The 125,192-nt window shown below is 38.8% G+C and overlaps 2 protein-coding genes and 1 pseudogene across 3 annotated transcripts; 1 reads left to right on the top strand and 2 right to left on the bottom strand.

Moving 5' to 3' along the window:
- Positions 1-33,664: 33,664 nt before the first annotated feature.
- Positions 33,665-68,266, top strand: LOC129776315 (transmembrane protease serine 9-like). The gene is made up of 7 exons (XM_055781892.1): positions 33,665-34,119; positions 48,400-49,031; positions 67,053-67,198; positions 67,271-67,406; positions 67,471-67,612; positions 67,669-67,814; positions 67,873-68,266. The coding sequence occupies exons 1-7, from the start codon at positions 34,020-34,022 to the stop codon at positions 68,029-68,031; spliced, it is 1,461 nt and encodes a 486-aa protein (XP_055637867.1). The 5' UTR covers positions 33,665-34,019; the 3' UTR covers positions 68,032-68,266.
- Positions 68,251-97,766, bottom strand: LOC129776314 (probable phospholipid-transporting ATPase IIA). 2 transcript variants are annotated; one of them, XM_055781890.1, is made up of 7 exons: positions 97,311-97,766; positions 83,148-83,665; positions 82,951-83,093; positions 80,630-82,892; positions 80,439-80,568; positions 69,187-69,260; positions 68,251-69,114 (listed from the first exon to the last, which is right to left on the bottom strand). In XM_055781890.1, the coding sequence occupies exons 1-7, from the start codon at positions 97,472-97,474 to the stop codon at positions 68,981-68,983; spliced, it is 3,426 nt and encodes a 1,141-aa protein (XP_055637865.1). In that variant the 5' UTR covers positions 97,475-97,766; the 3' UTR covers positions 68,251-68,980. The 2 variants fall into 2 exon arrangements, with proteins under 2 accessions (XP_055637865.1, XP_055637866.1); XM_055781891.1 differs by lacking the exon at positions 97,311-97,766 and adding an exon at positions 96,560-96,783.
- A 1,127-nt stretch (positions 97,767-98,893) lies between these two features.
- Positions 98,894-100,235, bottom strand: LOC129773597 (beta-chimaerin-like; annotated as a pseudogene).
- Positions 100,236-125,192: the final 24,957 nt, after the last annotated feature.

The raw sequence follows: 125,192 nt of genomic DNA on the forward strand, positions 1-125,192 counted from the left end.
GGATTTCTGTTCAAAAAAACTATAACCTGACGTTGTACAGAACCTTATGGACGGGGTAAAGAGGAAGGTGCGAGCATACGGGCTTGGGCTCGAAGTATGAATAAAAAGAAAATGCCAAAAGTTGTTTAATAGTTTTTATTTTACTGTCTAAAATTTTCAAAAGGATCGGTCTACTGGGCGAATTTTTACAGCGTTTTTTCCGTGATGCAATTTGATGTGACACACCCTTTAGTAGTAGTTTCCAAGCATATATATATATGATGGGATTCATTGGGATATCTCATTTTTTTACTTCAGAACAGGGTATCAAAAATTGACTAGATGCATTTCTGGTCTCAGGAGGTGAACAGTCGATTTGTCTGGGAATCCATGGAAAGCGACGTAAGGATCATCGAATGACGTTTTCTTTCAGTAATGTTTGCCAAAACATAGTATCTATTTTTAAGACTTTCATGTTATACTTCCAATAGGAATTTAAATGAAACATTAGTAATTAGAACCGTTAGTTGAGCAGCTATCTTTTAGATAGAGAACTAAGTGATATCACGAACCGTAACTCAATACTAAATCATTAACCAGTATGTTCAATTGTTGGCCAGCCTCTATTCACAGTTCATTGTGCCATCGTACTCACTGTGTTGCGTGTGGCTTCTATCTATTCGAGAAAATTCCTGAGAACAATTTTCTCACCAACACATTTAGTTAGGGAGCTAACTCAGAGTAGCAATAATCGTTTCACAAATTGCACGCACAAGAATTCCATTACTACCGGTGGAAAGTGGAATCTAGGACTAGTTTAAGTGGAAAACTGACCGCCCATACAAATCACACTTCACCGGCCATTCGCTCGTATGGTTTCATGATGCAGAATAAAATTTAATGTGCCGACATTATTCAGTTGGTCAGCTACCGTGTTGATCATGCGAATGATTTCAACGCAAGAAACGATGACCGTCACTGGTTGGCGCACCTTCGACTGTAGAATAAAGCATTCCTTGTTTTACTGCATGGAGAGGCAGATGCGGCCACCGTCTCGGGGAAAATATCCACAGATATGGGATGATCGATTGGGCTTTGGCAAATAAAAACAGAATGGGAATAATGTCATCGCGCTAATGCATTTCAAGACCTACATAACCGTGTGCCGTCAGTCTGCATCGGCGAGCACAAACCTGCATGAGCACTGCAGATTGTTATCGTTGCAGGGTCTGACAGCAGCATGAGTAAAGGTATTTGTAAAGATTTGCGAGTGGGTCGAATAAGATGTGATGACAAGTATAAAACACGCAAAAAAAAGCTTGAGTTATTATCGATGACAAGGTTTATTTTTACAATATAATTTTTAAAAACCTCAAAAACTTGAAAACAATACGGCAGCTCGTCTCCACCCACAGCTCCTGAGAAAACAAGTTGATTATCTTCCTTGTACACAACAAAGCGACACTTAAAGTCATTAAAAGACGCCTCAGCCGTTGTATCCAAGCTTCACTTGAACTGTTCATTGCAGAGCAACGCCCAATCTCGAACAAACAAGATTACTTTTTGGCTGTGCTTTTTGTTTTCATCGGGCGAAATAATAATTTGAAACAACCAGGTTCAATCACCCTTTCGAAAGTTTTTTTGTCTGTTGACTTCTCAGCTGTAACCAGTTCTTGATGAGGCGTATATCATTTCATATGTCAAGGTTGGCAGCTTTTTCTGACTGATTTTTTTCCTTCATCACAACCGCTTATCTATACTAAGAACAAAACTGTAGCAACTAGTTTACCACCCGAGTTGGTGTGAACTTTTCTGATGAACCCGATCCTCATTATCGAATAGAAAGAAAAGGAGAGAAAACGCATTGCAATGATTATCTGTTTGGAATGATTGAACGAGATTAGATTCGACGATATCAGAGCTAGTATCGCGTACCTATATAATAAAACACATATCAATTTATGTTTGAGCTTCAATATCAAGGTCGCATTGATTCCATCATTACGCTTCAAATTGAGGCGTTTCCAACTAAGTTGGAGAATGTGTATTTGCCACGTTAAATCTGTTTTGTAAACAGGTTTTCGAAAAAATTTTGTAAATTAATTCATTTATGTTTACTAATTATTGAAATTTGAAAAATTTTACAGGTATCTCAAACTGCCATGTTCGTACTGATGATGATGATGTTTTGTTTAATTGTATTGTAGATTATTTAAAAAAAAAGAAAAAAGGGGGTTGTCTACGAAAGTTTGAGCCTCGCGCGCGTTTGGTGTGCCTGGACTAATGTTAATAATGAACACTGGCAGAAAACTGACACACAATGAAATTTTATGTAGGGTCTGAAGTGGAAACTGGAATTGGGATAGTGGGTCTATCTTTCATCAGATGGTTATATCGATTATTTCTGATTGTAGCAGATCTCTTTTATGTTCTAAATTGAAACTTTTGGATATTCAATTTCCAATCAGTCAAGGATCTTCCCGGGTTGGAAATTTTCTTGACATGCCTTGGAAAAAACTTTGGGCCTGAAGCTGAGACTATGACTATTTTTAATGTTCTATTGATAGATATTTATGCCTGCAACAGAGCCAGTTCGCTGTGTTTTTGTTTTTATAATACTGGATACAGAGGTGAATGCCACATTAGGCAAAATCTCTTTAAAAAAAAAAATACTGGCTTCTTGATATGTTTGAAAATAAATATTATCTATAAGATAAATCGTCCTGCTCAAACCTTTGTGAGGGTATGAGGTGGGCTATCATCATCATTCATTTAGTTTTCACCGGATTTGTATATGGCCGAGTGTCAGCATGTTACAATATCACCTTGCCGTGTTTCTGCTTGTATCGCGGTCGTTTTTCCTAACACAGCATAAATGGGCGTCTTCCTCATTGAAAATACTCATCATAGCGCTTTCTGATTATCACTTTTTCAGAATATGCATCACCAGCAGCGTAGTGTGCGGGTGGCAAACCCGGCATTTGCCGGGGGCGCTGACCCTTTGGGGCACCAAAATCCAAGAATTTTCAATAGAAAAAAATTTCCCCGTATTATACTTCATCTTTCAATTGAGTAAAAACACATCCATAATGAGTAGTTGGTTCTGTCCGTACATCAAACCGATAACCTCTCTTTGATTTTCGCAAAATTGAAACATCCAACATTACACCAATACACTTTTGATATTCCGCTACAATGACGTGTACAATAACAGTATTTGAACAAAATTCGAAATAGAACACAGAGCCTGAGTCCTAACGGAATTATCCGAATCCTCACGGAATTATCGAGGGGTTAGTCACGTCTTAAAAACGATAAAAAAGGTTATTCGGTGAACATAAATGCTAATGGTGAAACGATCGGTCAAATTTCCATGTAAATATAATATGGAAGTGATTTATTTATGGTATTTGATGTGGTATCTGATGACACAACAATTATTATGATCATGAACTCAACGACACGCAGAATACGCTCTAGAGATGTACCAATTCGATTGTCTACAATCGAGTAAGGAGATGAATACCAATCAGCATGACGGTGAGTCGAATTGTATCGAAGATGGAGTTGATTTTGATGATCCAGCTAAATGGCCTGGCATTCCGGAAATTCCGGATACTGTTCGATGGGAACTGGTTAGTCGAAGTCCTAAGATTTATAAAGTTTCCGATTTTCCAAATCGAAGTGAAGAAGCAAGTGAACACATATTGATTCTTCAAAAATTTAAAAGACGGTGGATATTATATAGTTTGCTTTTTGATGCAAAAATGCTTTGAACCGTTTTTTCGGATTGCGGAAAAGAATTTAAGAATTGGAAGCACTTAAATCCAGCCCTACAAACTCACCAAAAGCAAATGTTACGTTCTGTGGAAAAATTTTGAGAAGAGGATGTTCTCAGGAAAAACTATTGTTGCTGTGTGTTTGGATGGGTTACAAAAAGAGACAGAAAAATGGCGTACAATCTTGAAAATTGTAGTCGACGTTATTCTGTTCCGCGCTCGCAATAATTTGCCGTTGCGAGACAAAGACGCTGGCGATGGTGTTTTTATGAGCACATTGGAGTTGAACTTTGGAAAAGATTCCTTAATAGTATGGACAAAGTGAATGAATCGTTACAATCAAAAAGCATGACCTCAGACGTAGCAACTAAACTCCTTAAAGCCTTGCGTGCAACATTCGAGGAGATAAAGAAGGAAGCATATTATCATGCCATTTAGTACACAAATAAAAAGTATATTCAACTCGGTATTCGTGACAATCTCAAAGCAACTCGACCACGGAAACGTAAGGAAAGGAAACTCCATAGCCTCTCTGACGAATGAAGGTAGTTCCGGCTGAAGGTTATCTGAATTAGAGAAAATAATAATTATTCTCAGAAAATCTCTCAGAGCATCTAATCCTAACATCGAGACAGCACTATGAATTTTTCTGACGCTTCCTGTGGCATCGTGCGAACTCAGTTTCAGTTTAAAAATTAGCCGCTAGCAGGCCTTAATTTAGATGCAATTGTGGATCATTTTGCTTCAGCTAAAGCACGCAAGGCAAAGATTTGACTAGAGAATAAGCAAAGCTGATGATGATATTTCTATTTCTAGATATTTCTATTAATTTCTCAAAATGAATATTGGTAAGTGAGTGAGTAGTTTCCTCAGAATATCACAATCTCAAAACTAGTGAAAAGTTCAAAAAGGAGGTATTTTGGGGCGCCATTTTCATAGTTTGCCGTGGGTGCTGTCTACCCACACAACGCTACTGTGCAGCACGTTTTGATAGTGACAAATTATCGAACGATAGCGAACTCCCTGTATAGTAACGGGGCGGCCATTTTCATCTTTCAAAAAAAAAAGACCAGTGATTCCGCTAGCCCATTTTTCTAAATGCATTTCTAATGGCTTCTCATTACACCAAACTTAACAATTTGGTTTGTTGACGTGTCCATTCTATCAGAAATAAGCTTCGTCGCTGAATACAATAAAATAGTCCAAATTCGTGAAACACATTTTTCATAGAGCTCGAATTTGGATCATGAAATCAAAAAATGAGTGGGTTATATCTATGATATAACCGCAATATTGACGTGAAACTACCGTTGGCTTAGTAATCATTTGTTTGTATTGATTGATTGAATGAAAGATTTTCGAATTTGCTTATCGCATACCTTCAGAGATTTATTTTGTTTTGGTTTGTGTCCCTGATCCATTTTCTTTTGAGAAACATTTCAGAAAAGCCTAAATATATGCAAACGCAACACATGAAATTCGAGCTCGGTACGAGGTTATCTCGGTTTACAAAATACGAGATTTTGCTCGGTGTGACAGTGATTGTATGGAATATTTGATTCGATTTATATAATGTAAATATATTTTTTTATAGATATTTTGTAAGATAGATATGAGTTCTTCATCATGTAAGGGGCCGTCCATATACCACGTGGACAGAAAAAGCACGTTTTTGGACACCCTCTCCCCCTCCGTGGACAAGCGTGGACATTCCTGATACCCCTCCCTCTGTTGTCCACGAGGACATTCTCCCAGAGACAATAGTTGAATTTTTTTATGTTCTATTCTATATTTTTTATTGGTAAAAATGTTAGCTATTACTATTAAATGGTTTGTTCTATTTTTTTTATTTTTTACCGAGCTCGGGAAGCTCTTTAGTTTTTTTGTCCGATGAAGTCTAAATAAAAATATTACTCATGGATCTAATCTCGCATATTTTTATTGAAAGTCGACGCAAGTATGTTGAGTAAAGCTGTACAGCTTCGTTAATCGTGAGAAATATTGGGTTGCTCGGAAAACTCGTGCCGATTTTATGGAAAAAAATTAAGCGCATCATCTATATATATATATATATATATATATATATATATATATATATATATATATATATATATATATATATATATATATATATATATATATATATATATATATATATATATAAATAATGCCGTGACTTAACTCGCGGTTTAAAAAAAACTTTTATTTAATTTCTAATTACCCTTTTTATTCGTTTATAACACTTTACATTCGGTTCATAAACCTTTATGCCCGTATTCAACTCGGCTACGCTCAAGACTAAATTCTATAATCGTATTACAAGGCTTAAATAGACTACATCTGCTGATCTCATTATTTCCGTCGGTGGTTCGAACCTGATCGAACCTTTGTTCGCGTCGTTCGATTGATTTCCGCGGCGTCGGCAAATGTTGGTTTACACGCGCGGTGTAACTTTGACGCCTCTGTCTGTTGCTATGGGTCTCGGCTGGGCTTTTGCTGACGTCTTGACTTCTGGGACGCCTTGGTCGGTCGGTTGTGGTGTAACGCCTCCCCCCTTAGATTCTCGTCCGTCCTCGGACGATCTTTCGAAAAGGACGAGACTCGGTAATGGTCCAAATTCTCCTTTTCCAATGGTTTGTTTAAGTTCTGTGGTGGTTCCAACATGGCTTCGAATTTCCAGAGTTGCTCTTTCCTTCGCTTTGAATCTTCTGTCGATGATATAAATGGTAAAAGAACAGATAATGATTAGCATGAGGAGGACTCCTCCTCCGATGGTTGTTGTCCTTTTTGAACGATGCAGGTCTAACTTTATGTCCTGCAGACTGTTAAGGTTTTCCAATTTGAGGTGGTTGATTTCATTATTCTCCTCTGTATAGTTTAATTGTATCAACTTATTTCCGTATATTGGGAGAAGGTATTCTTCACTATTTCCAAAAGTTACTTGGTTATTGAAGGTGATGTTCATCACTTTGATTGTACAGTTGTTTGTTTCGATGATTGTCGGGGTGTTGATCAGTCTGGAATTGTTGCATGAATCAGAGATCAATACATTTTTGTTTGTGTCGACAAGTATGACTCCTTTCTTAATTTCTTCGACACGGATGGGTTGTCTGACGGGTTTTATGATACATTTTGGTGTTTGGTGATTCAGAAGGTTATAGATGCAATCATCTTCGAGAAGGGTTGTAGCTTCGCAAATGTCGCAAAGTTCGCTTTGTCTGTAAATGATGTCTCCATGCTTTGCCACCAGTTTTACGTCTGTGCTGATTCGTGTACTGTTTATGTTGAGCGTCTGAATGTTGATCAGGTCGAACTCGTTGTCCCCGAGGATGGGTATTTTCACCAGTATTATAATTTCACCTTGGCTTACAATAACGCTTCCTGAGCTGTACTGGAATGTTTGATCTAAATAGTCTAGCTTTAGCTTTTGAGCATTGAGTCTGTTGAAAATGTACTTCTTCTCTTCAAATGAAAATAAATTTCTGTTTAAAATGTTGAGTTTAGCAAACTCGATTTGTTCTTCAATATTTCCGAGAATCTGAATTATAGAGTCAAGGTTTACAATCATGTTGATATATTCCAAATCTGCTCTGGTTACCAAAGAATTGTTCCTCTGTTCCACAATCTGTTTATTGATCTTTTTGAGTACGTCTGTTATGTTATTAATTTTGTTTTGTATTTTTTCGTTAATGATTATTTGTCTTGATATAGATTTCGATAGTAAATTTTCCTGTTTCTCTAAAGTTCCCAAACTATGGTTTATAATTTCTAAATCGTCATTATCAGGGTTTCCTGCTATTAATTTTATTGCTGTTCCTAATGCGTTTACTAATGCTCTTTTACTTCTGTGGGAATACAAGCTCATCAATTTACCTTTTGAGTTTTGTATTTTGAAATCTAAAGTACTTCTTAAGTGGTCTATAACTTTAATATTTCCTGCGATTTTTTCAATGTAATTGATATTATGTTCGATAGAGTGGATATTAATCTTTTGGATAATTCTCTCGAATCCTATCCTAATCCTGACTTGTTTTAATTTTATGGCAATTATACCATTGTTGTGAGATAGATCTTTAAGTTTTGTGCAATTTATTATGACGATGCATGAAAATCTGCAACGAGAGTTAAATAATTGATTTATCGGTTATTTCTTTATTCTATTTTTGTGGATTTTAATATTATTGACGTCTTCAAATGTTAGTTCGTTGTTGTGTTTAATCGTTGTTATTTTAAACGGATCTTTGTCCTTTGTTAAACGTTGAGAGTTTTTTATGTATTTAATTTCGCCTGGTTGAAGATCTTCAGGTTTTTCGTTATTCATATTTTGTTGTTCGTATTTATCTTTTCGTCTATTTAGTTCGATTTTAACTGCAGATTGCAGGTTTTTAGATTTTTCAGATATTTCTTCCATATTCGTAGATCCAGAGTTATTAAAAATCAAATTTCGCGGTTGGGTTTTTATTACTGAGTGGAAACTATTATTGTAAATGTCGATGGCGATATTTACTTGCTCGTTTAATGTTAAATCTTTAAATTTTGCTTTGTTTGTGCGGAAGGTTTCAATTAAAGTGGAGTGGAAACGTTCCACGATACCATTTGAATTGGATCCACTTGCGAGGTGTATCTCTATATTGAGATCATTTAGGAATCCCATAAAGTCTATGGACCTGAAAGATGGCTCTTGGTCACTCACTATAGTTTGAGGTCTTCCAAAATTTCGAATGTGTTCGGTTATTGCGGTTTTGATATCAACTATTGTTCTTGTGCTTAATGGAATCGCGTTTGCAAATTTTGAAAATGAATCAACTATGGTGAGCCACTTTTGACCTTTTAGGAAGAAAATGTCAATGTGGACTCTGTCGAAAGGTTTCTGTCCAAATGTGCTTTTTCTAATTAGTTTGGGTGGATTTCTGTCATATTTGGCTTTTTTGCAAATATCACAGGAATCGACATAAATTTTGACCTTTCGATCGAGTTGCGGGAAAAAGTGTGTTTGTAGAATCTGGTTCCGGTTTTCTTTGATTCCTCTGTGTCCGTATTGGTGAATTCTTCTTATGATCTCGTCTTGCTCGACTTCCATTCTGATGTCCTCCAACATGGTCTCTGAAATAAATACTTTGTAAATAATATTTGAGGAAAAATGTTTTTTATACGTCTCCTGCACTAGTTGTGCTAATGAGATAGGTACTTTTATACAACTCAAACCCTTCGGATTCAGGGTCCGTTTCAACGTTTCAACTATGTCTTCTTCGGTGTATGTTCTTTTTACTATTGTGTGTCTGTGATATTTTGGAAAAATTTGTTCGTAGGCTGCAAGTTCTACATTTCCTATTTTGAATATGACTTGTGTCCGAAAAACGTTGATAGGTTTCTCAGTATACCGAATAAAGTAGTCATCACTCGTATCCGCTGAGTGTACTGTCGTTCCGTCACTTTCGTCGTCTGAAGGTTCGTTTCCTCGCTCAGAAGGTTCAACATTTAGGGAAAGCGATGATTGCGAGTGTGCGTTCAGGTGTTTTTCTATGTTTACGCGCGACAGCGCGTCGGCGACAACGTTTTGTTTTCCCGGTTTGTAGATTAGTTCGTAATCGAATTCCTCTAAAGCCAGCTTTCCTCTAATTATTCTGTGGTTAGCGTTCGTGAAAGAAAATGTTAGTGGTTGGTGGTCGGTGAACATTTTAAACTTTCTACCATAGAGGTATGGTCTGAAATGTTTCACTGCCCATACTATCGCTAGAAACTCCTTTTCGGTAGTGGAATATCGTTCTTCCGTTTTATTCAAAGTACGTGAGGCGTATGCGATGGGTCGGTCGTTACCTGCTGGCCCTTGTGACAACACTGCACCAATAGCGTGGTCACTCGCATCCGTTGTTAGTGAAAATTCTTTGCTAAAATCAGGGTAAATTAATACCGGGTCGATCGTCAGGAGTTGCTTACACTTTTCGAAGCATGTTACTACTTCTGGTGTAATTTCGAATTCAATATCCTTTCGGAGAAGTGCTGTTAACGGCTTTACAATTTTTGCGAAATCCTTAATAAATCGCCTGTAGTAGCCAAGCATTCCTAGGAATTGTCTCACTTCTTTTTCGCTTTTAGGTATTGGCCATTGCCTTATTGCATCAATTTTGTCGCTGTTTGGTCGTACTCCCTCTTCAGAGACTGTATGACCTAAAAATTGCGTTTCTTTCCTAAAGAACTCGCATTTGTCCAGCTGAATTTTTAGTCTTGCTTCTTTCAATTTTGCGAAGACTTGCGACAAATTTTTCAAGTGCTCTTGAAGCGAGCTGGAGAAGATGATGATATCGTCCATATAGACGAAACAACATACTCCTACTAAATCTCTCAGAATGCAATCCATGACTCTTTGAAAAGTCGCTGGGGCATTCTTCAAGCCAAATGGCATACGAGTAAACTCATATTTGCCACCGTTTACGGAAAAAGCAGTTTTTTCTGTATCTTCCTCCGCTAATTGAATTTGGTGGAAGCCAGAAACTAAATCGATTGTTGAAAAATATTTCGCCTTTCCTAATTTATCCAGAATATCCGTAATTTCTGGTATAGGGTATTTGTCATTAATTGTTTTCTCGTTTAGTTTTCGGTAATCGATCACTAAACGGAATTTTTTTCGTCCAGATGCATCGGACTTTTTAGGAACCACCCACACAGGTGACGTGTAAGGCGAGATTGACTCTTTTATGATTCCGTCTTTCAGCATCTTTTTAACTTGCTCCTGCACCTCGCTTTCGTACACGTAGGGGTACTTATACGATTTGGAGTGTATCGGAATACTGTCCACGGTGCGTATTTTATGTTTAATTTTATGGGTGAATGATAACTTATCACTTTCCACATATAAAACGTCGTTGTATTTCCTGATCAATTTCCTGAGGGTATATTTCTCCTCCTCATTCATATGATCGTCTCTTATGGTGTAATTTTCAGAGTCAACCTTTTTCGGTAGCTCTGTCAGCTCGAATGGGTCAACCTCTGTATCCAAGTCATTGCAAAGCTTGATCTCGTTCGAATTGATTTCCATCGATTTTTTTGTATAATTTTGCACTGCTACAAAGGCTGTGTTATTAGCACTTCTGTAGAGGCCTGGCAAGATAGAAAATTTTCCGTGAGGCTTTTCTTCCTCTATAAGAAAATCTCCATTTTTCTTGGTTTTCAATTTTATGAACTGATATTCTTGTTCATTTAAATTGATTTTATGTTTCTCGGGAAATCTCTTTTTCATTGCGAAAGTTTTTCTCCCGATCCTCAATGTATTTTTACTGACGTCGATTTTAGCATTTAAATTTCTCAATGACTCGTATCCGATGAGTCCATCGAAAAATTTATGAAATTTGAAAATGAAAAATTTCAGTTTTTTATTTATAAGAAATGGGTCGAAGGAAGCGGATTTATCGATTGTAAAGGTTCCCTTAATGTTGGTTACTTTTGAAATCGGTTCTGTTTTGCAGTTTTCTATGTTTACATGCTCGGGTGATATGTAATTTTTGTTCGCTCCTGTGTCGATCAAAAATTTCATCTCGCCTTTGGATGTTGCAATGGTGATGTAGGGAATAAAGTTATTATCGTTCGTTATTTTTCTTTTTGTAGCGCCTCGGCCACGTGAAAATTTAGTTCATCGTTGACGAAATAATCGTCATCTTCCGAATCGAGGACGGATTCGTCCAGCTGTTCCGAAGTGTCAGGTTCTGTTTGATGATTTTTGCTGTGTTCTGCTGTTTCGTGGCTGTTAACCTCTGCCCGCGATTTCGCTGTCCTCATCGAGACATCGTCATCTGGCGGTGGAGCTCTAGCTTTGAATTTCGCAGACCCGTATGGTTTTTGATTATGCAAGTTATTGTTAGAATTTGAGGTGGATGGCTTCGCGTTAAAGTGATTGCCATTACTATTGGGGTTGGGAGACGGTTTCGAATTATGTGAACCGTTACTATTGTTGGATCTGATATTTTTATTTGTGTCAGATGGTTTTTGGTTTAACTTCTGCCTATATGCAGCGTTGGCATATTGTATGGTGATTGCATACGCTTCCTCCAGACTTTTAGGTCTGTAGCTTCGCACGTGCATAGACAATTCCTCTGTGAGCCCATCTATGAATCTAGTGAGAGTCATAAGGCTCACTAGATTATTTATTGCTCTTGTAGAGTTGTTATAATCATCCATTGTCGCTGCTGTGGATTTAATAGCAGTGTCTATGGTTTTGATTCGGTTGTAGTATTCAGTGATGGATTTTTTTCCTTGGTTTATATAAAACAACGATTGGATATGAGATGTCAAATCTCTCCTATCGCCGTATGAATTTAGAATAATTTCTTTGATTTCTGCCCAACTGTTCGGGTTGCCGGCAGCAATCAAAATTTCTTTGGCCTCTCCCACGATTTTATTCTTTACCGCTCTGACCAATTGGCTGTAGACCGGATCATCTCTGTATCTTTCAAAAAGATGCAGGGTGTTTTCGGCGTCTTCAAGCCATGCGTTTGTTTCCCGTTTGTTTCCGGAGAATGTTGGTAAATTCTTAATAGGATCCGGAGTTCTAAACTGCATAAACGGATCCTCCGCTTTTGCTTTAAGTGTTCTCAATTGCCCAATCAGTTCGTTCTGATTGTGAGTTAGGCTCCTTATGTGTTGGAGTAACCCTTGAATTGTTATTTCTTGTTGCGGAATTGGTGCATGATCATCCAATTCCGGGGCCAGAAGTTCCGGAGAAATCATTTGCTCCCGCTCGGCCATTTTAATAAATTTGTTTTTTCAAAAGAGTTTGTTCTTTTTTTTTTTTTTTTTTTTTTTTTTAAAAAAAAAAATCTTACGTACTTTATACGCGCGAGAAAATGTGTTGTTCTACACTTCACTTGTTAATGAATTAGTTATTCACTTTGTGATATATCAAGTGTCCGCTTACCACTGGTGGGGGCTCGCACTTCTGAATTAGTATTTTGTTGTGTTAGGTTTAGATAATTGTTCGTGTTTACTTACAGGAAGATTACTGCTTTCATCTCCTGGAGTCTGGGTAGGTTGAATCGGTTTCCTCGTAGATCGTTCGTTCCAGGTGGCGGGATTAGTTTTCCTAACGGCAGCGAGTCCTTGATTTTCGCTCAGGGGGTCCTCTCGCTTGTTCGTTTGGTTTCTTCAGTAGATGTAAACTTCTCCTCTTTAACTCGGTGGCGGTGCTTCCAGATATCCGCTCTATAAACACTACTCACTTCGTTGTACCACTTGGCCAATGACTGCGCCAATTATGCCGTGACTTAACTCGCGGTTTAAAAAAAACTTTTATTTAATTTCTAATTACCCTTTTTATTCGTTTATAACACTTTACATTCGGTTCATAAACCTTTATGCCCGTATTCAACTCGGCTACGCTCAAGACTAAATTCTATAATCGTATTACAAGGCTTAAATAGACTACATCTGCTGATCTCATTATTTCCGTCGGTGGTTCGAACCTGATCGAACCTTTGTTCGCGTCGTTCGATTGATTTCCGCGGCGTCGGCAAATGTTGGTTTACACGCGCGGTGTAACTTTGACGCCTCTGTCTGTTGCTATGGGTCTCGGCTGGGCTTTTGCTGACGTCTTGACTTCTGGGACGCCTTGGTCGGTCGGTTGTGGTGTAACGTATATATATATATATATATATATATATATATATATATATATATATATATATATATATATATATATATATATATATATATATATATATATATATATATATATATATATAAAAATCTCGTGTCACGGTGTTTGTTACCGAACTCCTCCGAAACGGCTCAACCGATTTTGATGAAATTATACTCAAAATACTTGGTAGGTATGAGAATAGGTTGTAAACTATATATGATACCGGTAGGATACCGGTAACCATACATTTAATACCGAATAGGGTGGCTCTATGCAGAAAAAAAGATCTGGATATTTTTTTTCAAAAATTTGACTTCATACCATACATATAACCTTAAATTTCAACCCCAATTCCCTATTTTTAATTGCGATTTTATTATTTTTGTGTCAAAAATATTCTAATAATTTAACCGTTGTTCGTTTTTTCAACAAAACGAATTCATTTAAGTTGTTCAATGACTGATGGCGTAACGCCCGCTTCATTGAACATCCATCTACAAATACACAAGTAACATCAATTCATCTAAAGCAGGGAGCATCTCCGACGAGCTGGAAGCCTTTTTGAATAAGCACAATGAGTTATCGAAATTCTTCAAATCACATTTGCTCGGATTACAAAATGACAATCACGCTATTGCCATCAATCCTGATAAAACATCAGCTGGAGAGCACGTGTGTAGATCCAAAGCACAAGCGCTGCTGGAATCATGATAGCACGGTGACACGAGAAATTTAATGCGAAGAAAAAACAATAATCTGGAATTCATCGTTGACACACACCGTTCATACGACCCTCGCTATGTTCTTCTTCAATGGCACTAACGTTCCCAAGGTTTGCCTTCTCAACGTAGTACTACTTGCGTCATTTTTATTAGTAAATAGTTGAGATTTCTATGACGAACAATACGCCTTGAATGTATTCTGGAGTGGCAAGCTCAAGAATACGCGTGACTACAGTGCAAGTCAGAAGGGTTTCTTTAACGAAAAATATCTTGCATAAACATTAGACAAACGAGACCCCGTCGCAGATGCTTAATTCATTATGAACATCATTTCTCATTTTGATTTAATATTTATGAACATGCGACAAAACAAACAGAGGGTGCGCTCGAAGGATTTTTATGTTTATCATATGGTGAATTGACATGGTCAAGAAACGCCAATTCAAGATATCGTAAGCTGTGCCAACAATTTATGGTCGACATATACGCGAAGGTAGAGATTGAACGACTGCAATTCTTACTACACAATCAACAAAAGCGGTGCGAGGAATAATACATTCAATTGCGAGGCACTATCATGAGCAACGCCGACACAGCTTTAGTTATAGCCAGGCCAAAGCGCAATGCATTGTCATGACATTGCGCGTGTGTTCAAACACAAAATGAAGTTCGATCGTATCCGTCCCCACATATTGTTGGTTGTATTCTGTTGAATGGAAAAAGCGCAATTTTGCATTCTGTTCAAGCTCAAGTCCAATCGAGTTGAGCAAATGTGACAACCTTGCCACGCAATTCGACGTAAACAACATTGGTCTCCATGTTCCATTTCTATGAAGCAAAAATAGTAATGGTTTTTCGGGTGGAATAAACACGCAAAATTTAGCATTCAAACACATTCAAAACAAATTTAGCATCCAAACGAAATCGAATAATAATTTTCATTCAAATTTCAACAATTAGAATTATTTCCGGAATTATGCCGATCAGATAGAGAGTAAATTGAACCACAAATACGGATGACTTATTTTGACCATTGTTTCGCGACAAGGCGAACGAATTTAAGAGTGTAAAAGTCGATTTCGATCGAATTGTAAAATCCGATCACTCATATGCATATATGATTATTGAGTTCTGCAAATCGGTGAAGAGTAATAAAAACATCCATGAATAAAGGAAGCAATATGGCTGTGTTTCAAACTTAGATTACCGATGTGAATACTCCTCGATTGAATGACAACGATAAAATAACGTGATTCCAAACAGGCCGATTAATCAGCTCCATTGAAGTTAGCTGGCGTATCGCTGTTTTCCAATTTATGAACGAGACCAAGCTGTTATAAACTAAGCCATGTTGAAAATCACATGCACGTATTTTCTAACAAGGAGACAGCAACAAATATTGATTTTTTATATTTCATTTTTTCTACTTTACGACTTATATTACTTTTTTCAGTTGACGTTTAACTTTTAAGAGATCAAACATGTCAGTTACGTTAATGAAATACACCAAGAAACATCATATAACCTTTCGTTCAAATCATTTAATTCGTTTTTTTATCGGTCAGATTCGATTTATTTTAAAGATCGTTAAAATATTCAAACACGCTTACAATACATTAGTGTGTTTTATTCAACACCCAAAATATTCACTAGAAATAATTTATTTGGCAGAACAACGTTTCCCTGGTCAGCTAGTTTTTATAGACATTAATTTCTTCAGTTATATATGCGCCGTTTTGTATTATTATTCCACCTAGTGAGCTTCTTACAGGATCCTGAACAATTGATAATCTGAGGTAGGAATATCGGGTGATTACGGCGGGTCCAGCCAAACTACAAAAAATTTTTGACGATTTGTCAAACAGACATAAAGTTTGGCATTGTCCTGGAGGAATACGACCCCCATCATATTGGATAATGCTGGCCTTGAGGGTACTTGGACAGTTTTCGAGCTCCACTGAAAGCTGAGATTGACGCAGTATAACAGTTTCTGAAGCCAACTAACAGTTGAGATATTGGCATTTTCCTAGCAGAGTCCATAAGATAAGACCTAGAAGGGTAGGCGCTCGTAATACAGTTTTTTCCAATCCAACCAGACACAGTGTATGATTTCTTCGTGGTAAAACACGATATGTGTTTTATTTGCGTTTATGAAGTGAATCTCAAATGGAGATGCGTTCAATCAAATGTTTTTGGTCAAATAATATGTAACCCATCCATTGCAGCGTTTTACGTAACAATACTTCACCAGGTGCTCATGAACGGTGGTTTTAGCTATCTGTAGTGAATCTGCTGTATCATGTTTCGTGTACCGAGGACTATTTTTGATCAGTATTTTGATTCGATTGTCATCAGTGTTCCCATACAACCCAATAGTAGCGTATTGCAAAAATTCCTTCAACAAAAAAGAGCATCGCTACCAGGTATAGATCTGCAGAGATATAGCCCATGCATGAAACAATGTATTGATTGCCTTCCAATTCACAAAATCTCAGTTAATAGAAGCTGAGCAGCGGAAACTGAATCTAAACCCACACCTATAAAAATAATGTCGTGCTTTTAATACATTTGAAAAAAAAAATTAGAGGTACAGAGTGCGAAATCGAAATTTTTAAATAATTTTTGAAATGCTGTAACTTCGTGAAAAATCAACGCATAAATATGAAATTTAAATAATTTAAAACTTGAATTTTTAACACATACACAAGAAAACGAATGTTACTAATCGCTCATGTCGAGGGTACGCAGAGCATTTTGTACTTCTGACCCTATTTTCAATGAAGTGCTTCTCTAATTTATTCAAAACTTTCATCGATTGGCTAAAAAGAATGGCTAAACGTATCATTATGAAATGTTTACAGGGGTTTTGAGTATATACTAGGCTCAAAATGTTCTGCTAACATCGAAACATGCTGCAATATTTGCAAAATAACAGACACAACAACAACATATTTTCTAAAACACTACAGCAGAACGGTTTTTGATGCTTTTTCAAAATCGATGGAAACAAATTTTATTGAATTAAATTTCGTGCGTTTTTCGTAGAATCAACAAATTAACTTTGCACACACACACAATTTATGGGAGTTCTCCAAACTGCCTCCCGATAAGCGGAGCGTTAATCATTTATTGAATTATTAACCATCGAAGACGATGGAACGCTTTTTCATACATGCAAAAATAGCTTTGTATTGAAAGCTCCTAATGGAACATTTTTAAAATTGATCAGGTTAATTGTTTTTTTTTGTTGGCTTAGCTAGCTGAAAGTCTCAAAAAAACCTAGAAATTACAGAAATAAATCGATTTTTTCTTGTTTTGTTCTTATATTTATATCCACTGCATTTACACAAACCAAAATGAAAATCCGTCCGTAGATATTCCGAACTTAAAGCTTCCATTTCCATCTTCATAGGTTGATTTTTCATGAAGTTACAGCATTTCAAAAATCACTTAAAATTTACAATTTTACACTTTGTTCCTCTAATATCTTTGTCGAGTTATAGAATTGTAAGATTCTTCGATTGTGCATTCATTCTAGTGGAATGCATGATTCTCTCCTACCAATGGAAATAAATCGATTGCTCTCAATTCATGTGGATGACTTTCAAAACACACGCTTCAGGGAAGAAGTTCAACCATACGGAAAAATATGGATGTTTGCCGCACTCAGGTAGCTCAAGCCTTCTTTTATAAACACTGAATACAAAGAGCGGGCGGAAAGTTCGATAATTCTTGAAAATAGAGCGCATCATTTGAAAAATATGAATCGTGTCCACGTGGATAGTATCTAAACCCCCTCCTCCCCCACCGTGGACAACCGTGGACATTTTCGTAAACCACAACCCCCCCCCCCCCCTAAAGTTGTCCACGTGGTATGTGGACAGCCCCTAAGGATTATATTCTCTGAACTTGAGGTCGATTCCTTGCCTAGTTGAAACGGCCTTATGAAGAGTTAAACAAGAGATTAGGCATACTGTCATAAATACAGCCCAAGGGTGACAGCCAATGCACTGGTCTAGAACGAGAGATAAATTGCTCATCGAATTCATTGCGGAATTGTTCCATAATTTCGTGTGATGTGTGGCATGTGGCACAGTCTTGTTGAAATCACTTGTCAATCCGATTTGGCTCGTGTATTCCTTCACTAGGTGCCACAGAAACGCAAATCCTTAGTAACAGCTTCAAACTCACTGTAATATTTTGAAGCGTTCCTTAGAAGTCCCATTTCACGATGAACTGTACCACTTCCAATGCAATCTAGTAATTGCTATCGACCAGAATATTTCCTGCGGCCTCCAAATGTCCGGAACTTCGTCGTAGAAATTTGTCAGTTTGGGAATCAACGTTTTCAGTAAGTTGTCACTGACAACGATGTATTTGGAAAAGTTGTTGGAAATTAGAAGCGAATTCATAAAATCTCATGAACATGATGGTATAACATGACAAACATATTTAAAGGGTCTATTTACTATAAAAAAGACAATAAATTAGAAATATTTTTTTAAATATTTTGAGAATGGCTACATTTAGAAGAAGATTGATTATAACCTTTTTTGTTTTAAATCATATCAAGATTCATAATTTGTGGCTAAAAATGATTGTTAACATACAAAAATTCGAAGTTTCGAAAATTCCTAAAAATTCTATGTTTCACAAAGTTCGTCAAAAATAGTTTTACCATCTTAGGCTCATTTTTTAAATTTTCTGCATGACTTCTATTTTGTATGAAGAAAATTTAAAAAAATAAAAAAATTATATAAATTGAATTATTATTTTGTAAATAAAAAAAGAGTACTAAATTTTTTTCTCAGTGTACATTTTTTTCATATTCAACCATCAATACTCTATAACTCTTTCTAAGACACTATTTCGGTACGACTCATATTTTTTGAGATATAAATTATCAAAGATTTATCTTACTCAAATCGATACGACCTTTTCAAAAGTTACGCTTGAGTCAAAAAATTCCCAATTGCTGTGGAAAACTCATATTTCCTCTAACCCAAACGGAATACACACTTTCATTCGAATCAAAAATACTCATGTTTTGTCATTTGTCGATTTCATTTGGAATTACTCATATGCAAACTGAAAACTTGAATTATTTCCTACATTTCATTCTTCAACAAACCTTTTGTAGGCGTTAAAGTTTGTGAGTTAAGATTTTCAGAAAAAAATTGAAAAAGAACTCAAAAATTAAAAAAAAATCTCACTCAAAAACTATAAGACCTACAGAATGTTGGTTAAAGAATGAAATTTAGGAAACTATTTATGATTTCATCGAAAGAACATATTTTTAACTAACATATTTTTCATAAATATTATTAAAAATGAAATTAATCATTCACAAAAACATGTTTTTTTTTCAAATACTGTAAAAAATATTAATGCTCATTGAATTATCAACAAATCATCCATACACCGGAAGAAGGGCACTGTTACAGGGAAAGAGTTTTCCTAGCAACAACTTTTTCATGTTTTCTTTAAAAAGTTACTATTGTTGTTAAAGTCGTAACACTTTTATGTGTAAACTAACGCGATTGACATGTTCTACAAACTTTTCTTTATTTAGAAACATGTCAATAACATGTCGAACGCGAGAATTTACTAACGAAAATGTTACGAGTGAAACATATTTTTTTAGGAGTCTCCATACAAAAATGCCATATATTCCAGAAACTTTAAAAAAAAGAAAGTTGACGTCTTCGACAAAAGTTTATATTTTAATAAGATTTAAAATTTCGTCGAATACTCTATATCGCTATCTTGACTTGAAAAAAAAATGAATTAGTTGGGATTTTTTCAAAGAAAACTGTAAAAGTGCTGAAAAAGTGCCCATCTTGCGATGTATGGATGACTGGTTGGTTCTTGCATGGGCTATTAATTTTTTTTTTAATTTTCAAAAAAAAATACATTTTTAAGAAAAATGAATTTTGAAAATTTTGAAATATCATTAGTTTTTTTCAACAAATTTCTGATGTTTTTTCATGAAAATTCAAATAATTTACTAGATTTCAATTTTTGATTAAAATTTAGAGGTTCTTATAGGTTTTGAATTAGAAATTTTTGTGGAATATTAAGAAAAAAACTGGCCCTGGCCCTTTTCAAAAAGTAGTCTATTTTTTTTTTGAAGAATTCAGATATGCAAAGTTGCTTAAATGACCAGTCTTCACACCCACAACATTTCACTGCAATCTATGATGTTGCTGCCAATGCACAATGGTCCAGGAGATGCATTTAAGTGGAAATTAGCATTTAGAGCTCTAGACAGTCATTCTCTAGACAAAAACTGTCTTAGACAAAGTAGTTACTCATGATAGAGCGCTCGCTTTTATGTTGTTAAAAAAAGAGTGAGCAAAATTGTCGATGAAATAAAAAATCTAACTTTCTTATCTTTATAGATAGAGGTAAATAGTTCGACAATGTTGTAGCTCCAATTATTTGAGATATCTTTGTAGAACAAAGTTTTTCTCTATCTCTTGAAATAACCGATATAGCGCCTTTTTTTCTAAGTTACGTGAAGGTCACCATGAGAAAAACTGTTTTTTGCTCTTACTTTCATATTTAAAATTTTACATGCAAATTGTCTTTGAAAGACTTTAAGAGCTTACTAATACAAACATTTTTCGACGTAGAACTTGTCAATATCTCAACTTTACTCAAAGTTATTGATATTTCTTCCCAAAAACACGCTCTTTTCATTTGTTTATCATTCTTTCTGGGGCAAACGAAAACAAAGTTAATTAGCGGCATTTGAAAGAGCATATTTCACTCTACATGATGTGTGATTTTCAAAAGTATGTTATTTTTTGTGTTTGAGTAAATTAAAATTGGAATCATAAGTTTTTGGGTAAAAAACCATCAATAATTTTGAGTAGGATTAAGATACAGACAAGTTCTGCATCGAAATACATTGGTCTCGATAAGCTCTAAAGGTCGTACGAAGACAGTTTTGATGTAGAATTTGAAATATAAAAGTTAAAGCAGAAAAAACACGTTTTTTTCATAGTTACCCTAATGCAACCCAGATAGAAGGCGCTAAAAACATCTTTGTGGGAGATATTTATTGTTCAGACAAAAATTGTCTTAGACAAAGTTGTTTTGAGCTGGACTATTGTGCAATGGCCAGTCGAGTTGGCATGAGATTCGTCTTTAGTGAAATTGTGGGATTATCAACTTCATGTGAATCCACATGTAATAATCGATTTTACTACAATGGTTTTCACAAGCTTTGTTGTGGTACTTCGTGCAACTCATCTGTTTCTAAATAAAGCGAATTGCAACCACGGACAAGCCTTTTGTTCTTTTTCTCATGTTATTGATTCACTCAGTATATTTCATTGTCCGTAAGAACCTCAATGACTAACCGTAAAATTCCTCAGATGTCTTCCCAAGTCATTGCGATAAATTATTATCATTTTTTTGCTCTCTGACGGTGTAATCTTCATCCCACAATTTCTCTTCGGAAATGCAACTCACGTTATGTTGCTCATTTGGCCTACTAATGATAAATTCCTGAATGTAGAAATACTATAAACAACTCATTCCGAGCAAAATTCGTTGATTTTGCATCATTTTCAATATGAAAATGAATAATTTTTTATTTCAACACGCCATGGTGTTTTGGCCAAAAAGTTCGAAAAAACCTGGAGGGTCCAATGGTTGATTCTAATACTAGATGATGCCAGGATCCCATCTAGCATAAAATTTCATCCCCATCTGCCAAATAAGGGTAAAAACTACCCGTGTGTTGTAATGCAAACGCCGGCCCAACTCAAGGTAAACGAGTAAAATATCGATAAAAATCATTATAAAACAATTTATTTTTTCGAAATTACATTTTTTATAACATTATTTCAAACTCGTAAAATGTCTGCACTCATGGCCCTAGTGAAATAATTTTGGAGTGCAGTACGGTACTCATGCCCATCAAAATGTTGATGAATCATAAAAAACTTATCGACGACAGATCGTCCCTCAGAAATATCACGTTCAGGCATTTTTGGCAGTATTATTAAAGCACAGTTTGTTTCGAATGTTCTAGACTGCTAAATGAAATACATCAAAGTTCAATCAATTCGATTAAAAATATAAAACAAGTTTATTGGAAGCGCCTAGGGATTAGTGACGTTCAGTAGATATTTATAATCATCACGCTTCGCAGACTAGCAACGCCAATTTTCTACAGTGCTGACCTTTGAAATGTTCGGGAATTAGGAGCATCGGGACCCGAACCGCATATAAACTAGAATTAGGGAATAGTAAACAACACTTAACCATAAGGTATGAATTTTACTTCCCGTCAATCGGACAGATGTTTCAGCTGGATGTCTTGAACTAATTCCGAAACCGAGTTCCAGCTGGTTTTGAGTAATTTAAATTCGTCAAGCATCGAATCCAGAGCGCGGGTATTCCCGTTGCGTGGCTCATACTGTAACGCGGTTTTACCCTACTTGGTGCTTACGTGTTTTCTATAATCCGTCTTTCACGATTGCTAAATTTCAAATGGCACCAGCTTATTTTCTCGTTGTTCAATATTTGGTTGGGTCAGCACTCTTACTATCGATTGTGTTGCCTGAAACACTTACACACCGACACACTGACAGTATAGTTAAGATTCCATAGTGAGCCAACCAATTAGACATTCAAAGAGTAAATCTCTCAATTAAAGCATGACCAGGAAGAATACCACTGATTGGAATACCACATGCGACAACCCAGCTAGCAAATAATGTTAAGACGTCTGCCAGGAAAAAACATGAGTTTCCGCCGTGCTACGCGATCCACGCGTCTTTACGACCGCGCACAGCGTGATGCGCGATCATAAGTAGTACCAGAATGATGGTGAAGTGCGATCTTGCGGTATGCCAACTTTCGTAGGACAAAATCGCGTTCGCTCGAAGCGCGAGTTAACAACTAAAAATTAATAATAAGCAAAAAGACAAAGAAGCGCGACAGTACACTCGCTAACGTGAACCAGAGTGCTACAATTTCGCTGTTCTCGTTGGTCTGGATCTGCTCTACAGCAGTCTTCAAAGATTAAGAGCATGATCTTTATGTTCTATTTTACAATTTCACTGCTACCTATGTACAACCGGCTCTGCTAGGTGGATTCCCGAGTCCATTTTCGAGGCGTTTTGATCGAACGATCCAGTTCCAGAAGGGGATGAAGACTAGGGTGGTCTGAATAAATATAATATTTGTTGGTTATGTGAATATAGTTTCGACTTTTTCTGAGCAAATTGTTTGTTTTCACAAATTTGCTTGTAAAATAAATGAAAAAAAAATATGTATGCTCCATCAGCAAAAACAAACATCATCGCTCTTCTATACTGCGTGTCTCATAACTATAAAACCACTCATTTTCCAGTATCCAGAGATTGGAAGAAGTCGGTTGAATTGAAGTAGGGGAACCGCGGGTAATACATACAGATTTCTAAGTAATAATAATTTCAGATTTCTGTTAATGAGAACCTTCTACATTTTATTCTATGATATTTAAGTCACTCTATGGCAATGAATACTGATCAAAAGTGGAAAAGGGAAACAAAAACCGAAAATCATACATGATTCCGTGTGTGGATGTAATTTCAGCTGCTTCAATATTAAACATTTTGAGTGGTTTAATATCAAAATTTAATTCGCTAATGGTTATATTTCGGTTTGTTAGTTAACAGAGAAGCGATATTGGGTATGTACGGAAAAGTAAATTCATTTTTGAGGGGAAAATTTGGATTATTGAAATAATTGTACTGGTGGGGTAAAACGAACAGTTGTCAGTGGGAGTGAGATGAACTGTGAAAAGTCTGTTTAATCTTTTCCTAAGGAATGTCCTGCGACTATAAATGGAAATTAAATCGCCAAATGTGGACTGTTTAGAAGCTGACTGGAACCAAAGGGTCTTATACTGCTATATGTTAGGTTATACAGTTATACCTCGATATTAAACCACAATAGATGAAATAACTGGTCGTAGTGGAAAATGTACCCAACAGGATAAAAAAAAATACCTCGATATAACGCAACTTTATTTTTTTTTCTCGTTACGTTATATTGAAGCAAAAAAAATGTTTTTTTTATTGATGCAAAACTGTTTATGATTGATCAAAAATGCGCAAAAACTGATTTTCTATCACCTAGCAGTATTTATAAAACTTTCTTATGCCCATTTAAGAAAATTTTCGTAGACAAACATGATCAGTTTTCAGTAGAGGAAAAGGTCTGAAAAAATTGAAGTGAAATTAATATCAATTAGTGATGAAACGGATAGTAGTTCGGACCGATACCGTATAGCTTCAAGGTCTGATAGCTGGATATACGGCTTTTTATTTGCGGATACGAAACTGGATGACATTGCCTGAAGCGCATGAAGCGAATAAAGGATTACATTTTAGAAGAAATAAACACATGTTTACATGAAAATAATGAACTATGAATAAATTTCCTGTTTCCGTGGATATCCTTTAATAGAGATTCAAGTTTTCTGCAGGTAATCTTCAACAGGGTTTTTTTTTCTGTTACGATTCAACTACTTAGGAGAAGATCAGAATTACTTAATTGCAACCTTTTTAGATCAAAGTTAGACTATTATCAAGTTAGACTATTTAGGAGTTTTTGAAACGTTATTGGAGTACATAGAATATCTTGCGAGCAACTCTGAATATCTGAAAGCAACAGCTCATCGTCATCTTCGAGACCTGTAAATGAAAGAAAAGAGACGAAACTGAATCAAACCTTATACACAAAACTCACGACACACCTTTTGGGACTGTTTCAACGAAGTGGCAAATGAAAATAATAGTTAGAGTCGCGTTCAGGAAAAACAATCCTTTAATCTTTCAGCTCCTTGCAGTAGTATTACATCGAAGACTTCTCTGAAGTTAGCCTGGTTTACGAAGCAAAGCTTAATCGGTTGTCATCATCAACTTCCAAAAAAAAATTATTTTGGGTAATTTTGGTTACTGTTCGTAAATTAATGTTATGAATAAATATCCTTATCAAACCTTATTTTTAATTATGGATGAATGAATTCGCTATGTTATGAGTCTAATGAATTGTTTTGTTTTTTTTTTGGCAGACTTATCTCACTTCTTAACTAGGCGAACCTAGCCAGAATTTTCACCTGCCCCCGGGCTTCTGAATGCCAAAGGGGGACTAGGCTCTGCGGAATGCACGTATCTGCATGCTCGTGCTGTTTCAGTCCTGACCGAGAAATTGTCGGACAATCGCGCAGGTGCTAAGGATGACCGACTTTTGGATGCCGGCCAATTCCTTCTCCATATTCAACACCTTTAGCGCTTCCAGAAGTGTCTTCGGGACAATTACAGTTCCAGAGAGAACGACTGGAACAATTCTTGGGACCTCCCTTAGCCCCCAAAGTTCCTTGAGCTCCACGGCCAATGGTCGGTACTTGCAGATTTTGCGACCGTGGGTCTCCTCCACATTCTGGTTCAGTGGAATAGCGACATCGATGATGGTGACTTTGCGGTCGCTCTTGTCGTAAACCATTATATCTGGGCGGTTGTGGTGGATCGAGAGGTCGGTCAGAACAGTGCGATCCCAGTACAGCTTGAAACGGTCATTTTCCAGGACAGGTGCAGGCAGGTACCGGTAGTTTGGTACGTTGTCTTCCAGTAGAGCACATTGGAGCGCCAGTTGTCGATGAACAATACGGGCCACGTTGTTGTGGCGCTCGGTGTAGGCTGCGTTGGCCAAAACGGGAAAGCCTCCCATAATGTGCTCTATGTTTTCACCTGGTTGATGGCACATCCGGCAAATGTCATCAACGTCTTGATGCCAGACGTACCGCCTGCAGTTTCTCGTCGGCATTATCCTGTCCTGGATGGCTATCATGTCGGCTTCTACTACTGAAGAGAGTTCACCACGCGTTAGCCACAGATTAGATGCGGCCTTGTCGACGTGTGGCCGGTCCAGTTGATGGGGGTGGGCACCATGCACTGCCTTCTGCTTCCAAGCTGCAATCTTCTCCTCCACTGTCTGCAGATTGCAGTTGAGTTGGTACTCCGCTTGCGCCAAGTGCAGAGCGCTGTATCCTCTATCGGCGGCGCAGACAGCCCGGTATAGCGCGTTTTGGTTGGCGCGTTCTGCGAAGTACTCGCGCAGTTGTCGTACCTGGGCAACACACAGTGCAGATATGTCGACTATTCCAAGTCCCCCTTCTTTGCGTGGCAGTGAAACTCTCTCCAGTGCCGATTGAGGATGGTGCATTCCGGCCTCTTTAAATGATTTCCTCATCCTCCTCTCAAGGTCCTCTAGGTCAGTTTTGCTCCATTTGACTACACCAAAACTGAAGGTCAGCAGGGGAACCGCGAATGTGTTGATCGCGCGTACCTTGTTCCCCGCGTTGAGGAAAGTCCTCAGGACACAGTTCACTCGACTCAAGAACTTGTCTCGCAGCTCCGTCTTGATGTCGGAGTGGCGAATCCCGGTGAGCTGTCGGAATCCAAGATATTTATAGGATTCGCCACGAACCATGTCTCTTATAAACTCGCCGTCATAGACCTCGTAACCTCCGGATTCGGTAAGCTGCCCTTTCAGCAGATGGACACAGCGGCATTTGTCGAGGCCGAACTCCATGCAGATGTCCCTGCTTATGTCTTCGACAACCCGGATAGCTACACCTAGACGCTGACGTGAATCAGCGTAGACCTTGAGATCATCCATGTAGAAGGTATGGGTCACTTCTTCGTGGGCGCCGTCGCCATACCTTATTTTATAGCAATGACCGTTTCTATTGAGCGTCCTACTGAGGGGGTTCAGTGCCAGACAAAACCAAAGCGGGCTGAAAGAGTCGCCTTGGAATATCCCTCTCTTTATCTGCAGCGTTCTAGACTGCAACACATTTTCCCCATCACTGAGGTGCAGAGACGTACTCCACTGCCTCATCGCATGCTGCAGGAACCTAACGACGACGGGATCAATTTTGTAGAGCTCCAATACCCGGACGAGAAACGAGTGAGGTATGGAGTCATAAGCCTTCCTGTAATCGATGTAGGCCATACTTAGGTTCCGCTGGTTATATACCGCCTGGCCGACTATGGCTGCGTCGATGATGGCCTGGTCTTTGCAGCCATGCGTATTTTTCCTGCATCCTTTCTGCTCTTCTGCGATGATGTGATGCTGTTTGCAGTGAGCAGAAACTTTGGCGGTAATTATGCTGCTCAATATTTTGTACAGACTCGATAGGCACGTTATCGGTCTGTACTTTGATGGGTTCAATGTGTTGCTGTCTTTCGGGAGGAGGAAGGTGACGCCACGGGTGGCGAATTCAGGAAGGTTGTGTGGGTCACGTAGCACCTTGTTGAAGCACTCAGCTATCTTTGGATATGCGACGGTCAGCTTCTTGTGCCAAAAGTTCTGGACACCATCGGGGCCCGGTGCTGCCCAGTTCCTCAGGTACCGCGAGGCTTCGCGGACATCGTTCTCTCCGACGATGATAGCTGGCATCTCTCCAATTTCACCACAACTCTCCTCCTCCCGTCTTAACCACATTTGCCCGTCGCGATGTTCTACTGGGGTCTCCCAAATACCAGCCCAGAAGTTCGTCACATCGCTAATATCTGGCAAACCTTCGCGGTAGTCGGGCTTCTCGTCGCTAATGTGGTCGTAGAACGCTTTTTCGTTATCTCTGAACATCCGATTTTGTTTCTGGCGCTTTGCAGAGTCAGAGTAACGTTTCAGCCGTTTAGTTAGGACGCTCAATTGCTGTACCAGTGTGTCGAGTTTTTCCGTCAGCTGGTGAGCTCCCAGCTGGCGAAGTTCAGTAGGCCGCACGATCACAGCAACTTGGCGACATAATTTCGCCGATCTGCTGCCTCTTTTGTACGCCATCAGTCTTCCAATTGCGGCGCGCTTGTTTAGGATCCGTTGCTCCAATCTCCTTCGCCATGGAGGCTCACGCCTTTCACGGAGATGTTGGAGCAGTCCACCTCTTGGCCTAATACGGTATCCTAAATATTTGGCGGTCGCCACAGCAGCACAGTAAACTTTCAGTTGCAGCTCCTCCATGTTCTCAGCATCAACCAAGTGCAGCGGAAGAACGTGCTCGTTCATGATCTTTACTGCACTTGTCAGCCTGCGGGAATGCTGCAGCTGCGTGATCCTGGGGCGCGACAATGGGTCTGTGTCGCGGAACTGTGAGATCGCCTCGTCGTAGTGGAAGACCAGATCGCGTAGTAGTTGTTGATCTGGCTGTGGGTCTTCCAGCTCAGGGGGTTGTAGTACTGTGGCCTCCACTGGTGCTGATTCGCGTGCCCCACTCGCGAATGAATTGCTCAGCCGTACTGAACTTCGTCTCGACACATCGCTTGCTCTGTTGTTCCTGGAGCTTATTTCTCTCTGCACCTGCTGCTTGATCTCGTCGATTTGCGTTTGGGAGAGCATGTTGTTGCGTACTATCGCTCTACGCCTCGCGTTCATCGCGTTCTGATCAAGCCTCCCGACGAACTCTGGATACGCTTCCTCGAACATTGTTAGTATTCGAGGGCGACCGCTCATGTCCGTCTCCAAAGCAGTGCAGATGTAATAGGCACGGATCACGAATTCATTCATTTCGTGTGTCCACATGATCCGGCGCCTAGTGGTACCCACAAGTGTGGACGACTGTCGTCTGGCAGTCGCAACACGTCTCGTAGGCGCAGCGTTTCATGGGTGATGTCGATGGCTGCTGTTTCCGTGTGGCGGTAGCTCTTCGGGTTGAACCCGGCTGGTGGCCCGCTCTTGCACATCGCCCAGCTTGCACAGCCGCTGGCCGCTCGCTCTTACGCCCGTTCCAGGACCAGCTCCAGTTCGGGGACCCGCATTCTAATTACTCTTCGTGATCGTAGCTCCATTTTATTGGATGTATCTCCTTTGCCCGGGAGACAGCGGGTTGGCATGTTATGATTTATGTTTTTTTTATATCCGTTTATTTTTTGTCGGCCTACTTCCGCCACTTCAGTGCCAATCACCGACATCAGGGAGGCAACTACATCTGTTCCTACCTATTAGACTCAACAACCCATGAGCCGAGCCAACTTCATTTACTTTCCTGCCGAAGGAGGACGTAACCAGAGATTTTTGACCTCAGAAAATCACAACGACTCCAACTGGGAACCCAGGCCGAACGGATTGTGAGGCTGTTATGCTAACCACACAACCACCGGCGCCTTTCGTTATTTATGTTGTGTTAATGAGAAATTGTGGATTTTTTCCAATATCCGGTATCCAGTCGGATAGCAAATATTGGCCGGATATGCCGGATATCCATTTCATCGCTAGTATTAATGTATATTTTCTAATTTCTATGTTTGACTTACTTTATCTCTAAATGGAAATTCCTCTGAATTCTGTTCTTGAAACGTGTTCAAAGTTATGCTAAAAGTTCAAAAAATGCCATAATAATACCAAGTGGAAAGACCGCAAATTGGAAAATATTTGGCCATCTAGGTAGAAAAACAGTATATTGGATTGTAAGAAACTGCATCAAATTTTTGGGAAACATGAGTTTCCAAAGACATAATTGAAGTTCTTCTTCACATGTCCGTTTTACCCCCACCTCCCCTATATAGTGTAGAATACAAAAAATATCTTCATTTATAAAACTGGCCATTTCAACTTTATTGTTGTGTTCAGGCGCAAAATACTCAAAAAACTAAAATTCCAGTGTTTCATAAGTATAGAACTACATGGAAAAACTCTCACTCTTTTACAAAATTAACGTCAATTTCACATGAAATACAATAAATTTCTAATTCTTAGGCCATCTTTAGTTCTCAATTAGTTCAAATAACACATTCGGCGTGGGTTCGACCAAGCTGCGCCATGTTGTAGCGTGTATCACGTTCTACGCAGAGGAAACTGCTCGTTTAAGCTCTCCAAATCATTCTTACTCCTGGGAAGATGCGTCTACAGGGTGTTCAATAGGTTCGATTACACTTTAAAAATGTGTTAAAAAATAAAAATACAAGATATTCTTTTCTGCGTCAATTTTGGCAATGTTTATAGAGAACCTAACCTTTACGATATATTAGCTGGGACCATCAAAGTGCCGCCTGCAAAGTTACGAGTTGAAAAATTACGTGACAAGTTAAATTTCTATTTATCAGATAAGTTCTCCTAAAATTGTGAAACTAATGGGATTAGTTTCCACATCAGTTTTTACACCCGCAGGAGATGGGATTTTTTTCTTGAGGAGTTTTCTCGAGGCCTGGTTTTGATATTTGTTCCATCAACACGAATGAACAGTCAGAAGTGCAACGAACTACTTCATAATCATTTACTGCTGTTTTTGCATCAAAAACAATGTGATAATTGGGTAATTTGGCATCAATTCATAAAGTCCGGAAGGTCATGGCATGGCTTAATGAATAGGGGTTTCAGATTCTGGACTGCTCAGCTTATCTACCAAATCATAACCCTGTCAAGAACTCATGAGGAGTGATCGTACGAATAGTAAATGGCGCTTGTAAGCATTATGAGAGATTTGAAGAGCTTAAATGAACAGTTTCCTCCGCGTAGAACGAGATTCACACTACAACATGGCGCAGCTTGGTCGAAACCACCCCGAATGGATTATTTGAACTGATTTAGAACTGAAGATGACCTACGTATTAGAAACTTATTGTAATTCATGTGAAATTAACGTTAATTTTGTAAAGGAGTGAGAGTTTTCCATCTGGTTCTATAGTGATGAAACACTGGAATTTTAATTTTTTTAGTTTTTGACCTGGACACAACAAAAAAGTTCAAATGGTCAGTCTTATGAATAAAGATAGTTATCGTAACGGGTGTTCAATAAAAAATGAGAATTTCTTCAGTGATATAGAAAAAATTAAAAAAAAACATATTTCACGCAATTCAGTATTTTTTATTATGAACATAACGATTGTTCTTCAAAAAAAGTTAGTGAATGTTGGCAAAGGGACCGTGTTCAGCCGTCCGGCGCAACTCTGTGGAGATGCTCTCACAAGAGCACTGGACGACACTGATACCCATCTTCCGGATCCTCGTGCTCAGCTGATTGGTGTCCGTGAACCGCCAATTATTCTTGTACACCAGGGTGTTGAGGGAGCCGAAACAATCCTCGTTCGGACGGCACTGGGACAAGTTGGTCGGGTTTCGTTCCATGGGTACGTGCGGTATCTGTTTTTTTCTCGAGGTACGCCAACGTCTTCTTGGCGTAATGGGAAGATTCCCATTAGAATGATGCTCCTCTAAGAACGAAACCAGAATCTTCTCCAAGCACTCCTCCTGGTACACCTTCTGGTTGAATGCAAGCTCGCTCCGCTTGTTAAACCAGGATTTTTAAATCCCTTTGTCGGAGATTGCAATATACAGCATAACTTTCTTCTCAATCTTGTGCTTGGATTTGTATTTCATTCCGGGAATGTGAGACTTCGACAGTGGAAAATAACTCTCGTCGTCCAGTACGAACGACGTCCCGCGATAATTCTTCGTCGTTCGCCGGCACTGAGATTTCACGGTCGTTATCTGTTCGTCTGTGTACCCTTCCGACAGACGATGCACTCCTGCTTGAGGGTTCGGTGGAAATTTTCGGCCGGCGTCAAGCAAACTCGTACCGTCCTTGTTGTCGAACAGCCTTTCCAGAAATTCCTTCTTCATTTTTCGTCATGATCTTCGCCGGACGGCCAATACCGATCTTCCGCACGACGTTCCGGGATGCTGTATTTTAGGCAATTTAAGAATTTCTTGTCTGAAGAAAACCAAGAGTGTTAGGATAAGGCGGGGCTAGTTGGTCATAGGGGTTAGTTAGTCAGTGATGATATCTTAAAATCTGAGCGTCCATAAAATTGGCGATCTATGGGTGGAAAATAGCAAATTGCTGACGCAATAAAATAAGCAAATTCGAAAAACAATCATCCAGTAGGTTAAAAAAATACGAACATTGTACCGATTTTTCCAAAAAACATTCACTGTTTGCGCATTGGAAAATTAGATCTGCCATCAGTATTTTCTCCTAAAAATCGATAAAAATCGCTGTTCGGTAGTTTTCAAAGCATTGCTTCTGAATATCGATATCGATCGGAGAAAATGTGTTTAATGTGTAAAATGTGTAAATGTGTTCGTGAACGCAATATTCGCGTTTCGACACAATACAATAACACAACAGACTCCCAGTTTTGTTGAAGTCAGCAAAATTATCAAACTACGTAAATTCCTATGATCACTTAGGGTAAGGTGACATTGGCTAGGAGTACGCACGAAAATTTGATTGTACGAACAATTTTGTTCGATAGAAGCTGACGAATTCGAACGAAGCAAGGGGGAAACAATATACTTTCACTATTGGCGATCTAACGTACAAATCTACACCTAGGTGGCGCTGCGGTGAAAGTGATGATGGTTTTAAATTTTTCCATGTGAGCTTATGGAAGGTTTGTAGTTCTTTCCATAAATTACAATGTTATAATCATAAAAGATTATTTGATTGCGATGAGTTTTTAAGAAATTTAATTCTGCGCATTTTGACATGTTATTTTCTTATCTCTTTCAGTAGTGAAAATTGTATAAATATTGACAATGGTTGAATCAAAGACGGAAATTCGAGAGCACCATCAAAAACAAGTTGAAAAATGCATGGTTCTTGCATGTGAGAACTACCTTGGAAAGTCCGGAAGTAAAACATACGTGATTTGTTTTTCAATTTTAGGATACCTAATCATCATTTTCTAAGTTCAAAAACAGAATCCAGATGTCTCACCGATCGTTTACGTTTTGCGTTAGATCGCCAATTGCATACAATTCGTACGACCACTTTTCTGCATCCAGTGTCACCGCCGCCTCACGTTTCCTGGAAACATTGAAATCCATCGGCCATAACGTTGTATTGGTGTTTGAAAAAAAGAATAAGTAATGGAAAAACTTTGGAATGATTTTGTAATACTTCACACAAAGTTTAATGGATAGTGGTGCCATGTCGGACTCACTAAAATGATTTTTAAATATGATTTTTTTTTCAATTATGAAATTCCAATATTTTGCGAAATCGTAACTAACAATTAGCATTCAATTCTACAAGAAAAATAATAGAACACGTTTTATCCTAAGACTAATTTTTCTCAAGATATAATCAATGTTATATGATGTTTATGAAATTTTAATGTTCAGCAGTATTATAATACAATATTTTCAATTAAGTGTATATTAATGAAAAAAAATCGGTTTCATATTTAAATACTTGGTAAATTGTAAAAAACAGAAATCGCAACTAAACTCTAATAAAAATAATGCAAGTAGTACTTCATTGGCGCCAGAAGAAGAAATAGTAAAAAACGAAAGAAAATCATATTTTAAAACGAAAAACAACAGAGAAATGTTGAAATGAAAAGACACTTCTCTTCATGTTCCACCCTAGCGGCAACGGTTACCAGTGGTAAATACGCATAAACAGAAGAACGGGAACAGTGGTGCGTATATCCCAAAGAAGTAGCCGCAATGGGCAACTCTCGCTAAGGAGGTGTGCGCGTCGGCGATCCAGGTGGAGACGTCCTGCGAATGTATATAAATACATCATCAATAACCAATTCAAATTACAGTTCATTTTCAAACGGTTTCGAGTCAATCTCACGGACGGTCGTTCTTGGTGAAACTATATAGCAAGGCAGGAAAGCTGGCATGACTAGTACTTAAGTATCTCTCCTGCGGGACGTTGAACACGCTGACGGACTGACCAAACTCAGTTAGCAAGTGGCAGTGGCTGAAAGAAGACGAGTAAGCTTCGGTGGTGAATAGAAAACGAGCCAACGGCTCGAACAAGTGAAATTTCCGACCATTCCAGAAAATGTATTTTATGCAAAACGTATAATAAAACATAAAATAGCAGACCAATTATTCATGGTGGATTACACAGAAATACTCGGTGAATCAGAAGACAAATAAAAAGTGTGAAACATGAAAACAATCGCAGCTTTAATGGTTGCGGTAGCGCTTCTTGGATTACACGCGGCAGCTGACACAGATGAAGACCTCGACGACACCGTGATTGTTGAAGGTGGGTACTCTCAAAAATGCTTTTGGTGGCATTTCGGCTGATGATGATCAATTTATGTCTAATTTATGCAAAGTGAACAGCGAGGTGTCAAATCGAAAATTAATGGTTCGTTCGCAATAATTTATTATCGAAGAGAACAAAAGATCAGATCACATGAATAGTGTCATAAAATTGCCGGCGAATTTTTGTTTGGGATTCCTCCCAAACAAAAATTCACCGGTAAAATTGGTTGAAAATAGAATTAAACTGTTAAAATTTAATTCAATTTGCCAACGCGACTTTTTGGTTCAAGTGTGTTTCTGCGTTTCTGAAGAAGGTTCTGTGATAATTTGGAATATCTCTCGAATTTCTCTAGAGTACTTAAAACAACGGATTTTCAAAAAATACATCAACTTATTAAATAGTTTTGATACATTCACAAGATACTTCTAAACATTCTTAGACTCATATTGTCATATTAAATAATGTTTTGCCAATATTGCTCGACTTGAATTTTTAAAATTTTCAAATTTTGTATGAAGATTAAAAAATAGCATCCAGCTGTTGACTAATGATTTATGGCCATGCATTTTTAAATTTCGATGCACCAGTGTCGACGTTTATATTTTTAAGCGGTTAGCATTCTAAAGCTCGTATTGGACGCATATTTTTTAGCTCACCCGGGCCGGTTCTATTGACCTTTAAGTGCTTGTTGAAGAACAATCCAATCTCGATCATCCACTTTCGAAGCAGTTAGTGACATAATTCTAGAGAACTAAATTTGAATCAGTACAATATTAACACAAGTTATTATCAAATGCGGAGCTGCTATTAGATAATGTTCGAATCGCTTCAAGAATTATCATCAACTGTACACGGTTTTTTTAGTTTTCTGCAAAATAGAACAAAATATATCATGTAGATTGGATTTTGAATAGGATTTTTTCTCTTTCAATTCATTTCCTTTATACTCCACCCAAAATGTCATATGAATCAAATTCGACTTTTCATTAGATATAAGACCCATTCCAGTTAACTAAACTCACTAAAAACACATTTCTTCACGTTTTCATGTGTAAGTCACACGATATCCAAAAAGTAAACGTTGTCACAGTAAAAATGAAAGAATTTTCTACAAGAATCATCATAGTTAAATTCGCTCGTTACTTGTCAAATACTTTTGTGACGCGACAACATCGGACTTTTTGCGTTTTCCGACTCTTGAACATTGTTGTTGTATTTTCAGCTTCATTTCGAGACATACTAAGAACTTTGCTCTATGATTTGTTAACAAAAAATTGCCATGCTTTTCATGACGTGACAACACTCTCGCATAACCGGATTGTAATGCCATAAAATCAAAAAAATATATTTGAACTTTAAATATAGAATATACATAGAATTCGGCTTATATATAGAGCTACTTCTTAGTGAGGGGTAAATGTGAGTATACTATTTCCAATAGAATGCAAACAGCCCTGAACTACACACTCAAATGGTGCAACTTGGAAGGACTTAGTGTTAATCCTTCAAAAACAGTCATAATTCCATTTACCAGAAAAAGAATATATAAGATTCAACCTCTTAGATTGGGCGGTGTACAATTGGAGCTTTCAAAACGAACCAAATATTTAGGTGATATTTAGGCTTGACCAAAAACTAAATTGGAACGACCAACTGGAGTATGCAATATCTAAAGCCCAGACTGCTCTCTGGAGTTGTAGTAGTATATCCGGGAAAAAGTGGGGACTTTAACCGAGAATGATTCACTGGATTTACTCGGCAATTGTGATACCCAGACTAACATATGCTTCGCTAGTGTGGTGGCCTAAAACTACAGAAAAATCAGCTCAGAAAAAGCTCGATAAACTACAACGTCTGGCATGCTTATCAATAACTGGAGCAATGCCTAGCGCACCTTCCAAATCCCTAGATGCTCTTTTATACCTTCTACCCTTGCACCAATATGTGCAACTTGAAGCGGAAAAAGGTTCTCTTAGGCTGAAACGTATAAAACATTTTCTAGAAGGAGATCTCACAGGACATTTACAAATCCTGAAAGATTTTCAACTGAACACTATAGTAAGCATGAATGAAGACTGGATGGAAACAAAGACTAACTTCAGTGTTCCCTTCAAAGTGATTGAATTAAATCGCAACGAATGGGAAGAAGGTGGTCCCAAAACTCGTCCAGGATCACTCTTGTTTTACACCGATGGATCTAAAATTGATAAATCTACGGGAGCTGGTATTACTGGACCAGGAATCGACATGACAATTCCAATGAGACAGCGGCCTACAGTTTTTCGAGCAGAAATACAAGCTATTCCAACATGTACAAATATTTGTTTGACGAATGGGAAGAAGGTGGTCACAAAACTCGTCCAGGATCACTCTTGTTTTACACCGATGGATCTAAAATTGATAAATCTACGGGAGCTGGTATTACTGGACCAGGAATCGACATGTCAATTCCAATGAGACAGCGGCCTACAGTTTTTCAAGCAGAAATACAAGCTATTTTAACATGTACAAATATTTGTTTGACTAGAAAATACAGGTATGCCAATATCTGTATCTTCTCAGATAGCCAAGCAGCTCTTAATGCAGTAAAAGCATACACATGTCAGTCAAAGCTAGTTTGGGAATGTATTCTATCCTTAAAACAACTAGCTGCTACTAACGAAGTTAATCTATACTGGGTGCCTGGTCACTGCGGTATAGAAGGTAATGAAAGAGTCGATCTCTTAGCAAGATTAGGATCTTCAACTAAATTCGTCGGACCTGAGCCATTTTGTGGATTATCTACATCATGCATGAAATCGGAGCTCAAAACCTGGGAAATATCAATGATTGAAGCCATCTGGATGGCTCTATCAACACCAAGACAATCCAAATTATTCTTACACCGTGTAACAGAATAACACGCAACCTACTCAGCTTGAATAAGGCAGATTTGAGTACATTAACCGGTCTATTGACCGGACACTGTCCGAGCAGGTATCACCTTAAAAAAATCGGAAAACTGGCAGATGATAACTGTCGTTTCTGCAATTTCGAAGCTGAGACTTCCGAACATTTACTGTGTCAATGCAATACACTAATTCAGCGAAGACTGCGAACTTGTGTGTGTGCTGACGACACTGTAATATTCATTGTGGCAGATGCTTTGGAAGATTGTTATATAAAAAAGAACCACGAACTGCAATATCTAGATGACTGGTTGAAATGGAAGAAGCTAAAAAATTTATACAACTAAGTACATGATTGTATCGACACGTGTTATAGAAAGTAACAACTTTAATATAACGATTGATGGACAATCAGTGGAGAAGGCGTCATCAATAAAATAACTTGGTGTTATTTTAGATGAAGCACTGCACTTTAACGAACACATAAATTTCACAATAAAGAAAGCAGCTCAAAAATAAGCAGTGATTTGTAGAATAAATCGATAAAATCGAATAAAGCATTGATTGCTCCACATTTTGATTATTGTGCATCCATTCTGTTCCTTGCAAACAAGAGACAAATGCAACGAATGCAAATGCTACAAAACATAGCCATGCGCTTGATATTAAAATGTGATCGGCGAACTCCACGGAGATTTATGTTAGAATGCCTAAAATGGATGTCAGTCGGTCAGAGAATAAAATATTGCACGCTTACGTTCATATTTAAAATGACGAATGGAATGACACCGAATTATTTACAGAATTCTATAACATATGGAAGAGATATACACCAATACAATAACTAGGCAAGCAAGTGACCTCAGAACTATGAACTTCCGGATGTCTTGCACCCAAAATTCAATTTTTATGAAGGGTACAGATTGTATAATACACTGCCCCGTGAAGCAAAAATAGCAACAAACCTCAGAATATTCCGAAATATTTCTAAGGAGTTTTTAAAGAATGATTTGGAATTCTGACCTGTTCGATAGTCAGTGTTATTGTTTAAATTGATGACGATGTAATTGTAGTGATGACGGATAGACTCTTTCTTTTGTATTTGTTTGTGCATGTGTTTTTTGTTTTTTTTGTCTGACTAAAATAATGATGGTATTTAGTTCACTTTTACATTTTTAGTTATTAGTTTATTCGAAAATATTGTGAAGTCTACAACAGTTTGAGCATCAAGCGCGTTGGCAGGCATAGAAAATTGAGATTGAACAAATGCAAAAGAAAATTAATTTCCAAGTGTAATGAACTTCATTTAGAAGGGTCCAATGTGGAAATTGGAATAAAGCTGGGGATAGCCAAACCTGAATACTCGTAAACTCTTCTGTTCAGTACAAGATTACAATAAGATTTTTCAAGATTGTGACAGATCTGATTGCAGATTCCGATGAACACGTTTGTACCTAAGCATGTAGAACCTGAAGTGTCAGTAAAACTCATTTGAAGGGTCTAATGAAGAAAATGGAATGATGCTGGGGATAGCCCAACCGGAATACTCGTTAAGTAGATGGTTAGAACAAGATTTTTCTGGGTTGTGGCAGATCTAATTGCGAGTTCCAATATACATGTTTGTACCCCGATTATGAAGAGTCTGAAGTGTTGGCTAGAATGAGGCTTGGGTTTGCTCAGCTGTCTGGGCTTGATAATGATCGCATTAGTAGACCGTTATCGGGAATCTAGTAAAGCGGGAAGACTCTTGTAAATTCACGGCTGATAAGGACATAGGAATTGGGTTCAATTCCCGATCGGTCAAGGATTTTTTCGGATTGGAAATTTTCTTGATATGTCATGGGTGAAATGCGCTTATACAATGCCTCAATATGTTCATTTGGTAAAATTTATATGCCTGTGACAAAACCAATCCGCTCTTTTATTTTTTTATAGTTACATAGTTACAAACTAGTCTAGCGAGGGGGTTCAAAAAAGTTGTGCCATGCCTTCCAGCCTGCCTGGTTTTCGGAAAAAAAGACGGGTGGGTAATGTCGGGAACATAACCGGAGTGACGTAGGACTATACAAAGGGAACAGCTTTTGCTAAATATATATTTTAAATATATTGTTTTATTTTCTTCTCCTACGTGAATACCAACCTATCTACCTGAAAAATGGTTTAGTTTACTGTTTACTCTTTATGAACATGTTGGGGGTTCTGAAAAGAACCTTTGGTGTTGTGTTTTTGCCTTTTTTTTACAAACTTGATTCTTGATTTTTTTCTGAAGGCTTTGTACTAATTAAATGTTCAACGCCGGGCATCTTTCGGCGTATGCACATATCGCACAATCAAAATGATGGCTGTGATAGGGAATGCATAGGTGGTCATCAACTCATTCACTATCATATATTTCACTATTGAGCACATTACCGTACCTTGAACTGTGGTTTCGGAGTGGTAAAAATGAAAAAGAACTGAGGTTTTGGAGACGAACTCTACGATCTGTCGAGAAATAAACGCGCTATAAGCGTTCTGAAAAACCAACAGTAAATACAGGGACGGATGACCTTCGGATTAAAATCCTTTTAAATAAGAACAGAGCAGCAGGAAATGCATAGCTCATCATGTTGCTCCTTAGTTACTTTGTTTCTATACAATGCAGATGTAACGTCAGTCAATTTTCAACATCAGTTATCAACCAAAGAAAGCAGTTCTTGCTACCAAGAAAATTCGTTAATGCCATCCTGCATATAATGTGTTGTAATTTTAAGCCACTTTTAATTCGGAAACCATGCATGGGTTTGTGAAAACTGAATGATCAACTTAAAAGACCCCAACCACCAATAAGTTCAAGAACAAGCATAAACAAAATAAATCAGTTTATATTATATGTTATATTATGTCACTTTAGAATGCATTGATATTGTTAAAAACTTTTAATAACTCTTCTTTGAAAGGTTTAATGGCCCTGAAAAGCGCCGTGTTTTTTTTTTAAATTATCTTTAATCTAAAGAGTTTATTATTTTGTTATCTCTCGATATCCCCATCTTGTTCGGCTAAACCTTCCTGTTTAATGATTGCGTTTGCCACTCGCCACAGCTTTCACAGTTGGAAAATTTCTTCCCATCCATCATGTGACATGTTGTACAGTAAATTATATTTAATGCGAAGTGCCGAAGCACCGCATTGGAGGTGATTTTAACCTGTAATTGAACATTTGCGATGACAGTGGTACAGTGTCGACTTTCAATGTGGGATCATAATTTGGACCCCGAACTCTATGTTTACGAAAATGTCCAACTAAATATGTCGCATTACAGGTCCGTCCAATTAGCTAAATGTCGAGCTAAATGTAAATTACTGTACTTTCAATCTAGAAGCAATTTAAGAATTGGTGAAAATTGAATAATCGGGAAAGTCCCCAACCATCAATAAGCTCAGAACAGCTGCCAAACTCTCATACTCATCATATCCTGGCAAACAAATTATGAAAAAATCAATTTGTGTTTTATTATTATTTGGGATATTGTTTTAGAAAGCATTGAACTGTATTTCGTAAACTCTTTTTTGGAAGGTTTAATGGCCCTGAAAAGCGCCGTGTTTTATGGAATGGTTCCAATTTAGAAAACTTAGTACTCGTGGTTTTGAAAAAAAACCATTTCGATCGCCCTCGATGCCGCCTTGTTCTGGATTTGCCACCAAAGCAGTTTGTATAAAGAATAAACTTTTTTCTTCTGCTACCTGCTGCCGTTTTGCGATTGCGTTTGCCACTCGCCACTCGCTGCAACTGCCTGTTGTTGTCTTGAAGTCCACCGAACCGAATGTGGTCTGTTCTGAATGCGGGTTTTCTTATCGTCGCGAACAGCTTTGCCAGCTAACTCGATCACTTCGGCGGCCGAAACTAAAGGGTGTGTCACATCAAATTGCATCACGGAAAAAACGCTGTAGAAATTTAATTTTTAGGAATTATATCTTCAGCTTTCGCTTATAATCAGATAAGAGTGTATAGATCACGTTGGCCATGCTTCACTGTCAATTTTTTGTAAATTTGGAAAAATGTCGTCGAACGAAAAAGAGCGTCGTGAATTAATCCTGTGCACTCATTTCGAGAATCCGGAGTTGTCACATCGGGACATCGGTAAGATGCTGGGAAGCGTCCAATCCACGGTCAGCAGAGTACTAAAACGATACTTCGAGAACCTAACCATCGACCGGAAGGTGAAGAACGGCAAAAATGGATGCTCCGTCAGTGAAAAAGATCACAAGCGCGTAGTTAAGCAGTTTAGACGTGATCCGAGAAGTTCGGTCCGGGATGTCGCCAATAAGCTGAATTTGTAAAGTTCATTCGTCCAGAGGACCAAACAGCGGGAGCGTCTGCGTACATACAAGGTTCAGAAGGCTCCTAACCGCGACAAAAGGCAAAACATGGTGGGGAAGACGCGAGCCCGTAAGCTGTACACCGAAATGCTGACGAAGCCGCATTGCCTGTTAATGGACGACGAAACCTACGTCAAAGCGGACTTTCGTCAGCTGCCAGGCCTGTTGTTCTTCTCCGCAGAGGACAAATTCAGCGTTCCGGAGGAGATTCGCAAGCAAAAACTATCCAAGTTTGCCAAAAAGTACATGGTGTGGCAAGCGATCTGATCTTGCGGAAAGCGGAGCGCCCCCTTCGTGATGACCGGCACGGTAAACGGGCAGGTTTACCTTAAGGAGTGCCTACAGAAGCGCTTACTACCACTATTGAAGCAGCACGAGGGCCCGACCATCTTCTGGCCGGATCTCGCTTCGTGCCACTATTCAAAGGACGTGTTGGAGTGGTACGAAGCCAACGGGGTCACCTTCGTGCCAAAGGAAATGAACCCGCCCAACGCGCCGGAGCTTCGCCCAATAGAGAAATATTGGGCGATTATGAAGCAGGCCCTCCGGAAGAACCCAAAAGTTGTCAAATCGGAGGCGGACTTCAAGAGAAAATGGATTTCTGTTCAAAAAAAACTACAACCTGACGTTGTACAGAACCTTATGGACGGGGTAAAGAGGAAGGTGCGAGCATACGGGCTTGGGCTCGAAGTATGAATAAAAAGAAAATGTCAAAAGTTGTTCAATAGTTTTTATTTTACTGTCTAAAATTTTCAAAAGGATCGGTCTACTGGGCGAATTTCTACCCCGTTTTTTTCCGTGATGCAATTTGATGTGACACACCCTTTATATAACGCCGACTAGGTGGACTGGTGCACTGGTACTAACGCGCTCGGCCTAGCTACCCTTGCGGAGCATTTGGTTCATTTTCTTCCTTTTCCTTTCCAATCGTGCTTCATTGTATTTCGCTGCTGCTCTGGTTGCCCGTTTTGGTCGGTACGTTTTGAGGAGCACAAAATGGACCAATCAAAAATGGGCACATAGTGCATTTGGACCATGCTTGATATTTCACAATTATTCAATTATTTATCTCAAGAAAAATGAAATGTTATTCGTTATGATAGATGTGTAGATATATTTCCTATCAATTGATGCAAAAACCTTTGCGATCTATTGAGAAATGCTCGAGTTATAAGCGTTCCAAATCTGGCATTTTTTCCTACTTGTTCAGTGCCTAGATTTTCATTTCACCCCCTATATCTTCCGGTTAGACGTAGTCCTACGTCAAAAAAATCGAAAACACACTTCTCAGCATTGATTTTGTGTCCACGGAGCAGCACGCGTCAGCTTATATTACAGGGTCTTTCAGATTAAACGCTCACGCAACAAATTTTAATAACATCTACAAAAGTGAACCGATTTTTATTTTAAAAAAACGAAAATAAAGCTTATTTCAGGAAATTTTCGATGTGACCACCCCTTTTTTCGATAACGCGTTTTGAACGGTGAACAAAATTCTTCATGCACAACTCTAACATTACTATATCGATGCTGATGAAAATCCGAGTTATTTCTTCTTTAAGTTCCCCCAAATTTTGTGGCTTATTAACATAGCAACGGTTCATCACGTACCCCCAGAGAATAAGAGGACCATAAGAGGACAAAGTTTCATCAAGGCTTCGGTTGCTCGAGTAATACGATTTCACTAAAAATCCACGTTCTTGTAAATTGTACATCTTGATACTAAAAACCATCCGATCAGACTGAACGAGTAGCCGAATATTATCGTCACGAAGTGGGGAATGCATTGTTACCCTCGACGGAGCGAAAAAAAAAATTGTATAAGGAGTTATTCGATTTTTTTTTGCGTGAGCGTTTAATCTGAAAGACCCTGTATCCCCAAAGAGTTTTCCAGAAAAGGTGAAATTTGCTTTTCGAATTGGATATCCTGCTGAAGTAATGAGGTATGGTTTGGTGGTGTCTATTGGTTTGAAAATACCTGTGTTTATTGATGCTGACTATGGTGGCGGCGAAAATAGTCGTGTCAAATTTCAAAAACTACTATACAATACTAGCGGTATTGTATATACTTTACAACCTATTCTCATGCTTACCAATTCTAAATCCTCATCAGTTATTTTGGAACTTGTTTCGGGATTCGCGACAAGCCTACGGGCGAATTTACCATCATTGCTGTTATTAGAATCTCCAGGCTTAGGTTTTTCAATGATGAGACCTATTCTAGTTTTGAAGATATCCTAAATGTGAAAAATCCATTGCTGGGCTGAAAAACCGATTTGTTCTTACCTGATTTTTTTGTGGCATGGCTCATGCCCATATTTTCGCCAGCGCTTGAATCCCAGCCGATATGAAATATGAATCATGCATTCAAAACAAAGTATCCAACCATGTTATTCGCCGATATTGTAACATTACAAGCATAGCAACGTTACGCAGAAGTTGTATTTGTTAGGGAATTGATGCATTTCCCATCAATCTTTGAGAGGAATAATGAGAATGAAACAATGGCTTTACTGCCTTTCGTCATTATTTTATTATCTCCAAGTGCTTTGACTCTTTAATTTCATTTTCTTTTTTATAACTTTTCAATGATAAATGTCGTGATGTTTACCCCAAATTTATTTTTTATCCTCTACAGATTACTGTGATACGAAGATGTTCATCAATGGATTGTTATGGTTTTGATTCAATTAAATCCTTGATAAAATTTCAATATAAAAAAAATATTAAAAATTATTGCTATCGCTTCTATCACTAAAACGACAATTCGCGCAGTTTTGCGCTACAGCGGACAGCGTTCATTTGAAAGCTTGTGTTTTTACCTAAATTTTGTATGTAGTCACAACCGTAGCAAACTACAGCAACGAAACTTTTATGCTGGGTTTCTACAGAAAAATCACTCTTTTTCATGAATTTGTTTTGTCGGGCCGAATATGATTAAGTTTTACAATACCTAATGAAAAAGATTTATTTTGTATAGTTTTTCAAACAACTTTTCCTTTGACACTAAAAAATACAAGCTATCTTGAAGCTGCAGAGCGTTTCAAAGTAACTGTCCACTGGTCTCGAAGCTGCAGGCAATGACGCAGTGGCAGCGGCTGAATATGATGGTCAAGTCGATTTTCCCGGTGAATCGTGACGTGGCGATGGTGATGAATGACAAGACCTATCTCACCCTGGATGGCAACGACTGGCAGGGCACTTCCGTATTTTATTTCCCCCACGAAGGAAGTGAGCTTCGAAGTAAAGTTAATTTCACACACCGTTCATCAAGAAATACCATATGGGCGAAGACGCGGTGTTCTGGCGTCGGCCAACTACTCGAAGCGATCGTTAGAGGAGATGGAGCGGCTGAATATCGATGTGTACCCAAGTCGACGAACCCGCTCAACGTCGCCCAGCTGCGTCCCATCGAGCATTTTCGGGGCAAACCTGAAGCGTAAGATCTACTCCAACAGTTTTTTCGCGAAAACTGAGAAGGAATTGATAAATAAAACGAAGAAAGAACTCAAAAACATACCTACACTCATGTGTTCGACCGCCATGGCGAATGTTCCGGTTAATTGTCGGAAGACCACTCGCAATGGCGTAGATTTTTTTGCAAGTAAGCTAATAATTACCTTCCATGGGAAATTTATCAAACTCAATTATCTATCTTAGTATTTTTTATCACCATCCGAAAAAAGTCCATTTTTTTAATGCAAAGATTACTACTGTCATCCCGAAAAAAGTTTTGTCAAAAATCGACTTTCTGAGATTTTTTTTCGGAATACAAGATAGAACTAATGTTTGAAGGTGCTAATGAAAATGGCCATTTCGATTTTTCATACGGGACATGCTATCAACTTTCGTCAAGTCGAGGTTGAGTTTAAGATGACGGACGGCCTAAGTCCCAGATAGTCGATTTCTGACAAAAAAAAATTGGAATAACAGCAGATCTCGAACGTTTCATTTCATGCAGACAATTGGCATCAAAACTCCGATTTCATTTACTCTTTCGAGGATCAAAAACTCAAAACTTTGAGCGCTTTGAGGCAACCCTAAATCATGCCGGATTGCACTGAAATTTTGGAGTACATCTGGGGGATTGTGTTATGGGCGGTCAACCAATCCAAAGTGGCCTTGCGTGATGGCACGAAGCTAGGTCTGGCCAGAACACAATATATTCATCCTTATGGTGCTTTTTCGCAGAAGCAACCATTTTTGGCAAAAAGTTCTTCGTGTAGCCACCTCCGATTTCGGATGCTGTCCAAGCATCTCTCTCCAGCTCTACTTATGAATCAGCCATTATGCATCTATTATAATGAACACAACTACAGTAGAAACCCGATTATCCGCTAGCGGATGATTCGCGATTCAGTTGTGAGTTACAAAGTGTTAACAATGGAGGTCAACAATGAAAAAAATCGGTACATTTTACATTTTTTTTTATAAATTCTAAAATGCAATCCAGGCCGCTGAAATTATGAATGGTGTTTATGGTTTCGATACTGCAACAGTAAAATACATACAACTTAATTTATTTTTCAAAATTTGTTATTTTTTTCAATTTAATTTTTTTGATTTATTTTTGAAATTTTGTATTTAATTTTTATTTTAGTGCAATACACTAAATTAAGATCTCTGCTGTCAACAAACGGATCGTTTGAAGCAAGCGATTGACCAGAAACGTTCAGAATTGACCAACAGAGAAGGTGTTGTGTTCCATCAGGATAACGCAAGGCCACACAATTCCGAGAGCTTGATTGGGATGTTTTAATGCATCCCCCATGTAGTCCGGACCTAGCACTAAAAGATTGCCACCTTTTTCTCGCTTTGTAAAATTCCCGGAGTCGTAAGAAATAGGGATTAAGAGAAGATTGTAAAAATCTATTGCTGGAATTTTTTGCTGGAGTAATTAAGGACCAAGACCTCTATGATAACGACATTATGAAGCTACCTTTAGAATGGCAACTAATTTGACAACAAAACGGGGCATATTTGACCCAAATCGGACAATCCGAAGCATTTAAAAAATAGTTTTGAATTTCACCCAAAAATAATGTATTATTTTTCCCCCAACCTAATATATGGTGCTTCCCGGAGTTTGTTGGTGAGTGATAGGCAAATGTTCTTTTGGCTTTCACATTATCGAACCACTGGTGTACACGACCTTATAGATGGATAGTTGAATGATTTATGTACTGATAAAGCATAGCTTTCATTCTGAAATATTTTTGTTTCGTGTTTGCACATCATTTTTAGTTCTTTATTACGTTATCCGCGATTTTCGTTATGCGCGGTGACTTTGCCAGACTATTTCACGAATATCACGAATAATCGGGGTTCGGTGTATAGCACGCCGTGAATGTATTCTGAATGTCAAACTCGAAAATACGCGTGTACCAGTGCTATTCGAAAGAAATTTCCTCGATGAAAAATCCCCAGACCTGAATGAGAACCGGACCCACAACTCCCGGCCACAGAAGCCAGTGTGCACCTGTTCACCCGATCCAGCCCGCTTGCCGCAATTTGACTTCACTGAATCGAAGAGAGAGGACATGAGGACGATTGGCAAAAGTGAACAAATACAGTAACAATCTCATCTGATACAATTTGTTATTAAGTTTTTTTAAAAATTATTAAAAATTAATAACAAAAACAACCGGAGACGGAATCGTATTTTCACTGTTCTTTGGTTCCTTCGTTGTGTGATCGATCCATCCAATGATGGGTTCATTGACAATACTGCAAAAATATCGCTTTTGTAGCACCGAAATGCGGGCAATTAAAACTCGCAGAGTAATGTGACTAACTTTTTCGTGTCGTTTGTTTTACGTCGATTCGATCTCTGTTGGAAGTAACACTCTCTGTGGTTGTCCTCTCGTACCTGACATGAATCGGAAAGTTGACTATCGAAAGCGATGGCTGATTGTCGTAGTCGTTTTGGAGTGGGAAATGTACTTTTGTGATTTTTTCATGTCTTAGGCACAGCGGAAATTACTCCTAACTACTAAATGTGTGCGTTGATGAGTATCGGGATAGTGATGTCAAAATTCTCGCAGTTCATGAAGTTATATAACATTGAGCTTTTCTTTTTTTTTGTTTATCCTTGCAAGAATGTTTAGAACGTTCCAAAAGTTGTATAAATCAATACAGATATAAAGATCATAATTCGTGTATATTTTGTAGTAATATTAAATTATTGGATTACAAAAATGTTAAATCATGAGCTGCGATATCTCTTTAAAAAATAACTTAATTAATTCAAAAAATCTTTGAAACATGTAATCTCGATTCTGATATGACAGGAAAATGTACAAAAACCGTGCTACCTCGCAAAGCGAGGATAGAAGCAAATTTATGACTAAACCTTAACGTGAGTTTTCAATATTTTGTCTGGCGGATCCCAATTACAGCCAACGCTATCAGCAATAATCTGCTTCATAATGAAAAACAAACACCAACATCCGAATTGTTGGACTAATTGAATATAAATAACACCATAAATTTTGCCATCAATCTTTCTTGTTGCTGTTTGATGATGGTCATTTGGGGCTGTGGTTTGAATCTGCACGTATGCCCCATAGACACTACACAAAACACCCCCACGTCCTGTTAGTCCTACCGCAAATGGAATCAGTAAAAACGCAAAAACCAACACTACTGGTTGTGAGTGTAGCTTAACATTTTAAATTTTACCGCGGTGAAGCAGTTTTATACGCCATTTCATTCTGCTTCGAGCACCGGTCATCCGACCGACCGATACAGATACTCTTCGGTGGCTTAAAATACATGATCGTTAAACACGCGGTAAGAATGGAGGCAGGCGTTACTTTGTATGCAAATTTATTCCGATACATTCCAGACAGCCGTAGGAAACTGAACAAGTGAATGAACTCTGAGAACTGGACAATTTTATTTACTCGATGGTGGTGGGATTAATGAGTGCATGTGATTGATTCGATTACGAGAATGTTTTGGTTTTTGTTTACGTTTACACTAACATATGTGTTATTTATTGACTTGTTATTTTCACTTTGATTTTCAGCTAGTGAACTGAAACCGCGGCAACCCCGACATATATGGCTAAGTACACGTGCGACTTCATGGACTCAGGCACTCGGTGATGGGAGTCCTTGCTTAACCTCGAAGGGTCATCTCGGATCCTGTACATCGTTCAGAAAGTGTTATCCCTACTTTAAAGTTCCCGATCTAAGCGTTTGGGAATCGTGGGTACTCGGGAACTACGACACCTGCAGTTACTTCAACGATGAAGGAAGGCAGGCATTCGGGGTATGCTGTACGAATCCCATTACACCTCTACCACCGACGGAAACGAGTACAGAAAAAAGTCCCCAAGTTATGACCAGCGGAAATGAGGTGCCAAGTGGGTCTGAAAAACAGCCACCGAAAAACAACAACTATCCCAGCTGGCCACCACCTATTCCGACTCATCCACCAGATCATACAGCGGCCACCCACCCTCCGTCGTTTACCATGGGTTCGACATCCGTCACACAATCGACGTTACGGCCGCCCACTACTTGGCCAACGAAACCAGCAGGACCAACACATCCACCACAATCCTGGCCAACTAGTCAGCCTGCACCTTCCGTTGAACACACAACCGTTGCCTCTGTCGGACATTTCGGAGGTTGTGGAATGAAGAACGGAAACCCGGTAAGTGTGATACTATCGCGTCAGTTTTTAGAATTTAGTTTGTGAGAGGAATATCTTCTTCTTCTTTTAAATGGCACTAACGTTCCTAGAGGAACTTCGCCGTCTCAACATAGTATTGCTTGCGTCATTTTTATTAGTAGTTAGTTGAGATTTCTATGCCAAATAACACGCCTTGAATGCATTCTGAGTGGCAAGCTCTAGAATACGCGTGACCACAGTGCAAATCGGAGGAAATTTCTTTGATGAAAAATTCCCCCGACCCGAAAGGAATCGAACCCGAACCCCTGCGCATTCGGCCACGGGAGCACCGAGGAATGGAATGGAATGGAGAGGAATACATTATTCTTGAATTGTGATCTGACACGAACTAAGAACACCTGCGGTTTGCGGTGTTAGGAGTGTTATAGATAAACGGGCTCTGTTATAGTGATAGACGGTTATATGGTTGATATATATTACATTATTTAAAAAGTTTCCGCGATTTTAAAATGAATTATCGAAGAAATTTCAGTAACGGGGTCAAATCAGAAAACATATTTTTATGGAATAATGTTAAAGTCAATAATTATTTTTGCCCAAATCGGAAATTCTATAAGATTTGTTTAATATAAAGGGTGTGTCACATCAAATTGCATCACGGAAAAAACGCTGTAGAAATTCGCCCAGTAGACCGATCCTTTTGAAAATTTTAGACAGTAAAATAAAAACTATTAAAAAACTTTTGCCATTTTCTTTTTATTCATACTTCGAGCCCAAGCCCGTATGCTCGCACCTTCCTCTTTACCCCGTCCATAAGGTTCTGTACAACGTCAGGTTGTAGTTTTTTTTTTAACAGAAATCCATTTTCTCTTGAAGTTCGCCTCCGATTTGACAACTTTTGGGTTCTTCCGGAGGGCCTGCTTCATAAACGCCCAATATTTCTCTATTGGGCGAAGCTCCGGCGCGTTGGGCGGGTTCATTTCCTTTGGCACGAAGGTGACCCCGTTGGCTTCGTACCACTCCAACACGTCCTTTGAATAGTGGCACGAAGCGAGATCCGGCCAGAAGATGGTCGGGCCCTCGTGCTGCTTCAATAGTGGTAGTAAGCGCTTCTGTAAAGGGTGTGTCACATCAAATTGCATCACGGAGAAAACGCTGTAGAAATTCGCCCAGTAGACCGATCCTTTTGAAAATTTTAGACAGTAAAATAGAAACTATTAAACAACTTTTGGCATTTTCTTTTTATTCATACTTCGAGCCCGAACCCGTATGCTCGCACCTTCCTCTTTACCCCGTCCATAAGGTTCTGTACAACGTCAGGTTGTAGTTTTTTTTGAACAGAAATCTATTTTCTCTTGAAGTCCGCCTCCGATTTGACAACTTTTGGGTTCTTCCGGAGTTTCTGCTTCATAATCGCCCAATATTTCCCTATTGGGCGAAGCTCCGGCGCGTTGGGCGGGTTCATTTCCTTTGGCACGAAGGTGACCTCGTTGGCTTCGTACCACTCCAACACGTCCTTTGAATAGTGGCACGAAGCGAGATCCGGCCAGAAGAAGGTCGGGCCCTCGTGCTGCTTCAATAGTGGTAGTAAGCGCTTCTGTAGGCACTCCTTAAGGTAAACCTGCCCATTTACCGTGCCGGTCATCACGAAGGGGGCGCTCCGCTTTCCGCAAGAGCAGATCGCTTGCCACACCATGTACTTTTTGGCAAACTTGGATAGTTTCTGCTTGCGAATCTCCTCCGGAACGCTGAATTTGTCCTCTGCGGAGAAGAACAACAGGCCCGGCAGCTGACGAGAGTCCGCTTTGACGTAGGTTTAACGTCCATTAACAGGCAATGCGGCTTCGTCAGCATTTCGATGTACAGCTTCCGGGCTCGCGTCTTCCCCACCATGTTTTGCCTTTCGTCGCGGTTAGGAGCCTTCTGAACCTTGTATGTACGCAGGCCCTCCCGCTGCTTGGTCCGCTGGACGAATGAACTTGACAAATTCAGCCTATTGGCGACATCCCGGACCGAACTTCTCGGATCACGTCTAAACTGCTTAACTACGCGCTTGTGATCTTTTTCACTGACGGAGCATCCATTTTTGCAGTTCTTCACCTTCCGGTCGATGGTTAGGTTCTCGAAGTATCGTTTTAGTACTCTGCTGACCGTGGATTGGACGATTCCCAGCATCTTACCGATGTCCCGATGTGACAACTCCGGATTCTCGAAATGAGTGCACAGGATTAGTTCACGACGCTCTTTTTCGTTCGACGACATTTTTTCCAAATTTACGAAAAATTGACAGTGAAGCATGGCCAACGTGATCTATACACTCTTATCTGATTATAAGCGAAAGCTGAAGATATAATTCCTAAAAATTAAATTTCTACAGCGTTTTTTCCGTGATGCAATTTGATGTGACACACCCTTTAGGCACTCCTAAAGGTAAACCTGCCCGTTTACCGTGCCGGTCATCACGAAGGGGGCGCTACGCTTTCCGCAAGAGCAGATCGCTTGCCACACCATGTACTTTTTGGCAAACTTGGATAGTTTCTGCTTGCGAATCTCCTCCGGAACGCTGAATTTGTCCTCTGCGGAGAAGAATAACAGGCCCGGCAGCTGACGAAAGTGCACTTTGACGTAGGTTTCGTCGTCCATTACCAGGCAATGCGGCTTCGTCAGCATTTCGATGTACAGCTTCCGGGCTCGCGTCTTCCCCACCATGTTTTGCCTTTCGTCGCGGTTAGGAGCCTTCTGAACCTTGAACCTTGTAAGCGAAAGCTGAAGATATAATTCCTAAAAATTAAATTTCTACAGCATTTTTTCCGTGATGCAATTTGATGTGACACACCTTTTACTATACATTACAATCGCCTAGTCTATAAATAGTTTCATGTTTGATGAAAATTAGAAGCATTCCCATTTTCTCACACACTTGTTCTGCTCATTCGTGCGCTTACCTACCCATACCGCCAATAAGGAGCAACTGCGAATAATTCGCACGTAGATCGATAGCTCGAAATGCTAATGCATAAGGCTAATCGATTTCTCCACCTCCAACTGCAGCTACGTAGGTTTCAAGGTACAGCAGCATGTCGAGGATTTTCAATTCATCTTACTCCGCAAAACTTAAAGAGAATTTTGCCGATCCAGTAGTTGAAGAGTACTACGCACCTCTTGAAGGAATGGAGCAATTCATCAATTTTGCAACCAGTGTTTTTCATTCATTCTTTAAATGAATTGTGCACAACGTGTAAACCGTAGCTACCTATATTCGTAAACTCATAGTTTTGGCTGCCTCGGAATTCGCGGATTACATCATTCAACTGCTTCATTAATCTTCAATCAACATGGGGACCGTAAAAGCTGAGTTGATCCGCTTTTACCCCTTCGCGTACGAATCAATTTTCGAACGAGTGGACCAGATGCAAACGCTTCGATGGATCACGCATTGAGTAATTTCACTTCTCTACTGAGCGTCTTAGCGCCTTGTGATATGCAAGCGATGTTGTACGTGAAAAGGTTAAACTAGGTTTAGCTTCAAAACTTTTCTTCATTCCGTCGATCAAGTCAAAGCTGAGCCAATGTACCTGGATTCCACCGTTTCCTTCGTTACATTCCAGTAATGAACGCTAACATCCATCTGTTGCTTTTGAGAAATCTTATTTAACGACTCCGATAACGATATCCTTGTAATTGTCAAGTAAACCAAGGGTCCAATTCAAAAAGTATGGCGCAATACCGCATGTGATCAGATAGCTCATTTTAGTTCTGCTGAGCTGCCATTTCGGTGCTATTTCATTGTCCGGAAACATATATGGAAAGAGCTTAGCACTAGAGCACTAGAGTTTCATGGGTTCAGGTCTACCACTAGCTGAGGAAGACTGCCCAAATGAGCTCACGACGTGACTCGTGTGTGTATTCTGTGTTTTGTGGAAATGGACAAATTACAGTTGTTTTCAACGGTACCCATGACTGCGATTTTTGTTGCATATTCTTTTTCAGCGACTATTTTCATTTTTATTATTTTTAGTAATTGAGTTCTTGATACTCACATTTTCCAACAGTCTGAATTATAAATTAATCGAAAGAAATGGTATAATTTTTTATGGTTGTGTTTGTGGGTAGATGAAAAACCAAACTTGCGTCGACTAGAGACTCTGACTCGAGACGGGATGATAATTAAAAATATTAATTCATCTGATTTTTCCTGGTTTTTACCTGTTTTCTGGTGAACACAAATCCTGGCTATTTCCTGGTTTTACCGGTTTTCCTGGATGAGTTGCCACCCTGCTAGTTAACTGTCTGCATCGAATAATGATTAGATTTTGGGAAACAGAACAGCTATCGAAGGTAGGGATTGCATTACCGGTAAAAAAAACTTTAATTAATACTTTTATTGATAATGATTAATTTACAAAAAAATAGCAAGTTTTTGCTACTTAGTTTGTTGGTTAAAGTAATACTTAAAGCAGTATTCTAGTCTAGAAATTTGGAAAAAAATCATTTTTTTCCTTCTTATTTCTGTAGTTTAGGCATTCAAGAATAAACCCTAGAAAGTGCTTATCTTAAATCTCATTATTTACCGAGTTAGAGCCATTTTAGTGATGCGTTTTTCTCGAAACTAGTTTTTTCAAACTGGCGTACACGATATCTCAAGTTCTACTGAACCGATTCATGACGAAATTATATGAATACAATCTGCATGCATCTCTCTATCGCATGAACCCCTAAAAAGTTATATTTTAAAATTTTTACTATTTTTAAAAAATCGGGAAACGTAGGAAAAAACGTTTTAAACCGCGTTTTGTTTTTCAAACGGTCGCCATTTTGTCAAAAAAGATGTTTTGGACTTGTCCGAAGTTCATACGATAGCGGCATCTTTACTGATTTAGAATCTATTTGATTTTTTTTTGTTTTAGATAACCAGAAGGGCTGGAATCGTGTACGCCATGGCACAACTTTTTTCTGAACCCCCTCACTTCATTAGCTTGTATCTATTCTAGTTATAAATATTTTTTCTCCGTTCAATTTTTGTTTTATTTGTTATAATGGATCGTAAAAATAATCTTTGTTTTATTTTTACAGAGTTCGAAAAAACGTCCGAAATTCTTGTCTTCACACTAGAATACCTGAAGGCCCACCTGAAGGACACAAATAATGTTAGTTTTGTCGTCTTCTAATCTAGATCGGAACACATAGTCCAGTGGATTTTTCTCCATCTGTTGTCCAATTACTAAATCAATACCATAATCGTCAAATTTCATCAAGTCACAAACAATTTTAAATACCTGCTTGATCAATGCAGTCCGTGACGTTTGATAGAAGACGCCGAAATCATCATAAATTGTGTCATGACCACGAGAAGGCTTATTAATATACGCGAACAAATCTGCATATACGAAACGTTTTACTGCACTCAAAACTTCAGGCAGCTGCTTCGAAATTTCTGATGGTTGCTCCGAACTTCATGAAGGCTGCTGTTAAAATTTCAGTCGAATCGGACTCGTAGTTTTGTTTTGACCGTATGTGGAAGCGGGGGTGTCCGCGGATTTTAGAAAAATGGAAGAAATGGAAATTCCGACGTCGTCACGGCCAAATTGGTCGAATTGCACTACGAACTGCTGCCCCATCCACCGTATTCTCCAGATTTGGTCCCGTGTGAGTTAATTGGAGAAACATTATAAATCAGGCCATGTTATTAAGGCGTTAAGCCACAATAAATAGATGAATAAATTAAGCATTAATATCAAGAACCTATCACCATTTTCGGGTTATTTCATAATTCCATCTGTGTAGGATTTCTGTGATTCATCGAAAAAACCGGCAAGTGTCTTTATTTTTTTTCAAAAATTAATGCTTTATTCTGCAAAAATGGTTACAAATTTAATATTCAAAATATTGCCCATCGCTAGTCACAACTTTTTCCCATCTTTCTGGCAATTCACGGACCCTTTGCGGAAATAATCGGCCGGTTTGTGAGCTGACCACGAATAGATCTAATTTTTTACTTCATCAAAATTGGAGTGCTGGTCAACCAGGCCATGTTGCATCGATCGCAAAAGGTAGTAATCGGACGGAGCAATGTCTGGAGAATACGGCGGGTGGGATAGGACCTCCCATTTTAGCGTTTCCAAGTATGTTTTGACCAGTTTCGCGACATGCGGCCGAGCGTTGTCGTGCTGCAAAATTACTTTATCGTGTCTTTGCTAGTATTGTGGACTTTTTTCCTTCAGTGCACGGCTCAAACGCATCAATTGTCGTCGGTAGAGGCCCCCCGTAATGGTTTCATTCGGTTTTAGCAGCTTATAGTACACCACACCCAGCTGGTCCCACTAAATAGACAGCATAACCTTCTGCCCGTGAATATTCCGCGCGTTCATCGATGTTGATGCATGGCCGGGGTATCCATACGTTGCCGGACGTTTAGGATTGTCGTAATGAACTCACTTTTCATCGCTAGTCACGATTCGATGCAAGAAACCCTTTTTTTATGCCGTTGGAGCAGTTGTTCGCACGTGAAAAAACGGTGTTCGACGTCTCGTGGGTTCAATTCATGCGGCATCCAATGTCCTATTTTTCGGATCATTCCCATTGCATTTAAACTATCGGATATGGTTTGCTGAGCTACTCCAAGTGTATCTGCAAGTTCTTGTTGCGTTTGTGACGGATCTTGATCGAGTAAAGCCTCCAATTCTTCATCGCCAAACTTTTCTGGCGGTCCGGAACGTTTTTCGTCTTCCAAGTCAAAGTTACCACTTTTAAACCGTGCAAACCACGTCTGACACGTTCGTTCAGTTGGAGCATGGTCACCAGAATTTCCATCAAAATGCGATGATTTTCCTCAGCTTTTTTCTTCATATTGAAGTAAAGAAGTAACACTCCCCTTAAAAACACTTTCGTTGGTACGAAATTCGAAATGAAACTATTTTGTTTACGATTCAACTTCTTGACATATATTTAAAAAGACGCGCAATGACAGTAGCTTTCCAACGAATGTCTGGGAATTTGATTCACTGGAATAATAATCAGGTTACGCCATCTGTTGTAAAACCGAAGAAACATATCGGTACACCTAATATTCAAAGTGATTTTCGACAGCTCTACTGTTGGCATATTTTGCTTTCTCTATCCGGAGAGTCAAAGATGTGTGTGGTCTCGCATTATCATGCTGGAAGACAACACCTTTTCGGTTAATCTTTTCTAAAGGAGAGACACCGGTCTGGAAGGTCGAAATAATAGAATTTCCTTTTTTTTTACATTTTGGAAAGCTTATGCCCTCACAAATGTTATCCTGAAAGGATTTTTCGATATTTGATTTCCTAGGAAAGTTACAGCCAAAAGTATAAGGTCACCTCAAGAAATATAGTATTGCTGTACGAATTTTTAAACGCGTTTTTCTCGAAACTAGGTTTTTTTAGCTTTCAGCATGTGAAATGGATTATCTAAAGCGTTACATAACCATTTTTTGATATTTTTGATTTTTTCGATTTTTATGATCTTCTAAACAGCAATTTTTCGTGAAAAATAACTCATTATTCAATAACAAAAGTTACCGACATTTTGGCAATTCTTCGACTTTGCAAAAACCCCTATGTAATGCTTTCGATATTGTCCTAAAGTTTCAAAATATTCATTGGAATTCGTACTGCGACACATCGTTGCTTCGGAACCGTTACCACCAGCAATGCACCGATTTTCAGACAGCATCTACGCATCCAGCTGTCAACAGCGTAATGATTATTATTCGTGCACTTTTTTGACCTTCCAGACAGGGGTCCCCCCTGATTCGATTCGTGTAATCTATCCAGTTGTGAACACGAGAAAGCTGAATTAATCGTTAGCTCATATGTCAACACCTCATAATGGACGACTTCCTTCCAATTTCACAACATAACATTGTTTGGCGCCAGTTGCGTACTGTACGGGGGCGTTCCACTCACCCGGTCTACAACGATAAGTTTTTCGAAGAAAAATCCTTCAAGTTTTTGAATGAACGTCCCGCGTCAGAGATTGATGATCTTATTCACTTAAAAAAATAACGGTCTGTGCCTAAGGGCACAAACGAAAGTTATTGTTCTTAAAGTGTTTTTGAATTTAGTTATTTTAATTGTTCAGAAATTCAAAGATTTCACAAATCCAATATTCCAAATGATAGCTCTGAAAATGCCGTTTGTTACATGGATTGTTATCCTATGAACGAGTTATGAGAGTTGAAGTGTTAGAAAAATTTAGAAACCAATGGCCAACAGGATTTGAGAAAGTTAGGCGTAAATGAAGACGTACTCTTTTTTTTTTCGGCGAACATGGTAGTTTGTATGCCTATAGTGCTGAATTCAAAGTGTTTTTTGTGTGTGGAATTCACGGCTGAAATTGCTGAAAAATTGTGCAACAGACGGCGAATTTGAATAATTATCAGATAAGTACAAGTTGCTTGCATGTTGATAATTATTCTGTGTATATTTGGGTGATTTTGCGTCACGGCTCTACGGCTCGCTATCGCTCAGGATAGCAACCGTAGCTACTTGTGTTGTGTTTTGTGTATTGTTGTATTGTTTTTTTTTTCATCCGCTTTAGCCATTGCTGCCGCACGGGGCCTACTCGAAATGAGCGAGTGTAAGGCGTGTGACGGCAAAATAATGATTAGCGATGATCCTGTCGCTTGTGTAGGTAAGTGCGGTGTTCGATTCCATCGGCGCTGTACTTCACTTACAAAGGCAACAGCGAAACTGATTGCAGATAATGCGAATATTCAGTTTGTATGTGACGAATGTTTGTCGAACCAGAAATGTGGCGTGCGAGATGATGGTTTAGATGTTGTGGGATTGCAAAGAGAGATGGAAAAGGTCTCGCTTTCTCTCACTAGCATTCAAGAAAACATCATCGAGCAAATAAACATTGCGATTGAGAAGAAAAGGGATAAGCTTGTTAAATCTTTCGACGAGCTTTTCAAAGAGAAGCTTGCAAGCTTGGAAACCAGTGTTGCCAAAAAGTTTGAAAATATAAAAAGTTTATTCTCTGAAAAAAATTATGTAGATAGAGACACAGCTGTTATGAACAGGAAGCGACATGTTAGTCCAAGCACAATTAGTGCCAATTTGGACACACCGAGTAAAAAAATTATGTTGATGAATAACAATAATGATTTGATGCAAAAAGGTAATTTGAAAGAAAAGGTGATGCTGAATAATAATAGCAAGAACATTGTAAGTTATGCGAATGTCGTTGCTCGTAAGGCTCGTCCGGTGATTGTGGTGAAACCAGTTGAGTCTAATAAAAAGAGTGAAGAAACAAGAAAAATTTTAAAAACTAAATTAGATCCCAAAATACACAAAATAGCCAATTTCAAGAACGGGAAAGATGGCTCGATTATTGTTGAATGTGCGGAAGGGGATAATGTAGAAAATGTAAAACAAAGAATTGAAAGCAATCTTGGAGAGAGGTTTAATACGTTTATACCAAAACCGATCAAACCAAAATTGAAAATTATTGGGATGAGCGATCAATATTCCTCTGAGGTTTTTATCGATTATTTAAAAAGTCAGAATGATAACATTTCTATCACTGATGTTAAAGTTGTTGCGAAGTATGAAAATCCACGCTTGAAATATAATAAATATAACACGATTATTGAAGTTGATCATGACACTTATGGCCACCTGATGACTGCTGGTAAAGTAAGTGTTGGGTGGGATAAATGTAATGTGATTGAAGCCTTTAATGTTTTGCGATGTTTCAAATGTGGAGAATTTGGACATAAGAGCACCGACTGCAAAAAAGAACAAACATGTTCAAGATGTAATGGAAAACATAAAACATCTGAGTGTTCATCAACAGAATGGAAATGTATAAATTGCTTGAAAGTTAAAAAGGAACAAAAAATGAATTTGGATGAAAATCATCCAACTTATAGTACACAGTGTCCTGTGTATCGGAGATTGCTGGAGAAGCAAAAAAGCAACATTTTTCAAACTAAATAGCAATTTCGGAAAACTACATGTGAAAGTAAGTTGGCAATAATCTATTTGAATATAGCTGGGCTTTGTACAAATTACGCAGAAATGCGATTACTTGTAGAAAACGTGCGTCCTCAGATGGTTTTTCTTTCTGAAACTCACATAGTTCATGAAGAATCATTTGACCAGTACAACATACCGGGTTACAAAGTTGTTTTTTGTTTGTCGCACTCTAAACACACAGGAGGTGTTGCAATTTATGCAAAAGAATCAGTTAGTTTCAACATTCGGTTAAACGAAGCTGTTGAAAATAATTGGTTCTTGGCTATTTCAGTTGAAAGGGGCATGCAGATAGGAAATTATGGAATTGTATACCATTCCCCTAGTTCCAGTGACCAGCGATTTATTGAAATTTTGGAGAACTGGTGGGAAAATATCGTTGATTGCAGTAAATTAAATGTAATTGCTGGTGATTTTAATATTGACTGGCTCAATGTACGAAATTCGAATCAATTGAAACAATTATCGCATTATTTCAACTTGAAACAAACGGTTCTCGAAGCTACTAGAATTTCTAAACATAGTAGAACTCTGATTGATCACGTCTTTTCAAATTTTGCTACTGTTCATTCTTCGACCGAGGCCAAATTTAAAATAACTGACCATGAGACAATTTTTGTATACATTGAGAATGGACAGCATGACAGTGATGGAAATAAAGTAAAGATCAAATGTTGGAAACGATATTCTAAAGAATCCATGTCTCAGCTTGTGTCGGCAAGCCTGGATTTTGTGGCAATGACTGGACATCTGAATGATAAAGCAGCTGTTCTAACTAATATTTTGAGAGAGTGTACGAATAAATTAGTAGTTGAAAAACATATTGATTTGAGCAATTCGAACAGCTGGTACTCTTTGGATCTGATGCGCCTCAAACGCAAAAGAGACAAAAAGTACAAAAAGTTTTTGAGAACTAATTCAGAAAACCATTGGAACATGTACACCTTAGCGCGGAACATATATTCACGGGCCTTGAAAAAGACTAGATGTGAATATATACAGAGGAAAATCGATGAACATCAAAATAATAGTAAAGGGCTATGGAGAATATTAAAAGCATTATTAAATTCGAAAAATAGTATACCGCGTTCCATAGTTTTCGGAGGGTCAGAAGAACAGTCAGACCAAATTATTGCAGAGAAATTTAACAGTTATTTCGTTAATAGTGTTCTGCTGATCAACCAAAGTATTGCGTTGGTCAGAGAACCTGACGAAATAATACAGCCGATTACTATCAATAGCAGACTAGATTGTTTTTCACCTATCACTTTTGTTGAATTGAAAGGTATCTGTTTTTCATTGCAAAAATCGGCTGGTACCGATAATGTCAACGCGAAAGTGATTCAAGATTGCTTTCACATCATTGGACACGATCTGCTGGACCTGATAAATGACTCTTTACGAACTGGGCACGTGCCAAAGGTTTGGAAGGAATCCCTTGTGATTCCAATCCCCAAAGTTAATGGGACGGATAAAGCCGAAGAGTACCGCCCTATTAACATGCTGCACATATTAGAGAAACTGGTAGAACTTGTTGTGAAAGGTCAGCTGATACATTTTATAGATAATAACAGTTTGCTAATTCCAGAACAGTCGGGATATCGAGAGGGACACTCTTGTGAAACCGCGCTGAATCTGGTATTAGCAAAATGGAAAGAGAATATCGAGGCGAAAGAGACTATATTTGCGGTATTTCTGGATCTTAAACGCGCTTTTGAAACAATTTCTAGGCCCTTATTGTTACAAACACTGAAGCGCATTGGAATTGTAGGGATGGCGTACAAATGGTTTGAAAGCTATTTGTGCGATAGAACTCAAAAGACTCGTTTCAACGATTCTGTTTCCGATCCCATTGGCAACTCACTCGGGGTGCCACAGGGAAGTGTTTTAGGGCCCATTTTGTTTATTTTATACATAAATGATCTGCGACGAATTTTACGATACTGTGACATTAATTTGTTCGCGGATGATACTGTCCTGTTCATCGCAGCTAAGGATATAAAAGAAACCGCGGAACACATAGACGAAGATTTGCATTCTCTGGCTCAGTGGCTTAAATTTAAACAATTAAAGTTAAATGTTGGCAAAACAAAATACATGCTCATTTCTGCAGCAAACTCCAGTATTGACGTAAATTTTGAAATAGATGGTGAGACATTAGAACGCGTGAAAGAAATCAAATACTTAGGAGTTATTATTGATGACACGTTAACTTTCAAGTCTCACATCAATAATGTCATCAAAAAGATTGCCAAGAAGTACGGCGTTTTGTGTCGTTTGAAGAAAGAGTTGACAATAAACAGTAAAATTAAATTGTATAAATCATTGATTTCACCGCACATAGATTTTTGCTCGTCGATCCTCTTCCTTGCAAATAATACACAATTAACGAGATTGCAGCGTTTACAAAATAAAGTAATGCGTTTGATTTTAAGATGTAGTAGATACACTTCCTCCAGTTTGATGTTGGACGCGCTACAGTGGCTATCTGTGAAGCAGAGAATTTATTACATGACAATGGTGTTCATCTTCAAAATTTTGAACGATATGCTGCCTCGATATTTGTGTGATCGAATTGAAAGAGGAAGTGATGTTCATAGATACAATACAAGAAACGCGAATGATGCAAGAACACCCAACTTTATGTTTAGTAGGTCGCAGAACTCGTTGTTATATAAAGGTATAAATTTCTTCAATTCGATGCCCAGAGAAATTAAACGTGCGGCAACAATGGCAGAGTTCAAGAAAATGTGTATTTCACACGTAAAATCTGTTTTGTAAACAGGTTTTATAATTTTTCCTAAATCATTCATTTATGTTTGCAATTGATAAAAATTAATAAAATTTATTTACAGGTTAAACTACCATGTTCGTACTGATGATGATGATTTTTTTTTTGTTTTGTTTATGTATATTGTAAAAAAAAAAAAAAGTAATAAGCGTTGTCTACGAGAGTTTGAGCCTCGCGCGCGTTTGGTCGGCCTGGACTATGTTAATGGAACACTGGCAGAACACTGATATATAATGAAATTTTTATGTGGGTCTGAAGTGGAAACTGGAATGGGGATAGCTCATTCAGAATTGTCGTAAACTATCTTATCATAAGATGGTTATATCGAGTATTTGTGAATGTGGCAGATCTCTATCATGTTCTAAGTAGACACTTTTAGATATTGGGTTCGATTCCCAATCTGTCAAGGATCTTCCCGGGTTGGAAATTTTCTTGACATGCCTTAAAAAAACTTTGGGTCTGAAGTTGGGATTATCATTATGATAATGTCGATAAGGATAGGACCATTGTTTTTCTTTTAAAGTTTTTGCCTATTTATGATGTTCGATTAATAGAAATTCATGCCTGCAACAGAGTCAGTTCGCTGTTTTGTTTTATAATACTGATATCTTAATTTGGTTGAATATAAATATTATCTATTAGATAAATCGGCCAGTTCAAACCTTTGTAGGGGTATGAGGTGGGTCATCATCATCATCATCATCAATACTCCTACGTCCAAAATTTCACCACGGAAAAACCTATGCAAAAGAACCTATCTTAAGTTTTGTTTCGCTTTGAATAAGAAAATGTTAATGATTTAAGCAACGTTCCTTCATCAACTGGAGAATAACGGTTGAGATTTCATGAAGTGCCGTCACAAGCTTTCGACAACGCTCCAACCATGTCTTGATCGAATGAAGCAGTTCAAGTTTAGTTGAGAAGGTGGAATAAAAAGCCGTAAAGGGTGAACACGAAATTTTGCGACACATTCAACAGGGCATAACTTTTTAACCATTGGGTAAAAATCAACCAAATTTTGCACACTTTATCATTGATGTGTATTGTCTACATGCTGTCAAACTCGAAGTCGTGTTTTTCGATTCAACGAAAATGGAAGTGAACCAACGCGAGTCGAGAGAACAAATTCTTTCCAAACACCTGGAATTTCCTGACCTGTCGCACCGGCAGTTGGGAAAAATGTTGAACATTCACCATTCAACCGTCTCCAGAGTGTTGAAGCGGTTCCAGAAGCGGTTGACGTTGGACCACGGCAAAAGAGCTGGAAGAAAACCGGGACCGGAGAACAAAAAGACGAAGGGAAAGGTGAAGCGGATGATTAAAGCAAATCCCAACGTCTCAAGCCGTGATTTGGCTAAAAAGATCGGCATGTCGCAGAGCTACGTCCAGAACGCAAAGAAAAGAGCTGGACTACATACATACAAGGTACAGAACTTACCAAACCACGATAAGCGGCAACAATCGACGGCTAAAACTCGGGCACGGAAGCTCTACGAGAAGATGCTGACAAAATATGGCTGCTGTGTGATGAACGACGAAACGTATATAAAAGCCGCAAATTCCGGGGTTGGAGTTTTTCACCTGCAAGAGCAAGTTCGATGTGGACGACAAATTTAAGAAGAAGAAAATGTCGAAGTTCGCCTCCAAATATCTCGTTTGGCAGGCCATCTGCTCTTACGGACTGAGGATTGAGCCTTTCGTGACAAATGGCACAGTAAATGGCGAGATCTACAAATCTGAGTGCCTCGAGAAGCGCCTTTTGCCGTTCTTGCAGCAGCACGACGAAGCTCCGCTATTTTGGCCAGATTTGGCATAATGCCACTATTCTGAGTGTCCTGGAGTGGTATGAGGCCAATTCTGTCCATTTTGTTCCAAAGGACATGAACCCGCCAAACTGTCCGGAGCTGCGCCCGGTGGAGCAGTACTGGGCAATAATGAAGCGGGAACTTCGGAAGAGCAAGAATTTTTTTTTCTTTATTTTTGAGGCTCCTGGGCTGGTTCGTCTCAGTGAAAGAGCAAGAAGACAGTCAAAGACGAGAAGGACATGTTAAGAAAATGGAAAAAAAAAAACTGAGAAACTGGTACCGGATGACACTGTAAGGACTTTGATGGAGGGCATCAAGCGAAAATGCGTTTAATTTCACACTTAAGGCTCCATCGATTAACTGTTCTTTTGATTTTTGAAGTAAATATATGTATAAAACTATCCTAAAATTTTGGTTTGATTCTTAACATTATAAGAAAATTGGCATGACATTTTCGATGTCGCAATAATTTCGTGTTCGCCCTTTATTAATCAGGTTTATATACCACTATTTGAACTTATGTGGATAAAATTTATTTGCTGAGAATCCACAGTATGTGATTTTGGAACTGTTTACTCGTTTTTTCGCAGTTTCAACTCATCACTGGGGTGCTCCTGAGCCACATAGGTCGGTTGATAACAAGGTTGTCGCAAACTCGACGGAGATTTCTGCAAACGAAGATGAGCTGATCATATCCATTGATGTTTCGTGAGATCCTGACGTTTGAATAATAAATCGAATACCCAAATTCCCAAGCCCAAGTAGCAGTTTGTGATTTGGCATGTCGCAATTTGATGTTGATAACTAAGGAATTGGATAAATCTGGTACTTTAGTCTTGAGAAAGACCTTTTAGCTTGCCAGAAGTTGTCGGAAAGTAGTTCGCGCGTTGGAGCAGAAATAGCACCACTTCCCGATTTTAGCGTGCGGTAGTCCCGGAACTTTTTTAATGCTCTGTGTACATAAGTTGGATGTGAAATGAATAAAGTGCGATACACATCCAACGTCACCATCACCGTTCCGTCAACTATTCTCTTGAACTTATCCTGTCGACGTCGAAGTTGCCGTTGACGATGTTTTTGAATGCGGTCGTGCGATTTCAATGGGAAAATATTCGATTTTTCATACCTTTATTATGACTTAACGGTGACGGGACGTTGTATAATATTATGGGGATTGATTTGTAGAGATATATTTGTGCGTATGCGTGGGTCTTCCAAGAAACGCTTCCGAAACTTAAAGTTAGTTTGAATCTGTTATTAACCGATTGCGTTTTGGTGGCATCTCCTGCAGAAGGCTTTCCAAAGTTAACATTAATTTAAAATTATCTGCAGTCAACGATGAGTAAGGCATGCATAACACGTTGAGCTCGGACCAAGCTAGGGGTCCGACAATGAATTTTCCGTCTGGCTCACAAAGATCCGATTCAACGATAAAGGACTGTCTATTTGTCGGACCAGAGACACCATCAGTACACATGGACCAACGCGAAGCTCAACGTGGTAAATGGATTGGCTTTTTAGTCAATTGAAAGTGGATGTACAAATGTCTATTGATATTGATTTTATGTTCAAAAACTTTGGTGCTGTTAAGTCGAGATTTGTGATGATTTTGTGATTTCTTGTTCGTTTCATCTAATCTATATATATATAAAAATGAATTTCTGTCTGTCTGTCTGTCTGTCTGTCGTTCTGATTCTTATGGACTCGGAAACTACTGAACCGATCGACATGAAAATTGGTATGTAGGGATTTTTAGGGTCGGGGAAGGTTCTTATGATAGTTCGAGACCCCTCCCTCCTCTCTAAGGGGGGCTGCCATACAAATGGTTTGCAGAAGTTTGTGTTCCATGGTTGGCATTACTCGAGAGTTAATTAAGCAAACGGAACCAAAATTGTGCATGTGGAGGTTTCAGAGGGAGGGGGGAAGTTTGCATAACTCTTAGTTCTCGAGTTAGCAAATTGAACTAAAATGTGCATATGGAGGTTTTTAGGGAGCAATAAATGTTTCTATGGTGGTTCGACACACCTACCCGCTCTCTAAGGGCAAGGGGGGTAGGCCATACAAATGAAACACAAACTTCTGCATAATTCGAGAACTAATAATTGGATACGAGGAATATTTCTATGATGGTATGATACCTCTCCCTATACGGTTCAAAATAATAATGGAGAGGGGGTCCCATAAGAATAATACACATATTTTAACCAAACATGACAATTGAAAATTTTCCGAAAACTCTGAAGAAAAATGAGACAATTTAAAAATTCCAATTCGCATACGTTCTATAATTACATTTTGACAAGCGATGTTAGTCCTTCTGATGTTTGTGCTAACGAAATTGATCTTCGTTCGAAGGTGGAAATGGATTTTAATGTGATAAAACGCACTCCTATATCGTCTTCTATCTATATAAGTAAAAATGGGTCGCCAAATGTGTTGATAAGAGCAAAACTCGAGAAAAGAATTGTCCGATTTAGGGCTGTCTTTATTCTATCATATTTTCTGTATCAAACATTTATTACATGTAACGGAGAAACATGTTTTTTGCAAGTGGTTGAAAAATCTTGGACAAAAATTGTGTCCGAAAATAATCTGATATTATAATGACGAGTTTTGGTAAAAGTACTAGGAATTTTATAGTAAAAGGTAATTATAAAGAGTAGATTAGAAGATCAATCAATAAACAGTTCTGCGATTGGACTCATGAACGTGTGCTTATAAAGAAAACGTGGATGTGATAACGAAAAATAAATATTGGGCGGGACGAAGTTTGCCGGGTCAGCTAGTATCAAAATAAATGAGTTTCTGAGTTAGGAAATTTTATTTCTAATTTAAAAACTAAACAAACACTTGATAACAAAGTTTTATTGGAGGGGTGACACCTAAAACAACCGCTCCGGGTGTCACCCGGTCACGCTACGTCACTGTTTGGCGCTAATCCAGGCTCTGAAGTTGTTTGTTGCTTACACCATGACCTTTTGCGAACGATATTCATCTATGTTACCTTGTTTCATCGCCCTTGATTATTAGATTCTGAAACAGGTCGATTTCATTGTGTCTTAGTAGTACTTCGCTAATGGGAATTCGGTCAATCGAGTTACTTTGCATTACTTCGTGTTGCACCCAAACGTGAAGTTTTTTTGCGTAGCCGGCCTTTTCCAAAAGCTTCTTCAAACTGTCACAAGTTTCGTTATTACATCCACTTTCGCCCCCTCGATTTGGTCGCCACACCTGTAGTTACCAATCAATATGGCTTAGTTCGCATGAAAATCTCGTTACAGGCGAAACATTGTTATAACCGACTTAGTTATGGGTAGAAGTCATTTGAAGTCATTGCGTGGATCGACGAAGGCTTGTTGCTGCTGAACATTATACATTCTTGTCGTGTTCGTTCTTGATCCTCTTTAACTGATCTCGCGCCTCTGATATACCATCTTATTTACAGGACTCAGAACGAATTGTCGGTGGACACAACGCGGATCCGAATGAGTGGCCTTGGATCGTCGCTTTGTTCAACAATGGGCGGCAGTTTTGTGGAGGATCTCTTATCGATGACATCCATATTCTAACCGCTGCCCACTGTGTGGCTCAGTAGGTCCAATAGTATTCAAATCTAACTGTAATTATCTGTCATATGGTTGCCATTGTTTATTATCGTTTCAGCATGAGCTCATGGGATGTAGCGCGGCTCTCGGCGAAACTTGGCGACCATAACATACGAACCAATACTGAAGTACAGCACGTCGAACGAAGGATAAAACGACTAGTTCGGCATCGTGGTTTTGATTCGCGAACTTTGGTAAAACATTTGCTGATACAGCATATTTACAGAGTGTATCTAACTTTACGTTGATTTCATTCAGTATAACGACGTTGCAGTGCTAACAATGGATAAACCGGTTCCGTTTTCGAAGTCCGTCAGGCCTGTTTGTTTGCCAGAAGGAAGTTCAAGAACCCCCGCCGGTATGACAGCAACAGTTATCGGTTGGGGAAGTTTGCGAGAAAGTATGACATAATCAAGTTCAATCACATGGATGAATATTTATGGATCTCCCTAACAGATGGACCTCAACCATCCATACTCCAAGAGGTGAATCTTCCGATTTGGTCTAATAATGATTGCTCTAGTAAGTACGGCGCCGCCGCACCCGGAGGCATTATAGAGTCTATGCTGTGTGCAGGACAAGCGGCAAAGGATTCTTGTAGCGTAAGTTCGCTATGGTAAAAATACTACGGAAGACTATAATTGATTCTATCTGCTATAGGGAGACTCTGGGGGACCTTTGATGGTCAACAACGGCCGTTGGACGCAAGTTGGTATTGTTTCTTGGGGTATCGGATGTGGAAAAGGACAGTACCCGGGCGTTTACAGCCGAGTAACTTCATTCATGCCATGGATTACGAAGAATACACAGGATAATTAGCATTGCTGCGAATTGTTGCCATTTTAGGCTAAACTTCATTGTTTGGAAATTAGTCCTACAGTAACAGATATCTGTAGAAAACAGATAGTGATGAATCTCATTAATAATTTGAAAATACCATACAGAATATTTGAAAGAAATGCTCCTGCTTCTGTTAATTTAACCTTTTCAAATCCATGGATATTCGGATATAAATGAGAGCTCTAAAATTGTAATAAATCGATTTAGTAAAATATATGTTTTATATTATTTGTTATTATCGTTAGTCTCTATCGTGTCGTTTCCATGTTCGTTTCACTCTTCCGTAATTGTTAGATTGACCACGCTTCAAACCTTACTGTGTTTACAAGCGTTACACGAATAAATAATAACTGTTATTCCTATTAACAAACGTAGAACGATTTGCTGTTGTTTTTATTCACATTACTAATTTCATACTGGTATTGATATTCATTTTAGTCGGAACGCGGATGCATATTATGCTTTATAAAAATTCCAGTAGAAAAACACCTATTTGCTAAAACACTGTAAAAAAGATTGATCGAATTCATTCGAGCAGTAAAAAGAAGGTAAGAAACAGTGTTTTTCATAAATGACAACGCAAATTGTATGGTAATATCACAAAGATTGATCATAGAACTCGCATCGCTAGGGAACAACATACCACAACTGATAAGCCAATGGAAACATAACAGGCTTCCAACGCAACTGAGAAATGAATGAACAAAAAAGAAAATACAAACGTAGTAAATATGATATAATACTTTGGCTAGAATTGAAATAGTGCGTTAACAAAACATTCTATATGAGTGGACGACGAAAAACTTAATTAATGTTTCATGAAGACTATAGGCTAAGTCATCTTAGCCCCACTGCTGATTTTAGCTTTCCTTCTTGCCCTGGTGTGTAAGTTGTTTAACGAAACCATGTTCTGTCTGTTTACGGTAGTTTAAGACAGCTTTGAGTACGATGGTGGCGAGAACTTCTTCCGTAGAAATTTCAGGATGTAAAGGGGCAGACAGGAGACAAGCGTTATCACTAGGACCTTCCACAGAAATTCCCACGACCAGATGAACTCCCAGTCTGTTATGTGATACGGTTTAAAATGATAATGTATTCTGGATATACCAAGTTACTATTCAACAAAGCACTTACCGAAATACTCGTGCAGCACAGCTAGAGAGATTATATATAGGACCAAACTGAAGAGCTCCGCCAGTACCATCAATCTGCAAATAGAAAAGTAATTCTGGTTGAATTTCAAATGTTACAAACAGTAATAAACGAAAAGGTCTCTGGAATTCCTTGATAATTGTGATGAACGTATTTCAAGAACACATTTCAACAGTGTTTGGATTTCGATCAAAATCGAATGATATACAATGTGTCATGCAAGTAAACTCTCACGAACATATAACCAAATATGGGAGGATCATTCAGATACTTGTATGAATGTCAGTAATCACTTGTGTAATATTTAGTGATTAAACTAAGAGAGGAACGAAGACTGTTGATTGCATACAAGTTTGAACCACATATATCGTCCCATTTTACTATAGCGAAACCCACTGCACAGAAAAGTGCAAAGCAATAAATGATACAAGAAAAATTACGTCATCATTTAGTCACAATTTGCGGAGAGCAGCGAATGGGAAAAGAGATAAAACGCGAGAGTTTTTGCTTCTCACTGGAGCGGTGTTGCTAGTAAAACTATGCGGTCTATATGAATATACATATTTCAAGGGATAACGGCGTTAAAAATGGAAAATATAATCTGACTACCCTCCCTTAGCCTCTATCTTACTATAAATAAAATCGCTAAAAAATAAAGCGCGGTCGTCGTGAACAGTCGTAAACGGTCGTAAATGTTCGTATTCTTGACGTAAACACAAACATAGTGATAGAGTGAGCAGTGAGCAGCTGCGATGCGTTTTTTGTGTGAGAGAGTGTGTGCGTCTGCGTTGTTGCGAGAGTCTGTTTGAGTGCAACAGCAAAGCTATTCCAATGACTTTGCGGTAAACTTATTAAAACATAGAATTGGGCCGCTAGTCGAGCTAAATAACCATATAGTTTGCACTCTCTGAGACTTAAAAATCAGGATCTGCTACATTAGCTGAATATGAATCTTTCGCTTTGCGTGGTCCGTACGATCCTGCTGTTTCATGATGCATGGAGAGGTCGATATGCATATGTTAGAGGCAAAGAAGAAAATAAGCTTTCTGACCAAAAGCGTATATGATAGCTTTGCTTGCATGCTGGTGTGCAATGAAGTGCGAGCCGATGCAGAGTTGTCTCGTTCTCTTTTGTGTCGTGATTTGCAACACATAACAACAAAGGAATACCGCTGGGGGAAATGTTTCCTGAAAGATCATATTTGAACGAACGAAAGCGATTTTTTCAATGAGTGGATCATTTGGCAAACACTGCAATTTCAACATTTCAAGTTTTCACCGGAGACTTCGGACAAACAATAAGTGTACCATTCTGAATAGACAGTTCTACATTTCCCGGGAGGTACTGTTGCTATACGATCATTTTTTTCGAAAAGGCGGCAAAAATCTATTTCGGAGTGTTTCGTGCGAAAAAAAATCGAAATCTATAAAAAAAACTATTAATACGACTAATGTTTAGTTTTCGGCTCATAAGCAAGATCCATCAGTTTTCATAATCTTGTACACGCCATTATATTCTTCAATTATGTGTTTGGACTGATAATCTTTTTGAGATTTTAACGAGAACAAACATTTGCAATATTTTATATAAGCTGATGAAATATGAGCAATTCTAAATGAAATCGACAAATGACAAAACATGAGTGTTTTTGATTCGAATAAAAATTTATGTTTGGATTGGACGAAATATGGGTTTTCCACAGCATTTAAGTTTTTTTTGGATCAAGTGTAACTTTTGAAAAGAGCGTATCGGTTTTAGTAAGATAAATCATTGATAATTTATATCTCAAAAACTATGAGTCCCACCGAAATAGTGTCTTAGAAAGAGTTAAGGTACACCGGGGCAAGTTGGAACGATTTTTTCGAAGTTCAACTTGAAAGTTATCCTGAAAAATCACTAAATCACTAAATTGAAATCTGTTTGCAGCATATAATAATATACAAGGTATAACAGATGACTTTCAATAAAAAATAGGAATTCACACTGGATGCTTCGAAAAATATCAATTTTGAAAATGTTTAGTTTTCATATGCATTATTTCCCGTTGTCTCGTAGAGCGGGGTAAGTTGAAACGCGAAATTATCATGAGTTTAATGTGCGATTTTGCTTCTCTAACTATCTACAACTGATTTATAAAACACTAAATTGAAAGAATTTCATATAAACATTTGGAAAAAAAGGGTTTTTGTACACGTGAGATGTGGGGGAGTATTCTAATACACACAAAATGGACACACCATACTAGGAATTAATATACGAAACAATAATCTCAAGAAGACTATTTTAGACGGTAATGTCAGAGTAGTGTCACTCGAAACGGCCGCAATGTTTAAATATTGCGTAAAGTACACAAAAAGGGAGGAGGAGATGACTTGTCGAAAATTGTTAAGGAATAAATCCAACTAAATCTAAATATTTTTATGCAAATGACGATTTGTTTCATGTTGTGTAGGGAAGAAGGAGTATAAAATAGTAAAACATTGCGTTACGTAGTATTTGAACGACCCCTAGTTGCAAAACTAACAAATTTTACTGGTATTATGTCTGTGTGTTCAGAAATTATGTAGAACATACTGAGGGACGAAATATAAATGATTCATATTTTTTAAATTTATTATCATTCATTCATACAGCAATCATCGACAAATAACGTCCGGCATTTGCAGTAGTGGTTTAAAAATAGTTGATTTTCACTGGTTTCAACTTACCCCAGGGTCGGAAAAAACATGGGGTGGACCGATTCAGTCAGCAGGCAAAAATGTTTGTTTTGATTTAACGGATCAAGTAAGAGTAAACAAAGGCGCGGATTGCGTTAACGCATTCCAATATTCTGGTAATGGCTGTCATAAGGTGGGCTGAAAGGTAATGTTTACTTCATATATTTCTATCGCGTCAATCCATCATTCCTAGTGGAAGTTATGATTTCCGTTTTAACTTACCCCGAATTTCAACTTGCCCCGGTGTACCTTATAGAGTATTGATGTCCAAACGTTAAAAAATATACATTGTGGAAAAAAATTATTACTCTTTTTTTTTATTTACAAAAGGAAATCTTTAATTTGCAATATCTAAAAAAACATATTTTTTATTTTTTCATATAATACAGAAGTCATGCACAAAATTTGCAAAAATGGGCCCAAGAGAGTAAAACTATTTTTGACAAACTTTGTGGAACTTCGAATTTTTATGAATTTTCGAAACTTCGAATTTTTGTATGTTAACAATCATGTTTAGGCTCAAATTATGAATTTTGATGTGATTTTAAATAAAAAGCTCTTTGCCAATTTCCTTCTATTTCTAGTGAATATGGTGGTTGTAAGCGACATGAAGCTTTTCGCGGAAATTGGAATTGAGCTGTGCTGTAAGAAAGCGATGAATTTTTTTTCGATTTTCAAAACATTACCCCTCCCCCCAAGGGGCGCTGGTTGATTTCTGGCTACGACACTGCATATACCAGTGGTGGCCAGCCCGCGGCCCTCCAGCCTTGTTCATACGGCCCGTAGAAATAAAGAATATAGTTGATAATTGTTCCATACAATTGAATGAAAATAACTGCGAGAAATTCTTGGTAATTGTGTGTATCCAAGCTGATCATTTTCTGTTTTCTTTCCCGTTTTTTCCGTGCTAGTTTAACCTTCTGACAATTGTTCTCGTTAGTACTTAAAGGACTTTTTTAGGTTTTTGGTTCTATTTTGTCACACTCGCATAAATTCGTGCAAGTAACGGCAGTAAAACCGGGTTTTTACGTTGTCATTTAGTCGGTTGCGAGTAAACGTCAAGCGACCCGAAGACTTACGAACGTACCCATGCCATGAAATTAGACATATGATTTGTATGTATGGGGTGAGTTGCCAAAAAACTTTGAAGTAAAGGGTGTGTCACATCAAATTGCATCACGGAAAAAACGCTGTAGAAATTTAATTTTTAGGAATTATATCTTCAGCTTTCGCTTATAATCAGATAAGAGTGTATAGATCACGTTGGCCATGCTTCACTGTCAATTTTTCGTAAATTTGGAAAAATGTCGTCGAACGAAAAATGGCGTCGTGAATTAATCCTGCGCACTCATTTCGAGAATCCGGAGTTGTCACATCGGGACATCGGTAAGATGCTGGGAATCGTCCAATCCACGGTCAGCAGAGTACTAAAACGATACTTCGAGAACCTAACCATCGACCGGAAGGTGAAGAACGGCAAAAATGGATGCTCCGTCAGTGAAAAAGATCACAAGCGCGTAGTTAAGCAGTTGAGACGTGATCCGAGAAGTTTGCGTCTATTTATGCGAACAATCAATCGTTTCAATGAACGATCCGCATAGCTAGACGTAATCACCAGGTTGCTCTTTTCGTAGCGTTAGTATTTACAATTCCGATAATAGTCAAAACGTCTCCGTCGGTAGCTTCAGTTGTTATCGGATAAAATCAAAAAGGTTTAGAAGAAATTTAGTGATTTGTTGCGAGTCTATGATAGTACTTTTTTCCTGAAGAATACTCTGGGATGTGGTTTTTCAATGAATTGATTTTTGTAAAGGAAATCTGCAATGTTGGTAATTCTAGCAACATGATTTACCGATATCACGTTCAATCGCATAAAGATGGTGTAGTGACTTACTCCAACGGTATGAGTAAATGCTGAGTATGTGGAATAATTCAATGTTGAATCCGAGGAGTTATAATGCTAAGAACCAATATTATTTAATTTTATTACTGATCTGATTGTTTCATTATCTACTTGAAGATTCAAATGCAGAAATTTAGATAATTATAACATTTAAAAACACAATTGCTTCTCTTTGTTCATCGTGTACAGAAAATAGTAATTATATGAGCATCGCTTCAATGGTTTCTTATATTCATCTATTAGGAAACACTAAGTAATAAGACACTATCGTATATTTCCCAAGAACAAACCACTATATACCGGTTATCGCTATCATTGACGAGTACCTGAACGTTTTACTGTCCGTTTTACTTTCGCCAGTTGTTGCTGTGAATCAGGATATTATTTTATTCGCTGCTGGATTCAGAAGAACAACTAGCATTTTAAGCAACCATGGCTAACGACCACAGCTCTCGTCGTCCTCTCCGTAGTCAGTCGGCGAGCAAACACCCAGCCGTTGATGATATGAGTGTCTCTGAGCTAGCGAAACAAATGAAATCACAGCTTGCAACGAAACAACAAAACACAGTCGAAGAGATTCGACGTCTGGAGCATTCGCTTGAAGCCCAAATCAACAAATTGCGATCGGATATAACATTGGACTTAGACAACATTCGAAAGGAGACCAACAATACCACTACCAACATTATAAATACTGTCGATAAAAATAGAGCTAAGTGTCTTGCAGTCGCCGATAGAAACACACGCTCCAACGATCTTATAGTGAGTGGTGTACCGTACACCACAGGAGAAAATCTGGCAAACTATTTCGTCACTTGGTGCCGATCTCTTGGGTATGTGGATGAAGCGATTCCGTTAGTGGATATCAAAAGACTTTCCAAAACCAATCCCAAAAATGGAATAGTCTATTTGATTTTGATTCAGTTCGCAATAACTGTGCAGCGGAATGAATTTTATGCACGTTATTTGCGTTCAAGAAAACTCTCGCTCGCTGACATCGGATTCTCAACAGAGTTTTTGTAAACGATAATTTAGGACCTGCTGCGAAAGAGCTCCGTGCGAAGGCTTTGCGATTAAAGAATAAAGGGAAGTTACCTGGAGTCTTCACGAGAATGGGCATCGTTAACGTAAAAAAATGCAAAATGATCAAGAGAAACCCGTATTGCCAGAGGACGATCTTCAGAATAACATAGTTTCTTTCCTTTCCTTTCCTTATCAGCTCTTGTTTATTTCTTCCATTCCATCCATATCTATTCCCTGTCTCCCTCCTGAAAGCCAAAATATTGTTGCTGCTGCTGCCTGGATGCTGTTGCTGCTTGGAATGCTGGGGGACGTTGAAAATTATTAATTTTATAGTGAGCGCGGTTTGTAATACAAACAACATTTGCGTCGCAAAGAAATGTGAATTAGATTGAATTTGTAAACAATATTATTATAGATTGTAGTCGATTGCTAGTACTTTTTTATTCATTCTCTTTCATTTGCTCTGAACATCGTAAACCTTTTTGGAGAAATGGCTAGTATTTCTAGTGGAAATGTCTCATCGAATTGGTGTCTGCCAGGAATTATTATAAAAAGTGCACTAATTAAAAATAAACTTTCAATATGTATTGTAAATATCCAGAGCATCTGTGCTCGCAGGTTTTCCAAACTAGACGAGTTACAACAAATAGCCCGATTGAGTGGTGTTGATATCATATGTGTCGACATCGACAATTCATCGCTGACACTTGAAGGCTACAATATTATCAGACACGATAGGGAAGGGCGGTATTTTGGTGTTTATGAAAGACGGTATCCACTAAAACCTCCTGGAGAAATCCATTCATCAGCCAGGGGTTATTCTGAGTACGTCGCGATGGAAATTATTCTAGATGATGGAAAGCTGTTTCTTGTTAGCATGTATAATCCACCTGAAGCAGACTGTGTGGACGCTGTTGATTGCTTGTTGTTGAAATACGTCACGCACTCACTACAGTAATATTTTTGTGGTAGGTGATTCAAATGTCAACCTATTAAATCATAGTTCAGCAAAGTGTTCGCGACTGATGACCAGCTCGACCTTATGCTGCTGAATTCAAGGTCACGAGTTCTTAGATTCAATCAAATTGATGTCCCAAACTTTTCGAATCATGATCTTATTTTTGCTTCACTCGATTTTGACCTCGTTCACCTACCTGAGAAGGTTAGTTATCGCGATTATCAATCTATGGATGATGATGGTCTCATGGCAGCATTCAATTTACTAGACTGGTCTAGTTACTATCATTCAACAGATCCAAATTTTTTACACCGATTTTTCAATTGCAATATCGTTGCATTCCATGATAGGTTTGTGGCAATACGATCATTTGTGCCACGAAAAAATCAAAATCCATGGTTCAATGACATAATAGGTAAAGCAATTGTAGATCGCGATCTTGCATACAAAAGGTGGAAGTACTCAAAGTATTCTGATGATTTTAAATTATTCAAAACTCTTCGGAATCAAGTGACCTTTAGAGTTCGTCAAACCATAAAAGAATATTATGAAAGAAATCTCAACCCTAATATGCCACCAAAGGAATTGTGGAAAAGATTGATAAACATAGGAGTTGGTAAGAGTACTAAATCGCCAACAATAGAGTTTGAATCTGATGAGATCAGTGCTTGGAAATATCTGTATCACATCAATCTTTTCAGCAGAATTTCCGGCCACATTCGATCATTATACCATTGCATTCGGGATACCGAAAATGAACCAACGCCAAACCTCACAATCACAGCAAGCCACTCACAGTTGATTCATCCAGTTTTTTTTCATTCTGTTTTTCGTTCTGTTCTGCGTTCACGGAATGTGAGCAAAACAAAATATCCCTAGTTTTGTCATTCATTGACATTAACATACCAGTTCATTCACTATCAGCATCGTTCTCGGACACTGACGAAACGGAGAAATTCGTTGAGGAAGATAAGAAAGTACAGAATGCTCATAATAGTGACAATAAATTAAATTGTTCAAGCATGCAAGGTTTCCGTCTCAGTTAAATTGCTTTCATTTTAAATAGTGAATATGCAGCTCCAAATCCACTTGTCAGAAATGCTTCAAAAGAAGAATTCCGATGTAAAAAATACCGTCTTGACTCAAATTTCAAACATTTAATTCTTTTTAAATTCTGAACACACGAACATAAAATGGTGGTGTCCAAGACACGACCGCAATGGGAATATTTCGAGCTTCCTTTTGCAAACGGATCAAACTATGCTATAGGATTAGCGGATGAAATTGCCAACATCCAGCTTTGGCTGACACAGTTTGCATTCGCTGCTTGGATCGATTCTGCAGAATGCCCCCTCGCCGTCCAAGCCTAAGCAATCCTTAGCTGTGAGTGTGCATGCAGATCTTGCTCTTTTGTTGGCATTTCCGCTTGCGCCACCGATTTGCGTTGCCCTTTCGGAGTAACTTCAAAAACAACTGAATAAGCAAGGCACTGACTCAATGAGAAAATCACACACATATCGGGATACTGAAAATGAACAGTCACAACATTCCTGACAATTCAATGGCAATCAATAAATGTGAATGAATTCTCATGACTCGAGCTTTGAGGAAAGCTCAGAGAGCACAGAATGAATATGAATGAACACAGTTGTAAATTTGTTTGCCGTCGAATGAATGACAGTAGCATCGACAAGCAAAATAAACGCGTTACACTGATAAAAATATATTTTCAATGTTGCTTAACAAGCTCAATATTTCCAAGCTCTGGATGAGATTAACGAATGCTTTGCAAATGATTTTTCGGATGGTATTCGTGATTTAAATATTGATGATGTGTCCAACAATCCAGCCAGTGCAGATCCATTTTATTTCAATCAAATAAGTGAAATGCATGTTATCAATAAACTATATTGCATGAAATCGAATGCCATTGGGCTTGATGAAATACCCATCAAGTTTCTAAAATCAATTAATCCGCTTATAATCAAACCCATCACATATTTATTCAACTGCACAGTTGCTACAAGTATCTTTCCAGAGGAATGGAAGAAATCTAAAATATTGCCATTGAAGAAAAAATCAAATTTGAATAACCTGCAGAATTTACGTCCAATAAGTATATTACCCGCATTGTCAAAGTTATTTGAACGCATAATCAAAACCCAAATCTGTCAGTATATTAACCGCGAAAATTTATTTATAAGTCAGCAATCTGGATATCGTGCGAATCACAGTACAAAAACTGCAATGCTGGAAGTCTTTGATGATATAGGGTTAATCCTAGATAAAGGAAGGCCAGCTGTTTTACTGCTCCTAAACTTCTCAAAGGCATTTGACGGTTTTTTGGATGATACTTCCACAATTGTTTCGAGGAAAGTTAACGAAGACCTAGCCAATATTCATGAGTGGTCCGTCAGAAATGGACTCAAACTGAATCCTAATAAAACGAGTGCTCTATTTTTGAGCCTCTCCCACGTCAACTATGTCCTGAAACCCTAGTTAAAGTTGAACAATGCTAACATTGCTTTTGCGGTGGAAGGAGTGAGCTTGCGGATCACAATTCAATCAAATTTTGAATTTGAAAAATTTATTTTCAAACAATGTGGCAAAATTTATGCAACTTTGCGGACCCTCTACGCTGTATCATCATTCCTAAGTAGTGATATAAAACTTAAACTTTTTAAAAGTTTAATACTACCGCATTTCATAGCTTGCGATTTTATTCTGTCAGGAACGACAGTGTATGCAGAATCAAGACTACGAATAGCATTGAATGCTTGTGTTCGATTCGTATTTAACTTGAGTAGATATGATAGAGTTACCCACCTTCAACATCGCTTAAATAGGGTGTACGTTCAACAAATTTTCTCGGTTTAGATGTTGCCTCTTTTTGTTCAAACTTGCGAAGTCAAAAGCTCCCGGATATCTACATACTAATCTAAAGCCATTGAGAAGTTCGCGTGCGAAAAAGTATTCTATTCCTCGTCACAATACATCCTCATACGGCAGTTCGTGTTTCGTCAGAGGCATTTCCTATTGGAATTCTCTACCAAATGAGTAAACCTTAGTAAATTCCACATCAGCTTTTAAGAGAGGATGCAAAGAGCACTTTAATATTTGAAGTTATCGATTCCTTTAGAAGAAGTAATGAATTAATAAGTCAATGAATGTTTGTATTCATGAATAGTTTAGAAACCACGGCGCACCTTCTTATGTATTTACATAATGTAACGTTGAAAGAGACTGAATTCTCATGTTACTAATTAGAAATAAAAATAAAATAAATAAATAATGAAAATTCTGATGCGGCCCGCACTATGACTATACCTGGCCACCACTGGCATATACTAAAAAGCAGTGCAAATAATTGTTATTTTACGTTTACCGAGAGATTTTCTTTTAAATTTTTGTATGATTCGATTATCCGGAGAAATCAATTATCCGGAGTGAAAATAAAATCAGCATTTCGGATAATCGTGTCCGACCTGTAAAATGATTCTCAGTTACATGGAATACATGTTTGATACAGAAAAGTAAATTTTTATTTCCTAAGCGCGTTATTCCACCTGAGAATCCATTACCATTTTCGCTTCGCATCAATGGAACACAATGGAACAGCTTAATTTCACAAACGTGAAATCCGTTTGGAATAACAACGATGTCGTAAAAAATATGGGAATTATTTTTTCCGAACTTTCTTCCAGATCTACGGACAGAGACGAATACAACAAATTTGCGCTTACCAACACATTTATGCTTCCATTTTTATTTATACACATAGAAGATGTAGGAGTGCCTTATTTTGCCTGAAAATCCATTTCCAACTTCAAACATAAATCAATTTCAATAGGGCAAACATCGAATGGACTAATGACGCTTGTAATGATGTAACTCTAGAACATATGGGAATTCAATTTTCCGAATTTTCCGACCATCCGTCAGAATTTTCCGAAAATCTCAAAGGGTTCTCAAAGTGGTCGATATCGAGCCCTCGGGGTTCCTAGGGGTCGACATAAATGAAAACTGATTTTGGTGATCAACTAGGTCTAGAAATCGTCCTCTATTAATTAACAATCCTATTTGAAACTTTCAAGATACTGTATAAGTTGTGTTACGTGAATCAACTTGTTATACGAATGACTAATATTTTAGTAGAAAGTATTATTGTTGTAATTTGTATTAGTAATTATTAACACTTGTTATTTACTGAATTTTATGTCTATTAATTGATTGAAAATGATGTCAAATTTACTCACTTAACCATTCGCAATGTGCTTGAACTAGTAAGTATTTTGTATGTATGAGATAAAGATAAAATTTTTAAAGAATTTTGACTATAGGGGGTCGATGGCATCTCATTCTGGAAAAGGGGTCTCTTGCCCGAAATAGTTTGAGTATCCCTGATCTACAGGAAGCGACGAATACAACAAAATGAAGACGGCTCAAATCGGACCATCCCATTCTCGGGTTTTGCGCTTACCAACACATTCGGTCTTCTATTTTTATTCATATGGATAAGAGCCTTGCAGTAGCCCTACATATCGAATAGCTATAAATTGAAAACTATTGCAGAGATAACTGTTTTCCCCCTCTCAGCAATATGCAACGTTAGTAAAATAATGCGACTACTCACTTGTGCCATGTTCGGATGGTTAGTGCAACCATAATCAGCTCAGTCAAGATAAGTGCAGAAAAGCTGATTGCCACGATGTGAATGAATTCGTCCTCAAACAATATCAACGCGCCATACATAATGACACCACCTGAAATCAACACAAACGCTTCCATTAACACCAATAACATAGATAACAGATGACCTCTCACCTTGATAAATGCTGATCAACACCCACATGAAGAACGTTTTGTAACTTAAACTTCTGCCCTTCGACAATTCCTTGTATAGCTCCGGATAGGTCAGTGCAATGTTCGAACTAATATCCTGATCGAGGACAAGCGAAAACACGGGAAACATCGTGTACAGCGTCGCATAACCTACCATTAAGAATCCCTGGTATAAGGCCACGGAGGAGAGATAGAAGACTGCTGAGAAAACAGCTTGCATCGTCGATATGATCAGACCCCGATGAATCACGAACTGTGATAGAGCGGCCGAACGTTTATACGATCGACGACCGTGCACTATCAACAACTTGGCAATATGCGAGAACTGGGGTATACTAAAGTCACCCGCCAAAGAAGCTTGTTTGCCTTCACGTCCCTCTATACCAATGCCCGCATCTGCCTGTTGAATCATACTAACATCGTTGCCACCATCGCCGACGGCACAAGTTCGTTTTCCGGAATATTTCTGAATCAGTGAAACGACTTGCGCCTTTTGTGTGGGACTGCATCGGCAGCATACTACCGCAGGGCAAGCGATCGCCAATTCCATAAACTCTGGTTGATAGTATTGCAGGCATATTTCCAAGCTCTCGCCAGATACTACTAGCGCACAATCCTGTTTGCGTCGAAATTGATTCAACTCCAAGTGAGCGTCCGTTCTTGTCAGGACACTTTTCAGCACGTGAATGTTCTGATTCCTACCGACAAGATGTGAGCTTTTGGCAATACATGTGGCCGTTTCAAGTTTGTCTCCGGTCAACATCCAGATTTTGATACCCGCGTTTCTTAGTAGCTCAAGTGTCGGCCGTACCCTGTCTTGTAGTCTGTCTTCTACTCCCGTCAAACACAGCAGTTCCATCTCCCGCTCCAAACTTTCAATTACCGCGGAAACTTTTGTTACTCGATCCGCCACACTCACTTTAGCAGCGTTGTATCTTGTCTCGAAGTCGTTATACTGATCCTCAGTTAGAACTTTTTTCGCTACAACCAGCGTACGAAGACCCTCGCGAGCCATATTACCACTCTCCTCAGCAAGCCAATCGTTGTACTGTACAATGCCAGACATCACAACGTCAGCACCTTTCAGATAAAATGTTATTTCACCGCTGTTCAACTCTTTCACTATAATACCCATGCGTTTGTTTTCGCTTGTGAAGGGGAAAGTTTGGAGAATTTGATACTTCATAATACCACTCGCAATCGAGTTCAGCGAGGTGTTGCTGCCTGAGTTAGAGGGCGAGTTGAGGTCGGTCTTAGAGTTGACCGACAGATTGGTAACTGTAGTGTTGATCGATGCATTCTCATTCATCGAAGAACGATGAGATTCTTTTTCCTGAACTTGCAGCGTCATATGATTCAAGTCCCGATTAATCAGCGTTAAACCCACCGACTCAGTCCACTTGACAAGCGCAATCTCATCTGGACTAGAAGCCTGGTATGTTTTCTCCATCAGTCGCATTGATTCTGGTGCTTCTACCGAAATCGATCTGGAAGGCGAGTTTCTACGATCAGAGCCTCCATTCATTCCGCTTCCTCCATTCCCGTTGTCGTACACAGGTGTTACATTGTGACACAATGCCAAAGCTTTTACCGATTCCCAAATTCGCCAACCATCCGGTTTCCTAAGACGCGGCTGATAACCGGATGGTCTCGACGGCGAGGATTCACCCTGTACCGCAATGCTGTTGTATACAGACTGAATTGCTGCTGACACCATCGGAAATGTATCCCTACCGTAGGCGGCCGTTCCAACGTGGATTTTCTTGAAAATCATTTCATTCTGCGTTAGCGTACCCGTTTTATCGGTTAATAGGTAAGATATTCTTCCCAATTCTTCCGGGATCGTTGTCGAACGAACTACAGTCCCTTGGATCTCGTCATCGTTTTGCATCTGCCAAGAGTAAAACGCTTTCCCCATGTCCAAGTTCACCCTCAGGCTGATTGGAATAATGTACGAGAACAGCAACACAAATCGGAACATGTACCGATACCAGGGACCATTGAAACCCTTCAGACACATCATAACGAATGATAGTCCAATGACGGCGCAGAACAGCACCTTTGTCAGACCATTGATTTCAATGTCTAACAGTCCCACCTTCGAGCGGGGCTGGGAATTGTTCATAACGCTTCGTGTTTCCGGACCTGTGTAGATCACGATGCCAATAGCAGTGCCCGATGCCACGACCGTATTAGCCCACAGCGTATTTTCCACATTCAGCCCTTCGTCCTCGGATCCTTCGAGCTGTGAATGAAATCAGCATGATTACCAGCAGCAACAATGCAATGTATACGCGATATACCTTCGAGAAGGTTCCAATAAAAGTGTGAATGTCCCGTTGTGGTTTCTCTACGTATAGGGAAGCGCCTACGTTTAACAGATCACTGTGCGAGATTAGTTTCTGTGTAGCGGGTATAGCTAGACGTAGTTTCCAGTCGGTTTCACCTGAAAAGTTAATTATGTTGTTAATGCAAATTTGGGAAAAGCTTCACCACCTACCATCCAACATGTCGGTTCTCACAAACACTGCCCCGCTTTTATCACTCGTCCTCAACAATATCAAATCGGCTGGAACGCGTTCATCTTTCTCCACCATGATGATATCTCCGACCTTCAGCTTCGAGGACGAGACAAGCTCCGGTGGTTTCTCGGCGCTCGCGAAACGCTTATACTTCTGGGAATTCACTTCCCGATCCCGTTGGTGTCGTCGCAAATCATCGACCGCCTCACGACATATCGTCACTGCCAGCACGAATCCGAGCGGGCCCCAATAGGTGTACAAATAGCCGATCCTAATATCCGGTATGAACTGACTGACGGCCATGATGAGAAAGTACAGATTCAGAAAGAACCGAAATTGTTCGAAGAGCACCAGAGGAAGAAAGGTGAAAAAGTTGTATTTCTGGTTGCGTATCTCGTTCGCAGGGAACTTTTCCGCTGTCGGACGACCTATAAGGATCGTCCTTGGTTTTAGCTCCTTGGAAGCGCACCATTTCCGCCAGGCCCAGCACCAGCAGCTGTTAATGAGAAAGATCGTGATAATCTGATTGACGTGATTGTTCACTGTTGGTTTTAAATGAAGCTAATGATAAAGTATGGATGTTATTACGATATTTCTACATAATTAATTTTCTATTCAGTATAATAAGAGGGAAAAATCCGAATCGTTTTGAAACCAAGTGCCACTTTGCAACCCCATTGAGCAAAATACGGGTAACGTGGCAAACTTAGTATACAGCAAAACCCCGATTACCCACGAGCGGAAGATCCACGGTGGGGATTATAATTTTGTATATGTTGTCTAATGAATGCATTGCAGATATTTCGAGTTCGAAACACTTCTTTTATAAAGACATAGATCGCATCAGACATCATGTCTAAACTTCCTTGGATATTGTAAAAGTGATAGCTAACGACATTATTATCCGTACAGTTTGAAACTGCATGATCGAGTCATCGACTGTTCCAATCGAGCTGCCAATCCTAAAGGGTTATTAGACGCAATTGGAAACATTATCAAGTTACGATAAAAAAAGGTGAGAGAGAAAGAGAAAGAGATAGAAGAGAAAAGAAGAAAGAAAGAAAAGAGAGACAGAAATATAGAGAGAGAGGAAGAGAGAGAAAAAGAAAAACAGACAAGAAAAGAAAGAAAAAGAGAGGGACAAAGAAAAAAAGAAATAACAGAGAGAGAAAGAGAAAAGCAAAGAAAGAAAAAAGAGAGAAAGAAAAAGAAAGGAAAAGAAAGACGAAGAGCGAGTGAGAGAAAGAGAGAAAGTGGGAAGTAACAAAAGAGAATTTAAGAAAGAAAAAAGAGAAAGAGAGAGAGAGAAGAGAAAGAAAGGGAAAAAGAAAGCCTATCTTCTAAGCAGATACAGTTAGGTGGAAGTTCTCTGTTGGAAATCGTCCCCTACGATAAGTTGATTGAAGCAAAAACGGAACGCGTAAGAATCTTCACTGGAGACAGTGAATACACTAAGAGGAGACCCGTCATTCTTTCCAGTAAAAAAATGAGCAGCAGCTCGAAATTGATCTGGAATTCTAAGAGTTGCTGCTTGAATCGGCAGATCGTATTCTAACAAGTGGTGAGTTGAACACGGTCTGAAACAAAAAGATTCCTGGAAAAATCACAGAGGAAATAACCACAGAGAAAAAAACTCATGAGTATAAAGTCGTATGTTAGTTCGGTTGCTTCATTTTACAGTCTCGACCGAAAAATGCCTATTTGGATACAGCTTTCTGTGCAACATAATCTGAAATTCTAAAAGCGACCGAGACGTCGCGTCGGTCATGCCATGTGATTGAAGACTACTAAAAGCTGCTGAGAAAGATTGGCAAATCCTAGAGATTGTAAATTATTTTAGAGGTCAAAAATGTTCATCGAATGAAATCGCTTGTTGTATAGAAGGAGATCACCGATCGAAGGAAAGTGTACCTCGATCGTCTGTACCATACCTTCAGGAACTTTTTTGAGTGGCGATATATCGTTGGAGCGTTGAAGCATGGTTTCCTCGTTTCGATTTCCTTGTGTTATTCTTGTAATTTCTCCCAGCCAATCCGACAAATTATGCATTAGGATTTGGCGCTAATCCTCCTTTTCTGTCTATCAAAGCCATTCTGAATGTTCTCTTGAATCCATAAAATACTTCCGCGACTATGACTACATAAGCGAAATTGATTACGTGTTCGTTTACTAGCGATAAATCTTTATTTCAATACACGGAGCCCTCAATTGACCATCTATGTGTGTTATTATAGAAAAAACTACATCCACGCTACCATCCTTAGTGTTGGAGATCGGTTCATGACCCGGATCCTGCCTTCTCTCTGTTCACACATGTTCTTCTGTTTGCAACAAAAAAGATCGGACTATTTGTGGTTATAATAACACAACGATAAAAGCCTCATATCAACTGTCCGGCTGTTCGGTCTAACTAGACAATAAAAAAAACAAATAATCTTACAGTGAAAAAGCAATAGTTTGTAATTTTTTTTGTGTAGATGTGAGATGAACATGCATGTACACTAGAGTGCCAAGTGATGTAAGGGAAAAAAGTAACGTTCGAATTTTCAAACGGGACTTGAATAAGGGGGACCCCTGTGTAGAAGGTCGAAAAATAATGAATTTTAGTGATTTTGTTAGGATGTTAGGAATAAAGTGAAATATTCGGGTATTTTGGATATTGTTTAAGGTACATTTGAAAATGTATTTTCCATTTTTTTGAGTGCACGAATAATGATTATTACGCTGTCAACAGCTTAATGTGTGGATGCTGTCTCAAAATCGGTATCTTGCTGGTGGTATCGGTTCAGAAGCAACGGAGTGCCGCAGAACGAATTCCAATGAATATTACAAAACTTTAGTACATTACCCAAAGCGTTATATATGGGTTTTTGAAAATTCGAAAAATTGCCAAAATGGCAGCCATTTTGTTAAATATTAGTCATTTTTCATAAAAAAATCGCTGTTTAGAAGCTCATAAAAAATCGAAAAAAATTAGATATCACAAAACGGCTTTAGATAGTTTATTTTTACATACTGATAAAAAATTTCAGCCAAATCGGTCGACTAGATCCTGAGATTTTTCATAAAAAATCGCTGTTTAGAAGCTCATAAAAAATCGAAAAAAAATCAGATATCACAAAACGGCTTTAGATAATTTATTTTTACATACTGATGAAAAAGTTCAGCCAAATCGGTCGAGTAGATCCTGATACCACAAGATACCACAAGTTGAAAAAAATAGTTTCGAGAAAAACGCGTTTAAAGCAATACTATATCCCTTTAGGTGACTTCATACTTTTGGCTGTACTTTCCAACGAAATAAAATATCGAAAAATCCTTTGAGAACAACATTTCTGAGGGCATAAGCTTCCTGAAAATGCAAAAAACAAAAATTAAATTTCTTCGATCTTCCAGACCGGGATCCCCCTTAAAAATGTTGGTTCCCACGAACAACTACCCGAAAAACTATCAGCTCAATCGGATTTCATTTACTAGTGTTGCACAGCCGTCAAAGTTTGAGTTTTTTTGAGAATCCAAAAATCATGAAATTGAGGTTTTCAACAACAACAAAAATGATGTCAATTGTTTTCAAATTCCATGAATCGTCAAGATCTTCTGTCATCTCGGAATTTTTTTTTTTTTTTTGTCAAAAAAAGATTCTCGGAATACGAGGCAAAATGTATGGCTTAGGGTGCCCATGAAAATAGTTATCTCGATTTTCCAAACGGAACGTGCTGCGAAGTGTTGATTTGCACGATAATATACCATATGCAAAATATTAGATCATTCGGACTTTATCCACTAACGGGTGTTAAATAAAAAATGAGAATTTTTTCAATACCTTTCAGTAACTCAAATAAAGAGCGTAAAATTTTCTTTCTCCAAAAAAATTGCTTTTTGGGCTTCCTAGAAACAGTAGGCGTGTTTGGTTTTGCTAGTTTGAATTTAGTCAAAGCAAAGATGGCGTCGAAACAACACGTGCTCCGCGAACGCATTGTACGGTTCTACGAAACGCATTTCCAGCAAGGAAAAAAGTTCACGGTGGCACATTTTAAGGAAGAAAATGTACCTGTCAGTACGGTATATCGTATCCGTATCGTATCGGGTTCCCTGAACGTAGAGCGAAAGGTCGGAAGTGGTCGTCCGGTGACGATAATGATGAAGCAGAGGAAGACATCGTTAAAGAAGTTGTTTGACAACAAGGAGGCAACCAGCCTGCGTGACGCTGGTCGGAAATATGGCTGCTCCCACGTATTGATCCATCGGACCCTCAAGATGGAAGGAATCGGCTGCAGGAAGAAGACGAGGTCGCCGGAGTACACGGAGGAGCAGATTGAGACGGTTAAATCACAGTGTCGGTGGATGACCAAAAAATACCGCGGAACGTCTTTCGTTCTGGACGACGAAAGCTATTTTCCGCTTTCCAAAACGCATATTCCAGGAAATGATAATTACTACTCCAGCGACAAATCATCCACACCGCCTGAAGTGAAATACAAGTTCAAGCACAAGTTTGAAAAAAAGGTTATGTTGTACATCGCCATTTCCGATCGGGGCATTTCAAAGCCTTGGTTTAAGCCGAGCGGTCTGGCAATCAACCAACAAATCTATCGAGAAGAGTGCCTCGATAAAATCCTGCTGCCGTTCCTGAACGAGCATCACGCGGATGGGAAGTACGTCTTCTGGCCGGACAAGGCGTCTTCTCATTACGCCAAGAAGACGCTGGCGTATCTTGAGGAGAAAAAGATACCGTTCGTGCCGAAAGATCGTAACCCAACAAACTTGCCCCAGTGCCACCCAATAGAGGATTTATTTGGCTCACTCAGTGCCCTAGTGTATAAATTGTATTGTACGGAATTGTACCCGGAAAATTGACGTAAGTGCCGTACAACGTTCTTGTGAGAGCATCGCGACAAAGTTGCGTCGAACAGCAGACCACGGCCCTTACTCAAACATTCACTGACATTTTTTGAAGAAAATACATTATGTTATTAATAAAAAATACTGAAATCGATGAAAAAAAAAATTCTTTTTTATATGTGATTGAAAAAATTCTCATTTTTTATTTAACACCCTAACGGGTGTCGCCGATGTCAAAATTTAAGTTTTTTGGAAACCGAAAAATCACCCAAGGGAACAGTACATGAAATCGGGTACATGAAAACATTTGATGCCAAATATACTTTTTTTTGTGCAATATTCGAAAAAATGAAATCATCGGTTATTTTTTTCTATCTTTGATATGTATTTCATCGCTCTACATAGGGACTTTGTCAACTAATTCCCAATCTCATGTTTTGTTTTGTTTGTTTTAAGGTGTTAGTAAGAGCTTATTGAAAGGAGCAAAGAGTTGATTTTATGATTTACGCGAGTGAGTAGGCCGCTTATTGAAGTGAAAAAAGGAAATCGAATGTTGATCACGAATGAAATCATAAGGATTTGGGTTATTTTCTAGAGGAAACCTTTTTTATGCGGTCCCTATCCGCCGCATAACAAATAGTTTTCTTTCAAATTGTGTAGCGAACACGAATTTTTGTGCGGTCCCTATCACCCGCACAAAAACAGGTTTGCCTGTATAACAAAAGAATCCTACGGTCAAAGATGAGCGCAAACTTATCAATGATTTCCTCATAACATAAAGGCATCTGCATTATCTCATAAAGGAAATCTTTTTCCACAGTCATCATCATAATCCCGAATTTCGAGTGGTATGAAATAAGCATTTTCAAATTCCCAATAGAGAATGCGACATCGAAGTCGGCATATTTTTCGTGATTCAACAAAGCGACGAATTTGTATTCATCTAGTTCCTTAATCCGTTTCGTCATTTTATCAATAATTTTGTCTATAATCGATTCATATAAGCGACGGCAGTGTTTGGATTTCGATTGATATCGAATGATACACAATGTATCATGCAAGTAGTGCACCCGTGGCCGAGTGGTTAGCGTCTCATATTGTCATGCCAGGTGTTCGGGTTCGATTCCCGTTCTGGCCGGGGGATTTTTCGTCAGAGAAATTTCCTCCGACTTGCACTGTGGTCACGCGTATTCTAGAGCTTGCCCCTCGGAATACATTCAAGGCGTGTTATTTGGCTTAAGAAATCTCAGCTAAGTATTAATAAATGACGCTAGTTAATACATACGTTGAGACGGCAAAAGTTCCACAGGGAATGTTAACACCATTCAAGAAGAAGAAGAAACATGCAAGTAACCTCTCACGAATATATAACCAAACATGAGTGGGTCGTTCAAGATACTTGTAATCACTTGTGTTACACTAAATGATTAAACCAAGAGAGGAACGAAGACTGTTGATTGCATATCCGAACTGTACCAAACATCGCACACCATTTTCGAAGCCTGCATACAAATTTGAACCGCATATATCGTCCCGAAACCACTGCACAGACAAGTGCAGAGTGAGAAGTGATACAAGAAAAATTACGTCTTCATTCGATCACCATTTGCGGAGCGCAGCGAATGGGGAGAGCTAAAACGAGGGAGTTTTTGTTTCTCACTCGAGCGGTGTTGTTAGTAAAACTATGCGGTCTATATGAATATATATATTTCAAGGAAAAGCAGCGTTAAAAATGAAAAATATAATCTGACTATCCTTCCCTTTGCCTCTATCGAGCTAAATAATCATACAGTTAGCACTCCCTGTGACTTAAGAATCAGGATCTGCTGCATTAGTTGAATATGAATCATTCGCTTTGCGTAGTCCGTATGATCCTGCTGTTTCATGATGCATGGAGAGGTTCGATATGTTTATGTTAGAGGCAAAGAAGCAAATAGACTTTCTGCACCGAAAGCGTACATGATGGTTTTGCTTGCGTGCTGGTGTATCATGAAGTGCGAACCGATGCAAAGCTGTCTCGTTCTCTTTTGTGTCGAGATTTGTAGCGCGTAACAACAAAAGAATGCCACTGGGGGAAATGATTTCTGTAAGATCATATTTGAACGAACGAACGCGATTTTTTCAATGAATGGATCAATTCAAACACTGAATGGATCAAAAAACACTGAACGACGGAAATTGATGACGTTACTGTCATTCATAGTTTCTTCAGATACATCAATTGCATCTTTGAGCGTACTATCTAAATGATTATCTGCTTTGAGCCCCTCTATAGAAGCAAGACAAGCCTTGACGTTACGTACAAATTCTACTACGTCTTTTTTTTTTCGAAATTTCATCATAAAGAACATCCGTGCAAAAATATTCGCAACAAGTTTGAGCAAGAATACAGTGTTGAACTCAAGAATGAATGTTTGAAGACCTCTGGATGTAGTAAAAGTTTCAGCATCAAAGACACTGTTGCCAAGGTAAATCTTACCCAAATATTCATTGATAGGTACATAATTCAAATCAATTACATTTGCTAACATTTGGTATTTTGGTCTCCATAAATTGCTTCAATGTCTCACTGCGTTTTGATGACTGCGAGAAAAATACCGCAAGAGATGAGATCGTATTGAAAAACCTTGACGTTTTCTTGTTGTTTGTGCACGAGTGAAGCAAAACCAAGTTCAATAATAACCGTTGTTTCACTAATGTTTGTACACCAGATTTATCTCCGGACATTACAGTAGCGCCACATAGCTCTGGGCCACAATTTTGTCATCATTAAGACCAACCAGTACGCAGCCAATTCATCCACATGTCCGGCCAATGCATCGGAGGTTTTGAAATGTAAGCAGTCAGGAGTAAAAAGAGAAACAGAAAGGAAAACGATGACAACCACGAACAAACACTGAAGAATGGTGGTGTGTATTTTCCATCGTTTTCGTTCAGCAGAAAACATTGAACCTTAAGGTTATATTATACTATCAGACACGTAGTGTAACCGGCATGGCACGTTTCATGCAAGACAAATATTATTGCGTGTGTTTCAAATGTGTATGTGTATATATAGCGGAACGACTCCGAGCATTTACAGCACGTTTCAGACAAATGCATGAAGGAATTCTCGAAAAGAATATTTTACATACAAATACATACAAATCAAAGGTCGAAGTTCGTGGTATGGGTGCGTTCGTCGCTCTTCGGTATGACATCGGTTCAATCACCAGAAGCTACGCTTGTCAACGCGAATCAACTCTCCCGCTCCGAAAACAAATTTCTCCGCACCGTATGCGCCGTACATAAAAATTGCTATGCCTGATAATATAAATACATCATGTATTTGTCTGCCCGTGTCGGTACTTGCCGTTTACGCTATGTGTTGGATAATATAAAACGGCCTTTAAACGTCATTTTTACACAAAGCGACGCATTAGTAGTAGTAATCGTTTCATACGTAGTTGACTGTGTTTGCCCTATCGCACTTGAAAATACATAAAAGTGCTTGGATGACGGCTGGATCAGATGAGAGGTTTGAACTAGAACGCCAAGCAGTGATGTTTCATGCGTTCATAAAAAAATATGAAATCACACCGAATAAAAAAAGACTTGTATACCGTATGATGATTCATTGACGAAAGAGACTGAGTGTGGTTTACAGGGCTATCTTATAGTGTCTTGTACCTATTGTTTTTCGGCACAGCATTTTGGGGGAATTGTTCTCGACCAAATTAAACCAGCGACCAGAAACCGGATCAGAAAATAAACACAGCGGCAAACCACCGGCCGTTCTATTCACTCCCCAACCTCTTCACGTCGATGGGAACATGACTTGCGTTTGTAACGCCCTTCTGCATGTCAATCACGTCCGAAATGCTCCGACGGATTGCACATTTCTGCTACATCAGAACAATTACAGAATTGACAACTTTGAAATATAATCTCATGGCGGTATTTCATTATTTTTTCACATCGGCATATCTTCGAAAAAAATTCATGGGGAAATGTCTGTTTTGATGTGTTGTTAGGCTTACATTAGAATTTCTCTCCCATGAAGATAATTGCGTTGACCGTTGTGCGGTGTTGAGCGGTTGAGCGTTCCATTTATTTTTCTTTTTCTTTTTTATACTGTACTAGCTGTACCCTGCCACGCTTTGCTGTGGCACATTGTGGTTGCATGGTTGAGTTGAATTTTTCATTTTTATATATTGTAACAACAATCCTAGATGTGTTTGGTTGTTTTGTATATTGTATCATAGTTCGAGCTCTGTACTTTTCGAGTTTTTGACGCGCACACAAACGAACAGATAACTTTTATATATATAGAGATAGATGAGAGAAATCGGTAAATTATAAATAACTTCGAAACACAATTTCAGTTCATGATTTTGTCAAACACGTGGAAAAAGGATGTTTCCTTCACATAGTACACATATTCATTACTGAATAGTCGATTTTCATTAGAAGCTCAATTTCAAAAACGCGCTGTGGTCATATATAAAATCATTTTTCTCCCAATTTTCCAATTTTTTATGCCGTTACAACACTCCTCGAAGTGGATTGTATATTGTGTCCAACTTTGAGCTCAATCGGTTCCGCATTTTTCGAGTTTTTGACGCGTACACAAACGAATATATATATATATATATATATATATATATATATATATATATATATATATATATATATATATACAGAATATATATATATATATATATATATATATATATATATATATATACAGATATATACAGAATATATATATATATATATACACTCAACTCTCCCTAACTCGATATCCAAAGGGACCATCGAGTTAGGGAGGTATCGAGATACAGAACATTTTTTCCCATTTTTTTTTATGTCTTAAATTGTGATATATTAGGGTAAGTGTCCCAATTATGGTATTAATTTGAATTTTTGATTCATTCCCTTAAAGTGAAAAAACACCTTTCTCATATAAAAATTTTTTTTTTTTCCAGAATGTTTCAGGAGGTGATAGACGGTTATATTTCACGAAAAAAATCCTTCTACGCATATGTTTGAATTTCAACGATGACAGACTTATAGAACTTTTTCTTTGTTTCGGATTCTGTTGGCTCAAACTGACTCTACATTGAAAAGTATGCTACGTAATCCGATTTTGTTGCTTTCATTTGAAAGATGAGAAAATTTAGTACAGGATATAGTAGTGGAACATCTAAATTAGTGGATTAAAATAACATTTTTGAAGTGGAAAATTTAAAAGTTTTTTTTTATTTGTAATTATTAATTTTATCCAAAAAATTCATACTAAACTTGATTGTTTCTATCAATTAAATTAAAGCTCTCTAACCTCTCTACAATTTGTTCTTTGACGCCCAACTTCTTCTTCTTCTTCTTCAATGGCACTAGCGTTCCTCCAGAGGAACTTCGCCGTCTCAACGTAGTATTACTTGCGTCATTTTTATTAGTACTTAGTTGAGATTTCTATGCCAAATAACACGCCTTGAATGCATTCTGAGTGGCAAGCTCTAGAATACGCGTGATCACAGTGCAAGTCGGAGGAAATTTCTTTGACGAAAAATTCCCCCGACCAGAACGGGAATCGAACCCGAACACCCGGCATGTTAGTTATGACGCTAACTACTCGGCCACGGGAGCACGCCCAACTTCTATCTCTCTTAATTTCGCTGCAATATCGATATAAACAATTCCTGATGAAGATTCAATCAAAATCTTCAAAAATCGCGATTTTTAATCCACTGTACTTATAAAAGCCACTTAAATTTCACCATAATGCTGAAAGGTTAATTTTTTTTCTTGAAATTATTCATATTTGAATTATAAAAAAAACCTTTTTTTTCAAACTGTATACAATCGAGTCCTAAATTTTACATAATCGAATCATATATAATCGAGTTTGTATATAATCGAGTCCGACTTGCACGAGGCACTAGGTTAACAAAGAAAATATTGATTAAGTATGTTACTCAAACTGAATTGTAACGATCACGCAGGAACTGTTCAATCACAAAGAAATGTTCGAATAGTTTCACAGAAACATTTTCAGTTGATTTCAATATTCCGGACATATTCTTCAGGTTTGATTTAACGTTCGAATTAACATCTCAATAGAACTACTATCTTCAGCGTTTTTCTCAGGTTTTTCAACACTTTCTGGTATATCGGTATCTGGCATCAGATCACAGCAAATCACGTTTTGGTCCACTAATTATTAAAAAACATTGAGCAATCGAACGGTATTGTACCGTCGACATCGCTCACGACACATTAATTATGCCAGCGGAATATCACTCCCGTCAATGTTGGTTGTGCTTTAAAGTTAGGATTTCCCAGTTTCTGGACAAATTCTCAAGCCATATCCCGAAGAATAGAAGAGGGGTAAATTTTTTTTTTTTTTTTTTTTTATCTGTATTATAGTGACTTTCAACTCATTTTGGCTGGTTCGTCACTTTTACTTCCATTTTTGGAAGAATGTCGGGAGTGAGAATTGAATTCATGACCTTTAGCGTGAGAGGCATGGATGTTACCACTACGCCAGATCGCCTCCACGGGGGTAAATTATTTTGTCTAGCTTGACAAGACAAAAATTCATTGACCGCTCCAGCTTCTCGATTCTGACCAACCTTATATGCTTTTGGTCTAGATACAATTTTCCATTCCGATTCCATTTTTACTTTAGTTTGAGTAGTGTTGATACCGCACTTTGTGCAATACTGAAATTATTTGCAGCTTCAGACCCCTTCCGTCCATATTTTTCGACCTGCTCGATGATGCTCAAACCTTGCGCAATGGTTAGTGTTTTGATTGTTCGCTTGAAATGTTTCTCGTGGTTTTCCATACTTGAAAAGAAATTGTTTGATGACACGAACACTCCGTCTTCACTTTCAAGGGCAATTGAAATCTGAGGTAATAACGCACAAAAACATGTACGCGAAAATCAATCAAGTTAGGGAGGTAAAAATCCATGGAAAAATGAATCAAAACACATCGAGTAAGAGAGGCATCGAGTTAGGGAGGTACCGTGTTATGGAGAGAAGAATGCTTGTAAAATCGAAGGTGCCATGAAATCCATTTCAACACTTTTTGGCTGGTTCGTCACTTCCGTTTTCAGAAGAACGTCGGGAGTGAGAATTGAACTCGTGTTCTTTAGCTTGAGATATACGATCCGTTTCCGTTTTCGCTCTTATGCGATTTTACTACCGCCATTACGCTCCAACACGATCATAGTTTCTAACACTTGCTTTGGCTAATTTCGCTTCACTAACTCCATTTTTGGTTTTCCAGGGCCGTTTTCAATGAACCGGAAGTCACCATCTTCTTTTCCAAAATGACATCAGAATACGATATACTACTTCTGCTGTTGAAGCCCTTTTATCCAATGCTCATATCGTAAGGATTTTATATTATTGTTGGTCATTTAGAACCAGTATCATTAAACCGAAAATCAAAACAAGATTATGTTCGTTTTCCGCTCGTTTGTTATTGTCACCCATTGTCCATATGATTGGGGATGTATGCCATTTCTGGCCAATCGGGAGTAGATTCATCAAATATAGCAAAAGTACCTATACATTCCATTGCTGAAGTCGCCAAAAACAAGAATTTTGTGTGATGAATGGCCATCCTTCACCATTAATCGATTTCACTCTCAATTGGTTGACGTTGAATTTTATGCTTTGATTTTCACTAACACGCAATGATCTTCAATTTCGACGTTACGAATATCATGACGAACATGAAGATGCAAATCAAAGATGAACTTCATGGCAAGCTGACGTTGATGTTCATTCCACTGGTGTTAAGTGATAGTGTTGTTTCGTATTTATCGACTCTCTCTTAAGCAGTAGGTTATCAATAAAACAGGCTGAAATTCGCCTTATTTGAATGTCGTGACAGTGAACACTTTCGGCACTGGTTAAATACAAGCCCATGTGTTTAAGCTAGTATCAAAAGGTTCGAATAAAGTATTGTATTACTCCGGCTTGCCCAGTGTGCTCTCATTTAATTTAATCATCCATTACTATAAACAATGCAAGCAAAACATGACTTCGTCTTGTTGAACGATTTCTCGAGAAATCGTTTTGTGTTGTGGTGGGTGGGAGAAACTAAAACTCTTAAGTGACAAAACTTTCGATAGCCACTTATGTTAACGATCTTAGGCTAACGATTTTCGCAAAAAAATAACGGTGTAACGACGTTATGTTGTTCAAAGACTTATTACCCAGTAAAAATGGTACGAATCACAATGTTTCATATTTTGTTTTATTTGCAATTATGTTTATCGTCCATTCTTTCGTTCCTGAACTAAAAGTGTGGTACGAGCACAGGTGAAAATCGATACCACTTTTTTTCAGGCCACCGACGTCACTTTAAGATTCTTATTATGACCGAAACTTTCTAATGACTCAACTGTTTGAATGCCTTGTTCAATAAATCCTTTGATAATTTAGGTGTTTATATTGAGTGATTAAAAAAACAGAAAAAGATACTGATAAATGAAACGCCATCATTGATTCGTCATGTTTTCCCCGAAAGGCTAATCCTGACGGCTACGTACCTCAGCCAGAATCGACTCTTGCGATTTTTCTCAATCAGTGGGATTGTTTCCTTAGTAGTGGCCGCCGGAATCGATGGAATTGGCTGCGACACGTCTTCCATCGCGCGGATTACCTGTAGCTCATGAATTTTGGTGGATTTGGATGGTCAACAACAACAAAAAATGCAAGCGAAGAGCACTTTGGTGAACGAAACGATGCACCCAACTTCAATCGGTACACTATGAATCGCTATGAATGACGTTTCCGTGAAAAATACGGTACCTATACCATCGAAGCATGAATGAAAGAAACAGCGATGGCACAACTTCATTCATAATAAAACAACCTTTTGTTTACATTTCTTGAGTCCCGAGTGCACACGCACACATTCAGCATCCGCAACAACAAACCGCAATTTTGCGGGCGGATGTTCTGACAGCTGACGTTTGTTTTGGTTTATCTCATTCCGAAGAAATTGTTGTGACAAAGCACGTATTTTGTACATGACAATCAAGATATTGAAAATAGTCTTACACAAAATAAAAGGTGACATTTTAACGAAATTATTCATGAATGACCCCAATCATAATGTAATAATATTACTTTGTTATCGACGGAACTGTAGAGATGCGCCATTTGATTTATTGTTGTGAATCATGGTTTAAATTCGATTTTTTTGCTACCTTGTTTATCGCATACAATATAATGAGCATAATTGATCATTTAATTCCTAATCATATTCAACTATTCGATAACAATCGCAATGCTTACCAGCACAAATTTTTCAGAAAATTCCCCAGCTTGAATGGCTTTCTTCGACTGCGCAATGAAACTCCGCCGTATGTTTTGTTGGTCGTGCGACCTCCACCGGAAGGTGCTATCAGTAATTCTGCCTCGGAGTCACTAATTTCAAAATCACGAAGTTCCACATTCATCCCTCGACACAACGCACAAATTTTCCGCAAACTTGTTGCGAAAATGTTTTGTTAAAAAATTCGCAGTTTCTGCTCTACTGCTTCCTGCACTGTTCACTTTGATTTGTGGACACATACATATTTTCAAACAGAAAGCATTAATTCGATGGTTTTCTTTATCATAGACTCCGAGGTTTAAACCAATTTTAATCTGACTAAGCAGATAACATTACATTACTAATCAACCTAGTTGTTTTTATTTGTTATCAATGTTCTGACCGGATCGAATTTTCACAAGCAATGTTCTCTTTCGAACATTTTTTTACTCTCTTTCAAATAAACCCACTGAAAAAAAGCATTTTTCGTCAACCCAAACGGCCAAATAGATAAGTATAAACAAAACACATCGAAACAGAGATGCCAGGTTAGAAGACATGTCTTCATTTTGAAGACATTTGACTTACTATGAAGACATACATTTCAGTAGTGTATATTGATTTTTAGGGGATATTTTCTCACTTTTTTTAACAATCATTCACAAATGGAAGCTTTTCCGGTCGCATACAGTTCCAATAATTAGTAATATGGATATGATTTGATTGACCAAAACTTCAAAGCTGAAATACACAAATTAAGTTATTTATAAAAATTCTTTAATAAATGAGAGTCATCCATTATATTTTTTCGCACTTGAGCCCACCTCAATAGAACACTTGTCACAGTTTTGTTTTTGTGGAAGAATTGGGGCAATATTCACTCAATCAACGGTTTAGCATGTCATTTATAAATTCTTCAAATGTAGTTCGCCCTTGTGCAATATATATTTTGTTCACATTTTTTGAAATAAACTTCAAGATTTGTAGGAAAGCTTAATGAAACGCGCTATATAACAAAATCAATTGGAATAAACTTTGAATAATCTATCAAACATTGTTCAAAATAAAGTTATGAATTTTAGTTTCCTCCAATATGATTGTGAAGACTTTCGAAGACATTTTTTCGTACTATGTGAAGACATCTGAAAAAATCACCTGGCACCCATGCATCGAAATCAAGTCGCCTACACTCTTAGAAAAAATTAGTATTTTTTTGGTAAATATCACCAATGATTAGTAATTTTTTGCAATACGAATAATTCGTACATATTACACAACAACAATGGTAAACAAATGTCAAAGCGGCCAGTATGACCCAGTATAAGCGGTCGGTTCAACGTTGGTATAACATATACCCTAAACATATATGTAATTTGTTAAACACGGGGTCATTTGTCAATCCAACGTCGGTTCAATGGTGTTTTGATCATGTATAAAATCGTAACATTTTCTGTTCATTTGTAATGAAAACAAAAATTTTTATTTGTTTATTGTAATCAATAAAAATGATAAATAATTATTTTTATATAAATAAAATTGGAACTCGAGGAAGGAATCCGTTGACTTAATCTGTCAGGTCAGCTGGTGTGTTTGCATCACCAACTGCTCTTATCAACGCTGTCCCCCGACTTTCGGCAGTCACTGTTCCGTTACTACTATTGCTACCGGCATCATCATACACCCCAACCAAGGGCGCTTGTATCCCAGATGCCGGGGATGAGATCACAGACTTTTTTAAGCAGCCTATGCTGCTGGGTAAAACAGTAAATGAACTGGGTATTTGTTGTTGCTGCTGCTGTTGTAACACAGCCCCACTTCGGGAGATTTTCCGTGGTAGTACCGCAGGAGGAGACAAAAATTCTGATAGTTTTTCTTTCCAGTCCAGCTTGTAGAACAACAGTTCCATTATCCGCAAGTGGTTTTCCGTGTTATACAAAATTTGACTGGAAGAAAATAAACAAACAAATTAACATGTGTTAGTCAAACAAGGCTGGCACACATACTTACACAATTTTCTCCCAAGAAGGACGCATTAGAATATGGCACCACCCTTGTATCAGTATTGTCGGCTCCTCTTTCAGTCCCCGCTGGTACTGCATTCGGCATATATGTTTCAGATCATGATGTACTTGAGCGTCGTGTTGTGGTAAATTGGCAGATACAGAATATGCAACCGAAGATGCTCAACTGCTACCGCATCACTGGTAATTTCTATGTGGACAGATACATGGATAGTTAGTAAAAAGTTATATTAAACAAATATCGGATATCCTTCTTGAGGCTTCGACGAATTTGTCGTAAAACATAACCGGAATTATCGGATCGGGCAGCTCCCGTAAGAACTTCTTTAGCACCGTGGCTACAAACTACGGTGAGTAGCTGCTCAGATCGGTGTTGATTAGATTTTCGTTGAGTGATTCACGCAGTTTGTTAACCTCGCCTAGTTCAGTGGTGTCGTTCGATACAGTTTGTACAGATCCAGGTTCAAGTTACACATCGCTTTCTGTTTGAGCTCGTTGCAAAGTATTATGACAACCTGCGGTGCAGGCAGCTCGGCCACGTTAACCTGCTGGCAAAGACCACTGCCAATTTCCGCTGCGTATGGTTTATGTCCCGTAGCCGAGCACTGCCGTTGGACTGAGATTACACTGCTTGCATAGCAGTCCCTAATGTATCAGTCCCCGCAAATATTGCTAAAACTTATCACATTTAACCAGCTTAGAAAATGAATGGTCCACCAAATCATGTGGGCGTTTATCGGCCAAATTATCACCCTCTCCGCCGGTTAATCCCAGTACGATACCTCCATCTCCACTGGTGGTTCGCAAAGTACCACCGCTCTGAATCGGTTTCTCTGCGCTCTGCGTGATTAGGTGGACCATATGTAAAAACCTACAATACAGCAACGAAATGAAATAATAAGGGATAAAACAAACGTTCGAATGCAATTTTTAAATATGAATGACAATTGTCAAAGTTACCGATACCGCGTAGTAAAATGTATCAATCATTGGTAGGGATGTGTGTGGCATCTGGCATTCATTTTACAAACTGTTGGTAATATTCACAGATTTTTTTTTCTTTCTGCTTTTTTCGGATAGTACCTTCAGTTCGAAGAAATTCAGCACAAAGTACGAGGGTCACTATTTATATTTCGGGAATAGGAACAAAAACAAATAGTTAAGCTGCGAATATATTTTTATTGTTTTTCAAAGTACTCGCCACGATGATCGATACACTTTTGCATGCGCTTAAACCAATTTTCAAAGCATTTATTCCAATCAACACGAGCCTTTTTTTTGAGCGATTGTCAAATTATGTGGGATCCAACTTGAACATAATTTCCGCACAACTAAGTGTTCATGTAAAATCGCATATATGCTGGTGGAACTAATGCTTAGGGATGCCTCAATCTCACAATAGGTTACATGACGATCTTGCTTAATCATTTCGTGCACAACATCGATGTTTTCTGGCACTACAGTCGATTTTGGACGACCTTCACGAAACTCGTCGGACAGCGAACTACGACCACGATTGAATTCACTATACCAGCGATACACAGTGGTTTTTGATGGAGCTTCATCGCCAAAAGTCAAATTAAGTTGATTGACGCACTCTTGTTGTGATAATCCACGTCGAAAGTCGTAAAAAATCATCGAACGAAAATGTTCATGATTCAGTTCCATTTTTTGCTGAGACCAAACTTGCAACTAAATATAAAATAAACAAATAGCGTCCGTATGACAAAATGTTCTGAGTACGTATATCGTCGAAAATGTCAAACTTTACGATGGAACCATCAGATGGACTCACATGACATCAGTGTTGCCAATTCCCGAAATATAAATAGTGACCCTCGTATGTATTTTTAAACACGATCGGCGTGTGTTTCGCTATAAAATTGTGTAATGATACATTCAACTGAAAACCTAAGACGAAAAATGCCAATAAAGAAGTCGATTTCGGATCAATCATCTGACACATTCGGACCTGATTACTGTTGATGACTATTTGATAGATATTTAAAAAATCGCCTGGCATCCCTGGTAAACCCGTGCCGTAGTATCTAGTTTCTCTCCAGCAGGTCACACTGTGTGAACGGACAAGGCGAGTCAACCAATTGTCAAGCTAGTCCACCGGGTTAGTAGCTCCTCATTATCAAGTCAGCTACTAGCAACGTATAAATGGGCCTTAACCCACCTATGGTGTTTTTTGTTAAAATTGTAACACCTTGCCGTATAAGCACAGTGAGTCGTTTCGATACTCTGCTGAGTGTGTGTATCTTACTTACGATCGTAGCAGTCCCGCATTATCACCATTATCACACGCCTGAAGCATATATCCATTTTACTAGAGGCATGCAATCCAGTTAATCATGATGAACAGCTCAGCTCATCTAAAAGAGCTGTTCTTTATGAACAGCTCTTCAGCTCTGTTGTCAGTGTCGACGTCTGGTGGCGACCTAGGTAGTGCGGACTGAATCAAAACGGCTGTCAAAAAAGATCCAATTGAAATGTCAAAAGAGATCCAACGATCAGGAGTGTTATTTTTCTTATGATAATCAACACTATAAAAGAGGTATTGTTGTCAGGGGCAAAAAAAATTAAAATAACAAAATGAACGAACTACATTTTTCCGTCAATTGTTTGATTAACCATTGTATCTCTGAAAGAGCATCTCAGCCTTTCACTGAGCTACGCCTTTTTAATGTCCCCTCTCTTTGACATAACGTTTTTCCGAACGAAATAAAAACAAACGAAGTCAGAGTCACGTAAATGTTTACTCCTGCGATTTGAAAATATTCGATTAAAAGTGGAAGGAAGAGATGCCAGATTATTTAAAAAAAAAGTCTGTAAAAACATGTGAATGTCTGTTAAAAATGTGGAAAAGTCTGTAAAAGTGTGCAGATCTATAGAAATGTCTTTTAACGTTAATTTTCACATATTCATGAATACTTTGTACATCGTGATGCACGTAAGATTGTATTTTGTTCTCAGATCTTCGTCAAAAGTGGTAATATTATTCTTTATCGCAAAACATTAGACTCGTATTTTTTTATTTTTTCATTGGGGTGTCCATTTCCATTTTAGGGTGATCCAAAAAATCATTATTTTTTTCCACTTTTTCCTAAAATGACTTTTTTCTAAAATTTATAACTTTCGAACCACTTAACCGATTTAGATGATCGACATATCAAATTGAAGCCAATGAGCTTTAATTGAGAAATATTGAACTTGCAGATAATATGGATCCTATTTTCGTAATTATTGATTGTAGTCGTTTTTTAATGTTTTCATGGCTTTGGACTAGGGGCGCTATATTTTTTTATATTTTTTCTTGGAAGCTGAGAATTATTTACATAAAATATCTCGATATCAGAGATGCTATTTTTTTCGTTTTTGAAATATGATTTTTCAAAACTAATCGATGTTTCGAAAAACAAATTTTCCCCATTTTTCCCACTACAAAAATATAACTCTTGAACTATTGGACCGACTCATATCATCGACATATCAAATTGAAGCTTACGAGTTATTTTTCTTTGGAAAAATGTTACTTTTGCGAAAAAATTTAATTCTTGTTTTTGTAATTATTGATTGATTTATTTTTTCATAGTTTTCTCGTTTAAAGATAGGAGCGCTATATTTTTTTTATATTTTTTATGGAAAGCTGAGGATTATTTACCTAACATATCTCGATATCAGAGATGTTATAATTATCGTTTTTAAGTTATAAATTTGTAAATTTAACAAGTTTTAAGTCTTCGATCAATATTCATATGTGACTAAACTAGAACTATGCTACTAGAATCCTTCCCGCAAGTGTGATATTTTTTCAAATTTTGCTTATTGGCTTCAATTTAATACATCGATCATCAAAACCGGTTCAGTAGTTCAAATGTTACGATTTTTTGCAGAAAGTAAAAAAAAACAAAGGGGGAAACATGATTTTTCGAACCACCATTACTTTGAAACATCATATCTAAAAAACATAAAAATAGCATCTCTGATATCGAGATATGTTATGCAAAAATCCTCAGCTTTCAAGAAAAAATATAAAAATATAGCGCCCTCTAGTCCAAAGTCATAAAAAAAATAAAAAACGACTACGATCAATAATTAATAAAAAAAAGACGGGTGGGTAATGTCGGGGACATAACCGAAGTGACGTAGGACTATACAAAGGGGACAGCTTTTGTTAAATATATATTTTAAATATATTGTTTTATTTTCTTCTCCTACGTGAATACCTACCTATCTACCTGAAAAATGGATTAGTTTACTGTTTACTCTTTATGAATATGTTGATGGTTCTGAAAAGAACCTTTGGTGTTGTGTTTTTGTTATCACTCGATATTCCCATCTTGTTCGGTTAAACCTTCCTGTTTAGCTATTGCGTTTGCCACTCGCCACAGCTTTCACAGTTGGAAAATTTCTTCCCATCCAGCTTGTGACATGTTGTTCAGTAAATTACATTTAATGCGACGTGCCGGAGAAACACTTTGTCACTCACTGATTGTTGCCTTGATGAGCGTCGAACCGAAGCTGCTCTGTTCTTGATGCGGGTTTTCTGATTGTCGTAAGCAGCTTTGCAAGCCAACTCGAGCACTCCGACGGCCGAAACTCTATAATCGTTGTTAGGTATACTGGTGCTCCGGCACCAATCCGTTCGGCCTAGTTACCCTTGCGGAGCAATCAGTGAATGCGACCAACAGGGAACTGGAGACCTGTACGGTTCGAGTGAGACTTTGCCTTTCCCTTAACTTGTCCTCCTTTGTAACATCCACGATGCCGATACCGTACAACCACACGGGTTTACGGTTTGAAAGAAAATAAGATATTTTTTTGTGGTCCGCGTGTTTTATACTCTAGCGGTACACACTCACAGGATAGAGACAAATCGGCAGACTCAGCCAGAGGGGCGAATCAAACGAGACGAACGAATGAGCGTTAAAAGGGAGCGATGGCAAAAAAATACATTCATTACGATTTGTTCGCTCGTTGGATTCACATGCAGGCTAAAAAGGGTCCTTTTCAGGATCACAAAATTATCTTCAATCTAAAGAGTTTATTGTTTGTTATCACTCGATATCCCCATCTTGTTCGGCTAAACCTTTCTGTTTAGCGATTGCATTTGCCACTCGCCACAGCTTTCACAGTTGGAAAATTTCTTCCCATCCAGCTTGTGACATATTTTACAGTAAATTACATTCAATGGCACGTCGCATTACCACTATCTCTATGGATCTCTATGTTTACAAAAATGTCCAACTAAATAAGTCGCATTACATGTCCGTCCAATTAGCTAAATGTCGAACTAATTGTAAATTACTGTACTTTCAATCTGGAAACAACTTAAGAATTGGTGAAAATTGAATAATCAGGAAAGTCCCCAACTATCAATAAGCTCAGAACAACTGCCAAATTCACATACTCATCAGATCCTGGCAAACAAATTATGAAAAAATCATGTGTTTTATTATTATTTTGGATAATGTCTTAGAAAGCATTGAACTGTATTTCCTAAACTCTTTTTTGGAAGGTTTAATGGCCCTGAAAAGCGCCTTGTTTTATGGAAAGGTTCCAATTTAGTAAACTTTGTACTCGTGGTTTTGAAAAAAACCATTTCGAACGCCCTCGATGCCGCCTTGTTCTGGATTTGCCACCAAAGCAGTTTGTATAAAGAACAAACTTTTTTTCTTCAGCTACCTGATGCCGTTTTGCGATTGCGTTTGCCACTCGCCACTCGCTGCAACTGCCTGTTGTCTTGATGTCCACCGAACCGAATGTGTTCTGTTCCGAATGCGGGTTTTCTTATCGTCGCGAGCAGCTAACTCGATCACTTCGGCGGCCGAAACTATATAACGCCGGCTAGGTGGACTGGTGCACTGGTACTAACGCGCTCGGCCTAGCAACCCCTGCGAGGAACTCCAGATCAACACGGTTCGAGCGGGATTTTGCCTTTTCCTTCACTTTTCCTCCTTTACCATGTCCAGACATGGCTGCTTGGGTTGGTTTGTTGATGGGTTGTGATGCGAACCGATGTGGTGTACGGTTTGAATGAGAATGATCGTTACGGCAGCGGAGCGGGGATTTTTAAGCTGACTGGCTGGCTCGAGAATTACGCATGTGTGAGACTGCGACCAATGTTTCTTTCTTTTTTTCCTTTTTCCTTTCCAATCGTGCTTCATTCTATTTCGCTGCTGCTCTGGTTGCCCGTTTTGGTCGGTACGATTTGAGGAGCACAAAATGGACCAATCAAAAATGGGCACATAGTGCATTTTGGCAATGCTTGATATTTCACAATTATTCAATTATTTATCTCATGAAAAATGAAATGTTATTCGTTATGATAGATGCGTAGATATATTTCCTATCAATTGATGCAAAAACCTTTGCGATCTATTGAGAAATGCTCGAGTTATAAGCGTTCCATATCTTGCATTTTTTCCTTCTTGTTCAGTGCCTAGATTTCCATTTCACCCCCTATATCTTCCGGTTAGACGTAGTCCTACGTCAATATAATTATTTTTTTCGCATGTTAAATATTTTTTAATAAAAGGCTAAGTCAATAGTTTCAATTTTATATGTCGATCATCTAAATCGATTCAGTGATTCAAAAGTTATTAATTTTCATTTGTCAATTTTGGGAAAAAGTGGAAAAATTGATATTTCGGACCACTTAATAACTTATGTGTCGTAAGTGTGTTTAAATGTTTCAACGATCTACACATACATACATACACATACATACGCGTTGTTAATTTTTATAAAAATCAGTATTTCTTCGTTGATATATTGGACATCCACCAAGGCTTGCGGTCTTGTCGTTGATGAAATTTATAAGAAAATACAGTGTATATTTTCCATCCGCCATGCAAGGCTATACAAGTTTTAGATCCCCACACGGCCATGAACCATGTCTGTGGTAACAATAACGAACAGTAACCCATATTTCGTCATAAGCAGACCCGAAAGCGAATGTAAATTGTTGAGAATAGAATGAAAATTTTTATTCGATTTTGTTTTAATACTTAGAAGACAAAGTCCTGACCCTAGCTTAACTATTTTTCAATAAATCTCCTTGCATTTCAGCAAAACAATCTTATCTAGAACAAAAAATAATTATCAGAGACAATTTTCGTTCAAGGTTTTTCGTTACCTGCAGAGAATGCAATTTTTCATTAATTGTGAATAACCGTATCCTCTCTTTCGTCTGCAATGATGTCAGGGCAAAAGTACTTATGTGTATGAGTTCCAAACTTCATACACACCAGATGGGCCAACCAGAAAGACTGCCGGGCCGCAGGTTGAGTATCGCTGGTCTAACGTCATGTGTATTGATATAAACTAAATATAATAACTTTTCTGTATTAAAACTATGGAAAAATGGCATATGGCGAGTCAAATATCTTTGATGTGATGAATAGAGCCCTTTTATTTTTCAAAAACCTGTGAAATATTATTATATCCAAAGTCTACAACAAAAATAAAAAGTGTTTTACAGATATGTCTGTAAATTCACAAACATATTTGTAAATCTGGCATCTCTGGTGGTCTAAGAATTTATTGCAAGAAATCGCTTGAAAACATGCATGAATTTGCTTGAAAATGAAGTGGATTGAGTCCGCACCACTTAGGTGGCGACTTTCAATTTGGGTCCCAAACTCGATAGTGTAATCTTTCTCAGATTCAAATACACGAAGCCAGTTTTAAAATGTTAAAATTTAAATGAATTTCTTCACACCATGTTAATAAATTGCTTGAAACACGTATTCCTCAATCTTTTTTAGCCATTTGTCTATACATTTCCGACATTTTTACTGAGACTTTTGTTTATAATATGAAGTTGTCTTCAAAAACTTGTCTTTTATTTTGAGATTTTTTCACCGCCTGCAAACAAAGTATGTATTGAAATAAAATACTAATTTGATACACAGAAGTTGATTTTCATTCATAATTTTAATTTTCAAAAAGTGTTCATTCTGCCTGAAAGTCAGTTATTATTATTTTTGACGCCCCCTAAACTGGTAAACAAAGCTCAACGCCGCCAACGCGAATATAACAGTTAAAAAGACAAGGAATAAATGAAACTGAACTGATGTCATAACGCAAAAAGCGAGAGGCAATCAGTTCATTTGAATCTTACAGCTCACACACTCTGAAATTCTACAGCTCTTTTCCCTACTGCATCATTTTCAAAGTGAGCTGAAGAGCTGTTTGTTTTTTTGTTGCGAGCTGTTCCGTGTCAATTCACTTCAAAGAGTCGATTCTTTGGAACAGTTCATGAGCGGAAGGCACATCTCTACATTTCACATCGATAGACGACGAGTGAGGTTCGATTTTGTACGTTCTGGCACAGTCTGATCGCTACGAGTGTGGTTCGACGTTATACGTGAAGGGGTTAATAGTCGAAATTGGTTTGGACTGGTAGGTTGAGTAGAAAAAAGTGTGCAAATCAAATCGTATTGACATGCGCAATAATATTCAGGTATACGCCGTTAGATGAAACAGAGGCGTCTCGTCCGCCTGTTCAAACTGTTTATAGGACAGGTAGACAATCTCAGAATAAAATGTATATTATTTCACATTTGTTGATGGAAGAGGAATTATCGAAGGTAATTTTTTTGTGATTTCCATATTATCCCGAATATCCTTATTTTATTTTCTATTTTGATGGAACTCAAACCCACTGTGAAGAATATAATCTGATAGTTACATTTGGCTTCACTCCAATCCGCACGCAACATAGCCTTAACGCTACGGAATAAGCAGTAATGACTACCGGGTTCAAACCATTCATCTGAACCCGCCGTCATCCAAACATAGGGCAAACACAGCCAACTACGTATGAAACGCTCACTACCACTAATGCGCCGCCTTGCGTGAAAATGACGTTTTAGGTTCAATATTTCTGCTGAACGAACCGATGAAAACGATGGAAAATACACCACCACTCTTCAGTGTTTGTTCGTGGTTGTCATCGTTTCCCTTCCTGTTTCTCTTTCTATTCTTGACGTCATTTAAATTTGAGAGTGGGCACGAGACCGCAAGAGTCTACAGCACCAAACACCCCGAGCGAGCATGATGCTAATAAAAAAACGAACAAATTCATTCATGATTTCTGTGGATGTACTGGTATTCTTTCGTTGAGGTGTGGTTTTATTTCGAGCATTCTTATCGATTTTGTTCATTCGACAACTTGAACCCTGTACATATAGTAAACGTTTGTCTGCTTACGTTTCAAAACCTCCGCTGCACTTTGGTCTTAATGCTGACAAAATTATGGCCCAGAGCTATGATGGCGCTACTGTAATGTCCGAGGATAAATCTGGTGTGCAAACATTGGTGAAACAACGTTTATTCATTGGATATATTCACTGTCGCGCACACGTACTGGAATTCTTGCTAAAACTTTTTGCGAATATTTTTGCACATACGGATGTTCTCTAAAGGGTGTGTCACATCAAATTGCATCACGGAAAAAACGCTGTAGAAATTTAATTTCTAGGAATTATATCTTCAGCTTTCGCTTATAATCAAATAAGAGTGTATAGATCACGTTGGCCATGCTTCACTGTCAATTTTTCGTAAATTTGGAAAAAGGTCGTCGAACGAAAAAGAGCGTCGTGAATTAATCCTGTGCACTCATTTCGAGAATCCGGAGTTGTCACATCGGGACATCGGTAAGATGCTGGGAATCGTCCAATCCACGGTCAGCAGAGTACTAAAACGATACTTCGAGAACCTAACCATCGACCGGAAGGTGAAGAACGACAAAAATGGATGCTCCGTCAGTGAAAAAGATCACAAGGGCGTAGTTAAGCAGTTTAGACGTGATCCGAGAAGTTCGGTCCGGGATGTCGCCAATAAGCTGAATTTGTTAAGTTCATTCGTCCAGCGGACCAAGCAGCGGGAGGGCCTGCGTACATACAAGGTTCAGAAGGCTCCTAATCGCGACGAAAGGTAAAACATGGTGGGGAAGACGCGAGCCCGGAAGCTGTACACCGAAATGCTGACGAAGCCGCACTGCCTGGTAATGGACGACGAAACCTACGTCAAAGTGGACTTTCGTCAGCTGCCGGGCCTGTTGTTCTTTTCCGCAGAGGACAAATTCAGCGTTCCGGAGGATATTCGCAAGCAGAAACTATCCAAGTTTTCCAAAAAGAACATGGTGTGGCAAGCGATCTGCTCTTGCGGAAAGCGGAGCGCCCCCTTCGTGATGACCGGCACGGTAAACGGGCAGGTTTACCTTAAGGAGTGCCTACAGAAGCGCTTACTACCACTATTGAAGCAGCACGAGGGACCGACCATCTTCTGGCCGGATCTCGCTTCGTGCCACTATTCAAAGGACGTGTTGGAGTGGTACGAAGCCAACGGGGTCACCTTCGTGCCAAAGGAAATGAACCCGCCCATCGCGCCGGAGCTGCGCCCAATAGAGAAATATTGGGCGATTATGAAGCAGGCCCTCCGGATGAACCCAAAAGTTGTCAAATCGGAGGCGGACTTCAAGAGAAAATGGATTTCTGTTCAAAAAAAACTACAACCTGACGTTGTATAGAACCTTATGGACGGGGTAAAGAGGAAGGTGCGAGCATATGGGCTCGGGCTCGAAGTATGAATAAAAAGAAAATGTCAAAAGTTGTTTAATAGTTTTTATTTTACTGTCTAAAATTTTCAAAAGGATCGGTCTACTGGGCGAATTTCTACAGCGTTTTTTCCGTGATGCAATTTGATGTGACACACCCTTTATCAAATTTAGTAAGAAAAAGGAATTAGACGTAGTAGAATTTGTGCGTAACGTACAATGGAGGACGCTTCTATGGAGGAGCTCAAAGCAGATCATCATTTCGATAGTACGCTCAAACATGCAATTGATATATCTGGCGAAACTATGAATGACAGTAACGTCATCAATTATTGTCGTTTATATGAATCGATTGTAGACAAAATTATTGATGAAATGAAAAAACTTTTTTTAGGAACTAGATGAATACAATTTCGTCACTTTGTTGAATTACGAAAAATTTGCCGACTTCGATGTCGCATTACCTACTGGAAATTTGGAAATGCTTATTTCATACCACTCAAAATTCGATTAAGCGAAGCTTTGTAATAAGCTGACGGTTCTTTTTAAATTATAGTCATTGGGCCTGATCACGAACATCACTTCACGGTGAAAACCGAATGAAATGTTTACAAATTGCATACAATTCATTTCGTTTTCACCGTAAAGTGACGTTCGTGATCAGGCCCATTATTTCGATTATCGTTGCACCTGCATCAACCCTTCTTCGAAACGGCTGGCCAGAATGATACTGACATTGCCTAATACAACGGTATCCGCTGAAAGAACTTTTTTTGTTGTTCGACAGATCAAGAATTATTTGCGGGCGAGATCTGACCAGAAACGGTTATTCGGAATTATGATGATGACTGTGGAAAATATTTCCTTTATGAGATAATGCAGATGTCTTTATTTTATGAGGAAATCATTGATAAGTTTGCGCTCATAGTTGACCGTGGGATTCTTTTGGCAAAACTGTTTTGTGATAGGGACCGCACAAAAAATCGTGTTCGCTAAACAATTTGGAAAAAAAAATTGTTATGTGGTGGATAGGGATCGCATAAGAAAAGGGTTCATTCCTCGTCGATTATTTGCAAGAGACGGACACACATTGTCCGTCCTCCGCTACAATATCGAAGCTGGAAAGTTTTTTTTTCCCCTCCGCCAAAGTGAGTTTTGGTTGTTGTGACAAGTTAAGTGCCAACGCATCCGGAACAGCGAGGAAGCAGCACCTCTCCAGCGACGCTGGACCGGTGTTCTGTGAATTGGTTCCATTGAGCGTCACATTTGTATCTTCACCAAACATCAAACAGAGAAGTACAATAGAATAGTTTTTGCCGTCTCGCTATTGTGCTTATACCGTAGCGTGCAGCGTTGTATAGCTCCCTGAATAGGGTTGTTCAAGTTGTTCGAACTCATCAGACTAAATTTTTTTATTGAGTTTTTATTTATTAAATTTTTTTTTTTACGAAATTATTGTTTTTTTTCAAGAAGATTTTTGATTTGAGCTAGTTTTTAGTTTAAGTTAGTTTTTAGTCTAAGTTAGTTTTAAGTTGAGTTTTTGCGCGAGTGTGTGCGTGCGAGTTTTGACGTAGGACTACGTCTAACCGGAAGATATAGGGGGTGAAATGAAAATCTAGGCACTGAACAAGTAGGAAAAAATGCAAGATTTGGAACGCTTATAACTCGAGCATTTCTCAATAGATCGCAAAGGTGTTTGCATCAATTGATAGGAAATATATCTACGCATCTATCATAACGAATAACATTTAATTTTTCTTGAGATAAACAATTGAATAATTGTGAAATATCAAGCATTGTCCAAATTCACTATGTGCCCATTTTTGATTGGTCCATTTTGTGCTCCTCAAATCGTCCCGACCAAAACGGGCAACCAGAGCAGCAGCGAAATCCAATGAAGCACGATTGGAAAGGAAAAAGAAAAAAATGAACGAAACATTGGTCGCAGTCTCACACATGCGTAATTCTCGAGCGAGCCAGACGATCATTCTCATCCAAACCGTACACCACATCGTTTCGCATCACATCACATCAACAAATTAACACAAGCAGCCATGTCTGGACATGGCAAAGGAGGAAAAGTGAAGGGAAAGGCAAAATCCCGCTCGAACCGTGTTGGAATGCAGTTTCCCGTAGGTGTATTCACCAATTGCTCCGCAAGGGTAGCTAGGCCGAGCTCGTTAGTACCAGTGCACCAGTCCACCTAGCCGCCGTTATAGAGTTTCGGCTGCCGAAGTGATCGAGTTGGCTGGCAAAACTGCTCGCGCTTTGGTTCGGTGGACATCAAGACAACAACAGGCAGACGCAAACGCAATCGCAAAACGGCTGCAGGTAGCAGAAGAAAAAAGTTTGTTCTTTATACAAACTGCTTTGGTGACAAATCCAGAACAAGGCGGCATCGAGGGCGTTCGAAATGTTTTTTTTTTCAAAACCACGAGTACTAAGTTTTCTAAATTGGAACCATCCCATGAAACACGGCGCTTATCAGGGCCATTAAACCTGTCAAAAAAGAGTTTACGAAATACAGTTCAATGTTTTCTAAAACAATATCCAAAATAACACAAATTGATTTTTTCATAATTTGTTTGCCAGGATCTGATGAGTATGTGAATTTGGCAGTTGTTCTGAGCTTATTGATAGTTGGGGACTTTCCTGATTATTCAATTTTCACCAATTCTTAAATTGTTTCCAGATTGGAAGTACAGTAATTTACAATCAGTTCGTTCGACATTTAGCTAATTGGACGGTCATGTAATGCGACATATTTAGTTGGACATTTTTGTAAACATAGAGTGCAGGTTCCAAATTATGACCCCACATTGAGAGTCGACACTGTACCACTGTCATCGCAAATGTTCAATTACAGGTTAAAATTGCCTCCAATCCGACACTGAGTGGTGGTGATAAATGTAATTTACTGTACAACATGTCACAAGCTGGATGGGAAGAAATTTTCCAACTGTGAAAGCTGTGGCGAGTGGTTAACGCAATCGCTAAACAGGAAGGTTTAGCCGAACAAGATGGGGATATCGAGTGATAACAAAACATTAAACTCATTACATTAAACATTAAACATTAAACCTAATAGTGGTTATAGAATTTCGGCCGCCGGAGTGCTCAAGTTGGCTTGCAAAGCTGCTCACGACAATAAGAAAACCCGCCTACAGAACAGAGCACATTCGGTTCGGTGGCAACAACTAGTTTCAGCGAGTGGCAAACGCAATCTCAAAACGGCAGCAGGTAGAAGAAGGAAAAAGTTTGTTTATACAGACTGCTTTGGTGGCAAAACCAGCCACCGTGAAACACGGCGCTTTTCAGGGCCATTAAACCTTTCAAAGAAGATTTATGAAAAGTTTTTTACAATACCAATTCATTCTAAAGTGACATAATATGACATATAATATAAACTGATTTATCTTGTTTATGCTTGTTCTTGAACTTATTGGTGGTTGGGGTCTTTTAAATTGATCATTCAGTTTTTACAAACCCATGCATGGTTTCCGAATTAAAAGTGGCTTCAAATTACAACACATTGTATAGTCCTACGTCACTCCGGTTATGTCCCCGACATTACCCACCCGTCTTTTTTTTTTTCGTTTTCATAGGCGGTTGCGCACCGTCTGCGCCACCGTTATGACATCTGCTGATGCCAATGTTGCGCGGACGCGTTATTATCAACAGTCCTCGAAGGCACCATGGGTTGTTTTCTTTCGGCCCAAGGAAAAAGCTTTGAGAACTCTTGATATTTCAAGAGATTTGCTGCGTAATTATAAGGGCGTCTCGATACATAAAGAGAGACCGGACAAACTGCGTGTAGAAGCACCGACTTTTGATGTGGCCAACAAGATTGTTGACCACGAAGTTTTTAACAGGGAGTATCACATCTACATCCCTTCTCGAGAAGTGGAGATAGAAGGCGTAGTAACCGACGCGAGTCTGAGTGTCGATGAACTAAAACAAGCGTCGGGTTCCTTCAAAAACTCGATGATTGGAGATCTTGTAAAGATCCTGGATGTTAGAAATCTGCATTCAGCATCTTTGGAAGAAAATAAAAAAGTTTATAAGCCCTCGCACTCTTTTCGAGTTACTTTCGCAGGTTCTGTTCTCCCAAACTATGTGAAAGTAGAAAATGTTTTTTTCCCAGTGCGCCTGTTTGTACCGCGGGTTTATAATTGTACCAAATGTAAAAAGTTGGGACACTCGGTTAGCCACTGCGGCAACAAATTTCGTTGCGGCAAATGTGGCGATAAACATAGTGAGGATTCTTGCACTCAAACAGTGGAAAAATGTATTCACTGTGGCGAGAATCCTCACCCTCTACAAGAGTGCCCAAGGTACAAACAGCACTCCGATAAAGTGAAGCGTTCTATCGCTGGACGCTCCAAGCTGACTTATGCTGAAATGCTAAAGACCGCATCAGCCGCTCAAAATGAAAACCAATTTTTGGTTTTGTCATCTCAAGAATCGGATTCTGATTCTGATGAGGGTCATACTTCGGCTGCACCAGAATCTTCAATAAAGGATGAATCATCAAAAAGAAAGCTCTCTTCACCAATGGTGCACCGTAAGAAAGCTAAAATGACCCTCGGAAGATTGTCTAATTCCAAGGGTAATAGTAGCAAAAAAACGAATCCGAAGGCTCCTTCTCAGCCAGTTCCTGGTTGCAGCAAGGATTTTACGTCATTACCCAGAGAAGAGAGAAATAAAAACGCTGCTCCTCGATCTTCTCGTAGACAATTCGCGTCTAATCGAGGATTGATAGCTTTTTCGGACATTGTGGACTTCATACTAAACACGTTCAAAATTCAAGACCCCCTCAGAAGCCTTATTTCTGCCTTGCTTCCATCTTTAAAGTCTTATCTTAAGCAATTGACTGCTTCATGGCCCCTCCTTGCATCAATCATATCTTTCGATGGATAATTCATCTAACGTAGTAGAAGATATGATCAATGTGCTACAATGGAACTGCCGTAGTCTAGTGCCTAAACTAGACTCGTTCAAATTTTTACTTCAAAATTATGATTGTGATATATTCGCTCTTTCCGAAACATGGCTTTCTTCTGACACAGAACTCAACTTCCACGATTTTAATATTATTCGCCTGGATAGAGATGATCCCTATGGAGGAGTACTTTTAGGGATCAAAAAGTGCTACTCTTTCTATAAAATTCCTCTCCCAGCTCTATCAGACGTCGAAATCGTCGCTTGTCAAATAACTGCAAAGAATAAAGAACTCTGCATAGCTTCAGTATACGTTCCCCCGAATACTTCCATTAGCCGTAGTCAACTTTGGAATCTAATTTCGATTCTCTCAACCCCAGTTCTAATTTTGGGTGACATGAACTCCCATGGTACTGGGTGGGGCAATCTTTATGATGACGCTAGGGCGGCTATTTTTTACGATTTATGTGACGATTTCAACTTGACTATCTTGAACACTGGTGAAGTGACACGAATTGCAAAACCTCCGGCTCGGGAACGCCGACTCGATCTATCTTTGTGCTCAAACTCGCTATCATTAGATTGTCAGTGGAAGGTCATTAATGATCCCCATGGTAGCGATCACTTGCCAATCAATATATAAATCAAGTGTAGCCCGCAATCCACTGAACCATCTCGAGTTCCATTTGATCTAACAAGGAACATCGACTGGCAAAAATTTGCAACGGCGGTAACAATCGGTGTCGAATCAATAGATATACTTCCACCATTGGAAGAATATCGATTCTTCGTCGATTTATTGTATAAAAGCTCACTGGAAGCACAAAAAAGAAAAGTTCCAAGTGCTTCATTTAAAAGAAAACCAGCCACTCCTGGCTGGGACGATGAATGCACAAAATTGTATTTGAAAAAATCTGATGCTTTCAAAGCTTTTCGCAGACATGGAACATCCACACACTTCGAGGAATATTCAAAGCTTGAAATACAGCTGAAACAATTAGTTAAAGCAAAAAAAGACGGGTGGGTAATGTCGGGGACACAACCGGAGTGACGTAGTACTATACAAAGGGGACAGCTTTTGTTAAATATATATTTTTAATATATTGTTTTATTTTCTTCTCCTACGTGAATACCTACCTATCTACCTGAAAAATGGATTAGTTTACTGTTTACTCTTTATGAATATGTTGATGGTTCTGAAAAGAACCTTTGGTGTTGTGTTTTTGTTATCACTCGATATTCCCATCTTGTTCGGTTAAACCTTCCTGTTTAGCTATTGCGTTTGCCACTCGCCACAGCTTTCACAGTTGGAAAATTTCTTCCCATCCAGCTTGTGACATGTTGTTCAGTAAATTACATTTAATGCGACGTGCCGGAGAAACACTTTGCCACTCACTGAAACTAATTGTTGCCTTGATGAGCGCCGAACCGAAGCTGCTCTGTTCTTGATGCGGGTTTTCTGATTGTCGTGAGCAGCTTTGCAAGCCAACTTGAGCACTCCGACGGCCGAAACTCTATAATCGCTGTTAGGTATACTGGTGCTCCGGCACCAATCCGTTCGGCCTAGTTACCCTTGCGGAGCAATCAGTGAATGCGACCAACAGGGAACTGGAGACCTGCACGGTTCGAGTGAGACTTTGCCTTTCCCTTAACTTGTCCTCCTTTGTTACGTCCACGATGCCGATGCCGTACAACCACACGGGTTTACGGTTTGAAAGAAAATAAGATATTTTTTTGGGGTCCGCGTGTTTTATACTCTAGCGGTACACACTCACAGGATAGAGACAAATCGGCAGACTCAGCCAGAGGGGCGAGTCCAACGAGACGAACGAATGAGCGTTAAAATGGAGCGATGGCAAAAAAATACATTCATTACGATTTGTTCGCTCGTTGGATTCACATGCAGGCTAAAAAGGGTCCTTTTCATGATCACAAAATTATCTTCAATCTAAAGAGTTTATTGTTTTGTTATCACTCGATATCCCCATTTTGTTCGGCTAAACCTTCCTGTTTAGCGATTTGTTGCCACTCGCCACAGCTTTCACAGTTGAAAAATTTCTTCCCATCCAGCTTTGTGACATGTTGTACAGTAAATAACATTCAATGCGACGTGCCGAAGCGCCACTCAGTGTCGCATTGGAGGCGATTTTAACCTGTAATTGAACATTTGCGATGACAGTGGTACAGTGTCGACTTTCAATGTGGGGTCATAATTTGGATCTCTATGTTTACAAAAATGTCCAAGCTAAATGTCGAACTAATTGTAAATTACTGTACTTTCAATCTGGAAACAATTTAAGAATTGGTGAAAATTGAATAATCAGGAAAGTCCCCAACTATCAATAAGCTCAGAACAAATGCCAAATTCACATACTCACCAGATCCTGGCAAACAAATTATGAAAAAATCAATTTGTGTTTTATTATTATTTTGGATAATGTTTTAGAAAGCATTGAACTGTATTTCCTAAACTATTTTTTGGAAGGTTTAATGGCCCTGAAAAGCGCCTTGTTTTATGGAATGGTTCCAATTTAGAAAACTTAGTACTCGTGGTTTTGAAAAAAAACCATTTCGAACGCCCTCGATGCCGCCTGGATTTGCCACCAAAGCAGTTTGTATAAAGAACAAACTTGTTTCTTCTGCTACCTGATGCCGTTTTGCGATTGCGTTTGCCACTCGCCACTCGCTGCAACTGCCTGTTGTCTTGATGTCCACCGAACCGAATGTGTTCTGTTCCGAATGCGGGTTTTCTTATCGTCGCGAGCAGCTTTGCCAGCTAATTCGATCACTTCGGCGGCCGAAACTATATAACGCCGGCTAGGTGGACTGGTGCACTGATACTAACGCGCTCAGCCTAGCTACCCTTGCGGGGAACTCCAGATCAACACGGTTCGAGCGGGATTTTGCCTTTCCCTTCACTTTTCCTCCTTTACCATGTCCAGACATGGCTGCTTGGGTTGGTTTGTTGATGTGTTGTGATGCGAACCGATGTGGTGTACGGTTTGAATGAGAATGATCGTTACGGTAAGGTAAGGTATTGTATTATAGAGACTTTAAACTTTTGCAGTTCATTCGTCTCTAGCCTTGAGAAAGGCCCTTTGAAAACTCTACTCTATTCTACTCCAGCGCTACCACCTCCGCCCTCTTGCCTTGAGAAAGGCACTCGATCCCTCGCCGTCCAGCCCGTCCAGCAACGATGTTGTCCAGTCGGTGTCCACACAAAGAATGGATCGTTACGGCAGCGGAGCGGGGATTTTTAAGCTGACTGGCTGGCTCGAGAATTACGCATGTGTGAGACTGCGACCAATGTTTCGTTCATTTTTTTCTTTTTCCTTTCCAATCGTGCTTCATTCTATTTCGCTGCTGCTCTGGTTGCCCGTTTTGGACGGTACGATTTGAGAAGCACAAAATGGACCAATCAAAAATGGGCACATAGTGCATTTTGAGAATGCTTGATATTTCACAATTATTCAATTATTTATCTCAAGAAAAATGAAATGTTATTCGTTATGATAGATGCGTAGATATATTTCCTATCAATTGATGCAAAAACCTTTGCGATCTATTGAGAAATGCTCGAGTTATAAGCGTTCCAAATCTTGCATTTTTTCCTACTTGTTTAGTGCCTAGATTTCCATTTCACCCCCTATATCTTCCGGTTAGACGTAGTTCTACGTCAAAACGCGGTTACTGGCGCAATTTCATCGAAGGTCTTTCCCGTGAAACCTCAATACGCACCTTGTGGAGGGTAGCTCGCAACATGCGTAACCGCTCATCTACCAACGAGAGTGAAGAATACTCCAACCGATGGATATTCGATTTCGCTAAAAAGGTCTGTCCAGACTCAGTTCCAGCCCAACATATTCTTCGAGAAACGTCTCCGAGCGGTGGACCTCTGGACAGACCATTCTCAATGCTGGAATTTTCTATGGCTCTTCTTTCATCGAACAACTCTTCACCCGGAAACGATATGATTAAATTCGTTCTTCTAAAAAATCTTCCCGATATCGCGAAAAGACGCTTGCTAGACTTATTTAATACTCTACTAGAAAACAATATTGTGCCACCCGAATGGAGACAGGTCAAAGTGATAGCAATTCAAAAGCCTGGCAAACCAGCGTCTGACCATAACTCATACCGTCCGATTGCTATGCTCTCGTGCATTAGAAAATTGCTGGAGAAAATGATCCTTCGAAGACTCGATCAATGGATCGAGACAAATAATTTGCTATCAAGTACACAATTTGGGTTTCGCAAGAGCAAAGGAACAAACGATTGTCTAGCGTTGCTTTCTATAGATATTCAACTGGCCTTTGCGCACAAGGAGCAACTGGCTTCAGTATTCTTGGATATTAAGGGAGCTTTTGATTCAGTTTCCATAGAAATTCTGTCAGACAATCTGAACAGATGTGGACTTCCTGGAATTTTGAATAACTTCTTGTACAATTTGTTGTCAGAAAAGCAAATGAACTTCACCCTTGGACAGCTGACAACTTCCAGAAATAGTTATATGGGTCTACCCCAAGGCTCATGTCTCAGCCCCCTTCTTTATAATTTTTATGTGAAAGATATTGACAGTTGTTTGGCAGAACAATGCACGCTAAGACAACTTGCAGATGATGGTGTGGTTTCCGTCAGAGGTCCCCATGCCGAAAACTTGCAAAGACCATTGCAAAATTCCCTAGATAACTTGTCTTCTTGGGCAAGGAACTTAGGGATAGAATTCTCGCCGCAAAAAACAGAACTGGTAGTGTTTACTCGAAAGCGGTCCCCAGCCCAATTGCAACTTAAGCTTTTGGGGAGAAACATTACCCAATCATTGACCTTCAAGTACCTTGGTGTCTGGTTTGATTCAAAATGCACTTGGAATACCCACATTACGTATTTGAAGCAAAAATGTCAAAAAAGAGTCACTTTTCTCCGCTCGATTTGCGGCACGTGGTGGGGAGCTCATCCGGGAGATCTCATAACGCTTTATAAAACAACTATTCTATCTATTCTGAAGTATGGCTCTTTCTGCTTTCTCTCAGCAGCTAAAAGTCACCTTCTAAAATTGGAACGAATTCAATATCATTGTCTGCGTATAGCTCTCGGCTGTATGCACTCAACGCATAACATGAGTCTCGAGGTTCTGGCAGGAGTAACTCCTCTACAGAACCGATTCTGGGAACTTTCTCTCAGAATACTGGTGAAATGCGGTATCACGAACACACTTGTGATTGAAAACTTTGATAAAATGCTTCATCTAAATATACAATCTCGGTTTATGAGATTTTTTTTTTTAATTCGTTTATTTTTACAGGCTCAGTTACTTAAGTTTAAAGGAGCCGAATTCTTAAATATAATTTAAAAACTATATATATATATAAACAATTTTCTTACATCTATGGTTAGTAAGGTGGAAAACCGATTACTCGCGGTGTACTCGAGTTTAGGAGGGTGACATATTTTTAGGAGAAGGATGGGATATAAGGAAATTGTAACAATGTTGATGAACACTCAATTTATAAATCTATTCGTATATCTATAGTGTATTTACATTTCAACTTATTCTACTATTTATAGCAAGGGGACGAATTACCCGCAAAGGAAGGAAAGGAGGGTATAAGGATGTAGGGGCAATCACACACGAAGATCTATAGCTTTAAGGAAAACATATATATGGGACATGTAATCAAAGTCTAACCGAGCCAACACATCTCTCACCGGCACATTGGGCTGTCTTCCTCGGGCCCGAAGGGAGTTTTTTAAATTCGATCTGGCGACCAGATACACCTCGCACGACCAAACAATGTGCTCGATGTCGTGATAACCTTGGCCACAAACGCAGAGATTGCTGCTGGCAAGATTGAAACGGAAGAGTAGTGCATCTAACGAACAGTGATTGGACATGAGTCGGGAGAAGGTGCGAATAAAGTCCCGACTCAAGTCCAGACTTTTGAACCACGGTTTGAGGCTAACCTTAGGGATAATCGAGTGAAACCACCGGCCCAATTCATCTTCATTCCACTTGCGTTGCCAGTTAGCGATGGTATTTTTGCGGACTAAAGAATAAAATTCATTGAAGGCGATTTGACGCTGATAAATATCGCCTTCAATTGCACCTACCTTTGCTAATGAGTCAGCCCTCTCATTACCCGGAATGGAGCAATGTGAAGGGACCCAGATAAAGGTAATGACATAACAGCGTCTGGATAAAGCACTCAAAATTTGTCGTATTCTCTCAAGGAAGTACGGCGAGTGCTTTTCCGGCCTCACTGAACGGATAGCTTCGACAGAGCTAAGACTATCCGTTACAATGTAATAGTGTTCAACAGGTCGTGAGGCGACGCTGTCCAGCGCCCAATGGATTGCTGCCAATTCAGCAATATACACTGAACAAGGATTCTGAAGACTGTGTGAGGTGCTAAAAAATTCGTTGAACACTCCAAATCCTGTGGACTCGTTTATAGTGGACCCATCAGTAAAGTACATATTATCACAATTGATACCCCCATACTTTTCATCGAAGATCGTTGGTAATCTGAATATCCATGGATATCTTGCTTCATGGACAGATCAAAATGCACAGAGGAATTGATGTAGTCAGGGAAACAAACACGGTTGGGAATATACGAAGAAGGATCAACCTGCATGGAGATGAATTCATGATATGAACTCATGAATCCGGAGTGAAAATTTAGCTCGATCAGCTGCTCAAAATTTCCGATCACCAATGGGTTCATGACCTTACACCGGATGAAGAACCGAAGAGATAATAAATTGAAGCGATCTTTTAGTGGGAGTAGGCCTGCCAAAACCTCGAGACTCATGGTATGCGTTGAGGGCATACATCCCAACGCGATACGGAGACAAAGATACTGAATTCGCTCGAGTTTAATGAGGTGTGTTTTGGCAGCTGATTGAAAACAGAAACTGCCATACTCCATCACTGAGAGAATAGTTGTTCGATACAACATTATAAGATCTTCGGGATGGGCTCCCCACCAGGTGCCGGTAATTGTACGGAGAAAGTTTATTCTTTGTTGGCATTTTTTACTCAGATACCTAATATGGGCCCCCCAAGTACATTTGGAGTCGAACCAGACCCCAAGATACTTGAATGACATAGCATGAGTGATCGGTTTACCCAAAAGTTGAAGCTTTGATTTTGCTGGTCTATGCTTCCTAGAACAAACCACCATCTCTGTTTTCTCCGTGGAGAATTCGATCCCTAGCCCAATGGCCCAGGTTGAAAAATTGTTCAAAGTATCTTGTAAGGGTCCTTGCAGGTCGGATTCGTTTGATCCTACGACAGACACCACTCCATCATCTGCAAGTTGTCTTAGGCTGCAATTTTGTGTAAGGCAATTGTCGATGTCGCTTACATAGAAGTTGTACAAAAGGGGGCTTAAACATGAGCCCTGGGGGAGGCCCATGTAAGAGACCCGACTTACTGACGAATCTCCGTGAGAAAAGTTCAAATGTTTCTCACAAAGCATGTTATATAACATATTATTCAATAGAGGCGGCAGACCCCGAGAGTGTAATTTGTCCGACAAAACCTCTATTGAAACAGAATCGAAGGCCCCCTTTATGTCCAAGAATACTGCAGCCATTTGTTTTTTTTTCGGCGTAAGCCATTTGAATTTCTGAAGAAAGCAACGCAAGACAATCATTCGTCCCCTTGCCCCTGCGGAACCCATATTGTGTATCTGAGAGTAGGCCATTCGTTTCAACCCATCGATCAAGGCGAAACAAGATCATTTTCTCCAACAATTTCCGTATACAAGACAGCATTGCTATTGGGCGGTACGAATTGAAGTCGGACGCGGGTTTTCCGGGTTTTTGAATAGCTATAACTCGTACTTGTCTCCAATCATCTGGAACAATATTATTCTCCAGAAACCGATTGAATAAATTCAACAAGCGATGTTTCGCCACATCAGGGAGGTTTTTCAGCAAGTTGAACTTAATTCTATCCGATCCCGGAGCAGAATTGTTACATGAGAGCAGAGCAAAAGAGAATTCTACCATCGAAAACTCGGAATCAAGATCGCACCTACCTTGTGGTATATCTCGAACAATTTTTTGCACAGGAGCGGAATCAGGACAAACCTTCCGTGCAAAATTAAAAATCCATCGATGTGAATATTCTTCGCTTTCATTCGTTGAAGAGCGATTTCTCATGTTTCGAGCCACTTTCCATAATTTTTTCATTGACGTTTCTCTTGACAAACCTCCCACGAAATTTCGCCAATAAGCACGTTTTTTCCCTTTGATTAAGTTTTTAAATTGATCTTCAAGGGCTAAATACGTTTGAAAATTTTCAGGGTTCCACGTTTCCGAAAAGCTTTAAAAGCATTCGATTTTTCTACATAAAGCTTGGAACATTGGCTATCCCACCATAGATTGGGGAGCCTTCGGGAAATGGTGGAACCTGGGATGGGTTTCGTTTGAGCGCGAACCGCGCTGTCATAGATCAAACGAGAAAGGAAGTTATACTCCTCCAATGGAGGTAAACCATCTCTGGAATTGATGGCTAGAGCAATCGCGTCCGCATATTTTTTCCAGTCAATGTGTCTTGTGAGGTCATATGCCATGTTTATAGATTCAGAAGAATTCGACTCAATGGTGATGGAAATTTTGATTGGCAAGTGATCACTACCGTTGGGGTTCTGGATTACATTCCACTTGCAATCTAACGATAGTGAATTCGAGCAAAGCGAGAGGTCAAGAGCACTTGGGTTAGCAGGAGGTTTAGGTACACGTGTTGTTTCCCCAGTGTTCAAAACGGTCATATTGAAGCTGTTACAAAGGTCATATATCAACGATGAACGATTGTCGTCGTACTGTTCCCCCCAGGCAGTTCCGTGAGAGTTGAAGTCTCCCAAGATCAATCGTGGCTCAGGAAGGAGTGAGCACATGTCATCAAGTTGTTTGCGGCTAACCGCAGCTCTCGGAGGCCAATACAAGCTGACAATACAGAGGTCTTTGCCTCTGATGTTTGCATGACAAGCAACAGCTTCGATCCCTCCAATAGGTGGAAGGTCAATTCTAAAAAATGAGTGGCACTTATTGATCCCCAAAAGCACCCCTCCGTATCTATCATCACGGTCCAAGCGTATAATATTAAAATCGTGGAAAGAGATATCATCTCGCGAAGAATGCCAAGTTTCGGACAGAGCAAAAACATCACAATTGAAGTTATGAATTAAAAATTTGAATGTATCCAATTTAGGGATAAGACTACGACAATTCCACTGTAAAACAGTGATATCTCCGACCTCTCTATTTGAATTAGACATCAAGAGAGATAATCATTGCAAGGAGGGGCCATGTTTGCATCAATTGTTGCAAAATTGTCTTTAATACTGGAAGCATTGAGATGACAAGGGTTCTGATGGAGTCGGAAACATTAAAACACGTGAAGATTTGATCCAAAAGGTCAGACAACTTTATAAATCCCGATTGGGAAGTTGAGCTTGACGGCGAAACAGGGACAGTTGGGGTTTTTGATGTCCCCTCGAGTGCTGGGTCGTTCAAAGATGAAATATTCCCACGGAAGCCAGGAGGAACCTGGTTTTGTTTGTCCGCTGCACTCGATTTTTTAGGCAAACTAACAGAGGATATAACCGTGGGGACTTGTTCTTGAACTTTGGGAGTGGTCACATTTTTGCGCCGGGGATTCCCTTTGAAAATAAACGGTGTGCCCCCGCTAGCTGCGTCCGCTTCCATTTCATCAACTGGCAACGTGGAAAAGGTATTGTGTGTTGTGATTGGTTGTTCTTGTTGTTGGGTCAGTGGCGAAGCGCCCTTCAAAATTTCCGCAAATGTGCGCTTCGAGCGTTCCTTTAAAGAGCGCTTCTGTTTCTCCCAGCGACTCTTGTAATTTTCACAAACTGAGAGCTCGTGTGGGGATCCCCCGCAATATGGACATTTATGCTCAGTCGCACTGCAGGATTTCCCCTCATGTTGCTCTCCGCAAGTGGCACAGCGCTCCTTGTTGGCACAATAATCCGAAGTGTGACCAACTGACTTGCATTTGTTGCAAGTCATGGGCTTTGGCACGAAGAGTCGCACAGGTAGTCTCAATTTGTCCACCATAACGTAGTCAGGGAGGGCGGCACCAGCAAAGGTGACTCGAAACGAGTCGGACGGTGTAAATTTAGTTTGGTCCCCATCATGGGAAAGTTTCCCGAGTTGGCGACAGTCCAAGATTTTCACTTCCATTGAGGGGAGCTTCTTGAACTTGCCTTTTCCTTCTGCTTTTATTTGTTCGCTCGTCAGACCCGTTTCAGTTATCACCCCCTCAATTTCTACGTTATGGGAGGGTATAAATGTTCGATATT

The sequence above is a fragment of the Toxorhynchites rutilus genome, chromosome 3 (genome assembly GCF_029784135.1).
Source record: "Toxorhynchites rutilus septentrionalis strain SRP chromosome 3, ASM2978413v1, whole genome shotgun sequence".
NCBI classification, from domain to species: Eukaryota; Metazoa; Arthropoda; class Insecta; order Diptera; family Culicidae; genus Toxorhynchites; species Toxorhynchites rutilus.

Coding starts and splice junctions, on each gene's coding strand:
- LOC129776315 (XM_055781892.1), top strand. CDS start 34,020: ATGAAAACAATCGCAGCTTTAATGGTTGCGGTAGCGCTTCTTGGATTA. Junction 34,120..48,399: donor CGACACCGTGATTGTTGAAG/GTGGGTACTCTC, acceptor TTTGATTTTCAG/CTAGTGAACTGAAACCGCGG. Junction 67,815..67,872: donor CGGCAAAGGATTCTTGTAGC/GTAAGTTCGCTA, acceptor TATCTGCTATAG/GGAGACTCTGGGGGACCTTT.
- LOC129776314 (XM_055781890.1), bottom strand. CDS start 97,474: ATGAATGTGGAACTTCGTGATTTTGAAATTAGTGACTCCGAGGCAGAA. Junction 83,666..97,310: donor TTTCTGAAAAATTTGTGCTG/GTAAGCATTGCG, acceptor TCTCATTAACAG/CTGCTGGTGCTGGGCCTGGC. Junction 83,094..83,147: donor GAGAACCGACATGTTGGATG/GTAGGTGGTGAA, acceptor TTAACTTTTCAG/GTGAAACCGACTGGAAACTA.